The sequence below is a fragment of the Euleptes europaea genome, chromosome 1 (genome assembly GCF_029931775.1).
Source record: "Euleptes europaea isolate rEulEur1 chromosome 1, rEulEur1.hap1, whole genome shotgun sequence".
NCBI classification, from domain to species: Eukaryota; Metazoa; Chordata; class Lepidosauria; order Squamata; family Sphaerodactylidae; genus Euleptes; species Euleptes europaea.
In genome coordinates, this window is record NC_079312.1 from 139,933,573 (window position 1) to 140,077,751 (window position 144,179).

Here is a 144,179-nt window from a genome sequence, read left to right on the forward strand (position 1 = left end):
TGGTTACTATCCATGTTATCTAAGGTTCCCAAAGCTAAAAGACCAAGTACACAGATATGCCCTGTTTATATAACGAACACTTGGGGAAGGATAGTTAAAAGAAATATGCATTTTGGCTCACTGATATTCATGTGAATGGGGCCCAATTGCATTAAGGAGAGTGACCAGTTATTTTTTGTATGGGTAGTACAGGGGCTTGGACTAGATGACCCTTGATGTTCCTTCCAGCTCTATGTTTCTATGTTTCTGATGCCCTTTTAAAATACAAAGAACTCTGTACGGGTCTCAGATTGGTCAATGTAAAATTTTCATAGGCTGGGTCCCAAATTAGGGACAGCACTGCACATGAAACCTGCTCTTTCCACCAATGTTATGCTTCGTTTCCATCAGAGCTGTCCATGGAATATTAGATATTCTGGTAGTTATTTAATAAGGCAATGAAGACAAGGAGCCCTTTAAGGCAAAAGTAAAACAATCTCTATTTTCTCTTCAGGAGGTTTTTTGGCAACTAGGAAAAGATGGGAAGGAGGGAATTAAAAAAATGCATGAGAAACAAAAGGTAGAACAGTCTGTTGAACCAAATAGGTATAATTTGGTTTTCGTTTTAGCTGTTCAGGAAGCTTGAAGCATCCCAGCTTGAATGTATCTTAAGTAGGAGATCATATAACTTGAAGGCAACTGTGAAAAAAAGTTTATCCATTTCATTGTAAAAGGTTGCAGGGTCATATTTGAGTCTCATTTACACTGCTGTAAACCTCGAGTCTTTTCAAGAACCTAAATAATCCTATTTCTTGCAGGCAATTATTAGCTGAACAGCAAAATGTATCCCACAAAGACTTTGAAAAAGCTAAATTAGGTCAACAAATCTTCCAGATTGAGGTCAGACTATTAATCCCCATAACCTCTTTTCTGCCAACGACATCAAGCAAGCAAGCAAGCAAGCAAAAGCAAGCAAGCAAGCAAGCAAGCAAGCAAGCAAGCAAGCAAGCAAGAAAGAAAGAAAGAAAGAAAGAAAGAAAGAAAGAAAGAAAGAAAGAAAAGAAATTGCAACATTTGATGAAAGAGGCATTTGTTGTCAGTGGTAGTTGTGAGAATGGAAATGTATACTTTGTGAACCTTGGTGGAATTTCTGTTGTCCCATCTGCAGGCATCACATGATCAGGATACATTTCCAAAAAATCAGATATGCTGTTTCACAGTGCAGATCTGAATAACTAGTGCACTATATGCATATAGTTGTTTTTTTCTTCGTACCAATAGGCTTAATTGTACATCAAATTCCCTGTTTGGTGGAGATCTCTGTTTGGTGGAGATCTGAAATATCTGGCATTGTTGCACAATTGTTTTGTATTACATACACATCCAGTTGCCACATTATTTCCACGGATTTAATTCTCAAGTCTTCTGCTTGATTAATACACACATCTACAACATTGGGAGCAAATTTCATGTGGATGTATGGGCATTCCTATTCAGTTTCTTTCTCACTATATGTTAGATGGAGAATATAATTCAGAACTTTAATTCAGAAAAAGAGGATTTTGAGGACAGATTTATGAACAAATCCATTGTAGCTGTGTCTAGAACAATAAAGGAATTCCTGCCCTCCACAGTCATATGGCACTGGGATTTTATGTTCAACAGAAATGTTGGTGGGTGAGGCCAAAGTCTAACAGTAATACTATCAAATCTTGCTGCGGTGAGGCAGTTGCAAAAGGTGTGAATTGCTGATATACTTATTGGATATAGTTACAGGCTTTGCCCAGTAACACAATAGAAATCAGAATAAATCTCTTTTGACAAAAGCAGCTTTGTCCAACAACTGTGTCAGGCACATAAACTATTTTGGCTTTCACTAAACAAGACTTATTGTTCCAACCTTAATGTGTGTTAAGCACCATCAAGACTCTTCCAATTTATGGAGATCCTATAAAGTAATGACCTCCAAAATGTCATATCATTAACAGCCTTGCTCAAGTCCTGCAAACTGATGGCAATGACTTTCTTTATTGAATCAAACTATCTCAGGTAGGGTCTTTCTCTTTTCCTGCCACCTTCAAGTATTCCTAGCGTTATTGTCTTTTCCAGGGACTCTTGACTTCACATAATGTGACCAAAGTATGATAGCCTCAGTTTGGTCACTCTAGCTTCTAGGGAGAGTTCAGGAACCCATTTTTTTGTCATTTTAGCAGTCCATGGGATCTGCAAAACTCTCCTGCAACACTACATTTCAAATGAATCAAGTTTTTTTTTCCTATCAGCATTCTCCATTGTCCAATTTTCACACTCATACATAGTAATGGGGAATACTATTGTATGGATTATCTTGCTCAACAGCAACACATCCTTACATTTAAGAATCTTTTCTAGCTCCTTCATGGTTGCCCTTCCAAGCTGCAATCTCTTTCTGGTATCTTGGTTGCACTCTCCCTTTTGGTTGATAATGGAGCCAAGGAATAGAAAATCTTTAACCATTACAATTCTTCATCATCAAATTTAAAGTTGTGTAATCCCTCCAAAGTCATTACTTTTGTCCTCTTGATGTTCAGCTGTGTTCCTGCTTTGGCACTTTCTGCTTAACCTTCATCAGTTGTCTTCACTATTTTCTGCCAGTAATGTGGTGTCATCTGCATATCTCAGATTGTTAATGTTCCTTCCACCACTTTAGATAATCTTCATCTAAATCTAATCCAACTTTCCAACTTTTGGAAAGTATGGAGGAGGGGGTTGACCCCTTTGAGACCCCATAAAATTGGACCACCTGGCCCAAACTCTACCTCTGAAAGTGCCTCCCCAGAGCTCATAAAAAATTCCCATAGGGAAAAACCTGGGAAAAGCCAAAGCCAAAAAAAGCTGAATATCCATTCAAAGTGACTCTACCTCCAAAAATGCTCCCACAGGAGCTTTGGAAAAAATTACCATAGACTAAAATGGGCCTTTTTTTTTTTTTTTTTTTTGGTAAACCCAGAAATAAAGCTGGATATGCCTTTATTGTATGGGTATTCAGCTTTTTCTGGATGTACTGGAAAAAATTGGGCCCAATAAACCCAAACCTGAAATTTACTGATTTTTTGCACAACCTTACACATGCCCTAAATATCTTTCCAAAACCAAAAGCTTCTAAACGTTTTAAAAAAATGGATAATCCACTGAGTCAAATGCTTTTTCATCATCTAATTTTTTTTTAAATGTGGGTAGCTTTTCTTTATTCTCATAATGAGACAAATTAATGTGTTTCCTAATGTTTATCATAGGAGAACTTCGAGGGATAAATCGTATTTGATTGGCGTTTGTGTATTTATGAATAATAGACTTCAACCTTCACCAAAATAGAAGTAAGGATATTGTAATCATAGTTCAATAAACTAATTGGTCTATAAGAACTTATGTTAAAAGGGTCTTTTTCTGCTTTTGGAATAACAACCAGTTTCAATTCCTCCATGTCTTAGGCAAGGACCGGTTCAAAAATATTTCCCTTATTGCTGCACATAGAAGGTATGCCACCACCTCATAAAATTGTGAACAAAACTCTGGTCTAAAGCCATCAATTCCAGGAGACTTCTGTTCTGAAAGGTTCTTGATGGCAACAATAACATCAAGTTTAGTACTTTTGGGAATCTCTTTCTAACAAGAAATTGTTAATTAATTTTTGCTAGGATTTCTTGAGGCATACAGGTTCAAATAATATTCACTGAATTATTTCGTGATTTCCACTTTGTGATATAGTATCACCATTCTTATTTTTAATCACAGAAATCATGGTATTCTCTCTCTCTTATTTAGCTTATAAGGAAAAAACTTATTTGCTTTATTTACTAATTCATAAAATCTTTGCCGGAGAAATAATATATTTTATTAATTCTCTCAGTATCTAAACATTCTAAAGCTTTTTTCACTCTTTTATTGCATTTAAGGTTTTAGAGCTATTATCCTTCTGTTTTTGTTAAGAAGCTTTATTGTTCTAAACAATTAATTCTTTCTCTACAAGATATGTGGCAGAATTAATTGCTAGGCCCCTCATGAATGCTTTACTTGCTTCCCATATTGCTGCATGTGCAGAGTGATTGTTTAGATTTTAAAAATCCTGAAGGTCCATGTATCATTTAAATTTTATTTCATTGTTCAATAGTAAATAATTATTAAAATGCCACACATGGGATTTAATATGATTAAATAATAATTGCATTGTCATAGGTGTATAAATCATTGGCTGAATTTCTACCATTCCTATAAAGCCTAATAATTGTTTTGACATTAAGTACAAATCAAAACAAGAGTATGAAGCTTGAGAGGCTGAATAAAAGGTATAATCTTGTAACATAGGATTTATTAAATGCCAAGTATCAACTAGATTAAATTGTTTAAACAACACCCTCATTAAATTTGGCAAAGTCTTACTGAGATTTAGCATTTCTTATCAGACCTATCCAAAGAATTACACACAACAACATTAAAATCTCCAGCAATAATTGAGTTTCCATTGGCAAATGTGATAAGGGCCTGCCAGAAGTTATCATTAAATTTGAGCTGTTTTGCATTAGCAACATAAATGTTAACCAGTGTTACAGCGCATTCCTAAGGTGCACCGGTGCCCCAGGTGAAAGTCTGGTTGGAGGCCAGGAAGGCCTCGAGCCAGTGTCCGGCCAGCTAACGCCAGTGTCAGTGGGCCCGACCCCAGCGGAAAGGCCTGGACACTGTTAGTGGGGCACTGCCATGGCAGTGCCACCCTGGGATGCTGACGGGGCCTTCTGGTGGCATCCGAACGCCGGCAAAGGCTGCACCGGCATTCCAGGAGGCATTCCTGGGGCATTCCGGCATTGCCCGGGGGGGAGGGTGGGCGGGACCAACATTAGGTTGTCTCCTAAGTTGTTTCAGTTTTTAGGCCATTTTGGGAACACCCCCTTTTTTTTGCCAAGATACCCCACCTTTTTGCTGAGATACGAGATACGCCACCTTTTAGGCGTATCTCCCTTTTAGGCTTATCTCCCGTGCAACCCTCATAGGGTTGCACAGATTTTTTGCACTGGGAGGAGGTTTCTGCGGGGCCAAAACCTCCTTTGGAGGCAGCGCAGCTGCATTGCCTCCTAAGCCCGGAGCAGGCATTCCGCTGAGGAATGCTCTGTTAATTTCTGTTAGTGACAGGAGGCTGCCTAAGAGCAGCTCCTCCCCTGGCACACCCGAGGAACACCTCCTGGGATGCCAGCGCGGGCCTTTTCGCTGGTGGGACACTGGTGGAAGTCCCCGTCAGTGTCCCTGGCTGGTGCTGCCATGGCACAGGCTAGAGACCGGTGTCCGGGCCTCCCTGCCAGGGTTGGAGCCACTAACACTGGTGTAAGTAGTCCGGATGCCGGCGCGGGGGCCCCCAATGCCGGCACAGCCTGTTCCTGGCCTCCTGAGGACTTTTGTTGTTCTTGAAAAAGAGTTTCAACTTTTTATTTTAACAGCTGTCACAGATTTATTAAATAATTTATTAAAATGTAATTTTAAATTTGTTCACAGTGGGTAGCCGTGTTAGTCTGTCTGCAGTAGTAGAAAAGGGCAAGAGTCCAGTAGCACCTTAAAGACTAACAAAAATATTTTCTGGCAGGGTATGAGCTTTCGTGAGCCACAGCTCACTTCTTCAGATAATTTTTTTTAATTTGTTAAAATGGATTTATTAGAATTGAATTGTTTAATCCATCCAAAGTACTATGAAGTGAAGGATAATTTTTTCTCACTTGCATCTCTCTATCTCCTAGTTAGGAATAAGTGCTTGTTAAATTTGTAGATGTGTAAAACCACAATATAACCCCCAGCTCTGCCATTAAAATCTGCTCACAATGTAAGTGGGGAGAAGAGAAGGAACGTATGGGGAATCAGCCACAAGATTACATGCCTTATGTTTCCTTCCCAGCAAGTATTATTTCATTTTTTAAAAAAGAGAGAGACTTATTTTCATTTTACTCTTATGGGAAAATTGAAGAGGCGTCAAATGTTACTGCCCCTTAAAGTCCTGTATAATCACAGCATAATTTATATCAACAAAAAGAGTCAATAACTGCTGAGAACCACAGTTGTCACAACGTTAATGAAGTGAGCATGAGGCACTGAGGGGTGGGATTCATACTAAGCACAGCATTGAGAGAAACTGCCTTGGCAGCTTCTGAACTGAATGAAAGTACAGGAGCTAGGAGGAAAATTGCTTTAATGTCTCTTGTTTAAGCCAGTTGGCTTGACACCAAGATTTGAACTATATTGAGCTGTACACCAGAGTTCGAAACTCAATGAGTTACACTGTGTGTATTAGCACACAAATTAACATGCGAGTTCCATATTATATGCTCAAAGATGAACTATTTCCATGCACCCTTGGTTTTAAGATGCTCAGCTTTTGCTCCTCAGCAGCCTGCGGCAGAGAAAATAAATATGCATTAATACAATTCAGGCAGATAATTCTCAGCATAGATTAGGGCTAAACTACCCAAAGGATTCAGCTCTACAAGGAACAATGGCAAGCCACTTGCTGGATACTGCTGTTGTGTATAGTAAGAGAGGGACAGTATTTATTTTCCAGAAAAGGAGAGATATGCCATGGCTTCCGTCTGTCTGGAAACAACCATGCTGTGGCCTGAAATTTAATCTCTGATTTGTCAGAAAACTAGCAATGGATGATCAATCCTTGATCTTAGTTTGTCAGCAACATTTGCAAAACCTGGGGTGGGGGGGAAAGGTTTGCATCAAATTTACAGCACATTCCTGACCTTTAAGGGTGAAAGCCTTAAAGGGAGGCCAGGAAGGCGCTGCGCTGCCGTTGGGGCCCTCCACGCCGGCGTCCAGGCTACTTACGCTGCCGTAAGTGGCCCCAATGCTTGCAGGGAGGGCCAGATGCCGGGTGCTGGACGTCGCCGTGGCAGCGCTGCCACTGTATTTTATTTTAATTTAAAATTTAGTGCAGTTTTACTTGCACATGATGCTGTGCAACACCTAGCACTTCCCTCCCTATATATATTACAGTGCCCAGAAATTGATCACACAATGTTTTTCACAAGTGGAAATGCAAGTGGGGATATAGTAATTTTGATGTAGCATAAGTGGCTAGCACAGTTTATTTCTTACATTTTCTCTTGCACAAAAGTTCTAGCACATGAAGAAATTTTACATTGCATTCAATTTTATGACTTGGGGGGAGGGACAAATCCAGAAAAAAGCTGCATAGCTTCCCCTTCTTCCCTACTCATCCATTCCATGCATAATTCCATTGCTTGTCTTGTCTAATTTACCTGCATATATTCTGGACCTCATAGCATCTGGTGCTATAAGTGTCCTCAAGCCCTTATAGGCAACGAATATAATTCAGAATGTGTGAGTGAAAAGACACAAGAGCACTAAAATGGTTGTGCATTAAAGACCTGGGTCTGGTAGTAATGATGCTGTGCACCCTTTCTTTTGTTGCTTGTAGACCTGAATTCATTTAAACACTTCCAGGGGTCATTGTAGTACCAATGGGGATGTGAGCAACCTGAATTACCATTCAATGTGGTGCTAGTATAACAGGAAGCTGAGATATAGATTTGGCTTAACACATCATAGCTGCAAGTCCTCAAACCTTTCAATGTGATTGGTTCTTGTAGGTTATCTGGGCTGTGTGACCATGGTCTTGGTATTTTCTTTCCTGATGTTTCGCCAGCAGCTGTGGCAGGCATCTTCAGAGGAGTAATACTGAAGGATAGTGTCCAATATTTACTATTTGGAGGCATGGTGAAGAAAAATTAATGGACTTTCTAAACCATCTTAATAATATCCATCCAAACATTCAGTTTACCATGGAAAAGGAAATTGAGGGTAAACTCCCATTTCTTGATACCCTTGTCATCCGTAAAACAAACTTTCAGTTAGGTCACAAGGTCTACCGGAAACCAACTCACACAGATCGCTACTTACACAAAAACTCCAACCACCACCCCCGACAGAAAAGAGGAATAATCAAACATTAATGGACCGTGCAAGACGGATCTGTGAACCACAGTTTTTCAAGGAAGAAATTAATCATCTAAATCACGCACTGCTAGCAAACGGCTATTCCAGAAATGAAATCAGAAGGGCCATTAAACCAAACAAAAATCAGAAAACTCAGGAAAAACAGTCTCCCATAGGAAAGATATCCTTGCCATTTATTAAAGAAGTTACTGATAGGATGGAGAAACTTTTGAAAAAACATAACCTACAAACAGTGTTTAAACCCACCAAGAAAATACAACAGATGCTACGATCAGCAAAAGACAAAAGAAACCCCCTCACCTCTGCAGGAGTATATCGTATACCCTGCAGTTGTGGACAAGTTTACATCAGGACCACAAAACGCAGCATACAAACAAGGATAAAAGAACATGAAAGATACTGCAGACTTGGCCAACCTGAGAAGTCAGCAGTGGCTGAACATGGACTGACACAAACAGGACACAGGGTCTTATTCCAAGTCACTGAAAGACTGGACAATTCTACCAACTATTTTGTCAGATTACACAGAGAAGCCATTGAAATTCATAAACATCAGCACAACTTTAACAGAAAAGAAGAGAGTTTAAGAATGAATAAGGCTTGGCTTCCTGTCCTGAAAACCTCCAGACTAACAAAGACTACAGTCCACAATAGTCATGCAGATTAGCTTTGGATTTCACACATTAACAGATCACTTCAGGATACAATGGTTCCATATTAACATACCACACCCTCATCAGCACATTATCTTGATACTTACAGGACAATGATTAGCACATTACCTTTGATACTTTTTGCAGGACAATGATTCAGCTCAAACCCAACCCCTTTCTGACTATATACTACTCTTCCTACACACTTGACACTGAGAGACACTGTCCTTCAGTGTTGCTCCTCTGAAGATGCCTGCCACAGCTGCTGGCGAAACGTCAGGAAAGAAAATACCAAGACCACGGTCACACAGCCCGGATAACCTACAAGAACCAATGAACTCTGACCGTGAAAGCCTTCGACAATACTTTCAATGTGAACTAGCTTAAATTGACTGCAGAATAAGTGGATTTCCTGACTGCAGCCAATTTACTGTGCCTTTAATAACGGGGATAGGGCAGTAGAGACTCAATAGTTCTTCAAAGTTATGTTTAGTTGATTGAAGATTGCAAACCCTGTGGCAATAAAATTGCTAACACCCTGTTCTTATGGTGAATACTCCCATTTGTTATAAAACTAATAGCAACATGGATATTTCAGTTAACCTCCATCTTGTCTTTATTGTGTTGTGGTTAAACATTGCAATCACCATGAATCATCAGGTTCAAATCATGACCCTTTCTAAAACATCAGGGAGAAAGGGAAACCCAAACTGTCTAAGTCTCACAATGTTTTGTTTCCATTAGCATGTTTCAGATGGAAACATGACTTCAGATGTTTGGGATTATCATTTGCCTTTTGATGAACAGTATATGTATTTTTTCTGACATGCTACTTCTGTTGGGGATTCACAGATGTGGCACATTATATATAAGGTAAGCATCAGGTACTAATTATTTTTAAATATCCTCAGAAATAAAGCTCTATGGCAGACATTAAATGTGGTGAGGAAAACCATTTTCTCTTACAAGTGATAATCATTATCAAACCAGTTCAACACATCATTAATGACCTAAGGTGCTACTGGACTTAAATATAATTATTTTCACAGAAGTCCAAATTTGATATAAAATAATAAAAGGCCAACCTGAATTAAATAGAACTTATTAAAATAATATTATTTTGAATAAATAGACATACTAGAGTTTTGTCATAAATGCTATATACAGCTTATCAGGCTCCTACACAGAGAAGCATGAGCACCAAAAGGCCCCATGCATGCTGCTCAGCCGATGGGGACAGCATATGTGGGGGCCATCCTCCAATGGTGGGGGAAGTTGTAACAATTCATTTTTCATAGACCATTGCATGATGTGGGTTAGATTCATGGTAGTTCACTATCTCTATAGGAGTGGTGTTTCAATTAAAATTAGGGAAGCTTACAGGGCCTGATTAGAGCAGATTTCTCAATAAAATCAGGATAGGTTAGGCAGGTAGTTTGAGGGTAAATTGTGTGTGGGGGATCAGACTAAGCTTGGATTAGTGCACAGCTTCATGCCTACACAGCAAGAGGGGTGGCAGCAAAAATAGTCCCTTCTCCACCAAAGTCATTCAGCAGGACTCTTCAGTGCAGTAAGGCCATCTAAACCCGCAGTAAGATACTACAGATGGCTAGCATATTATGACTTATTTACAAGATGTTTCTAGAAGGCACTCACATTTGCTCCAGCTGCACAAATTCAACATGACAATCTGTCTGGATGAATTTCAGTGCCACCATCCTGGTGATGTTATGTAGTGCTTTCATTTCAGTATGTAATTCAGCAGTCCTGTGCATTTGCAGAACTGGAGGTTTCAGCGGGCAAGTGCTGTCTTTTACACAGGAGCAATATCTCATTTATGGCACTATGCAAATCTCAGGGCACACAAATCAGGGAGAACAGATGACCTTGAACAGCTCAGGCAAACATTTGACTCTAGGTTACAGCTGACTGGAATTCTGAGGTCTTGCTGGCATGAGTCCAGTGTCAAAACAGCTCCAGCCACCCCATATTTTATAACATTGTAAAGCCCATATTGTTTGAAACATGTCAAAGTATTTTTTTTAACACACAAGCTGGCAGCTTCCCAAAACCATCTCAAATGGTCCAAAACTATCAGCAGCCACCCACCTTCCTGTCCATTACCATCTGATTAATGACATTCCACCATTGGGGTTCACCATTAAGAATATCTATGCTTTGGGACTTCTACCTAAATAAGAACATTGAGACTTGTAAATTGTCTGTATGACTTGCAGCTGTGTTTTACATAAAGCTGTCTCTTTTTTTTTTTTAACGTGGCAGTGAGCCTGGAGCCTGTGTGTGTGTGTGTGTGTTGTTAAGAAAGAGGGGACAACAGCATAAGGTTTTTTTAAAAAAACAATTAGATGCTATGAATCATAAGAAGGACATTTTTTTAAAGTGTCACAATATATCTGTGAAATATAGTGATTTATTTACATCAGTGATTAAAAACATATTTCACAGATATATTGTGACAAAGTACCACGCACTTGTTTTGGATTTTCCCCCATAAAGCAAGTTTTTATGGAGAAACAGCAATGTATATTTTCAATACATATTTGCTAATTAAATATATTGGTGCTATAATGAAATCAGCAATCTGTGGTATATCTGATTTAATGGATTGTATGAACTGGCTTCTTTTATCCTGAACAACCATTTGTATAAGAAGCTGCTGTCAAGATATCACTGTCACCTGTAATGCCTCTGCACAGGATGAGTAGCAATAAACTCAACATAACTCTAGACTGTCCCAATAAATTTGTGAAGATGAAGAAAATGAGAGTGATTTTATTTTGCAGTAAACTGCTGTAGGTATTATGATCACCAAGTCAATTAGGAGACCCTCAATGAGTTCTATGAATATGAAGAAATGTCTAGTCCTCTTCATGGCTGAATAGGAACATCCTTCCCTACCCATGAAAATATGTGAGGAGTTTTTATCTAATACTGAGAAAACTGAAGAGGTCTAGTGCAATTAAGTATCCAAACCAGTACTTTTTCATTTGAAAAAGCCAGCTACTCTTCCATAGTATCCTCCAAACATTTGTTGGTGGTGGAAAGTGCTTTTGAGTTGCAGCCAACTTATGGTGGCCCTGTAAGATTTTCAAGCCAGGAGACGAACACAGGTGATTTGCCAATTGCCTTCCTCTGCATAGCAACCCTGGACTTCCTTAGTGGTCTCCTATCCAAGTACTAATCTACCTCACAAGATGTCTGTTGTGGGGAGGGGAAGGAAAGGTGATTGTAAGCCAGCTTGAGACTCCTTAAAGGTAGAGAAAAGTGGGGTATAAAAACCAACTCTTCTTCTTCTTTTTCTTCTTCTTCCTTCATTTTCAAACACTAGAGTGCACTCAGTAGTCATGAATGCACATCCTTACCCAGTCAACTGTTAGTCTTACTGAGCAATCCTAAGGAGGAGTGGTTAAGAAGCACCTGCGGATGGCACAGCCCCGCCGCCTCCTGAGCGGCTTGCTGCCAAACACAGCAAACTGAAAATGCCTTTTGCAAGAAAACCCAATGAAACTCTCCATACAGTTTCACAGGGCTATGCCTGCCTTTTGGCAGGCGTAACTTAGTGCCTGCAAAAGGGGCATCCCCTGGGGCAAAAGGGCTTAGGAAACTGACTAATGTCAGCTCCGCCCCTGGGAATGCCCCCTTTGATGCCAGCATGAGCTCTTGCGCTGGGAAAATGCTGCTGTGTGGCTTCCCACAGCCAGAATAAGTGGCCCTGTGCCAGCATTAGTGCCAGTGTAGCTGGCACAAGTGGCACTAATGCTAATGCAGGGGTCAAGCCAGCTCCTATCCCAGCATAAGGGCTCACACTGGCATCAAAAGGTGCATTCCTGGGGATGGAGTTGGCTTTAGTCAGCTCCCAAAGTGCTTTTGGCCCGGGAATGCCCCCTTTAGCTGGAGCCAAGTTACGCCTACCAAAAGGCAGGCATAGCCCCGTGAAACCCTATGGAGGAGTTTCACAGGGTTTTATTAAACTTACCTTTTCCCCTTCCTTTTTTAAGCTGGGAAGGTGCTTGGGAGTCGGAGCAGCTGCGCTGTCCCCTGGCACTTCTTAACTGCTGCCACCCTTAGGATTGCGCAGTAAAACAACCATTTGACAAAATGAGATAACTTGCCACAAGAATGCTGCACCCTCAGCAGTATTAAATGGAAGATATGAAAACCTACCATATTCTGACAGACTTTGCTCATGCAATTCAAAGAAAATTGACACATTATATCATAAGATGATGGAATGCCCCCTCTTTAAACACCACCAAGATAAATGGATCACCCACATATTGGCGAGAATTCCTGCCCCCGTAACAAGAGACAAAATAGTCCCCTTATTGCTGATGGATAGAAATCCAAATATAACACTGGCCATGGCCAAATATCTCTCCATCATATTTTCCTCTAAGAAATAACTGCTCAGGACCTATGGGTCATAGGAGCAAAGAAGGAAAGAGAGACTTGCCACAAGCAGCAGGGTTTGGGATTCTATTTAAGGGAGCAGATGATTGATTTGTATAATTATACATTTTCAGCATCATAGGTGCTATAGACATTTAGATTCTCAACCACTGCAGTGTTCTGGGTTGTCTCTGGCTGCTGGAAGTAAAAATGAGCATGTTATTAGAAAGCAATTGAATTGGCTCAATCATCCATAATAATTATGTTTCCAATATAGATGTACATTGTACAAACCTACACAGATAATTACCGTAGATTTTCAATTTATAGCATGGAGCTTTAAAATATATTTTTTTACTTCTGTGAGATGTCACAAAGTGAGTTTTATGTAGTACTAACTCAACTTTTTCAAAGATCTTTTTTCTTTTATTTTAAATGCTTAATCTAAGCCAGTTTTGCCATGTCCCAAGTACAGCAGGGATTCCTCATGGATTATGATGCACGTAGAGACCAGTAACTTTCCTCACAAATAGCAAGAAATGCTGTTCCTGGGATGATGGTCTGTACAGTGATCAACTTGGCATGACCTACTCAAAGAATATGGTCCCTAGTTTGTGAAATGGATGCCTTTTCGATAAACAGAACTGGTGCCAGCAGGGCATGGTTTCAGTATCCTCTGGCATAGAAAACACGATTAGGCAGAGGCATTCTGTTCTCAAGCCATATTTCATAAAGGCAGTCTGGCAATCTCCTGGCACATTTTAGTTTGACAAACCAGTACTGTGTGTCAACTTGGTTTTCCACAAATGCTTCTTTCCCCCCTCACATGGTCATCTAAAATGAGTTACACAAACACACACACACAATAGATAACACACATAGTAAAAAGCAGAAATGCTATACACTTGTTGGTAGTTTTGGCTAACATGGAAGGTTATGTAGACTTATGTGTATTTGTTAATTATTATTATTAGAGTAGTGATAAGTTGTCAAATACTCTCATGCTTGGCCCAAAAGTTTCATGAAATGCTCAAAAATGCTTGACCATTTGTGTTTGAAGGATATGCTCACAATACACACATGCTCATGTGCCTAAACAGTCAAGTACACACTTTTCTCCTCACTGCTTACCCTTTTTCCTGTTTCCAAGCCACATACTTTAGACATGGCAGGGGTTCTTTAAACAGAGAAAGGAACTGAATCCCCAAGGAATTGCCTATCTTTTCTAAAAATTACTCTTCCCAAACTTCTCCAGTGTAACTTCTTGCCAGGTTGATGGGAATTATAACTGTCTTGGCTTCAAACTGAACTGGAAAGCAAAGAAAAAATATAATCCCCACCAAATCAGTAGGAAGTCATTCTGGGGAAGTTTGGGAAGAGTCATTTCCAGGATGTTATTTCCCATAGCTGGTTACTACTTCCCTCCAACAGAAAGCTAGTGGTTGTGCTTGTGGGGGTTTGGCTAACCCACTAGGTAGCAGCAGTGAAATCTTTTAGGAATTCTGAGTAGAACAAGCTCTTTTGAGTTGAGATAGACTGATGGGCCAACCCTTGCAAGTAGCACAGCATCTGCTTGGAATGCTAAAGATACCAGGTTCAATCCCTAGCATCTTCAGCTAAAAGGATTAAGTGGTAGGTTAACTGAAGGACTTCTGTCTGAGACCCGCTGCCAGTCTGAATAGACAATACCAACCTTGATGGACGAATAGTCTGATTCAGTATAAGGCAAGTTCTTGTGTGAGGACTCATAGCTTCTACCTACCACCATCGAGTTCAAAGAAACTAAATAAAGCACCTCTTATAAGCTAATACTTTTTTCATTTGGGTAGATTAGATGGTGTATAGGGGACAAAGTCTGCTGAGGGAAAGCATGCCAGATGATTTGCAATAGAATTTAGAATTATTTTCAGTGCCCTTTGACATAGGTGAGTCCCCTGTTCTAGGCAGTTGTAAGCATGGAGGGAGCTCATCTGTCTGTTCCTCCTTTCCACTGCCTGCTGTTTCAAGGTCCTCCTCATCTGAGGAAGCCTCAGCAGGCTGCCCTATGACACCTCCTGCTGGAGGAGAGGGGGGACCTGGTAAGCCTGCATCTGAGTATACTGGGAACCTGCATTGCTCAGTGCAGGAAATAAACTGTTTAAAAGCTTCCTATTGTAATGTTAACCAGGAGGAATTTTAAAGGAACAATAAAAACTTCATAATTCCAAGAAGCCTTGACCAGGATAGCATAGTCTCTAGCCTGATCTTGTCAGATCTCAGCTAAGCAAGGTTGACCCTGGCCAGTATTTGGATGGGAGACCTCCAAGGAATACCAGGGACAGGATGCAGAAGCAGCCAATGGCAAACTACCTCTGAACGTCTATTGCCTTGAAAACCCTACGGGGCCACTATAAATCAGCTATGACTTGACGGCCCAGAAAATATCCAACAATTCCCATCAATTTAGGAATTATCAGGCCAAGAGCCTCCATCTGTAGAGAACTGGAAATTTAAGCTTATTCACTACTTCTTCCCTCTTTCCTTCCAAATGTTCTACAAAGATGTTCAGCAAGACCTACCTCATTTAAAATCAAGATAGGTTTTGGTTATCACTAGTGATTTTTTTCTTTTTTTCAAAATAAACATACAAACATAAGCAAACAAATTATTACATTATATTGGAACTTACTTTACAGTCACAGTTGGATTATTGCCTTCTTTAACTAAAACTTTTCTATATTCTATTTATATTTCATATCTGAAAATACCTTTATTGCTTAAATTCTGAAGTTCTCTTTCTGTTCGTAATTGTTAGCTGTATAATTAACAAATACATTGCATTTTTCAAAGCACTCAGAGATTGATCTGTTGTGTACTAAAGTCATCAGTTTGGCCATATTTGCATATTCTGTTTATTTATTTAACCATTCAGTTACATCTGGATGCTCCTCTGCTTTCCATTTTCTTGCATATATCACTCTTGCCGCTGTCACCATATACCTAAATAATTCATTATATATTTTGACATATTGCTTGATAAAATATTTAACAGCACACTTTTTGGATATAACATGAACTTAATTTTCAATATTCTCTGCATTTCATCATGTATGATTGTCCAGTCTTTTCTTGAATTTTTGCAGGTCCACCACATGTGATAGAAAGTTGCATCTGTATTTTAACATTTCCAGTGTTTTCCATTAAAACCTTTATTAGCCTTTGCTATGTCTTTTGGTATGTATCACCTGAAATACATTTTATACCAATTCTTTCTTAGTGTGGCATTCTGTGAACTTAATTTTTGTCCATAAATTTTCCCATTGGCTCATATTCATGTTCTTTCATTATTGAAGCCACTTGATGATATAGTAGTCACTGAATAGTCTTTCCTTCATCTTAAATTGTTTGCCAAGTTTTTATTTTGTCCATCATATTCTTAAAAGTTATATAGTCTGTCTGTCTTCATGTGGCATTATCACAATGAACATCAACTGGTGTTAGTGGCCCCAATGCTGGCGGGGAGACCCAGACGCTGGTCTCCGAGCGCTACCGTGGCAGTGCTGCCCCGGGATGCCAATGGGGCCTTCTACCGATGTCCCACCAGTGTAAAGGCCTGTGCAAGTATTCCAGGGAGCTTCCCAGCATCCTGGGAGGTGTTCCCATGGGGGGAAGAGCTGCCATTAGGAAGCCTCCTGTCCCCTTTTGCCCTGGGTACACCAGCAGCGAGAAGAGCAAGGCTGTGCCTGCTTTTTTAGCAGGTGCGGCCTCGCTTTTCTCTATGGGGCAAAAAAGGCCCACTTTAAATTTTAAAAGCTTTTAAACGGCTTTTTTTGAGTTTTCAGCGAAAAGCCCCATTTTAAATTTAAAAAGCTTTTGAAAGGCTTTTTTTTTTTGAGTTTTCAGTGCAGGGGAAACAGGTTAAGAGGAGCCACAGTGGTGCCTCCTCCCCACTGTCTCTGCACGCCGAAAGCTCAGGAATGCACTGTAAGTAGTTCATCTCTCAAGATATGTTCCCCATCTTGCTTTTGAAATGTTTTAAATGAATTTTTTTAAGCCACAGATAATTCAAAAGTTCTAATTAGATCAATTTGAGCTGAAATCCCTTTCTGCAAATTAGGAGACTTGTGAGTTGCTAACCCTCTTCCTTTGTCCCTTGTGACTAGCAGACAAACACTAGTTTCATATCCTTCTGATTGAGCGGGAGAGGAAGTCAAACCAAAATGGAAGCTTGATGGCCACCAGCCTTACATTGCTTACATCAGGGCTGTGGAGACGTACTCCTGGCCTAATTTACTGGATACTGATACTTGTGCTAACCTATCCAGAATGATGAAATATTGGCATAAGAGTATTATCCTTAACAGTGTCACTTTTTATATGATACTGTTTTAGTGTATGTGTCATTTTATGTATTTTTATGTGTTGGAAATGTAATCCTGATATTTAAGGTATTATTTCAATAAAGAATTCATTGTACTTTTTTGTATGTAGTACAAAATCCTGGAACACAGTTTCTGTAGCTTGAGGGGAAGACAGGTCACTTGAATCTGTAAAAAAAAAAAATAAAGATCATGGTAGGAGTGAATTTGGGAGGCTAGTATTAATGTTAGGTTTGTGTTCTGGACAAAACCATAGAATGGATCTGCTGAATTTTTACCTTGAAAATATACGTAGTACATAATTACAGTTATAAAAGCATTCAAGTATGAGAACATTTGTTATGATTCTTGTCCAAACAATTAATGTAAAATAATTCACTGTCAATTTTGACATCAGAAAATGATTTCCCCCTCTTGCAATAAGCCATAGTCTGAGAAGAGAGTATTTAAGAGACAGGTACCAGTCCATTGTTATTTACTGTGTTCCTTCATGTGTCCTGCTCCCTTTCACCCCTGCTGGAGATAATGGTACGTTCTAGGAGTGCTAGTGCCAAGAAAATGGCCTTTTCAAGTGCTGGGAGCTTGTTTGACAATGCAGGTTTTGTTTGCCAGAGAACAAGTCTGACTCGTCTGAGGCAATTATGCCCATAAAGAGAAATACACAGGAAGAATCTCAGCTTGCCTGCAGGACCTGCCCCTAGACAGGCAAGTGAAATGTATGTGCACGGTATGCTGCATTGCTAGAAACAATTTTTAAATTACTTGGTTTGTTGTTTTAATTATGGTAACATTTGAGTGCAGGCTCATTAAAGGATTTGGCAAATTTTCATAAATTTCTGGCTTTTTCTAGAAGTTCTTTTATTTTGCTTTGATGAGCATGGCCTCCTCCATCTGTTGCTGCTTTCCCTGTGTGTCAGAGTCTTCAAGCGAGGTAAGAGATCAACTGTTGTCCAGCAAAGGGGGAAAAAAGCAAAAGCATATGAAGTTTATCACTTATCAGCAAATTCAAATATCAAAGGTAGCTGGGTAGCCTGGTTTGTTTCACAAAGGTCAAGGTGGCAGTTGTCTATCTATATGGTAGTCATGACCAGATATGGGAAAAGGGGAATTTAGAGGAGTACCATAAACATTGCACAAGGAGAAGACAGGGAGAACTGTAGATTCAGATGTTCACCTGTGAAGCACATGGCAGGCCTAAGTTGTGTTGGACTCTTGGGCCCTTTTCATCTGTAAGAAGAGATCCACACACTCATAATAGTAGCAGTAGTGGTGATAGTAGAAGTTTAGAAGTTTTGGCACCAGAATAAGGTACCATATGGATAGTTAAAAGAAATAATAAATCTAAATGACACTGAGGGGTCATCAATGAATATCCAAATTCTCTATTGTAATATCATATGTTATGGGGTGTAGTGCTGGTGGTAATGATGAAGCTTCTAGTGACTGGATAAATGGCCCTGATATCAAAGAGGAGCAGGATAGAAGAATTACGGCTGGCTGAGGATGGACATGCTGTGATTAGAGAGTCTCTGGCTGGCAGTTGTTGGACAAGCAGAGGATAAGAGGGGCTCAAACCCTCAATCAACCATGGTATTCTTCTGGGTCCCCTGGCTAACATGTGTCTGGACTATGGTTGCTGGCCCTATGCTAGCAAATCCCAGAAAATGTGGGGGGGTGAGGCCGGGAAGGGTGGAGTTTTAGGGTATGTGACATCACATCATCTGTGATGCTCTCGGAAATTCCTAGAGCATCACCATTAACACTATCCCCCCATTTTTCTCCCACTCCTCTAATTGTCATGGATAGGGAACTGAATGCAGGGGGGTGGAGGCAAATGGCAAGCCTAGTCTGGATCAGTATTGTCCTATGTTGATTAAATTTTATCTATTCTAAACATATCTATTTTCTCCCTGTGGGATCCAAAACAGCACACAAAATATTAAAAACAATAAAAAAGAGCAAAGAAAAAAATAATATAACAGACAGTCCTCAGCTAGCCATTGCAGAAAACTACAGGAAAACAGATTGCAGAGGGTGGATTTCTGTTCATCCTATTGGACATTGGCCTATAAGTCACCAACAGATGCCATCTTACCCCCCCCCCCCACATGCTGCGTAAGACTTATGCTATATGAAGCTTTGAGGAGAGAAAATCCAGAGATGTGGAGTACAGTATGCATGAATATTTTGATGTCTCATACCTCTGTCTTTCTAATCTACCTAATCAAAAGAGGTAGTAGAAATACTAATCCAGTGTCTGGAGCCCCGGAATGACTGGGTGAGGGTTAGGGTTGCCAACTTCCAGGTGGCACCTGGATATCTCCTCTTATTACAATTGATCTCCAGATGACCAAGATCCATTCCCTTGGAGAAAATGGCTACATTGGATGGACTCTATGGCATTATATCATGCTGAGGTCCCTCCTTTCCCCAAACCCCACCCTTCTCAGGTTGCACCCCCAAAATCTCAAGTTATTTCCCAACCCAGGCTGGCAGCCCTAGTGAGAGTGTACAACCTGTTGTTGATGGGATTATACATCCTGTGGCAGAACAGTCCCTCTGATCTGCTAGCCCTGTTCTGCCTTGCCTTATGAGGAAACTGGGCCCCAGTAGCCATCCAAGGTCTCTGCCTGGCATGTGCCACTTGGCTTTCCAACACCCTGAAAGGCTTTTTCTCCCTCTTTTGGTTCAACCACTACTACCACCTGACCTTTTTAGGAATTGCCCACAGAAATGACCTGGTCTCCCAGCTTCCTTTCCCAGCATTGTCATTAAAAGGCCTTGCCTTCTGCCTGTCTCCCTCTACTGAATGTCTGGTTACCATGGGGACAGCTTACTATGTTGTGGATCACTGAGGGAGTAGCTACTTGCCAACTGACTGTCACTCCCCTTCTCCCTCATGTTCCTTCGAAAATAGTGTGCCAGGAATGATGGAGGTCTATGTAGTACAGAGAACCACTACCAGCATTAAAAATCATAAAGCATTTATTAAAAAGAAAATGTCCTTATGCATACTCTCCACACAGCCACATATTTAGTAAGGGATCCAAAAGAAAACTAGAAAACACAGTTCCTCTGTCCCTCCCTCTGTCCATGCCCTAGTGGATGTTAACCTAAGGCAGGCTCTTTTGCTTAAAGGTTACAGTGGGCTAAAGGGTTCTCTTTACCTAGGAGCCTCTGCTCAGGCCTACAGTCCTGCAAATGGCAAAGGCTGTCTTCAGTGGTCCCCAGATGAGTGCTGTGTCTGCACTGTTGGGATCAGCCCCAAAGAGACCCTTTGCCTCATGCCAAGGAGTTTTATCAGCACTGTTTCCACAACCGCTGGGAGGTCAGGTCAGGTCAAAGAGGCTTTTGCTGAAGTCCACAGGAAGCTCTGTCCTTCGCTGGTTGTCACCTTTCTAGCTGAAGGGTGTGTGTGATGACCATCTCATGTATCTCACCAAGCCTTCTATTTACATTTCTAAAGCCTGGGTGGATAAGGCTGGAGAGCAATTGACTCCCCCCCCCCCCAACCAAGCCTGTACTCTGCCAAGAGAGAAAAAAAAACTTTTTAAAACTCAAGGTGAAGGTTTTCTCAGTTCAAACCTCCAAAGAAACATGCATTTCTCCACACACCCCACAGAAGGAGCAGGTTTGGAATTTAATGCTTACTCTTGGGTACCTCATTTTCCATGGAGAAACTGGTGGCAGATGTGTGCCTTTGTCCACCTTAGGTTCGTTGGTCAAGAGCTACAATTTCTGCAGATAGCTGATCTAGCCTTGTTGTATATCAGTATGCCTTAGTAATATCCAGATTAGACTTTAGTAACATGCTCTGCATAGGGCTGTTCTTGAAGATTGTTCAGAAGCTTCAGCCAGAGCAGAGTGTAACATAAAGGGTCCTGATGGAAAGAAGAAGAAAAGTTGGTTTTTATATGCTGACTTTCTCTACCACTTAAGGGAGACTCAAACCAGCTTACAATCACCTTCCCTTCCCCTCCCCACGACAGACACCCTGTGAGGTGGGTGAGGCTGAGAGAGTGTGACTGGCCAGTTGGCTTTGTGTGGAGGAGTGGGGAAATAAACCCAGTTCTCCAGATTAGCCTCCGCCACTCATGTGGAGGAGTGGGGAATCAAACCCAGTTCTCCAGATCAGAATCCACCACTCCAAACCACCACTCTTAACCACTACACCATGCTGGCTCCCATCCCACCTGGCTTCTATTGTAGTACTGAACCCAATACTGTTAATAAACAATTAAACAAATAAATACAAACAAATAAATACAAGAAGGAAAGGGAGGGAGGGAAAGAAGGAATGAAAGAAAGCGTTAAAGAAAAAAGGAAAGAAAAAAGGATGGAAAGAAAAAGAGAGGGAGGGAGGGAAAGAAGGAGGGATGGAGGAAGAGAAAGAAAGAAAGAAAGAAAGAAAGAAAGAAAGAAAGAAAGAAAGAAAGAAAGAAAGAAAGAAAGAGAAAGAGAGAGAGAGAAAAAGAGAAAGGGAGGGAGAGAGAGAGAGAGAAAGAGAGGGAGGGAGGGAGGGAGGGAGAGAAAGAAAGAAACAAAGGGAGAAACAGAGAGAAAGAGTGAAACAAATAGGAGAGAGGGAGGGAGAGAAAGAAAGTGTGAGTGGGTGGGAAAGAAAGAAGGAAGGGGAGGGAGGGAAAGAAGGAAGGAAAGAAGAAAAGGGAGGGACAGTGGGAGAGAAAGGAATGGAGAGATAGACAGAGGGAGAAAGAGAGGGATAGACAAAGAGGGAGGGGGGAAAGGATCTTGGCTGCGCTTGTGGGGTGCTCCGACCAGTGCGCACTCGGGAAGGGAGGGGGGAGGCTTCAGGCTAGATGTGCAGGGCCGAATCTGGCCTGTGCATGCCCAGGGAGGGAGGGGAAAGACTTCAGGCTGGATGTGTGGGGCTGGATCAGGCCCCTTGCGCACCCGGGAAGGGAGGGGGGAAGGCTTCTAGCTGGCGTGCGGGGCCACAGCAGCCCCAGGAAGGCCAGAAAATGTTGTGGGAGGGGGAAAAGGGGGGCTAGCTGCCTCAGCTCTGCTGGCAGGAGAAAAGCCCTCCGGGTGCCAGATCCAGCCTGTGAGCCGCATGTTTGACATCACTGCAATGCTGGTTTTGACCTAAAAGACTTGTGTCCAAATACCTGAAAAACTGCCTTCTTAGGGTTGCCAACCTCTAGGTGGGGCCTAGCAGGGTTGCCAGGTCCCTCATCAGAACTGGTGGGAGGTTTAAGGAGATTGAGTTTGGGGGCAGTGATCGGCATTATCTATGCGATGACGTCCACTTCCAGTTTACGCAGAAGTGCCAGCATCGTGCTGCGGACGCCCAGCTGAGAGGCGGCAAAATCGCCGCCCAATAGGAGTTTCCTGTAGGCTCAGATGAGCCTATCGGGAGCTTGGGAGAGGGGAGGGGGGAAAGAGAGAGAGGGCAGGTCGGACGCTTGAGGGGAAGTTTCCCCTCAGGTCCAATTTTTGAGAATAAATCAGGCACTGCTGCAAAGGGAGAGGCAGTAGCCTTTCAACTTTGGCCCACCCTCCCTCCCTTATATTTAAACAGTTGCTACACACACACACACACATACATATATGGTGTTAATGTTCTATAATTGTTTGTTAGAGTAGGTGGTAAGCATGGGTTTGGTCTCAGTTTCGGAAAAAGGGTGGCCTGGGTGCCCCCCTTTTCCACGGTGCGGGGATCCCTATAAAAGATTTGGGGGGAGGCTCAGGTTGGGTCACTCCCTGCTCAGGGGCTGTGCAAAGTGGCAGGGGACACCAAGTGGCTCACCCCCAGGTATTATCTCAAAAGGGCTGCAATCCCAGTCTACTTCCAGCAGGCTTGCTGGAGTAGATGGTTTACATCAACTGCATTGGGGTCAGCTGAGGTTTCTCTGTTTCCAATACCCATGCAACTCCATTGCAGCATTTAGCTTTGCCAATAAATTGGCCATTTAAAATCCAAGAGGAGTTGCATTGTATTTGTTTTCTTGCTTATTAAAAGGAATGACTCTGCAGCCCTGGACAACTTGCCCTAGGTCAGCAATACATCTTTCCATTTCTTCCATTTACATTTTTTTTTTAAAAAATGAAGTAAGCTATATTTCCAGTTCCACAAGGAAGCAATTTGAGTTTCTGATTGTGTGTGTGTGTGTGTGAATGTGGACTCTATACAAGGAGTAGGAACATATTCTCATAGACTCGTGTCTAGGGAATACATGTACATGATCATACATGATGACTTCTCTGAAAATGAAAGGGCTGTTGCATTTTCAAAATAAAAAAATTGAATATGGGTGTCTATATTTTGTGTATGTGCAACACTTACTTCCTATCCTGATGGCAGAAATTAAATCATTTCCCTATTCTTCAACTTACTGAAGATGACAACTAGGGTTTTCTTCTGCTGTGATTCCATGAACTGATGAGGGAAAGGCATTCTGCATGTACTCAGAGGCCTCATTTTTTTATTGGTTCACATGATCTCAGGCTGATATTTGGCATTACTGAAATTAGGTTCTGGTGCAAGAATCTTAAAATACTTTTTAAAAGGTGGAGGTCATTCCTCAAGGATTTCTCTGACATCTCCAAACTTCAGGATCAATTTTGCTATTATTTTAGAAAATCAGAATTCAGTCTTTCACAAGTGATAGCTCCTAATATAACCATATATGTGTTGTTCTGTTCACAGAGACAGCCCCTGAATACACAGCACTCCCGACAATGTTACCAGGACACCAAACTAAGTAAGAACCTGAATAATCTATGATTATTTGATTTCTCTTTTTTATATAAATTATCAAGAGGAAAACTATTCAGCTCAAATAGAGCCATACCATATATACTGCAGCTTCAATCGTAGAGTAGAATCTAGACACATTCATAGTATAAATTAAATAATAACCTGCTGGCTACCATGGCACAACAAGGATCCACCCAACAGACAAGGCTACTACACATCTGGGACTGGCCCTGTGCTGGTGGCCACTGTACAAAGCCAGACTTTTCCTATGGAGAGGATGCCAGGGGTAGGAAGAAGAGAAAGTTGAAGATGGGGGCAGATAAGGTAAGTTGGCTGATGGGTGGGAAGGGGAAAAGACAGTAGGAAAAGGGGAGAGGCTATGGTGGCTGCCAGGGAAGAGAATGAAGAAATAGTGGGGGAAGGGGATACAGGGAAATGAGATGCCCCCCCCCCCACAAGTCTTTATGGGTCTCCCGCTTGTTTAGATTTATATTATCATATCAGAAAACAGAAACAGAATGTTTACCTTACTGCAAAAGAGAGTAGAATTAGAAGTTGCTCCATCATTGTCAAAGAAAAGAAAAAAACTGAAAGTAGCTTCACCCCCCCCAAGCCCCAGAAACAAGATCTTTAAAAAAAAAATTCTCAGAATTAGTTTGGCAGAAGCCATGCAGAGGTGCATACTGGGACAATGCTTTGTACAGAAAAAAATGACTATACTTTTCTTTTATTCACTTGTATTTTTCTTTCATTCTCTCTTTAAAAAAGGACCAAAAAAAAAAAAAACCCCTCTCTGACATCTGCTGGAAATACTACTAGCAAACGGGTGCAAAATTTCCATAGCTTGGAAAGATGCAATTCGATTCTGTAGTTTTGAAAAATATACTCCAGTCCAAACTGTGTTGTCATGGAACCACTACTCTTAGCTTTCATTTGGATAATACTAAGTAGGGGTCCCGTGCTTATTCTGATGAAATTTTCTGGATACGATGGCTGTGATTTTTCAAATCTGACTTAAGGGGTTCAGAGTGTTTCTATTAAATCAATAGGCACTGAAGTTTCTTGGGACGTACTTGAAAACCTCAGCTTACATAGCCATTGCATCCCCCAAATGAAGACATGAGAAACATTATATAGGTTAAACTTGGTTTTATTACATGGATGGTCTGTATTGTCAAACTATTCATTCAACTTTTAAGTATGGGTTGCAACTAAGGCAGCAGACCACCGTTTTGGGCAATATCACCTTGGCTCCCAACTTCCAGTGTTTCTGCTGTCTGTGTTTTTCCTTGCTTGCATATCAACCATACCAAGTGCTGCCAAGCCACAACACTCTCTCCCAACATGCTGCACAACCAGCTAAAGGCTTGGGTGACACTGCTCAGCACTAAGGGCATTCTCTCCACAATTCACCTTGCCAATCCAGTGAAAGACAGGGAAGTCTTTCATTGTTAAATGCCTTAGGATGCTTGCTAATTAAGCTGTCCTGTAGCAACTTGTACTATTTCTGCCAACCCTATTTATGGCCTAACCAATCACAAGACAAGTCCTATCTATAGCATCACACCCCAAGAATAACATGAAGCAGGCAAAAATGATCCCCTCCTTCAACTCTTCTGGATGGCAGATTCCACCACATTCCTCTTTGCCAATGACTTTGCCCATGCAAAACAGGGAAAGTGGAAACTATAGAGCATGTTGTCAGGATTGTTTGGTATCGATGCCTTCCATGATGCATATAGTAATTTATTTGTTTTGGTAACCAGATCAAAAGGTTGGGTTGCTTGACATGTAGCCTGAATCCCGGGAGGGGGGGTTGAGAAAGTGGAGTCGTGTGTGTGTGTGTAGGGGAGGGTTCTAAGAATTCGCACAGCACTGCAGAAAAGTGACCTTGAGGGGCACAGATAACACTGAAGGCCTCTGAGAAAAGAGAAACCACCTGGACATGAGGGGGATAGGATCTTGTGCCAGACCCGAGCCTATTGGAATGTGTTGGTCATTAAAAAAAAATTTTTGCTGGTACCAGAGCTATGAGATTTTCTGAATGCTCCTTGGAATTACAATAAATCACTGGTTACTGCTGAATAACTGCTGAGTGCCTGGAATTATTGAAATATTGTCAGGACAACGAGAAGTCTCACACATGTCTTGTTGCACTGCCCTTTGTTTAATGATATTAGATCCCAGTACATTGTTCATGTCCTGTCAGTCTTTCCAGAAAGATCTGAGGAATTCTGTGCTTCCCTTCTTGCAGACTCTTCCTGGGAGATAACCATCCAGGTAGCCAAATTTTGTCTCCATACAAGTGGGATAGGCAAACTGCAAACTGAGACTAGCAATCCTACTCCATTGATGGCATCACCTCTTTTATAGCCTCCTCTTTTGATTTAAATTCATAATCTGTTAATCTTATTTTAATTCCTTTGTTTTTTACACATACACACACACATATACACATGTATACATATATACACGGAGCTGATTTCGTATCGAAATAAAGACTGACTGACTGATCCCCTCCCAAGTCAGTTCTAGGTCCTGAACAAGAACCAGTGCAGCTTTCCAGGATCTCATGTAGAGGTTTTTCACATCACCTGCTACCTGAATCTTCTCTTAACAATTTGGGAAATGCATACAAACCAGATGCTATACTATTGAGGCCACCTCCAGAACCATGTTGTTGCAAGTGGGAGGGCAAGTGGGAGGGTTGCCAGGTTCCCCCCTCTCCATCGGAGAGAGGTTTTAGGGGGCAGGGCTGGGCTGATCACGCACATAGCTGCAATCGCCGCTCCGGAGTAGCCAGGTGGATTGGTGGGCAATTGCCTGCTGAAACCACCGACCTGGCAACCCAGGGGGTGGATCAGCAGCACACTATAGCAAATACCTGAATGGAAAATGTAGAACCTACTCATAAGTTTCTCTGTGAAGCCTCTCCCCTCCAATTCATGCTACATTTGGGTTAGGGGTTTTGGCACAATGACATCCACTGCTCAAGCCAAACCTTGAATGAATTTCTCAGTGCATAACTGGGTGGAAGTCTGTAATCAGCAGTAGAATATCTGCTTGGTATGCATAAGGTCCCACATTCAATCACTGGTATCCAGTTAAAGGTATGAAGTAGTAGGTGATGTCAAAGACCTTGACCTAAGACCCTGGAGAGCTGTTGCCAGTCTGTGTAAACAGTACTGAACTTAATGGACCAATGGTCTGATTCCATATAAGGCTGCTTCATGTATTCCTTGTTCAATGTATCAATGCTGAGGCCTACAGAAAATGATGCAGGTTGGGGGCAATGCCATACTTACTGGCAAGTATACAGCTTTAAGAAAGGGCTATTAAAAAGGATAGAGCATTAGACTTTCAAATAATCATTTGTTAATTTTTTTAGTGAGACAGTCAAGGCCCATTTTCTGTGTGGAAGATTTTGAATCACTCTCATCTTCAGAGTGCACTTATTTACCTATTCATGATAGTTTCAGGTATTGACTAAATGACAAGTGATTTCTGCATTTCTCTTTCCCTGATTTTTACTTGGAGGCAGATTGTTGTGAGCTTCTATCTTTCCATCTTTCTAGATCTCACAAGCAAAGGGGAGACCCTCTTTTTTAAACGGGTCAACGTGCCTGAGATCGATACAATGTTTGCTGATATTGCCAAGACTTTCAACAAGAAGAATGAGGATTATTGGGCTATGCAGGAAGCCATCCAGGGGCTGAAAGAGACTTATTCCTGTTCATCAGCATGTCATCTTTCTGTATGCATAGAGAAGATACAGAAGAAAAACAGTAAGTTGACAGGGGAAATGAAGTCAAAGCAGATCTAGTGCTATAATAGACAAGTTTTAAAACATCTGTTCAGCCCTTGGACTTTATGTATGCAGCTAGCTGCAAAAATCTATGTGGTCTTCTGATTCCTAGAATGCTAAGAAACCTTAAACCAAATTCATGAAGAAAGAATAGGCAGCAGCACCTTCTATGAATAACAAACAGAACTCTGTAGGTTATGTTGACCTTTGAAGATGAAGATGCACAGACTCATAGCCTACAAAGATAGGAGGAAATTTGATTCAGTGACTGAGACCGCCAGAAGTTGGGAACAGGTGTAACATGAGTTGTCCCTCTTTACTTTCTAAGTAAGAGTGAGAGCCCTGACGAATGTCATCAGATCTCAGAAGCTAAGCAGAGTTGGCTCTGGTTAGTACTTGAATGTAGGGCTGTTGAATTTAAAAAAATTCGGTATAGTTTGGATTCGGCTGAATTCGGCCCGTTTAGATTCGGGATATGCCGAAGTCCGAACTCCCCCATTTCGGGTCCGTGCAATTCGGCGGGAATTCAAAGTTCGGGGAAAAAATTCGGCAGAATAAAGCCATTAAAAACACAACAGCACCTTTCCGTGGCTCTGGGGGGGGGCATTTTTGGGGTAGAGGTCCCAAACTTTCAGCGGAGCTTCAAAGGACCCTTCTTGCCAGACCCCCCAAGTTTTGTAAAGATTGGGTCGGGGGGGCTGAGATATGGGCCCCGAAAGGGGTCCCCCCACCCTCAATGTGCATCTCTGAGCAGAGCTTGCCGCCCACGCACAAAGCTCCCAGCCCCGACAAACAGCTGATGAGAACAAGGGCCAGGCAGGTGCAAAGAAGTTTGCAAAGCAACACAACTGCAAAGCAACACTGCAAAGCAACACAACTGCAAAGCAACAGTTTTGCAAACATGCAAAGGACGGGGCAGGTGCTAAGAGGTTTGCAAAGCAACACAACTGCAAAGCAACACTGCAAAGCAACACAATTGCAAAGCAACACCTTTGCAAACATGCAAAGCAACACCTGACACCTGGGAGTTTGCAAACCATGGAAAGGGACAGAGGCAGCTAGCTATGCATAATGAGCAGGAGGGGGTGGAATTTCCCCTTTTGCATGGGACTCGGGACCAGGCAAATGCATTCTTTAAGTCACCATTTGAAAACCAGTTTTAGCAAGCATCAAAATAGATCTAACCGTCGTATGAATGAGGGAAAACCTGAGGACATACAACTGAAGCCCCCCCTCAAACCAGGGAGAGAGAGACTCGAGGAGGCACCCCCCCAGGCAGAACGGGTGAAAGCCCCCTTTGGCTTCCCCCCCACCCACAGAAACTGCTCCCTCCCCCCCCCCACACACAGACTCTGCTTCCCCCCCCACACACACACAGGAGAAAAAGTATAGATTAAAGCCCCCAAAGGGGTCTTACTGTGGCTGTCTTCTGTTCCATCAAGAGGGGCTGGGAGGAGGACTGGGTAATCCAAGACGATTCCATTTAAGCATGGGACGTTTTTCTCTGGAGATGCATACAGGATCGGGTGATCCATTCATCCCAATAGGAAAAAGGGGAAAGCCCATATCTCGGGGTCCCCTGACCCAATGTTTACAAAACTTGGGGGGTCTCTTAAGAAGGCTTGTCTGAAGCTATGCTGAATGTTTGGGGTCTGTACCCCAAAAATGCACCCCCTGCAGCCACGGAAAGAGAAAAGGGGGAGCCGATATTTCTGCCCCCACTGAACCCATCTTTACAAATCTTGGGGGGTCTCTTAAGAAGGCTCGTCTGAAGATATCCTGAAGGTTTGGGGTCTGTACCCCCAAAAATGCGCCCCCTGCAGCCACGGAAAGAGAAAAGGGGGGAGCCCATATCTCGGGACCCCCTGACCCAATGTTTACAAAACTTTGGGGGTCTCTTAAGAAGGCTTGTTTGAAGCTCCACTGAAAGTTTGGGGTCTGTACCCCCAAAAATGCACCCCCTGCAGCCACGGAAAGGAGCGAATGTGCACAAGCACCCCCCCCCACACACACACGAGGATTTCTCTCACTCTCTCTCTCTCCCCAACCCGGCCGCGCAGCAGCTGATTCCTCCAGTACTCAATCCTGACTGATTGGCCAGAAGAAGACCCAGCTTGGCCACCGATTGGACGGGGGAGGAGAATGCTGCTTACTGACGGCCCTGAATTTGCCGGATTTATTCGTGAACTCCCGAACTCGCTGAATTCGGCTCCCCCGGTTTCCCGCCATTTTTGAGTTCGGTTCATCCCGAACCGAAAAACCGCCGAATCAGGGGAAATTCTGCTGTTTTTCGGTTCGGGCCGAACCGAATCGACAGCCCTACTTGAATGGGAGTCTAGGGTTGCTACACACATGCAAGCAATGGCAAACCACCTCTGTTCATCTCTTGCCTTGAAAACTCTATGGGGTCACCCTAAGTCAGCTGTGACTTGGTGGCACTTTCCAGCCACCAAGTGAGAAGGTGCTATATATACTTTGTTCAGAAAATGAATGTGCAGATTTTACATGCAGTCCTGCTATGAAACAAATTATGCTCCCATTCCCTGCCATAGGGTTACCTGGCTTCCACTGAAAGGGATTCTGCAGCGGAAAGAGGATTTGCACTGTACTCTCTTAGAGTCCCTACAATAGATACATATGCCTACCCCACCTATCATAACAAGGGCATTTTGCTAATCAATATATATATATATATGAGCACATTAAGCAGCCTTATGCTGAGTCAGACTATTGTTCTATCAAGATCCCCCCCCCCCACCGCCTCATACTGCTTCTTAACATTAGTTTTAAGCAGATAACTAAAATATACAATTCTGGACCACATTTGAATGACTGCGAATAACAATCACATAAAAATTTGCAACTGAAAGGTCTTTATTATTATCTTCTAATAAAAGGGTAATGTTTCCATATGATCTAAATTTTGGAGCAAAAAGAAAATTAAAAGATTTCTAGCCTCAGATAAATGATTACATTAAAAAGTCACATAATACAGTGTTTACATTACCTGTACCACAGTCTCATACTCTATAAAGTACAGTATCTTAAAATACCTCCCTTGCAAAGCTCTAGTAAGAAAATTAGGTGTGCTAACATTAAGGCGCCCTGACCTGGATGGCCCGGGCTAGCCTGATCTCGTCAGATCTCAGAAGCTAAGCAGGGTCAGCCCTGGTTAGTATTTGGATGGGAGACCACCAAGAAAGTCCAGGGTTGCTGTGCAGAGGAAGGCACTGGCAAACCACTTCTGTTAGTCTCTTACCATGAAAACCCCAAAAAAAGGTCGCCATAAGTCAGCTGCAACTTGACCGCACTTTACACACACACAACATTAAGGCACGCCTATACTGAGGAACAGACAAATCAGGGTCACGACTGTTTACTATGACTGGCAGCAGCTTTCCAGGATCTCATGTAGAGGTTTTTCACATCACCGGCTACCTGACCCTTCTCTTAACAAACTGGGAAATGCAGGCACAACAGATGCTGTGCTATTAAGGCCACCTCCAGAACCTGTAAGGAATCACATGGATCCTCAGGAGATCTCTCCCTGACCCACCTCCTGCCTTCCAGGATGCCATAAGCCCTTAGGAGTTTAAGCAGGCCAATTTCCTAATCCACCCTTGTTTTCCTTTTCCCGCCATTTCACTGACACTAAACTGCTTCTCAGAATTCATGCCTTCTTGCATACGTTCAGTATTATCAGGGCACATGTGGGTCAGTGGCGGGGGGGGGGAGGGTGCATGCCTAAGTTTGCAAAGTAGTATCTTTATGAATATCATGGAAGCCTTACTACAATCACATAAAAATATTGATCCTGTCCATTGGTGCTTCTGTGTGAACTTTTCCACTTTACCTCATGTAAATGACTCACTGCCATTCATGTTCAAACCTGTCCACCACTCCTTAAAAAGGATGGACCATAGCCTACAAACATGGAACCCACTGGGGGTAATGCAGTTCAAGGCACAGCACAATATATCTATTATGTGAACATATGCACCCACCAGGCATATCTTTAAGAAGGATATTATTAAAACAATTGGTACTTTAACAAAAATATATGCAGAGCATTACTTTTAATTATTCTATTTCTGTCAATTGCAGCTAGGGAAACTCTAGATCCCCCCCCCCCCCCGTATGTTGATGTCTGCACCAAAGTCAGATAGAGAAAAGTTGCTTTCCCTTGCAAGTTCTGTTGGTTGGCATCATTGGCTACTAGACACATTTGGAATACTACTTAATTATATTTTGAATGTTGCTCTTGCTGTGCTGTTCTCTAGTTGCAATAAAAGCTAGGGAGTAAGGATGGCAAATATGATTTCTAACTTACAACATAAGCTTTAGCCTCAGTTCTTTAAGTGGTTTGGATAATGCCCAGAGACACTAGTGCAAATTTACAAAATCTGCAATTATGCTGCTATTACAGTGTGTTGTAGCATATGTGCCACTGCTAAAATCTAAAGCTGGGGAGTCTCCATATGTGGAAATTCAGAGGCTCCCTTTCTTGACTGGATTAATTCAGCTTCCTGAATTTCTGCCTCACTAAGTCATCAAGATGCTAAGGTTTTAGATTTTCTTTTTCCGTAGGATAACCTCCTGATTGGATTGCACACTACAGTGGAATGCACTATCTAGTGGGCCCTTGTATTTCCCCCCACTCCTTAGATTATTCCTTCCTGTGCATTACTTATTCACGTGCCTTTAAATCCAATCCTTCCTATGTAATGCCAATCTTCCAAATTCATGCCAAAAAGCCCAACAAAGCACTCTTCAGAAAGAAGAGCCAAGTATTTGTGAAACCAACAATAAGATAGACAAGAGGGCAATGTGAAAGGAGATTAGATGAGAATTCAAGACTTATCCAATACCTGATAGTTTTGTGTTGAATGAGTAACAGGAAAAAGCCATGGGATTAATGGTCAAATTTACACAAGTGGCTTCCCTGAAGAGCATGGCAGTGGGACTGTACCAGGGATTTATTTCTTACAAGCAACTGGCATGGATAATCTTGGCTTAATATTGTCAAATTACTCTATTACATAACACAGGACACACATATATGTATGTATACAACTCTGTCACTGATAAGCAAAGTGGAAATAATCAAATTTCATGGCACTGTGATAGCTTTGACAGCTAGCTTCTCTTGGGAGCTTTGTTTTTTTCAAGGGCTTAGCTTTGTTAAGATGAAAACAATTAGCCCCCTCTCTTGGACTCACACCAATGGGAGCTTAATCACGGCTTTGTCTTACAGGTAACTGCAGTGTGCAGGTGCATATGGAGGGGTACAGGTTTTGGCTGACTACAAAGAAGAAAGAGGTGCCTGAGGAACTGGAACAAGCTCTGTGGCAGGTGGGGGAGCTGAACCGTGCCACCATAGGAGTCATCAGTACAGAAACACAACTCCAGGAAATGATCTGCTCAGTGCTCCAGAGCCAGGATAAGATGGTAGAGAGAGTAAGAGATGCAAACCACGAGTACCTCGACTGGATCCGGCTACAAGGAAACCTGAGAGAAAATATTGACAAAATAAGTCTGGTCAAACAGCACTCAAAGAAATATGTGGAAGAAGCCAATAATGTGCTGAGTGAAATGTCCAAAGCAGCAGACTTGATTTTGTAAAAATAGTTAAGAATGATCTTGCCCTTTCATAAATAACAACAAATTAAGGGGCTTGTGCTGGAAAATCTCTTTAGGTAATTTGATATACTGGCTATATAAAAATTAAAATTGGCATCAAAATTTTTGGAAGAATGAGCTGATATAATCACATCAGCAAAACAGTGAAAATCCCAAAGTGTAATCACATCTTGATTACCCAGAAAATCACAACGGCCATTTATTCATGGAAGGTTTTGCATTGGTTCTTGTAGGTTATCCGGGCTGTGTAACCGTGGTCTTGGAATTTTCTTTCCTGACGTTTCGCCAGCAACTGTGGCAGGCATCTTCAGAGTAGTAACACTGAAGGACAGTGTCTCTCAGTGTCAAGGGTGTAGGAAGAGTAATATATAGTCAGAATGAAATCAGAAGGGCCATTAAACCAAACAAAAATCAGAAAACTCAAGAAAAACAGTCTCCCATAGGAAAGGTATTCTTGCCATTTATTAAAGGAGTCACTGATAGGATGGAGAAACTTTTGAAAAAACATAACCTACAAGCAGTGTTTAAACCCACCAAGAAAATACAACAAATGCTACGATCAGCAAAAGACAAAAGAGACCCCCTCACCTCTGTAGGAGTATATCGTATACCTTGCAGCTGTGGAGAAGTTTACATCGGGACCACAAAACGCAGCATACAAACAAGGATAAAAGAACATGAAAGATACTGCAGACTTGGCCAACCTGAGAAATCAGCAGTGGCTGAACATGGACTGACACAAACAGGACACAGGGTCTTATTCCAAGACACTGAAAGACTGGACAATTCTACCAACTATTTTGTCAGATTGCACAGAGAAGCCATTGAAATTCATAAACATCAGCACAACTTTAACAGAAAAGAGGAGAGTTTAAGAATGAATAAGGCTTGGCTTCCTGCCCTGAAAAACCTCCAGACAAAGACAACATTCAACAATAGCCATACAGATTAGCTTTGGATTACACACATTAACAGATCACTTCAGGATACAATGGTTCCATATTAACATACCATACCCTCATTAGCACATTATCTTGATACTTACAGGACAATACTTTTGCAGGACAATACTCAGCTCAAACCCAACCCCTTTCTGACTATATATTACTCTTCCTACACCCTTGACACTGAGAGACACTGTCCTTCAGTGTTACTACTCTGAAGATGCCTGCCACAGTTGCTGGCGAAACGTCAGGAAAGAAAATTCCAAGACCACGGTTACACAGCCCGGATAACCTACAAGAACCAATGAACTCTGACCGTGAAAGCCTTCGACAATGTTTTGCATTGGGTTTGCCACTCTTCAGATGCACTTTTTCCCCATCCATATTCTCAAAACTGAACAATAAGCCCCAATGTAGAGTTTTGAGAATTCAGATGGGGAAAATGTGCATCTATAGAGTGACAAATCCAATGCAAAATTTTCCATGAATAAATGGCCAATATATCTCCATTTGATAGCTTTCAGTGTTTAGTAAATGGCAAGAATTAAGCATCATCAATTCTAGTCAGGTGACAATTAACATTCTGGCTCACATCTGCCTTTATCAGTTTATATGCACACTGGGAAGGTAGCTTCCAATCCTGTTTTCTAATTGGCAGGCATGAAAAATATGTATCTGTTTTGAATATCTCACCCTCCAGCTTCAGCAGATGACCACATGTTCTAGTATTAGTCCACTCTCTAGTATGTCCACTCTCTCCAAACCATGCATAATTTTATAGACCTCTATCATGTCTCCCCTCAGCCGTCTTCTTTCCAAGCTAAACAGCCCTAAGCATTTTAACCTCTCCTCATAGGGCAATTGCTCTAGTCCCTTAATCATTTTGGTTGCTCTTTTCTGCACCTTCTCAAGCTCTGTAATATCCTTTTTTAGGTGTGGTGACCAGAACTGTACACAGTATTCCAAGTGTGGTCTCACCATAGATTTGTACAAGGGCAGTATGATATCAGCAGTTTTATTCTCAATTCCTCGTCTAATTATGGCCAGCATGGAATTTGCCTTTTTTTACAGCAGCCACACACTGGGTTGACATCTTCAACGAGCTATCCACTACCACCCCAAGATCCCTTTCTTGGTCTGTCACTGCCAGCACAGATCCCATCAGTGTATATGTGAAGTTGGAATTATTTGCCCCAATATGCATCACTTTAATTTTGTGTCATCTTGAAATCTGGCTACCTCACTACTCACCCCTAATTCCAGATCAACTGTGAATATGTTGAAAAGCACTGGTCCCAATACAGATCCCTGAGGGATGTTGCTGCTCACATCCCACCATTACCTGATTTTTCTATCAAAAAGGAAACCAATTTGTACCAGCGACTATAAGAATCTTTCAGGCCACGATAATTCCACACCTACTGTACGGCATCCCTGTGTGGATTCAAGCTTTTAACAAGGGGGTGGAACGGACAAATCTAATTTTTTTGCGGCACATACTTGGTATTCCCAACTCAGTTGGTTACCTTACACTCTGGGGAGAACTAGGTCTTCATCTTATTGAATCTGGAGCCTGGATTTCTACCATTAAGTTCTGGCTGTGATTACACTTTCGTGCTCCCTCAAATAGCCTTATAGCTGGTTTGGTTGCAGATCCAAATGGTCCCAATTCACAGGGGGAAAATCAACTCTTTTGGCATGGATATAGAGGCGTTGGCAAATTCTGAGGAAGCTCATATTCTTCGGATGATCACAGGGAGAATTTGGGACATGGAACTGCAGATAATAAATGCCGGAGCAAACAAGATCTGCTCACCTACCTTTTTTGGCCTCTCTTTTCCAAAAAGAACAATGGCTGAATACTTCTCCAACTTGACCCATCCCTCCCAGCGCAGAGCCTTTATGTTAGCCAGATTAAACACATTCCCATCAGCCATAGTTTCTGGCAGATATCGGGGTATTCCCCAGAACAAAAGACTTTGCAACTGTCAGTTGAGAGAACCGGAATCAGTACAGCATATTCTTTTATATTGTCCCCTGTATTATAAACAACATCTAGAACTAATTAACCCTCACATTATGCCCTGAAAAATCCAGCATATGATGGCATCACATTTTTATTAGCGGACACGACACCTGTTGTTTCCGAACATGTGGCAGAATTTCTGACAATTGTTATTAAAAACAAAACCAAAACAAGAGGGTAAGGAAATAAATAAAACCAACTGAATCAATTTATAGATACTGGGTACCAATAAATAAAAGGGCGCTGGTGTTAGCTGGTGTTAGTTGTGGTTCTTATCTGTTGTCTGGAAGAATCTATTATTACAGCTTTTAAACTGAAGAGTTTTAATTTGATAGCCATGTTTTAGTTATATCATTTACATGAGATCCTTCTGAGAGAGATGGAGTACATGTATGCACTCTTGTTATTACTATTATCATGCCAATAAAGGTGACTGAAACTGAAACTTAATCTCATTTAATGCCCATTCTTCCAGTTTGTAGAGATCCTTCTGGAGCTCTTCACAGTCTGATTTTGTTTTAAACACCCTAAATAATTTGGTGCCATCTGCAAACTTGGCTACTTCGCTGTTCAACCCTAACTCCAGGTCATTGATGAACAGGTTGAAAAGGACTGGTCCCAACACAGATATCCTGAGGGACCCCTCCAATGCCCTTCCCTGTCATTTTTATACAGTTTGTAACCAGGGATGATCATATCTCACTGGTTCTCTCCCCTCCACCAGGTTTCTGTAATGCTCACTATATCTGTGTTTTCTCTTAAAACCATACACTCTAACCCCCCCATTTTTGCTTGGAGGCTTTTAGCATTAGCATAGAAACACCTCCACACTGTCTTTCTCTTTTGACTTGCCTGGCATGTGCCTTTGGGCTATCCCAGTTTTTTTTTACCATCCCCTTTCATGTCTATGCCATTCCTAAGGATTGAATCCCCCACTACAAGAAGCCCCCCTCCCCACTGAGGCATATCCTCGGTACAAGAGGATATCTGTTCATCCACCAAGAAAGAGGTCCCTTCTAAGGTACCACATACCCTGACCTCAGTGAGATGACCTCCTTCCCCAAGGGCTCCATCATCCATGACTGGCAGGTTGCCATCACCTTGGAACAGGGATGTGACTATTTCATCCCTGAAGTCCTTTCTCACCTCTCTGCCTGCCTCAGCTCATCCAGTTGAGCTACCTTGACCTCAAGGAAGTGAACTCACTTCCTGAGAGCCAGGAGCTCCCTGCACTGAGCACACACCCACGACTTCTGTCCAGCAGGCAGATAGTCATACACGTGACACTCCATGCAGAACACTGGATAGTTCCCCCGACCCCTGCTGGCTTTCTATCTTCATAACTGGTATTTTATTAATTAATTTATTATTATATTATCCTTTGGTGTTTTAACCCTGGAAACAAAACAACCTGCCCTTTATACCCTGCACTCTTCCTCTACCAAATAAGAACTGAGTGCCGAAGCTTCCTTGCCCTGCAGCTATCTGCTGCTAATTCACATAGATGCTCAAGTTGCTTGGTACTCCTACTGGATGTAGAGAATTACTCTGCCCTGATAACAAGATTTTTTACCCACCCTATGGGTCACCAGTCATGATCCCCAGGCTAAGAGCCACAGGGCAAGAGCCAAAGGCTTGCGCCTCTGGCAAGCAGGAGCCTTTGCAATTTAAATGCTCACAGCCCCCACCTCTCACACACAAGCTCCACCCCGCACCAATAAAAAAAACCTTTTTAGAATGTAGCAATCAAACTTTAAGGCAGCAATCAAACTTTAAGCACCCACTCACTCTCTGGCACAACAAACACAATCATCTCCCAGCAAACCTCACTTAGTTAAATCTCAGTTTCATTAGGCTTCCCAGCCATTTTAGGAAAGGAAAAGTTAAGACTTACCCCTGCCTGTATTCCCCAGCTCAGCTGATTCAAAATGCAGATGATGCGGGGTCATCTGCTGAAGCTGGAGGTTGAGAGATTCAAAACAGATAAAAGGAAGTATTTTTTCACACAACGCATAGTTAAATTGTGGAACTCCCTGCCCCAAAATGTGGTGATGGCTGCCAACCTGGAAGGCTTTAAGAAGGGAGTGGACATGTTCATGGAGGAAAGGGGTATTCATGGCTACTAGTTAAAATGGATACTAGTCATGATGCATACCTATTCTCTCCAGGATCAGAGGAGCATGCCTATTATATTAGGTGCTGTGGAACACAGGCAGGATAATGCTGCTGCAGTTGTTTGTGGGCTTCCTAGAGGCACCTGGTTGGCCACTGTATGAACAGACTGCTGGACTTGATGGGCCTTGGTCTGATCCAGCAGGGCTTTTCTTATGTTCTTATCTATTCGGAGAAGACCCTGATTTATACTCAGCTTTTGATAACAATTTCCCCCTGCAATCAAGAAACTGTCCTATGAATTAGCTCATTTGATGCTTGCCATACTTGCACTGTGTTTCGTAGATATAAAATGGAGGGGACTGTGCAAAAGCTGTGGCCATGGAGCTCAAATTCTCAGTTTTAAGCTGGTCTTAGATAATTTTAAATGAATCTGATTAATATTTTAAGTAGAGATAATTATAAGCTCCTCTTGTGCTGAATTTCTCCCTGCATTTGGGGGTTTCATATTGCCTGAAGCCTATATAATCTAGGTTCTTCCAGAGTTGTATTTCTGAAATGCACATACAAAAAGAAATCCTAACAAAAATTAGTATCATCTGCTTTAAAAAAAAAAGTTTTATGGTTTTGTGCAACATAACGCCCACCAAAATAATGCACTTCCAAATGAACATTTATTGGAGTTCCGGGTCGGCTGACCCCCCCGCTGCAAGCGCGGAGATGTGCTCCTGCCATCTGCTGCCTAGGGGCGCAAAAATCGGCCCCGAAACAAAAGGCAAGCGGCACCCCTCGGACAAAGAGGGGGTGCAGGATTGGGTGCCGGTGGCGGACCCGTCATTAGAGTGGAGATCGCTGAGAAAATGGCGACTCTCGCTCTGACGGGACCCACTGAAGAGCCGGCGCTATCTTACATGACAGCAGGAGAGAGCGAGGTGGAAGCCGATTTACAAGCAAGTTTTTGAACCAAGTTTATTTTATGCTTACAATTATTTCAACTGGGGTGTGTGGCAGTGGATTCTTAAAAAACTAACCCTGAACAATCTATAATTTCGTTTTGTTCTGGTTTTTAAAAAAAGTTTGGCTTTTTGCCAGCTGACTGACGCACTTTCTTTTTACACTGAAAGACTGGAAAAGCAAACAAGATCTGTTGGAAAGCAATCAAGTGACATGGAATAAGTTTGCTGAGATGTTATGGTGATTGTTTTTTCTCTATAATGAATTACTACATCTGAAATCTTATTTTACAACATGAACTAGAAAAGTTTTCTGCCCCCCCCATCTCCTGTATTTGGATTACAATTGTTTGTTACCTTTTAGTTTCTCAATGGGTGAGAAGGAGAAGCACACTAAGGATATTCTTAAAGATACAAAACTGGTGGTACAGATTCCTCAAAGAAGAGCTTCAGCATCACAAATTACACCTAAACAGTCTCCAGTTGCAACAACATTTGTAACTGCAAAGATGTCTTCAAAAACCAAGCCTGAAGTGACACTGAATGCTTTATATGATCTCCTATCTAAGACTCATCAAGATGTTGCAGAAATGAAGCAGGAGTTAGCCCAGAATACAATGACTACATCTCAGAATTCGGTTGCTATAGCTGCTTTGCAAGATACAATCTCATCCCTGACTGTCAGACAAGATAGGGTTGAAACCAAGCTTAAAAAGACAACACAAGAAGCTAAAGAAATTAAGAAGGTGGATACCCTTGAGATGTCACTAACAGCAGTAACTGAGAGGGAAGAAATTCAACAAGACCAAATGGCGATGATTGACTATAAGATTAAAGAATCTTCCCTGCGCATACGCGGATTGAGAGAAAAAATTGAAGACCGGGATTTGCGTAGATATCTGACAGTACTCTTAGCAGATTTTCTACAGGAACCTGAAGAAGTTATAGCAGGGATGATTGTAACAGCTTACAGAATAAACTCTGCATATGCAACCAGAAATAAAGTTCCAAGGGATTGCCTACTTCAACTACTTTCAAGGAGTCATCGTGATTTGATACTCAACACTCACTACAAGACACCGCTTAAAGTTGGAGATGAGTCTCTGTGACTGATGAAAGAAATACCTGCTAGATTGCTGAGGAAGAGGAAAGATTTCATGGAGATTGTTCAACGCTTGAGATTCAATGGAATACAATTCAGATGGGAATATCCAAAAGGCATTTCTTTCATTCTCAAGGCAAAAAGATTCAAGTTCACAGAATTGGACAAGGCTGAACAGTTCTTGAGGAGATAAGATGCGGAATTGGCTAAACCAAGTAAGCCAACTAAACAAGTTAAAACTAGAGAATCTCCAGAAGAAGAAAAGGCAGATGAAGCATCTGGAGGAGGAGAATTGCCAATAGATTCATCAGAAGAGTCGCCAATTGAAGATACTGGCTGAACAAAAAACTGGGGAGGGGAAAAGGGGGCAGGGTATGAGTTAAAGTTTGATAATTTTGATGTATAATGGATCTAACTGAATTTTGATATGTTACAGGTTTTATCTTGGAATATTAATGGATTGAATTTTCCTAACAAAAGAAGCAAAATATACCATCACTTACAAAAAACTAAGGCTAATATTATTTGTTTACAGGAAACACATATACTCCCAAAGGATATATTTAGATTAGAAAATTCTAGGTTGGGTACACTCTTTACGACATGTAATGGTACAAAAAAAATTAATGGTATAGCAATGTATTTACCTTCATTATTAGAACCAAAACTAATATATCAGGACACAGAGGGTAGAATTTTAATGGTGGAAATAATATGTGATTTTCAGAAGATTCTACTTGTGGGAACATATGCTCCCAACTCTAATCAAAAACAATTTAATGATAAATTGGCAATGATAATGGCGGAATATGCTACAGATAAAATGATATGGATGGGGGATTTTAATGGAGTAATGGCACCTAAGTTAGACAGATCTGGTAAGAAGAAAAAAGCAAACAATGAGGGTAAATTACCGGCTAATTTTGAAGCTCTTATAGACCAATGGGATATGTTTGATGTCTGGAGAATGATAAATGGCAATAAGAAAGGATATACTTTTTTTTCCACAGAGACATCTCTCATATTCTAGGATAGATATGTTATGGCTCTCAAAAAGTTTGATAATTAATTCAGAAGATTCAGAGATACTGCCTAGGATATTATCTGATCATAATGCTGTAACAGTAAAGATTAAAATAGGGGAAAGGAGGTATAAACCCTGGAGAATTAATGATTTTCTTTTAAAAAATACTAAAATAGTGGACAAAGTGAAGATGGAGATATTGAATTATTTTAAGGAAAATATAGGAAAGAGCACCCGAGAAGATATTATTTGGGATGCTGGTAAGGCAGTAATTAGAGGAATATTAATTCAGCAAAATATAAGATGATATAGGGAAAAGGAGAAAAAGAAAAAGGAGATGTTAGAAAAAATAAAACAAGGAGAAAGGCATCTTAGCAGAATACATGATAAAACAGCTAAACAAACTCAGCAGGCTCTGATAAGAAAATATCAGCATCAATATGAATTTTTAATCATGGAGGAAATTGAATGGAAAATTATGTATAACAAACAAAGATTCTTTGAACATGCTAATAAACCGGGTAAAATGTTAGCATGGCAGTTGAAGCAAAAACATAAAAAAGTATTAATAACCCAAATAAAAAGGAAAGGTAAGATAACAAGAGAAAAGGATGAGATAATAGATACATTCGTGGAGTTTTATACCAATTTATATAAAAAAAATAAGGTGTCAGAAATAGAAATAGATTCATATCTTAACAAATTGGATCTGGGGAAAATTTCCCAGGAAGATAAAGAAAGTTTAGATTTACCAATAACTAAGGAGGAATTAGATGATGCAATAAATAAGAGTAAATCAAATAAATCTCCAGGACCGGATGGCTTTACTGCAAATTATTACAAAGTGTTTAAAGATCAACTATCTCCTCATTTAATAGAAGTGATGAATATAATATTAATAAAGGGTATTATTCCTCAAACATGGAAACAAGCAAATATAGCACTGATACCAAAACCAAATTCAGATTTATCAGAAGTTAAAAATTACAGACCGATTTCATTATTAAATACAGATTATAAATTATTTGTAGCAATTTTAGCTCTGAGATTAAAAAAGGTTTTGAATCAATTAATACATGAAGATCAGGCAGGATTTTTACCAGGAAGACTACTTAGTCAAAATGTAAGGATGGTGATAGATATTTTGGAATATGCAGAACAAGATACAACACCTTTAGCTTTGATATTTTTGGATGCGGAAAAAGCGTTTGATAATGTTAACTGGCAGTTTATGAGTAGAGTGTTAGAATTTATGGATTTTGGGGATAATTTCAAAACTGCTATAAGAAGTGTATATACTCAACAAACAGCTAATTTGATAATAAATGGAACATTATCACCGAATATTGAAATTCAAAGGGGAACGAGACAGGGATGTCCTCTTTCCCCTTTGTTGTTTATATTAGTATTAGAAATGTCATTGAACATTTTTAGAAAAACGGATGAAATAACTGGAGTGCGAATAGGGAGAAATCAATATAAATTGAGAGCTTATGCAGATGATTTAGTTTGTATTTTGAGTGATCCGATTGAACAAATTGATAGATGGAATAAAATATTGGAGGTTTATGGAAAGCTTTCAGGATTTAAAATTAATAAAATGAAAACTAAAATATTGGTTAAAAATATGACTCTTTCACAACAAAAAATATTAATCAAAAAGACAGGTTTTACTATTGAACATAAAATTAAGTATTTGGGTATATGGTTATCGAATAATAATCTTAATTTATTTCAATTTAATTATGTAAATCAATGGCAACAGATAAAGAAAGATTTGATAAGTTGGGGAAAAATTCCATTATCACTATGGGGAAGAATTTCAGTAATAAAATGTTGTTACCTAAAATGCTTTTTTTGTTTCAAAATTTACCAATCTTGAAAGGAGCACAGATATTTGAAGATTGGAAGAAGGATATTATGAGATTTATCTGGGGTAAAGAAAGACATAGAATTGCATATAACAATTTAATAGAGTTAAAGGAAACAGGAGGTTTGGGACTACCTGATTTGAAAATGTATTATCATGCAGCTTGCTTTACTTGGATTAAAAATTGGGTCCTCCTAGAGAATCTGAAATTATTAGAATTAGAAGGGTTTAAATTAAGGTTTGGGTCGCATGCATATTTATGGTATGATAAAGAGAAAGTGAATAAAGACTTTAATTCCCATATTATACGGAAAAACTTAATATTAATTTGGAAGAAATATAAGGATTATTTAGAAAATAAAACACCTGGATGGATTAATCCCATAGAAGCATTTTTGAGAAGAGGTGCACATTTAAATTTAGATTGTAATAATTATAGAGAGTTGATAGAATTTAAAGATGAATTTTGGATAATGAGATCACGAGAAGAACTTCAGATTAAAGATTGGTTTATGTATTATAAATTAAAAGATATATTTAACAAAGATATTAAAGTGGGCTTTAATCACTCTAAATCTATTTTTGAGATAATATTATATAAAGATAATAAAGGAATGATAGGAAGGATTTATAAATTACTAATAGAGATGAATTTAGAACAGGAAAGGATCAAATTGGTGATGGTAAAATAGATGAGGGACCTTGGATATAATATAGATTTGGAGATATGGGAAAACTTATGGAAAAAGGAATTTAAATTTACTATTTTGAATGAAATAAAAGAAAATTTATACAAAATGTTTTATAGATGGTACATAACTCCAGTGTTATTGAGTAAGATGAAAAAAGAAGAAAAAGTGTTATGCTGGAATTGTGGTAAAGACACTGGAATTTTTATGCATGTATGGTGTCTTGTAAAAAAATTAAAAGATTTTGGTGTTTAGTTTTGAATGAAACAAATAATCTGATTAAAGTAAAAATCAAAAAGACCCTTTTTGTCTATTAGGAATCCCAAAAAAAGGTTTAGATAGAACTGACAGAGTCATATGCCAATATAGTTTTGCTGCAGCAAGAATTACTATTGCTAAAAAATGGAAGCAAACAAATAAACCTTCAATTAAAGAATGGAGGGAAAAATTATGGTTTTATATGCGGATGGCAAAGATTACAGATTTTTTACATGGTAAAGGTTTGGAAGAATTCAAACATACTTGGTTAAAGGCCGCCGCATATTGGGATAAACTGGCAAAAACTGATTTTAAAGCTATATTTAACAAATTATAGTTTAATGTGATGATTAATTAAGAAGTAGAATAACAGGCTGTTTTTATTTACTGTCACGACACTTCGCCGGAAGTCCAATGGTGAAGGGCACTTTGGTGGGTGGTAGGTTATGACGCATTATAGACCACTGGTTTTCTTTTTAAAGAATAGATAGCAACTATTAATGTACTAGTTTAGGTCTTAATACTGCGTTGTACATTTTTTTTGGTTATGTTTGTATTATTTTGTTATTTCTTTCATTATTTGTATTATATGCATATATTATTTTTGTTGTTGTTGTTGTATTCTTTATTAAAAATTCAATATTTTTTTTATAAAAAAACAAAAAAAAAACAAATGAACATTTATTTTTTAAATATATATATATATTAGTGCACAAAGAGGTTGTATATCCTCTTCTGCAAGATTAAAAAAACAACAACCCCAAATCACTTCAAAAGCAACTTTGTAATTACTTTAAAATAATTGGTGGGGGTCATTAGGGGTTAACTTGCACTGGTATTTTTGTGTTGCCTAAGAGTGCTGTTGCCCTTATACAGAAAGGCAACTATTAATAATTTAATTTTTGATGGAAACCATTCATTTAATTCGACATGGAGGGAGTGGAAAGGTTTTCTGAATTCCTATGGAAAAAAATTTTTAATTCCTGCTCTCCATTGGAGGAGGAAGCAGAGTTGCAGTATGACTCCAAAGTTACAACTGATTGCAACTTGATTGCAGTTGTGCACTCTGAGAAGTTAAATTGTTCCTTAGAATATGTTTTCAAAGTGCTATAGGATCAAGGGTGCTTTTCAGACCCTTACAGCGCATTCCTGAGCCTCCTGCGGAAGGCAGCTTCCTGTCCCCTTTCACCCCGCTTTTCTCTATGGGGCAAGAAGGACCTGTTTTACCCAAAAAAGCCGCTTAAAGGCTTTTTTTGTTTTTAGCATGTGGGGAACAGCTTTAGGAGAAGGTGTGGCTGCACCTCTTCCCCACTGTTCCCCCACGCTGAATCTCAGGAATGCGCTGTTTGGATCCATTTGCCAAGGTCACTATATTGTTACACAAATACACTCAGAGTCCTGGGGCAATTATGTATATTTTTTAAAAATCCCCAATGTCTTCAGTATCTGTGAATACTTGGGGGGAAATGGGTTAAAAATTAAATTGGTTTAACTCCTCATCATCTGTTGAAAATCTGACAGAGATGATTTAATGCAATTATAAAATCAAATCTAACTGAATTTTATGAACATCCATAGTTTCAATTTACCTGGGAGTGAACACTATTGAACTCAGTGGGATCTATTTCAGAGTGAACAAGCTGATAGTTACATCAAATGCTATGCTTTGATCCCTCAAAGCTATTTTGTTTACGTCTTGGAGTAAAAAAATGGACTTATACAATTGGGTCTTGTTATTCTGTTGTTCTTGGGGACCCAGTGGTAACAATGTGGATTTAAGTAAAAAGCAAAACATTTCCATTTTTCAGAAAAGTAAAAAATCAATTTAAGTACCCTATTTTGTAAAGTGTTGAAGGGTGTGTGTTTTTGTTTTTGTAAGAGTCCTGATAAAATCTGGTTTAAACTCTTTTCCTCCAGAGCAAAACTGCCCCATTATTCTATCCTAGTATTCTAGCTTCAATAATGATGTCCCTTATCCTGCAAGAGAAGTAAATATCCTGTATTAGGTATACTTTGAATAATATACTCTCTGAAACAGTTCCTTTTTTGTATTAGCCATGTAATGCAGTCCTCCTTGAAGCACTGAAGAGGGACTTAAAAAAAATTACAATGTCAATCTTCTCTGGGTGCGCATCACTTTCTTTAGATTTCCTGAATACATTAATGTTCCTGTGATCACCTCAATGGATTGAGACTGAATTAGAAGAACTGAAGGCCCCAGACCTGCCCAGACCTTCTAGAAAATTAATATTATATGGAAATATTTGGATTTCTTATTGGCATCATTAAAGACCACCTGCTCTCTAGATTCCACCTGGTTTAATTAGTCATTCTCCAGGCAATTTTCTGCTATTTAAAAGTTAGTAAGTTAGTAAGAACCTCCACCTTATCTTCTGAGCTCTCCTTCATAACTGTAAACATTTCTGGCCTAACCTTTTTACTTACCATGTTGAGTAGACAAGTTCCTGTATAACAGCTGTCCACCCAGAAGCTCACAAGCCAGCAGCTTATTACTTGGCAGGGTTGCTGAGCCAAATCCCATAAACCAGAGCAAGCTGGAACAGTTTCCCATGTCCACAGCCAAGAAACAAGTTTCATGTGATATACCCCACCCCTTCATTGTGACTGTGGTGTTAAGTCTTTGAGAAAAGGAAAGGTTTATGAGACTGGGAAAACAATAAAGGAAGAATCATTTGAAAAGGTATTCCATATAGTTTAACTTTTTCTTGGAAAGTTTAGAAGGTTTTAGCCCTATTATCCAAAGCAGTACCCCTCCCCAATTTCTTTCACTTTCCTTCTTTGCTCCTGTGACCCATAGGTCCTGAGCAGTTATTTCTTACCCATCCCCAATGCCTTTTTACTTCCTCACGTTTGCTTCCTCACATTGTGGAAACACATCATGTATCCTCAGCCATACCAGTCTTTCAATGGGAATCTTAACAGGGAAGCTGGGAATCTCTAATAAAACATTCAGTGTCCCCATCAGACTACGCTCCCAGGATTCTTTGGGAAATTTCATGACTGTAATCCACCAGGTCCGCTCAGGATGAGGCAGCAGGAGCAAATTCCACCCCCCCCTCCGTAAAGCCCAGCTTCTCCATTGTGATGCATAGATCACTCTAAAGAATCTGCCTACAGCCACCCACTGCTTTTAAATGGAAGAAGATTGGGCGACCCCTTCCAGACCCCCTGACCCAATCTTTACCAAACTTGGGGTGTTCTTGTAAGGAGAGTCCTTTTTGGTTGTCAACTCAGTGGGAAATTCCTGGAAATTTGAGGGGTGGAGCCTGGAGAAGGTGGGGTTTAAGGAGGGAAGGTACCTCAGAAGGGTATAATGCCATAGACTCCACCCTCCAAAGCTGTCATTTCCTCCATGGGAACTAGGGTTGCAAACTCTAGGCGAGGGCTGGATATCACTTGGAATTACAGCTGATCAAAGGATGACAAAGATCAGTTCCCCTGGATAAAACGCTGCTTTGGAGGGCGGAGCTTATGGCATTATACCCTGCTGAGGTTGGCTCCCTCCCCAAACCTCACCTTCCGAAGGCTTCACCTAGGGTTGCCAACCTCCAGGTACTAGCTGGCTATCTCCTACTATTACAACGGATCTCCAGCCGATAGAGATCATTTCACCTGGAGAAAATGGCCGCTTTGGCAATTGGACTCTATGGCATTGAAGTCCCTCCCCTCCCCAAACCTGCCCTCCTCAGGCTCCTCCCCAAATACTTCCCATCAGTGACAAAGACGGACCTGGCAACTTTACAACAGACTACTTTGGTGGTGGCTGAAACCTGAGAATACATTATTACTCAGGAACCTTCTAAACTCTGGGTGGCTGTCCCCATGAAGCTGCACATCCAGAGATTTTTTCAAAGTAACCCTGACAAATAATCACTAATACTGCATAGGTGGTGGTTAGGATCTTCAAATATGTGTGGGCAGAGAAAGAGGCATAATCCTAACCTTGCAGAGAGAACCTTGCAGAGGGTCATCATAATGACACTTGAAGTTCTCTAAGACCTTTCCCGAATCTTGTGTTTTTATTTCCTAGTGCCAGTGACTTTCAGTGACTTCCTGTCAGAACTCCTCTCTTCCACCTCAACTCCCTTCAAGTTCTCACAACTTTCATTTCCCTTGATCCCCACCACACACTTATCTTCATTTTCCATCCAACAGACAGGAGGAGGAAAATGGAACTATCTCATGCTGTTGTTGTCAACAGCATCATTACCATGTATTATTTATTGTGTCCACAGAATAAAGATTCAAGACACCACCATCCTAAATACGTTACTGGTGGCTGTTCTATATATTCCTGCCCTATTTTAGTTCATGTTGCACACTTGTGGTAGCTTTCTATGCCTGTCAGCATTTGGGGCAACCCAGCTTGGCTATACAAGCTCAGCCAGCCTGCTGAAACTTGTTTGTCCTTGCCCACACATAAGGGCTAACAGGTGCCAAGCCTTATCCTCCTCCCTCCATGCCATACATCAATTAGCGTTCAGTTGATGCTGCTCAGTACCAAGGGAATCCCCTTCGCAATTCTCCCACCTTACAGAGACAGTGAAGTAAATTTTCCTTCATCTTTAGATGCCTCAGGGTGGTTGGCAATTATCCCTATCTATGTCCCACACAATTCCTGCCATCCTCAGCTATGGCAGTCATCACCACATCTGTTCATCCTTAGCCAAAACAGCAGTAGAGGCCAGTCACTTCTTCTTGTTTTTGGAATGAAGATCTTAAAATAGTGGCAGTTCCTAATCTGCATACTGCCACTGTTATGTCCCCAACAGAAATGCCAACGATCATGAATAGTAATTTATTTCTGATTTCAGTTCAGAACAATCTACCATGTATCTTTCTGTTCGTTACGTTTTTATCCTGCCCTTTCTCCACGGAGCTAGAGGTGGTTGATCTCTCCTTTTCATTGTGACAACAATCTTGTAAAGGACCGCAGGCCAAGCAAGTGTGGCTGGCCCAATGAGCGTCATCACGGCAGAGACTTGAACTTGAATCTTTCAAGGCTTCCAAAGCCTCGCCTGACATTATAAACACTTCACCTCATTGGCAAAATGCATCAAGGGGCGTCTATTTGGTCCATAAACCAAATGGGATTCTGAGGGGGTGGGTTGCTAAGTCTCTGAGAAACAATAATACAAAAAAACGTTCAAGCGCTGCAAAAGGCTACAACTAAGTGATATATTTCAGACCTGCGACTCAAGCACAGTGTAAGTTACTCTGGCCGCTGCTGACTGTTTATTATGTTTGTCTGGTTGCCTGGGGAACCAGCTCATGCCGTTTCACTCATTTTATAATGTTCCTGTAAACGTTAGGTAGGGCCGGGATTTATTATGCACTGTCAACACCTCAAATGGAACGTGCTGCTGAGCTCCACTTACTTGGCATGGCGCCGTTCCTCAGCCCCTTTTTCTGAAAGTTGCCTTTCCCGTCCACAGTTCTGCATCTGGGTTTCTGTTTGCATGTGTACATCTCTCCAACAATAAATATAACCCAGGGAGCTTCTCAGAGGAATCTTTTGCTTGAGGAGAATTTATGTAGGATTGGTAGGCTATTTGTGTCAAAGGAACAAATGAATTAGCAATAAACTCAGCTGACTGCTGTCGAGAGGAATTTCTGACTCATGCTATTTGTGAGATGTAAAATTTGAGGGGACAGAGGTGGGGGCATGTTCACCGTGAGTGTTTCTCATTCCTAAACAGTATAGCCTCATAATCACCAACCCAAGGCCTCCATTGCTTCGGGAGATGAGTAATGAAAAATTATTAAGGCTGGAGTGTGCTGGTTTTCCTTTCTTTCATCTGTCCCACGCGTGACAGAGCATATTTGACTGAAAATTAGCTGGCATAAGGTACAATAGGGCTTCTTTGGGAGAATGAGACAATTGAACTGGCATAAATAAAAGAGCCACCATAAATAAACTGTAACAGAGTGAGATCTATGCCACAATGAATTCATACAGAGATTTGCCAGAAGCAGAACCATAAACTGCCTTTTTGGACTCTTTGAAGATCTTAACTTTAGCATTGTATGGTTTCTGATATCAGATACAGGGAGAGAGGGGGGGAGGGAGGGAGGCAGACATACTCTGTCTATCAGTGTAATCATATGTAGAGTTATTCCAGTATAAACCCATTGGAAGCCATGGCATTTTTCTTTAAAAATAATATAAAAATGTATAGTAACATCTTTTGGGCACAGTTTTAGGGATTTTTTTGTTAATTGTTTTGCTGGGCAGGGACAGGTAGTCTATCAATTCCATATTGCATGTACACCCTATGGGAACACCCATGTAGGATAAAGGATTCATGCTAGGGCAGCCAAACCTGCACTCAGGGAATTCCCCACCCCCAGCTCCCATTGCCAGCAGCTACTCTGAGCTGCAGCTAGAGAATTTTTTTTAACCCTTCAATGCCAGCTGCAGCATCATATCACTTCTGGTAAAGAATTGCTAGAATCTCCTAGACCTACGTATTCCTAGACATACGAATCCCACTTCCACTTTGTTTACCAGAAGTGACATGACACCACAGCCAGCATCACCATCCTCCCTATATTCCCATCCACAGCACTCCTACCAGTCACCGGACATTGCCTAATCCATGCTGGTGCCTGTATTTACACTATGGCTATAGACCAGGGGTGGGGAACGTCAGGCCCGGGGGCCGTTTAAGGCCCGCAAAATCATTTGGTCCGGCCCTTCATGGGTCCTGGCAGATCTCTTGCTCAGAAGGATCTAAGACTGGCGATCGACCCCCACCCGCGGACAGGAATAGTCTCTATTCAAGTTTGTCTTGCCGAGAAAAGGAACCCTTTCCCCCCCCCTTGCAGAAGAGTCGTTAGCTATGGAGCTGCTAGGACTGCCCAAGAAACTGTGTTAACCCTTTCCCACCTGGGCCATTGAGAAACATATTCCCTCTGTACTACAAGAGGGCTGGGGGTGGAAGTGGCAACAATGGAGGGGTTATAGGGGGCAGGGCCAGAATGCATGGCGGGAGGGGAGGGGCAAGTTCTTAGCCAGCGTGTCCTTATTTAATCTCTGCAGGCGGAGGTAGCAGGAGCCAGCTGTAGAATCCGGCCCTGACCATGCAGAGCAGGAACAACTCCAGCGTGTGGATGGACGGCTACGCCCAGCTGGTGCAACGGACCGTCCTGTGTCACCAAGTGGGCGAGTGCGCCCCCGGTTGGATGCCTGCTTGCTTGCCTGTGCCGGGGGGGGGGGTCATCTGGGTAGCTGCCCGCTTGGGGCTTGGTCAGCTAATTTTTAAGTTGATAATTTCGTATGGCCCACGAATGATGTTATAAATATCCAAATGGCCCTTGGCGGAAAAAAGGTTCCCCACCCCTGCTATAGACTTACATACTGCCAGGAAGTTATTCATGAAAAACCTCTACTGAAAGGTTGTTGTAAAAGTGCCATGTGCTTCACAAGGCATCTGTGCCAAAACATTTGAATATAGTTAAAAACAAAGAACAAATCAAAAGATATCCAACACATAAATTATCATTATCATCATCATTATCATCATCATCATCATCACCACCATCATTATCATTATTATTAAATAGAATGTGTTTTTTAAAGGAGGGGTAGAGTTGAAGTGAGAAAAATCTACAGAGAAAAAACAAGAAAGTACTCTAATAACTCAGAAATTCAATGAGTGAATAGAAATATCGTTCAGATACAAAATGAATAAATAGCAATGCTAGATCATTAGGAGAACTGAATAATGGCGGCCCAAGTAGATGCTTGATTTAGTCTGATTGTTTTTCCTCATGATTATTCTTCTACAATTCTAGCTTTATTTTTTGTACCTATGTGATAAGGTTAGACATGAGAGACAGAATCTGATCCTATGGTTGCCTGCTATAAAAGAAGTGGAAAGGGACTGATCAAAGCACCAATGTATGTCATGGTATCTTCAATGCAGCAAAACACCTGGAGTGTTCCATTTGAGTAGCAGATCAAAATAGTGTATTCTAATTTTGAGGAATATTGGTATCAAAACATTTTGATCTTTCCTGATCAAGAATCTTAAGATTCATGTCATCTTTTTTGTTTTAGGCAGCATTCAATGGAAACACCAGTGTATAGTTACACTGTGCAGTCTTTCATGAATCAGATGTTGTAGAACATTGCTTCCATAGGAGCAATAGAGAGGAATGAAGTGATCCTCATTAACAGGTCCAAGAATGACACAAGTTCCTTCCAGCCAACAATGATGTACGTTGTAACCATACAACATGGGTACCAAGTGACACTGGTGAACAGTCAACTTGTGCATGGGAGTTTGTTTAGTTTCGTTCTTTGTTGTTTTTAATTCCAGAAAGGACTATTTCATTATTGAATAGTTTTTCATGGTTTTATTTTGTTACTGTTTCTTTTGTTATTGTTATTTCATTTTCATAATCCAGTTTCATTATTATTTGCTATTGGGTTCAATGGAAGACCCCCTCCTTCTTGGGTCTGTCTGTACCTTCATGGTCTTCCCTTCAAACTGGACAAAACTCAGAGGCATTGCAGCACTCCCTTAGGACATCCATACTGCCAAAGTTTAGACAGATAGAACAAAAGCATTCTCCTTTTTAAGGCAATAAAAAACACCCATGTTAAAGTCTATGGGAGAACTGATAAGATTCCAAGCACAGACTTAACACAGACAGCCAACTAACTATCTGTAGGAAGCCCATAAACAGGAAAACTGCAACATCATCATTTTGCCTGTGCTCCCCAGCAACTGATTTAAGGAGGCATACTACCTCTGGTAATGGATGGAGTAGATAATCCCATCATGATTAGTAGCCACTGATAGCCCAGTCCCCCATGAATTTGTCCACTCCCCTTTTAAAGCCTTCCAAGTTGGTGGCCATGACCACATGCTGTGGCCGTGAGTTCCACAAATTACCTGTATGCCATGTGAAGAAATACTTCCTTTCATCTATTTTGAATCTCCTACCCATTAGGTTCAGTGGATGACCTCAGGTTCTAGTATTATGGGAGAGGGGGGAAAGCTTCTCCTTGTCCACTCTCCCCATGCCATGCAAAACTTTTTAAGCTTCCATTATATCTTCTCTCCTTCCCCTTTTTTCTAGGGTAAACAGATCTAAGTGTTTTAATGGATCCTCATAGGGCTCCTGCTCTAGCCATCTGATCATTTTAGTTGTTCTTTTTGGCACCTTTTCAAACTCTACAATATTATTTTTCAGGTGTGTTGGCCAGAACTGTACACAATATTCCAAGTGTGGTCTCACCATAGATTTGTACAAGGGCAGTATAACAACAGCAGTTTTATTCTCTGTTCCTTGTCTAGTTATGGCCAGCATGGATTTTGCCTTTTTCACAGCAGCCACACATTTTCATTGAGCTATCCACTACCACCCCAAGGTCCCTTTCTTGGACTGTTGCTGCCAGCTCAGATGCCATCAGTGTATATGTGAAGTTGGAATTATTTGCCCCAATATGCATCACTTTATTTGGTGACATCTTCAAATCTGGCTACCTCACTACTCATCCCTAATTCCAGATCATCTATGAATAAGTTGAAAAGCACTGGTCCCAATACAGATCCCTGAGGGATGTCGCTGTTCACATCCCACCATTGAGAGAACTGACCATTTATTCCTACTCTCTGCTTACTGTTTTGTAGCCAATTTCACTCTGAAGTTTGCTCAGGAGTCTTTGGTGAGGGACTTTGTAACAAAGAATTCTTTTGTTTACTGTATTTTTTGTTCTTGCAAACTTATGTATGTGGGCAGCACCATGAGAACCGTTAGAACCAGGATCAGTGAGCATCGATCACGAATACAAGCTCGTTGCTTATGCTCTCAGAAACAGAAACATTTCAAACTATAAAACACAGACTATTAGAGATTGGATTTCAAAATCTTAATAGTGCTGCTAACTGGACTTGCTCCCCATTAAGTCTAGGGATTCCCTTTAATATATTTGAGCCTACACCATATTTGTACCACCTTTATGACCCTCAGAAATGCAGAACCCTCTCTCTGGCCAGATTCAATGTCATGCTATCTGCGATTTTGGAAGGAAGATTTTGTAAAATCCCCCTCTCAGAGAGACTTTGCCCCTGTGGTAATAATTGCACTGAATCAATCATTCATGTCTTATTCCTCTGCAGATTTTATGCAGAAATTCGCAGCAAATTTTTAGGCCCTATTTTGACAAAAAGGTCAAACTTTTCTGATTGTTTTAAAGCTCTTTTCTTGCTGAATAATCACTCTCCTGCAATACTGGAGATAGTAGCACAATTTCTGAGACTTGCTATGAATGTTAAGTAGAGGGCTTTTATTAATTCCACCATTCTTTTATCTATTATATTTTATCCTTGTCAGAAATGTTCAACAGCAATAATTCTGTTACTATGCAGAAACCCCATGTTTGTTTTTATGCCAATAAAGGAGATTGTTGTTGTGTTGTTATGTGGCCATGGAGTTTGGTGAACTCTCTTTGTGCTGAGCAGCGTGCATCAGCCAAATGCTTAGATGCTTTACAGCACATAGAGGCTTGGTTAAAAAAGCTAGAAGCAATGCTGGCTGAGTCAGGATGGTGTTGCTTAGGAATGCTGGCAGCCAACATGGCTACCCTTGGCATTACCCACACTAAAAAGTCAACATTTTAATAATATGCACATAAGATAATCAATAAACCTATTTTAACCCATAACTGGTACCTCATGTCTTCATCACAGGGAATGGGAACAATTAAAGATGCAGGAGACTTGTCCTTGTTTGCATCTGGTGACCCTAGCAATGTTCTGGTGCCACAACGGCTTACCTTTTGCAAGTTGCTGCATTTCCAGGATCAAATCCCACCTGAACCATAAAGCTAACTTGTGCTGCTTTAGAAAAATCACCATCTCTCACCTTGTATTGAAGATAAGAATGCAACATAACACAAAATATTGTCGAAGGCTTTCACGGTCAGAGTTCATTGGTTCTTGTAGGTTATCCGGGCTGTGTAACCGTGGTCTTGGAATGTTCTTTCCTGACGTTTCGCCAGCAACTGTGGCAGGCATCTTCAGAGGATTAACACTGAAGGACAGTGTCCTTCAGTGTTAATCCTCTGAAGATGCCTGCCACAGTTGCTGGCGAAACGTCAGGAAAGAACATTCCAAGACCACGGTTACACAGCCCGGATAACCTACAAGAACCAACAACATAACACAGTTTGGGACAAACCCAATTTGGGACAAAATTACATATGTAGGAATCTTCTGAATTACTTTATACTAGTTTGTGTATGTATGATCTTTATGACGTGGATTATAAGAATAATGCATATTATATTATTGTGTTTGTACAGTCTTTATAATGTGGATTATAGGAATCAATGCTGCCACAAAAGACAGAGCAGCAGTGACTCCTACAGCTAGCTTCCGTCACATGTAGGACAATTATTTTTTTCAGAAATCAGTTTTGTTGGAGAAAAATTATTATTTTAAAATGTATTATTACCATTTATTCATAGAAAAGCTTCTTTTTAAAAACCAGTCTAGCTTTTCAGCCTGTGAGGCAACCACTGTGGCCAGACCATGTCAGCAAAATCCACAGCTGCTCTTTTTAATTGCCTTCTAATTTGTCTCTCTGGAGCTGGCCAATTTGAACAGTTCACCTCAAGGATCCTGTGAAGTCTCCACTGCTAATTGATTTTTGTCTTACTTAATCAAAGCCACAAGGAGCAGGTTCCATTTATGCTAATTGTTTTCTACGCTCAGTTTTTGGCATGGGGTGGCAGAATGGAAAGAAATCACCCACAGTGGGGTGAAGGATACGTTGAGGCACTTGTTGGGCAAAATCTGATTAAAACTGCAAAAAGCCAAGGCTCTGAGCTGAAAGGTGAGATTCCACTATATATTATGTAACATGTCACTTCATGGCCCTTGGAATGCATTGTGGAGAGACCTCAGATGACTTTGCATAGTATTGGCGTGTTATATGCATGAAACATTAAAAAGTAAACTTTCAAGCTTGTATTAATGTTTTAAAATGTGAGTTTCAGACATGTTTCCTTATTTCTTGTGTTTGGTGTCAAGATAAGATTTAATGGAAAAATAATAAAACATTCTTCATGTACATAAGAAAAGGGAGGAAAGGGATAATTCATAGAATGGGCTATTTCAATTTCTCTTCAAAAACAGTTTAGTTGACGTACTTATAATTTAGGGCCCCCCTCTGTTATTCTAGTTTCATGTATTGTACTTATTAATATTTGATAGAAGTAGGAAAAAGAAGATCAGGAGGTGTACACATTTTGTCTCCGTTATACCCACAGCCCAAGCCTATAGGGGCTGCTTAAATATAGCAGCAATAAATACTGACTTGGATGTTTATCCTCTCTTGCCAGACAACCTTCTCCCCCAACTGCCTCAGTAGTGCTTTGCCTCATATGTCTTGTTTCTAGCATACAGCGGAAACAGACACTTGGGCTTACCCAGCTCTGCAGCATTTTCTCTTCTTCAGCTAATACTCAGATCCCAGTAATGTTGTGGAATGCTAATAGCCCTAGGCTACCCTGGTACACCTAGCAAGGTGTTCAAGACTGGAGCTAGCGTGCAAGGATGGAACACTGCTGTATAACCAGAGACAGGGGTCTTCTGGCATCCATCTTGTTTGTGCCATGCTACAGAAGCTAATTGGGCAAAGTCCAGACTTGTTTACCATGTTTACCATGTTTCCTCTTGGAAGGAACATCTGGTGTTCCTTGGAATACCAAGAAACAAAGAGACGAAGACGAACCTCTTTAGCATTCCTTTAGCTCATCTGCAGTAGACCAGACACACCTTGCCAAATCTCATCAACTCCATTCAGATGGACACACTAATTTCATCAAGTAGCTAGCCAAGTCCTCTGAGGGCCCATTCCGGAGAATTGGGCCCAAAGCCCTTAGGAGGCCGACTACGCCCTCCGCCTGCACAGGGAACCACACTGCCGGCGCCCAGAAGGCTCACACTATCGTGCTCAGGCAGGAGTGTAGAGTGCAGGCAGTAACCAGGCCGGAGGCTTGGCCTCTGGTTTCAACAACAGCAATGGGAGTACTGCATTGACCAGAGCCTGACACAGGCTTTTCTCTTCCCGTGGACCGGGCTAGACTAAGGTAATTAGCAGGTAAAGGAGAAGCGGCACTTACCAGCACAACCTCCTTATTTATCGGATCAGATGTCAGCTTGCACACTGGGGTTGACTGAGATAGCTTCAGTTGCTTGGAGCTTCTGTTTGCTTCTCTCAGTCAGTGGCCTTCAACATGTGTTGAACCCACAAGAACTCTGGCAATCTGCCTGGCCTTTTATCAGCCTAGCAGTTCCAGCTTCTTCCACTCCTCCCTGAGTAGGCTTAATTGTCTTCTTTCTCTCTCTCAAGGCCCACCTGGCATTTTGCCTTCTTTCCCTTAATTGAAGCCGGGCCCTGATTCTCTGCTTTTCAGCCGACTTGGGAGAACTTGCAGGTGAGGAGTCCTGCTCTTCTTGCTGTTCTGTTTGCTGCCAGAATGAGCAGCCCTCATCCCCTGTCATGGGTCTTGGTGGCTCTGATGCCTGTTCCTGCTGTTCCAGTGCAGTCCTTGGAGGAATGGGCCCAGGTTCCATTCCTTGGAGGAACGGGCCCAGGGCAGCTCGAGTTGGCCTACGATACACGCCGGTGTTAGTGCCGGCATGCAGGGCCGGGCACAGCTCCCTGACCACTGCCACTGACGGCTAGCCTCTGGCTGCCAGCATAGGCTGTGGCGGTGAGCCGGGAGGCGTTCCTGGGGCGTAAAGGCACCAGCTGCAGTGCAGAGCACTTTTGGCTCGGGAATGCCCCTTTTTATTTTTGCAAAGATACGCCAGCTTTTAGTTTTTGGTGCCTCTTTAGGAGGCAACACCGCTAGTGTGCCTTCAATGCCGGCGCGGGCATTCCTCTCAAGCATGCGCTGTGACTCACCCTGCCTGCTCCTTTCGCAGCCTCACCTCTGGGTTCTATTCTCTATCCTACTCCTAATCCAATCTAGAGCAATCAAGCCTTTGTCACTGGGAATGACAAGCCATTCCCAGACTTTGCCAGTCACAATGAGACCTAGCCTCCAACTCCAATCCCCATTCGCTATAACAAATTGCTAGGGCTTTTCCTGGATCCGAAGCATGAGCCACGGTACTTGCATGTATTGTTTTCCTTTCCTTGTGAGTAACACTGGTCGTTACTTATTTCTAAGCACCTGCCTCTCTCTGGAACCTTGCTCCCCAGAAGGAAAATATAATTTTCCCTGGGAACCTTCAATCCTTGTGTCCACCCCCTCATACCTTTACTTTCTGAGTTCTGTGTGTATTGGGAATTTTGTGTATATGTGCAAATGAATTGGACTCTTTTAATAAAACCCTTAAAATTCACAAAACACGTCTTTATTGAGAACCCTTTTTACTGGTGCTCTCATCTGCATAACAATTGGTTTTAAAGATACCCCACACCAACCTCTTGCAAAGCTCTACCAGTCTCCAGCTAATTTCCCCAGTAAAAGGAGACCCCTCTGAGTGGGGACACAGAATCAGAGCTATGTGAAACATCCCGGACCATCAGCTTGATACCTAGTCATAGAAGCAGCGTTGTGAACACTGCTGCTCATTGGAATGGGTGTAGGGGTCAGGGGTGGACTGGCCAATTAACTTACAGTGAAACGTCCTGATGGACTACTGTGCTTATGGATTCCAGGCAGCCAGGAGGAAGTATTTTGTGGGTATTTTAGATTCATGAGAGTTCTCTGACAGTAACTGGTGGGTTCTTCTGCCCTATGGCTCATGATACTGGCTGGGCCCATCCAAGAAGATCATAAAAGTGTGCATTATTTGCAGAGACTGTAGATAAAAGTCAATATGATTAGTACTTCCCTCCAATCACTAAATATTTGTAGGGTTGAGCCTAAGGCTAGTGTTGCTCACTGCCTTGTCAGTTGCAAAGTTCTACTGTCCATGATCAGGAAGCTTAAAAAAGAGCAAATTTTTAAAAAGCAAGAAATGGACCATAAGTTTAGAAAGATTTATAAGTCCATTTAAAAATATTTATCATTTTAAATGCCGCTGCGATGCTGACAACCACAGACAGACTGGTAAACTACTTAGAAACAGAAAGACACATTACATAAAACAATATATTCAGATAGGTTTAAAGAGTTTTTGTCATGCATGGCCAAACTGCGAAATATATTTTACCAAATGCACATTTATTTTCCTCCTAGTTTTTCTCTTTACTTCCTTTCCCATCATTTCTACTCACTAGCACACTTGTGTAAATAGAGTTATTCCATGTTCCAAAGAATGACCTCCTAAGTACTGTAGTGGCATTGAAATTCACTGAAACATCACCAGCTGTCTGTTGCTACTTTGTATCATTACCAGTATTCTTATGACATTGCTAAAGAGGTAAAGAATTACTTTTTAAAATGAAACAGTTGAGAATTTCCACTGGCCAAATGTTAATTTACAAGATACACAATAAGAATGTAGGACATAGAAGGACAGAATGTGGCGTACTCCCTTGTGGTGTATGAAGAAATTAAAAACATTCATGCAAGTGTCCAGGAAGAAATATATCATACACCTAAACAAGACATGATGATAATCTGAGGTGAGTGGAATGTAAAAGTAAGATACAAAGCAGAATCACTTGCTGCCCTAAAATTTGGACTAGCAGTATGAAATGAAGCAGGAGAGTGATTCATAGAATTCTGTGAAGGCAACAGTTTGTTCATTGTGAACACATTTCAGGCAATTGAACAGAAATTTGTATATGTGGATATCACAGGATGGCCAATACATAAATCAAAGACGTCACATTATTGGAAGCAGAAAATGGAGAAGCTCTATTCCCTCAGCTAAAAGAACACCTGGAACTGATTGAGGTATGAACCACTAGTTGTTAATATCAAAAATTAGAATAAAATTGAAGAAAAATACTAAAACATTCACAGTGCATTCCTGAGCCTCTGGAGGCTGGGGATGGCATGGAGGAGGCACTGCCTCCAAACCAGTTTCCCGGCCACCAAAAACCTTTAAAAAGCCTTTTGCAGGCTTTTTAAAGTTTAAATTGGGCTTTTTGCCCAACAGAGAACAGTGAGGCTGTGCCTGCTAAAAAGCAGGCACAGCAAAGCCATTCTCGGCACCGGCGTTACAGGGCAAAAGGGGACCGGAGGCTGCCTACAGGCAACCCTGACCTCCGGGATGCCTGAACGCCACCCAGAATGCCAGCATGGGCCTTTATGCCTGTGGGACACCGGCGGAAGGCCCCGTCAGTGTCCCGGGGCAGCACTGCCACGGCAGCACCTGGAAACCAGCCTCTAGCCCTCCCCGCTGGTGTTGGGGCCACTTATGGTGGCGTAAGTAGCCCGGACACCAGCGTGGAGGGCCCCAATGCCGGCACATCCCCTTCCTAGCCTCCTGAAGACTTTTGTCCTCAGAAGTCAGGAATGCGCTGTCATAGTGCCAAAATACAGATTTGTATTACTAAAAAGATTTGCATTACGAAGTTCAAGTGAACATGAACCAGAAGAATTAGGGGGTTGAAACCAGAGATGGGATAGAGGGGGAAGTGAAGTACCCCCTGAAAGTCCTTGCAGGTTCCACCTACTGTACATGGGCCCAGCTCAGCTGGCACAATGCAATTGGGACATAATTTTCCTGGGGAGAGGCTGCCAGGGGAGGGGAGGAAGGAAAGCTGAAAACGGGCAGATGAAGGTAAGTTGACTTGTAGGTGGAAAGGAAAGAAGCAAGCATGAAAATGGGAGAGGCTATGGACTTTCAGGAAAGGGGAAAAGGATATAGTGGGGAAGGGGAAAATGAGATGCCCCAACAAGTCTTTGCAAGTCCTCCACTTGTACTACAGTATTCCCCATGACTATGTATGGGTGTGAAAATTGGACAGTGAAGAAAGCCAACAGGAAGAAAGTTGATTTATTTGAAATATCAGGTTGGAAGAGAGTGTTACAGATACCGTGGACCATCAAAAAGACAAATAAGTGGGTTCTAGATCAAATCAAACCTGAAGTCACCCAAGAAGTTAAAATGACTATCGTACTTTGGTCACACTATGAGAAGACAAGACTCACTGGAAAAGACAAACCTGAGATGGATTGACTCAATCAAGGAAGCCATGGCCCTCAGTTTGCAAGACATGTCAAGGTTGTTAACAATAGGACATTTTGGAGGCCATTTATTCATAGGGTAACTATAAGTCAGAAATGGCTTGATGGCACTTCACACACACAGTGTAGTGTCATAGCCAACATTGCTCAGCCCATTTCCCCACAACCAACTTTTCTGCCAATTGCTATGTTTGGCCTGCTAACTCTACTTCAATAAATGCCACTCTGCATATGGCTGCAAAATAGAAAGCCCGTTGTCTAACAAGTGCATAGTGGGTGCTTGTTAGAATCAAATAGTGGCTAAGTAGCAAAAAAAAAAAAGGCCCAACACTTTTAAACATCTTTTAAATAATGTATTCTGGAGCACATGTCTAGTTTTCACATTAGGGATGCAATCTGTTTCCAGGCATAATTCAAAATGCTGGTATTTACCTTTAAGGCCCTAAATGGCTTGGGGCCCGGGTTCCTGAAGGACAGTCTCCTGCCATACTATCAAGTCCTCCAGTTAATATCTGCCTCTCAAGTCTTGCTCTTCAAGCCCCTACCTTCACAGGTAAGGTAAACATAATACAACTTTCTTTCCACTCTCTTGTGTGTGTGTAAAGTGCCATCAAGTCACAGCTGACTTATGGCAACCCAGTAGGGTTTTCTAGACAAAGGACTAACAGAGGTGGTTTGCCATTGCATTCTTTTGCATAATGACCCTGGTATTCCTTGGTGGTCTCCCATCCAAGTACTAACCATGTATAGCTTCTGAGATCTGATGAGATCAGGCTAGCCTGGGCCCTCCACATCAGGGCTCCCATTCCCATAGGCCAAAATAGTCCCCAAATGCTGTTCATTGAGGCCCTCCATCCCCTAGTAGCAGCATTTGGTGGGCTACACAACAATACTTCTGTCCATGGAAATGCTCAGTTGGACCCAAGACCTTGTCATTTAGTAAGTGCAATCTAAATTACAGATATCTTCAATTTAGTCCTTGGTCTGAGACCCTTTTCACTCAATATTCTGGACTGAACACATATTTTTGGAGAAGAGGGGGAGAAGCAGCACCATAGTGCCCCCTCATGCCAAGAGTTGCCTACACCCATGCTTTGTGTATGTATAGGAAATTTATCTACCTTCAAATGAACATTCACGAATCAGGGGCAGAGCTGGTTACTGTGATGCTGCTCCTTGACCCAACTCATATCCAGCATCCCCAGAACGCTGTGTGAAAAGTGCTGCTGTCAGGAATGAGACTTTGTTCACTTCTGTCAGCTGCATAAACAGTTGCAGACAGATTACAGATAAAAGAATATGACTGTGATCTGAGAGGCTAATTCTTACAAAATTAGAAGACTTGATTGGACTGGGAGGTCATCCTAATACAATGTCAATCTCTACAGCCCAATTTATATACACCCTTTATTTCTAGATCAACAGCTCCTCATACAATCAGTTGTGATGTATTCACAATTAATGATGTTACTATTTAAAAAAATAATTTTAACAAATTTCCTTCTGCTTGTCTTGTGAGTCACATTCCCCTTCTGGTTTTATCAGAAATTGTGGTTTCAGCATACTTTTCTGTTTTCTAAAAAATTTTGAAAACATGAAATGAATATGGCTTTTAAAATAAATAAAGAGGCATATTTTGTCTTGTGGAAAACAATTTAAAACTGATTGCACAGTATACAAATCATTGGAATTAATGATGTTCATGGAAGTATCAATCCATATTTAAATTTTCAACATAAGATTTCAACATAAAACTCATTAGAATTAATGATGTTCATATTAGTATCAATCCATATCTGAAAATAAGGTATTTCAAATTTTAACATACAAACTTATAGAAACCAGTTTTTACAATAACAAAATACTATTTTAATTAGTTAACATTTTAGAAATTCTACATTTTATAGAAAACACATCAGGCTTTGAGCACTGATTTTGCCAGACTGTAGAAATCTGATTTAAATTGCATTTGTAAGACTATTCGTAACAGACAGCTTTGTTTAAGTAACAGACTTTCCATTACATTTGGTTCATATAAATTTATAGAGAAGGAACCTCTAAGTAAAAAATTAAACACTGATGTAGGTGAGGCTATACAGTTATCTGTATATGCCTACATATCATGAAAAAGATAAAATATGGGAAAGTAAAACAATAAGAAGGAAATAAATATGACTTTTATCCAGAAATTTTATAATGCTGTTGTCAGGGTCAAGGATTTTCAGGCAGGGGGTGTGTAATCCTCTTGTACCATTCCAATTTATGTTAACATTGTTGCATTTCTTTTCAAGCTCTTCTTTATGGAGGAGTGCGTATAGGGTAGCTTTCATATTTATATCAATACGCACTATCTGTCAGACTATTAAGGAAGGATAAATACTGGAATTTAAATTACAAAAAAAAAGTATGTTTGGATGCCAGAAGAAATAGTCTGCCAACTTCGGATTCTTACCAGATTCTTGTTTTTTGGTAGGAGAAATACTATAAACATCATCTGAGGAAGGTTTTCGTTTTTATTTTTTGCTTCGTGTAAGTTTGGCTTGTTGAGAAAAGACCCTATGATTGTGAAATAGTAAAGAGAAATGGAATTATGGCAAGGAGATGAAACACAGCAACAGGGGAAATGCAAGATTCCGAGTGGTTGCAGCTGCAAGACTAATCTGTACCCTCTGAAACTCTGCAGCTAGATTCTGCAGCTTTCCATGAGTGCTAATACTAAGTTATTTTCTATTTCACTGGGCAAGCTTAATGAAAGATGACTATGAAGGGCTGACATATTGTGTTGGATGTACACTAGATATGCTTCTGTAAATTTCTGTATTGTGTAAACTGGGGAAAACAGTAGGGGGTCAGTATCCTGAATAAGAGGATGCATGGTTTTCCTCTCAGATATGGAAGAGAATTGCTTTGTCAGCTAAACCCATAGCTAAGATGGCCCACTTACTGTGCATTGGCCAGATCTATCCTTTATTCCATGCTGTCCCTGGAAAAGACTCCCATGTTATATAATCCGAAAGACTGTAATGTCAGTTCAGAGATGCAGCCAAAGTGTTCACAGATTAGTATTCTCTCTCTCTTTTTTTACTTTCTCATATTTTTCCAATCTACACCCTTTTATCCTACCTCTCACCAACGTTTTAAACTCATCCCATCTCTAAAATATTGTGAGCAAGAAGAGGCCATGACTGAAAGAAGGGAAGGGGTACATATGGCTATAACATTTCAAATGCTATCTCTTCCTATTGGTAATGACAATGGTCAACCACTTGCTCCTGTTTCAAATATAAGTAACTCTGCAATCCTAAACAGATTTACATGCTTCTAAGACCTGGACTTCATTGAAATTAGAAGGGTGTAACTCTGCTTTGGATAGCACTGTAATGCCCTTACTGACAGATAGTAATTATATGTCTTTGTAATATCACTTTGTCATGTAGGTAGGAGATCACATATATTCAGAGAATTTTTCTTGGTGTGGAGGGGTCATGTGAATCTCCACTTGTAGTGGTACAGTCCTGATACAAGTTTAGCACTTCAGAGAGAACTAAGCCATTTTATAATCTAATAACTAAATTGGCTAAATCTTTGGATACTTAAATCCAGTGACTGGAGCTGTGAACAGGCCAGATGGATCTTTTTACAAACCTGAAAAGAGCCCTAGATTTGCAGAAAAATGTGAAATATATATTTTAAAAATTGACTGTTTTTTTTTTAAACCAAAATTATAAAATGAGAGGGGAAGGGAAGGTGATTGTAAGCCGGTTTGATTCTTCCTTAAGTGGTAGAGAAAACTGGCATATAAAAATCGGCATATAAAAACCAATTCTTCTTCTTCTGAAAGGATCGCCAGTAGCTTTAAGCAACAGATTCCCTCAGTGTCTGTTGTTAGGCAACCACTGCAATTCAGGCTTCAGTTTCTGTGAGTAAAAGGCAGGGGGAGGCGCAGGGCCCTTTCCAGATCTATTTTGGCCTTTGAGGAAGGTCTCACCGGGGCCAGGCCTACGGTTGCCAGCTCCAGGTTGGGAAATTCCTGGAGATTTTGTGGTGAAATTTGAGGAGGGCAGAGTTTGAGGAGGGAAGAGGCCTCCGCAGGGTATAATCCCATAAAGTCCAGACCACCCTCTAAAGCAGGCATTTTCTATAGGGGGACAGATCTCTGTTGTCTGGAGTTCAGTTGTATTTCCAGGATAATCTCCAGGTCCCACAGGAAGGTTGGCAATGCTATGCCTGGCAGGAACCTCTGGGTGACTTGATACCACCTGACTTGCAGTAGGGCTGTTGAATTAAAAAAAATTCGGTATAGTTCAGATTCGGCTGAATTCGGCCCATTTAGATTCGGGATATGCCGAAGTCCGAACTCCCCCGCTTCGGGTCCGTGCAATTCGGTGGGAATTCAAAGTTCGGGGAAAAAAATCGGCCGAATAAAGCCATTAAAAACACAACTGCGCCTTTCCGCGGCTCTGGGGGGGCATTTTTGGGGGTAGAGGTCCCAAACTTTCAGCGGAGCTTCAAAGGACCCTTCTTGCCAGACCCCCCAAGTTTTGTAAAGATTGGGTCAGGGGGGGCTGAGATATGGGCCCCGAAAGGGGTCCCCCACCCTTAATGTGCATTTCTGGGCAGAGCTTGCCGCCCATGCACAAAGCTCCCAGTCCCGACAAACAGCTGATGAGAGCAAGGGCGGGGCAGGTGCTAAGAACTTTGCAAAGCAACACAACTGCAAAGCAACACCTTTGCAAACATGCAAAGGGCGGGGCAGGTGTGAAGAATTTTGCAAAACAATACAACTGCAAAGCAACACAAGCACGCAATGCAACACCTTTGCAACAGTGCAAAGCAACACCTGACACCTGGGAGTTTGCAAACCATGGAAAGGGACAGAGGCAGCTAGCTATGCATAATGAGCAGGAGGGGGTGGAATTTCTCCTTTTGCATTGGACTTGGGACCAGGCAGATGCATTCTTTAAGTCACCATTTGAAAACCAGTTTTGAGCAAGCATCAAAATAACCTAACTGATCTTATGAATGAGGGAAAACCTGAAGACGTAAAAATGAAGCCCCCCCTCAAACCAGGGAGAGAGAGACTGGAGGGGGAACACACACCCCACGCAGAACCGGCAAAAGCCCCCTTTGGCTTCCCCCCCACCCACAGAAACTGCTCCCTCCCCACACACACACACAGACTCTGCTTTCCCCCCACACACACACACAGAGAAAAGAAAAATTACAGATTAAAGCCCCCAAAGGGGTCTTACTGTGGCTGTCTTCTGTTCCATCAGGAGGGGCTGGGAGGCTGGGTAATCCAATATGATTCCATTTGTATCCAATATGAGATCTATATGTATGCATCTCTCGAGGGTGATCCATTCATCCCAATAGGGAAAAGGGGAAAGCCCATATCTCAGGGGGCCCTGACCCAATGTTTACAAAACTTGGGTGGTCTCTTAAGAAGCCTTGTCTGAAGCTCCGCTGAAAGTTTGGGGTCGGCACACCCAAAAATGCACCCCCTGCAGCCACGGAAAGAGAAAAGGGGGGGAAGCCGATATTTCTGCCCCCACTGAACCCATCTTTACAAAACTTGGGTGGTCTCTTAAGAAGGATTGTCTGAAGCTATGATAAAAGTTTGGGGGCTGCACCCCCAAAAAAGCGCCCCCTGCAGCCACGGAAATGGAAAAGGGGGAGAGGAAAAAGGGGTGGAGCCCATATCCCGGGACCCCCTGACCCAATGTTTACAAAACTTGGGGGTTCTCTTAAGAAGGCTTGTCTGAATATCCCCTGAAAGTTTGGGGTTTGTACTCCAAAAAATGTGCCCCCTGCAGCCACGGAAAGGAGCGAATGTGCACAAGCACCCCCGCACACACACACAAGGATTTCCCTCTCTCTCTCTCCCCGGCCGGGCCGCACATCAGCTGATTCCTCCAGTACTCAATCCTGACTGATTGGCTAGAAGACGACCCAGCTTGGCCACCGATTGGCCGGGGGAGGAGAATGCTGCTTACTGAAGGTTATGCTGCTTACTGACGGCCCCGAATTGGCCGGATTTATTCGTGAACTCCCGAACTCGCTGAATTCGCCCCCCCCTTTTCCTGCCATTTTTGAGTTTGGTTTGTCCCGAACTAAAAACCACCGAATCAAGGGAAATTCGGCTGATTTTCAGTTCGGGCCGAACCGAATCAACAGCCCTAACTTGCAGAACTCAACTAGGCCTGGCTGCTTGCTACTGTTCAACAGCAGCCACCCTTTGAAAGCCAGTGTCATGTAGTGGTTAGCGCTTCAGAGCAGAGTCTGGAAGACCCAGGCTCAGTTCCACTTCTTGCTGCAGAAATTCTTCGGGTGAATTTGGAGGAGACAGAAAACTTAAGACAGAGGGGCAGATAAAGCTAATTTGGCTGTTGGGAGGAAAGAATATAGTGTGGCCAACCCTAGGTTGGGAAATTCCTGGAGATTTGAGGGGTAGAGCCTGGGGAGGATTGGGGTTTGAGAATAAAAGGGTCCTCAGAAGGGTATAATTTTATAGTCCCCACCCACAAAAGGAGCAATTTACTCCAGGAGAACTAAGGTTGCCAACCTCCAGGTGAGGGCTGGAGATCACTCGGAATTACAATTTATCTCCAGATGAAAGATATCAGTTCCCCTGGAGAAAATGGCTGCTTTGGAGGGTGGAGTCTATGGCATATACCCTACTGAGGTTGCTTCCCTCCCAAGGCTCCACCCCCAAATTTCCAGGAATTTCCCAACTTGTAGCTGGCAACCCTAAGGGGAACTGGTCTGTGTAGATGGGAGATCCATTATGGTGCCAGGAGACCCACTGCCGCCACTGCTACTGTGGGGTGGGGGGAGAAGAAGGTGAGCTTCCCATAGAGTCCACCCTCTAAAGCAGTCATTTTCTATAGGGGAACAGAACTGCTGTGGATGGTGAAGAAGCAGCAGGTATGAGGCTCGGAGGGTGATGGGGGGCAGAAAGAGAGAGTTATGGGGTAAGCTGCAGAAAGAGAAAGTGACAGGCATGGAGGAGAGAGTAAGAAAAGTGATGGCAGAAGGGAAAAAGAGTGAGAGACTGAGAGTGGTAGGGGGAGAGAGGAGGAAACAGAGGTGAGGGGAATGGGATAGTTGCTTCCACAATTTTCTTGGGAATCCCCACTTGTATGATTCCAGTAGCCATGAGGGACAAGAGTTAAACCTAAAAATGTTGGGCCACACACTTCTAAGCAGCTTGCCCTGGTCATCAGGCCTCACCAACTGAAAGTCATCCATACCACTAGGACCACACTGTACTCCAAAAAGGTCCCAAACCTCAGAAGAAGCTGGTAGAGCTGACAGAGAAAAGGGGAAGCCCTGGAAATGGAAGTTGACTCAAAGAGGCTTCCTGGGATGTTCTGGCATAGGAGCCTAATGGGGCAGTCAGTTAATGGTTGCTGTCTCCTCCAGTTGCTGCCACATATGTTACTCATATATATGAAATGGGGATGCTGTGACACATCCCAATTAGAACCACTGTAATCAGTACCTCTTATAGAACTGTTTCACTTAGCTCTCTGTTTCAAGAACATAAAGACCTCATTAAAGGATGTATTACTCAATATGAATAGGCAGACTCAGATACTTTGTTCCTGCCTATCAGGCCCAGCTCAAGCAAATGAAACATGGGACCCACTGTTATACGGAACCAACTCCTCAAAGCCAGTGAAATATTGGCAAGTTCTGAATGTGCTTTACAAAGAAATGCCAAATGGAACAATGATGTGTGAGAAGATGATTTGCTCACTCTTCTGGTTTGATGATGTCCTTGTTAGGCATATATCTGCTTAGTTACTCTAGTCTCTACCCTTGCTGTCTCTCCAGCCCCCTGGGGAAGGGAAATCAGACAACAAGAATTCAGAATAACTGTCATTCAGAAGGTTTTTGATGGCTCCTGAATGTCACAAATCCTTCTTTTTGGATTTACGGTATTTACAAATTGGCATGGTTTGGGTTGGATTTCTGACTGCACATCCTGACACTGTTCAGAGCTTCAGCAGAATGCATGGGAATGAGACATGGGTCCAGTGTACGGTTGCCAGGTGACTGTGAATTAACAGGCCTGCCCACCGCCCCTTGGCTGTGGGCAGGCCTGGCTAGTGGAAGCTGGCCTGCAAAGGGGTGCAATTCGCCTTCGCGCACAGTGTGTGGTCAAATAATGTCCCAGAAGGGATGGGGACTCTCTAGTACATTCCTCCAAGAGTTTTTTGAGGGACATGCTAGAGCGTCCCCATCGCTTCCAGGGTAAATATTGAAGGGACATTTTTGCCCCCACATTCTGTACTTGTGTGAATCCCCTCCAACAATGTTCCTGCCAGTGGCAAGGGGGGGGGGGCTGGCAGCCCTAGTCCTGTGGGTACTATCTCGGGTTGCCAGGTCCCTCCTGGCCATCAGCAGGGAGGGAGGGGTGGGGATATTACCAGGCTTAAAATGAATCCTAGGCCTCGACATCTCCTGCATGATGACACCAGTTGTCGTCACCTGTATGGTGACGTCACTTCCAGGAGTAATGTCATCATGCCAACGACATCAAGACCTAGGCCTCATTTTAAGCCTGGTAAGTCCCCCTGCCAGCCAGCTGGATGGTGCCAGGGGGTGGGGGCCCAAAGCAGGGGATCCCCTACCCCAGGCAGAGGGTTGGCAAGCCTAATGCCATCCTGCTCCCTTCTGTGCAAATTCAGAACTGGGCTCATTTTTAACCAGAATTCGAAGCTTAACTGTGCTCAGCTATGATAAAGTTACAGCAAAGAAAGCAAAATAAGTGTGTCATTAGTATAAACAACTCAGTAATAGCAAAATTTAAAAAGAGAATAGAGATTTTTTCTTATTTTCTTAATCTGTGAGTCATAAATAAGATCTCTTAATGTTGTTTTAATGAAGTGTCCACACTACTTCACTCTAGTGTTCACTGTTTTAAAAAGCAGCAATTATATGATAACTGTAGGCAACGTGGACTGTGTCTCATTACCATTCAATTTGGAGGTGCCAAAACTATGTGGGACGCTGTCGTTATTATGGCTTAAAGTTGGCTAAGGTCACTCTGGTTCATCTGTTTTATACATTGGTAGCCTTCTCCTTATTACTTGCCAAACAAACCTTTTTATTTTTGCACACGTTTATGTTGATTTTGTGGTTTCTGAAATTGGATTCTGGCTCCTACAGGCCTATGTTTCCACAGCAACTACAGGCCTTATCTGCTACTGCTGTTTGGCAGACAGACAACAAGGCCTTTCAGTTTATTTCTCTCTCTCTCTCCCTCTCTTATTTTTAATGTACTTTTTCTTCATTTTTTTTATTTTTACTTTTCCTCATGCATGTCATTTAAAAATCACATAATTAATTGAGTACATCCTGTGCCACATAGGGTTGCCATGGCTTTGAAGCTCCCAACAGAACATTTTATAGAGCATGGGTTCCATTTTTTTTTTCAAAACACAGTACCTGGCGCCAGTATGAAAGCCTGTGGAATTTTGCATATCCTACTCCAGGTATGATAAAGAAATCTTGGCACTCTGTTTGTTTTTACTGATTTCCTTTCCAAACTGTCTTTTCAATATATACGAAGGACCCAGGGAGTACAAGTTTGTTATTTTCTATCCTAAGTTAGCTTCCCCCCATCCAACCCTGCACTCCTGTTACCCAACCAGCTTAAACTGCTTCTTCGTTTGTGGTAAGTTTTTCTTTCTTTTTTCCCCCTGTGAAGTGTGGTCTGATTTAGCATCATGTAGCTTGGAGCTGTTACTGATCTTGCAGCAGCAGCAAGCGGAAAAACCAAGAAAAAATCATTGACAGGCTCCATTAAATGTTAAGAACAATAAATGATCTCATCACCTTCTTAAATACAGAGAGATGGAGGGAAAAATACAACCCTTGACTTCAGTGAGTGAATGAGTCTGTTGGGACAAGTATAGTGGAAGGCATTTCTAATGGCACCACTAAGGAAGAGCTATTCTATTGAGCTGAAAACTGTTGTGTCTGTCTTTTGGCAAATTTTTAAAAGGATGTATTTTAGATGGAATGAGTAAAGAGAGACAAAGAAGCATAAAGGACAGAGTTTTGGATAGCTATGCTAGGTCTATGAAGGGTGGGATACATGTTTCCACCATAATGCAGTCTAAACAGAAATGATACAGAAAGGGAAAATAGGAGAAATATAATTATGGCACCAATTGTTACATTATCATCTGATTTTAACCAAGGATGGCTTACTATCACAATGAAATGTGATTCAATATAAGCAATAACAGTGAAGGTTATAACTTCAACTATTTGAGTTCAATTGTTAGCCAAAATGCTTGGTTATGAATATTTATATGGGGGGAATTAGCATTCAATAACTAGCAATGGGCATAACCTGCAGGATCTAACCTGTGTCTACAGGAGTCCAAACCGTGATTCAAAGAATAAAGCGGAGTCAATGGTTTTAGTTTCAAAGATTTTACTGGTTACTCGTATGTACACAGTCACTCAAATAGCATGTACACACCAACACACAGAGCCTAGGAATTAAAGAGAGTAGTATAGAGACGTTTGCCAATGTGGCAGGCCCTCTGAAGACGGGTAATACTGCACCTGTTCCAGAAGCGGAGACGTCCAGGGTTCTGTGGGCTAAGATACTGGGAAAGCGGGGAGAGGAAGAGGGGTTCCTGGGACTCGACCAGCGAGGCGGAAGGAGAGCGTGGTCAGGCTGCGCAAAACCCAAACCAACAGAGTGACAGCAAGTATGCCAGGGGAAGACCTAAGGTAAGGTATGGACTAAAGGAGACCCCAGTTATACCTTTTCCTGGGGGCCGGGTGATTAAATTACCCCTTCGTGGTTCCTGTGTGAAACTAAAGGTGACAATAATACTAATAGTCGGCTGCCAGAGTGGGGCAAAAGGGCAATTGAGACAAACTATTCTACTCCTATTGATTTGTGCAATTCCGGGAGGCCCGGGAGTCATTCGTAGATGGGATTAACGAGCTGGAACAAAGACGCGTACAGCTGTGTCTGGGGCACGTTGCTTTGCATAGCCGGGGGAGCGATCCTCCATTACTGCTATCTCGATGCTTTCTGATGGGCCATCAATCATGCAGATGATGCGGGGAGAGGGGGGGTGTTGGCGATGATTACATGCTTGACAGTTCCCTGCGAGATGGTTTTGCTGGAACTGGTGCACAGGAAAATGGATTCCCTCTGGTTCACAAGAGGGGTTGACCTTGCCGTGGTTCCTTGGTTGCCTGTTTCGCAGGACGGGATAGGAGCCCTTTCAGTGGCGGTTCGGGCTGGTCATCATGTCTGGAAAGGTGGTGGCATGCATCTGTTGGGGTTGCCATGACCAGTCCGGGAGATTGGCAACCCATTTGCTTACACAATGTGCCCATTGTGGCCATTGTTTTGTGATAAAATCCATTATATAGTGTAGATGACTTTCTGCTAAATATATAGCCACACCTCTTCCTGAAGGAAGTGCAACCCATTTTATGTTATGCAATTCTCTTCATAACAATGTGTCTTCATCTGCTTCTCTTGATTTGATAGCAAATGTTAACCCTGTGGAAAAATAGAGTGGTAAAGAGGTAGATCTAGATTCAAAAGAAAAGGTGATGCGGTAGAGATAATAATTGACTAGCTATGTTCTACTCAATCCACCTCTGTGTAGCAGAGTAAGAGCTGCTTTGAACAGTTTGAGATTGGGAGGAAAACGGAAGCATAAAAGTGATGTCCCCCAAAGTGATGTCATCATGCCCACAATGCTGCCTGTTTGTTTGTTCTCCCCCATGGTGGCAGACAATGGGAGCTCAGGGTGGGGGATTACCACCCCAACTGAGACAATGGTACTCCAACTGTGTGCAAAACTGTGTGCAAAACTGTTACTGTAATTGGTACTTTATCACACTGGTTTTGGGAGAATGTGGTTTCCCGGAAAAAAAAAAAAAAGAGGGGTGGGGGGAACCAAATGGAACTCAACCAAAATGCTGATTCCAAACCGAAGAGGTTGAGCTGAAAAATGCTAAAATTACAAATATATAAATTTTAATAAGGTGCATAATCAAGTTAAAAACATAAGGCCTCTAGCATAGGCAAGACTTTCACATTCAATATATACAAATGTAAACACCTGCGATGTACAATCTTACATTGACCAAAGTAGGATCCAAAAAGGACCAAATGCGTTTTGGCTTGAGAAGGCCTTCCTCAGTGGTCAGTCATAGAGTTATAATTTAGCACACATCCTAATAATATAATTGTGTCATACTAAACAGTAAAAAATGTATAAAAACCCTTCTAGTATAGTGAAGCTCCCTGTAAGTTTATTTATTCCCTATATACTAGAACATGGCTTCCATGTCTCACCTTCTTTTACATGCCGGGCTCTTGAGGATGTGTATACATCAAGCAGTGTATTAGGTCAAAATAGTCACCTTGGCATTAAAAGCTTTAATTGCTCCAGGTATAAAATGCCCACCTCTAGAATAGAAAAAACAAATTTGGCTTCCTATCTAGCACCATATTTGATACATGCTCCCATACTGGCAGATCAAACAGTACCGTTGTTGTTATATGTGGATGATACATTGCTTCTTACCCACTCTCCAATAGGCCTCTGTAAAACACGTAAGGCTTTCTCTCATTATTGTTTGAAAGAGGTATCTATCAATACCCAAAAATCTAAAATCATGTTTTTTTCTAAAGCTAGATAGGTTTCTGTTTATAGTTGGTATGTTAATGGAAGTAAAGTTGACCAGGTCAAGTGATTTAATCATTTGGCTATTACATTCCAAGCTAATTTAAATTGGAAACTACGTTTTAAAAATATTAAACTCAAAGTGAAAGTTTTGAGCAATTCCTTAATTTGTTTTTCTATTCTAGAGGTGGGCATTTTATACCTGGAGCAATTAAAGCTTTTAATGCCAAGGTGACTCTCCAATTACTGTATGGTATTGGAGTGCTGATTGATGTGGTTGATGAAGGCATCAGTCAATCACTAACACAATTTCTTTGTTCCATTATGAGGATGCCAAACTGTGTTTCTGGGGTAGCTCTTATAGCAAAATTGGGCCAGAGATCCTTGGAGGCCCTTACATGGCAAAGAGCCTTTCTATTATACTATAAGATGCTTGTGTCTAAAGAGGGGTTTATAAACCTTATTGGAAAAGATCAATATGTGTCCTCCTGGAAAAGGGTTATTGCAAATAGGTTGCAGTGGTTGGGTTTTAACCCCAATGAGGTGTTGAAGATGAAAAAAATTCAATCTAGGGTGACATCTGTTGATTTTAGTAGTACACAGGAGTGAGCTTGGTGAGTCTGCTCTGTGGTTATTTATTAGTTTAATCCCCTCTAAGTCTATTCCACAATATGTCTTTAATTTAATGGTATATAAATACAGACGAGCTAGGCTAAATGCATTCCTGTCTGTGGTTACTGAAGAATGCTTTGCAGGCTTTTCCGATTTTTATTTTAAGCTGGAGTAACAAACTCAAGTGCTCATAATTTCCAGCAGACCTAAAATTCCTGCCAGATCCTAAAATTCCTGCCTTCCTTAACTGATGGCATTCCCAGTCATACCAGGCATGCTTCCCCTTAAATTGGGACTGGTGCAAGGATCCTTCAAATAGTGGTTTAAAGGCCTCCAAGAGGTCTTCAAATGATTTTAAAGCAATAAGTGGGTCAGGAGCATTAACTATTTTTGGAATTAGTCTCTTAAATAAGTTTGAAGATAGTAGGGTATCAACCACACCTTCTTGGTATTCTAGAGAAGGTTTCCTGATCTGGGGTCAGTTTGGACAGACTTGCTCTCTGGGGATTAGTCGATAATGTCAAAATGAGTCGTAGATGATCGCTCATAAAAAAAGGTTCAACCCATAATCTTCTAACCACCGAGACCAAAAAATAATCAATTAAACTACACCCATTTTGTTAAATAAAGGTGTAGTCACCAGTGTATCTATTCCTCTCCTGCCATTCAAGATAATCAATTCATTATCTACTACAAAGGGTAACATAAACAAGCCAGCTTTGTTTATCTTACTATCCCTACTGGGTCTATCATTTAAATGGAATAAGGGCATCAGTGTAATCATCCTCCAGTCTTTCACTGACTAAAAGCCAGTGCATATCATCTGCTCCAGTAAGAGCATTAAAATCCCCTACTACGATTAAGAAAGCCTCAGGATACTTAGAAGACAGATTACTCAGTTGTTCAGATAAGGAGCTCCACATGGATTTAAATTTCCCACTTCTAGATGAAGATAAATAGGAATAATTTTCAACTTAACATCATTTAGATGTATAAAAACTGGCAAAGCCAAAGGTGAAGAATCTAACTGGTCTAATCTGTCAATTTTAAGACTGCCTGAAATCAAGCATGCAAGTCCCCCCTTGGGGCGCCCCCCCTTAACATTAATTTGGGCCCTAGCAGAGAACCCTGTAAACCCTGTAAAAAGCATTTCCCCAGTCACCCAAGTTTCCTCGAGGAGGACAATGTCTGCTTTATTCAGCAGATGTTGCATCTCTGGAAGGATCCTCTTAGAAGCCCACCCTACCACATTCCAAGAGAGGATATGTAGATTATGAGGTCTAAGTCATTATTAATTTTATCAGGAGCACTATCAGGTAGTGAAACATTCTCTTTTGGAGCTTGTCTGCATTTGTTTACTACAACTACTTTGGGTTCTAAAGGGACAAGAGAACATGAAGCTGTAGGACTAACTCTTAAAGAGGAGTTTGGACTTGGGTGTCTAGGAGTATAGAACACATCCTCAGTAGTACCATCTTGAGTTGTGGCCTTTTGTTGGATAGCAACCAATTGTTGTCGGAGAAACTGGAGCCTTTGGATTAAGTTATTTTGCTCTGAAACCCTTTTTTGCTGTAAAAAGAGCCAGGTTAGTGACCACAGGATTTGTAGATGCCCCCATTCAAAACCTGGAACACTGGAACACTTAAACAAATAACATTTACTGAAAGGGAAGGGGAACAATACAGTCAAACTAGGAGTGTGAAACAAACAGTGAGGACAACCATTATATTAACCCGTCCCAAAGTCAGTGGGCAAAGGGAAGGAAGTCTCTTTAGTCTCTGCATTCTGACTCACAAGCTGCAGACAGGCTCCAAAACCTCTTTTCTCAGCCTCCCTTGTAATAAGCACCTCCATCTTCTTCCACTGCCTGTTCCCAGGCAAGAAACACTCATCCTCCCTTGTAATAAGCACCTCCCTCTAGAGGGCAGTGTTTCCAGGCTAGGGTTGCATAAGGTGAAACAAGGCAATACACTTTTCAAGATAAATACAATTTTTACAAGGCTTTCAGCTCTATTTCTAGAAATGTTGAAAAGGAAGAAGAAAAGGTCTGCCTCCACATTGCTCAAACCAGATCTTTCCCTGTATCTGGAGGTGTTATCTAGGAAATTATTGATTCTACTTTGTCGTCTTTGGGGTGCTGAAAGTTCCTTGAAAGGGTGATTTCTTTTCCTCCCCATAATAATATCAACCAATTCTTTTCAATCACCTTAGTGCTTGAGTTAAATAAAAGATGACTGTTTTTCAAATTCAGAGTTTTGTGCTCAATTTGTAACAAAAAAAAACCCTATCTCCCTACAGGAAATATAGAGCCACAAAAGGGAACAAATCTGGATGAAGTGAAAACTCAGAGAACACCCTTCTCAGCCAGCCACTACAGCTAAGCTCCACTTTAAAATAATAACAGTTAAATAAAATAAATGAATAAACAGAAAGATAAAACACAATATATGGCCTGCAACTATAGAGCAGAGAGGAAGACTCTGGGCAAAAACGTTTTCGCTGAACGTGTGTTCGGTCCTGGCTGAATCCTGGCTGAAACAGGGAATAAAGGAGGCTAAAGTAGGGCTGTCGATTCGGTTCAGCCCGAACTGAAAAACAGCCGAATTTATCCTGATTCGACGGTTTTTAGTTCAGGACGAACCGAACTCAAAAATGGCGGGAAACCGGGGGAGCCGAATTCAGCGAGTTCGGGAGTTCACGAATAAATTCGGCAAATTCGGGGCGTCAGTAAGCAGCATAACCAATCGGTGGCCAAGCTGGGTCTTCTTCTGGCCAATCAGTCAGGATTGAGTACTGGAGGAATCAGCTGCTGCGCGGCCGGGCCGGGCCGGGGAGAGAGAGTGAGTGAGAGAAATCCTCATGGGGGGGGGGTGCTTGTGCACATTCGCTCCTTTCCGTGGCTACAGGGGGTGCATTTTGGGGGGTAGAGACCCCAAACTTTCAGCGGAGCTTCAGACGAGTCTTCTTAAGAGAACCCCCCCCCCAAGTTTTGTAAACATTGGGACAGGGGGTCCCGAGATATGGGCTCCACCCCTTTTCCCTCCCCCTTTTCCATTTCCGTGGCTGCAGGGGGTGCTTTTTTGGGGGTGCAGCCCCCAAACTTTCAGCATAGCTTCAGATGAGCCTTCTTAAGAAACCCCCCAAGTTTTGTAAAGATGGGTTCAGTGGGGGCAGAAATATGGGCTTCCCCCTTTTCTCTTTCCATGGCTGCAGGGGGTGCATTTTTGGGGGTGCAGCCCCCAAACATTCAGCATAGCTTCAGACGAGCCTTCGTAAGAGACCACCCAAGTTTTGTAAACATTGGGTCAGGGGGTCCTGAGATATGGGCTTTCCCCTTTTCCCTATTGGGATGAATGGATCATCCGATACTGTATGCATCTCCAGAACCTTCTGTGCCCCCAAACATTCAGCATAGCTTCAGACGAGCCTTCGTAAGAGACCACCCAAGTTTTGTAAACATTGGGTCAGGGGGTCCCGAGATATGGGCTTTCCCCTTTTCCCTATTGGGATGAATGGATCACCCGATACTGTATGCATCTCCAAAACCTTCCATGCTTAAATGGAATCATATTGGATTACCCAGTCCTCCTCCCAGCCCCTCCTGATGGAACAGAAGACAGCCACAGTAAGACCCCTTTGGGGGATTTAATCTATAATTTTTCTCCTGTGTGTGTGTGTGGGGGGGAAGCAGAGTCTCTCTGTGTGTGGGGAGGGAGCAGTTTCTGTGGGTGGGTGGGGGAGCCAAAGGGGGCTTTCGCCTGTTCTGCCTGGGGTGTGTGTGCCCCCTGGAGTCTCTCTCTCCCTGGTTTGAGGGGGGGCTTCAGTTGTGTGTCCTCAGGTTTTCCCTCATTCATAAGATCGGTTAGGTCTATTTTGATGCTTGCTCAAAACTGGTTTTCAAATGGTTACTTAAAGAATGCATTTGCCTGGTCCCGGGTCCAATGCAAAAGGGGAAATTCCACCCCCTCCGGTTCATTATGCATAGCTAGCTGCCTCTGTCCCTTTCCATGGTTTGCAAACTCCCAGGTGTCAGGTGTTGCTTTGCATGGTTGCAAAGGTGTTGCTTTGCAGTTGTGGGTGTTGCTTTGCAGTTGTGTTGCTTTGCAGTGTTGCTTTGCAGTTCTGTTGCTTTGCAAACTTCTTAGCACTTGCCCCACCCTTGCTCTCAGCTGTTTTATCGGGGCTGGGAGCTTTTTGCATGGGCGGCAAGCTCTGCTCAGATATACACATTAAGGGTGGGGGGACCCCTTTCAGGGCCCATACCTCAGCCCCCCCTGACCCAATATTTACAAAACTTGGGGGGTCTGGCAAGAAGGGTCCTTTGAAGCTCCGCTGAAAGTTTGGGACCTCTACCCCCAAAAATGCCCCCCCAGAGCCGTGGAAAGGCGCAGTTGTGTTTTTAATGGCTTTATTCGGCCGAATTTTTTCCCGAACTTTGAATTCGCGCTGAATTGCACGGACCCGAAGTGGGGGAGTTCAGACTTCGGCATATCCCGAATCCAGACGGGCTGAATTCGGCCGAATCCGAACTATACCGATTTTTTCTTTCTACAGCCCTAGGCTAAAGCAACCATGCGTTTTCGCCCTCTGTCTCTAACTATAGCCCAGCTGTTCCTTCCCCCAAAACCGAAGCTAATCAAGATACACTTGGCATTTTATCAAACATCACAAAAAGGAACTCAAGCCTGCCAAGGCAGAAATCCTAGAACAGGACAAAACAGACCCAAATCAGCTGGTGAAAAGGAATATATAAAAGAAAATAATAGAAGACATAGCTCCTTGGGGAGTGCAGCAAAAAACTGACACCCAGATAACCAGAAAACCAGAACTGTAATCAAAAGAAAACCAAACAAAAATGGAGCAGAGCAGGGAAGCTAAGATCCACTCAAAAGTAATAACAATTAAATAAAATGAATGAACAAATAGATAAATAATAAAACACAATATGCTGCCTACAACTATAAAGCAGAGAAGATGGCTCTGTCTCTACCTATACTGCAGCTGTTCCCGCCCCAAAAACAAAGCTTAATTAAGGTACACTCGGTGTCTTTGCAAAAAAAAAAAAAAAAAAAAACCCTCAGGGCTGCCATCTTGAGACAGAACAAAAAAGACCCAAATCAGCAGGTCCAAAATTAAATAAATAAAAGAAGTAATAATGAAAAGGCACATCTTTTTGGAGAGCCCAGCTAAACACCACCCCCACCCAGATAACCGGAACTCCAGGCATTCCCTATTCAGACAGAAGCTGTGTATGCGGGGATGGACATATAGAGGCCGTGGAAAATATTTTGCTGTACTGCTCTCGTTGGAATGATTTGAGATGGAAATATTTAGGGCAACTTTTATTTTATTAATTTTATCTCTTCCCCCCCACCACAAACCTTAATTCAATGGTTGCTATTTGTCACAGATAAAATAATTACATTATTAGTGGACAAATTTTTTGCAGGCTGTAATTAAATGTAAAAAGGGTTAATTTGGGGGATTATATTATATTAGTGTGATGCTGCTTGTGGCCTTTTGGCCGTTTAAGCAATATCATTTAAGTAAGTAATTTCAGTGATTATGTCACCCAAGAAATGCAATAAGCAACGATATGCACAAACAGGAAATAGTAACATCAGGCAGTGCACAAATCACCCTCTTTTTAATGCAGCAAAGGAAAAGTTATTCTAATGCTCCAAATTTCCTTTGCTAATCTAAATGCATTAAATTAAAAAATTTAATACTGGAAAAAGGCTGGCAGGAGGAGAGGGGAGGGGAAGGGAAATGGGCAACAGTGGGGTGGACAACGGAGGGGCAGAGAAATGACAAGCATTTCAAACATGTCCACGCCCTCAAGGGAATAGTCTTTGATATGGAGAAAACCAGTGGAGGCTAAGGCTAAGGCATGGATAAAAAGCATTCTTTTGGAAAGTAAAGATCCTAAAATCTGAGGGGAGGTCTACCTTACTTGGACTTATACAGGCAGATGCGCACATTAGCCAATGGGATCATTTACTGGAAAAGAAAATGAAATGTCTAGGAATTATAAATGACATGGTAAAGACTACAGAGACCATAGAAATAACTAGGCTAATAAAATACGCATAAAGGAATTGGACTCAAACAATACATTTATTAGGGTTCGTAGGGTATGCTCGGCATCCTTTTTGGGTATTGCCCTCCCAAAACAATTGCTGAAGTATTTCTATCATCTGATAATACCAAAGCTCAGAAGAGTCAATGTGTTTAGAAGGGAGTAACTTAGAATAGTACTGCAAATCACATCCACTTCTTGCATGAGTTAGTTGGAACACATCATCTCCACATACCACCATACACATTCTGTTAGTACATGAATTGTCCACCACTTACACATCAAAATGTGGATTGTTAGCATTTATAACTTCCTGGATTTACACCTGGACTTACCTCCGATGGCAAAATTGAGCAGGGGTGAAAGTTGGAGCGCTACTACTTTGCGGACACCAACTATTACTGATCTTTTTAAACACTAGAAATATTCTTATTCAAAAAGAAAGAAAGAAGAGTTCTCATTCTTTCAATGGAAACATCACATATTTAAATACCTATTTGTTAAAGAATCTTAGGTGGGGCAAATCAGTCAGTATTCACAAAAATAAAAATAACCATTGTAATGGAAATAGTTTCTTTAAAAAACCTACAAAACATAATGAGAAATGCCTCAGATTAACCAGATAGCAAAGGAAAAGAAAAGCCATCTCCACAAATCATATCAGTATACATCCGACAAAGTTTGCCTACTGGATTTTTGCAAAAATAACTTGAACAATTTCATTTGTATTTTATATTTCCCATATGTGGTGAATAATTTAAATATTTTACCTTCCAATGAGAAGAAAAATCAAAAGTTGGTTTCCATTAAAAACTAGGGGGCGGGTATTTAATGTAAATCCAAAGGAAATATCTGCAAGTCTAATATATTGCTGCTCCTTACATTTTTCCTCAGGCAAATTTCTGTTCCGATGCCTATCAAGCAAACACTTGGAAATGGTTAAAGAGCTGTATAATTGTTTATTTTCTGTTGTCCTGTGACTATTCTTTTTTTCCTATTTCCATTGTTGTATTTTATGGTTATATTATGAATGGCCAAATGTCCTTTGTCTGCTGCTGCCTAACATAATTGGCATTGAGCTCTAAACAGTATAGTTAGCTTGTCTGCCTTTATTTAATCAATTTGCCTGTTCAAAACATTTTATCTTGTCTTTTGACAATTTCCTCAAACTGACTTATAACATCATAAAAGTAATCAAAAATAGCTTGTTAAGAGAAAGCATTGTGAAAATTGGTGTTTTTAATAGGTAGAAAAGCCCAATTAAATCTAAAGACTTTCCACTTGCTACCTCAAGGGCACTGCATCGCTTATGCAAGCCACATGGTCTCTAGCTTGTAGGGTTGCCAACCTCCAGGTGGTGCCCAGAATTCTGCTGGAATTAAACATGATCTCCAGACTACAGAGATCAGTCCCCCTGGAGGAAATGGCAGCTTTGGAGGGGGAGTTCTATGGCATCACATCCTTTCTGAGCTACCTCCCCTCCCCAAACTTAACCTCCCCAAGCTCTGCCCCCAAATCTCAAGGAATTGCCCAACCCAGAGTTGGCAACCCTAAAGCCACAGTATACACCTGCATTTCCTTGCAGTCAAGCTGCTTAGGTTACCTTTGGTAGGGATGGATGGCTTTGTGCTATAAAAATAGTTAAGCAGATATCGTGTTCCTGGTGTCAGACAAATTATATTGATCAGGCTTACATGGCAATCTTGGATCAATCCATTGTCCTGTTACATGGGTGTAAAAAGGATCAAGTAGCAATTACAAGATTGATTCTGCAGGAGGAGAATCTGTGGTGATACAAAACAGCATCAGTAGGAACAAGAGGAAGACAATGCAACAGGTCCCTTCTGTCTTAGTTATCCTGTTTCTTCTGCTCCATTTATAGGGCCCCGAAGGACCTCTCTGAAGGCTTAAAATGGATAGGTATGTATGTAACAGGCTCAAGGGGATTCTGTTCCAATGTAAGAACTGAAAGGTGAACAGAAACCGCACAACAGATCCATAGCTGAAATTAGGATTGACAATAGATCCATAATTGAAATTAGGGTTGCCAGGAACACCCTAGCAACCAGTGGGGATGGGGGGACTTACCAGGAACAAAGGAGAGGCCTAGGCTGGCATTGTCAGTGATGCGGTGATGTCACTTCTGGTGCACACCAGAACTGACATCATGTTGCCAGCAACTCAGGGACCCTCTGGTATTTGGGCAAAAACACTGAGGTAGAAGTCATTACTATGTATGGGTGTGAAAGCTGGACAGTGAAGAAAGCTGATAGGAAGAAAATAGATTCCTCTGAAATGTGGTGTTGGAGGACAGTGTTACGGATTCCGTGGACTGCCAAAAAAACAAATCAGTGGGTTATAGATCAAATCAAGCCTGAACTGACCCTAGAAGCTAATATGACTAAACTGAGGCTACCGTATTTTGTTCACGTCATGAGATGACAAGAGTCACTGGAAAAGACAGTCAGTCTTCCAACAAGAGATGGATTGACTCAATAAAGGAAGCCACAGCCTTCAATTTGCAAGATCTGAGCAAGGCTGTCAAAGACAGGACATTTTGGAGGACTTTCATTCATAGGGTCGCCATGAGTCGGAAGCGACTTGACGGCACTTAACACACGCACACAGAAGTCATTTTTACCATGGAGCTTTTGCCCAAATAACAAAGCATTCCTGCATTGCGGGCACCGTGATGATGTCACTTCCAGGCCTCTTTTTGCTGCTGTTAAGTCCCCCATTGACACTAGGGGAGAGGGGCCCTGGAGTGGGAGAATCCCCTGACCCCAGTGGGGGCCTAGCAAGCCTAGTTGAACTATCAGGGTGAACAGCCCAGAGGGGAGACGATGGTATCTGTCCTAAGTAGAGCTCCCAGGTGCCCACTAACAGTGGGCTTTCTCCCAGAGACTCCTGACACCACCCGCTGACACTTAGCTGTTTGGCAGGTGGAAGCAGGCCCACTGAAAGGGAAGGGGCACGATTGGTGTCCGTGTGTGATGACATCAATTTCAGCATGAGCAGAAGTGCTGGCCTAACACCAGGGGGGCGCTGCATCACTTTCCTCCAAACTCTACAGAAACCACAGAGTTTGGGGGCAAGTGCTACAGCATCACCCCCGGTGCAATGCTGGCATTTCCGTATCATGCCATCACATGTGGATGTCGACCACTGCCCCCTGAACCCACCTCCCAACATTTCCTGCCAGTTGCCAGGAACCTGACAACCCTAGTACTAAATCAAAACCGTGGTCTCAAGTAGGTAGAACTTTAAAAGCTTCAAGTGTTTTAGGACCATTTGTACACGAAGGCTTTACTTCTTGTCTAACGTCAACAGAAGAAGTGCTGATGTATGCATAATACCTTCTGCCTGACTGTGAAGGATAATTCTGACCAAACCTGTATTTCTAGTTTTGTTCCATAGTCTCTTCTCACTGTCATTTCTCTATTTGTGGCCTATTTCTGAGAGTACAGTTTCCATGTTACCTTGAACACATTTGGCTTGCTCCATTTGGCATTGTTCCAAGAGGAAGAGGGAAGAAGACTTGGTGGTGACTTTCCATTATCTGCTTCCATCTAAGCAGCCATGTGCTTAATGGCACCACGAATTGGAGCTAGTAAATGCAGCTGCTTCACAGCACTTGCCTTGAGCCAGTTTATACACAGGCTCATGAATAATTCCTTGGTGATTGAATTCATCAGGTTTTGTTCTTCCTTGCATATGTTTTATAATGTGAATTCCCTTATGGATTAAATTATTGCAAAAGGTTATGATTCAAGCATCCTTCCTCAATGCAACTCTTTTATACCTTGGGACTGATAGGACTCTGAACAGCATCAAGTCTCTGTTTTCTCTGTAAACACAGGGCTACAAAGTTTCAACAAGTCAGACTGTGTCTGTACCACCGAAAGATTGATGACAAACCACATTATTTCCCCCTCCATATAACAGCACACAATTATAACAGTGTCTGTCAAATTACCGGCTTGTTTTGTCCAAGGCAGAGGAGAGCCGGAGACCATTTTACTAAAGAACTGACCCGAACATCTGACTGGAATATATTTGTTTCTGCTCCTCTCACTATAACAGATAGGCACATGTTTTTCTAGAGCTAATTATACATACTCATACGTGCAAAAGAATGTCATTTAGTGAATGCTGCTTAATATTGTGACGATGAAGGATTCAGATCACATTAGGATCAGAATAGACAAGATGCTGAGAGATTCGTGGTTGGATCTTCCAAGAATTTCTAAAATGCAAAGCCATAAGGAGGTCTGATTCAGACTAGAGCTGCTTGGGGAAGGAAAGGCTCCTTTTGAGATTCCCTGATTCAAACGACCCCTCGCATCCACTGTAATTAGCCCTAAAAAGAAAAAAAATGGATTTCCAATCTATTTTTTTAGAGCTAAGTATGGTATGGCAGGGTATCAATAATGTGGCAGACATTCATAGTTTTAAAATGCTGTTTTTCAAAACAAACACAGATCTCCTGACACAACTCATCTGTTTTGAGCCTTAAGATATCATTAGACCACTGGTTAATATTCAGAAATAGGGTTGCCAGCCTTCAGGTAGTAGCTGGAGATCTCCTGCTATTACAACCGATCTCCAGCCAATAGAGATCAGTTCACCTGGAGAAAATGGCCACTTTGGCAATTGGACTCTATGGCATTGAAATCCCTCCCTTCCTCAAACCCCATCTTTCTCAGGCCCCGCCCCAAAAACCTGGCGCCGGTGGTGAAAAGGGACCTGGCAACCCTAGACCCAGTTCCCTAGACCCGGTCTTTACTTTTAGCTTTTTACCCCAATGTTTTTCTGGAAGCCAATTTTGAGTTGGCTTTTTCCCTTTGTGTAATGTTTCTGTTGGTTTTCTTTGTCCCACCCACCTCCAGCCCAGTTTTCAATGATTGGACTGTTGTCAGCTTTAAACCACTCTCTCCCTCCAAGACAAGTGATTTCACCTTTTAAAAAATGGCCCTAAAATATACATATAATGCTGTAGTGTTGTAATGATATTTTAACCAGCTTCAACTGAATTCCCAGTTTTCATTTAGAAAAACAAGTAAGTCTCACCAGTTTCACCAGTTATCACCATTCCCTTGATTTTACCACCACTGAAGTGCATTAAATAAGAATGTTAGCCCATTTCTAGACCCCCTGGGGAGACAGGATCCATGTTTCTTGACACCTATTTTAAAAAGTTAGAAGTCAATTCAAAGCTTTAACCTGCCAATTTTCCTTGAACTAACTTCTCAGATTTAGCACACAGAAGCAGAAACCTACTGTAGAGAACTTTAAAAAAGGTTATCATCGTCATCATCATCATCATTATTTTAATGTGTAATCAGTCATATCATAGCAGTTTAATTTGCAAGACCATTTGCAAGGTGGCTGGGGGGGTCTCCTAGCAAAGAAGACAGGGCTCAGGCTGTGACTGAGTAAAGCATGCCGAGTTGGGAAAGCAAGATGAAAAGGGGGAACAGCCAACATCTTATTTCTTTTTCATAAAATGGAAAGAAAGCAATAAAGCAAAAGGCATTTCCTAAAGGTAGCTATTAAATCATTGAGCATGCAGGCCTCTTGAGAGACACCAGCCCCTCTTTCCTTCCCAGAATGGGCTTTTTATGATCATTTCTCATGTAATGCTGAGTGTCTTCACTTGGGTCTCTCTGGGTTTTTAACCCAGATTCATGCCACAGTTCCTTTGGAGATGGACCTGCACCCATGCATCACTTTCAAAGAATTTTGAATGGGTCTCTAATGACACTGACCAAGGTTTCTGTTTTTCTCGTGATAATGTGTTAATGATCTGAGACCCAGATTACAATCTCTCTACACACCATCATTTGTCAAACTTACTACATGATGCTGGAAATGGGGTGGAAGTAAAGGGGGAAAACAAAGGAGAGTGTACTTGGCTCTGCTTTTCTTTTCTCTCCCATACAAGGCTCCCTTAATCTCTAAAACATCTGACTGGCCATCTGAAAAATAACCCATGGCATTTTATCTTTCACATTTACATGAGACCAGTACAAATATTTTTTTTTAAATAAAGAACACAGAATCAGATTTCTTTAAAAATAATTTCATCACCTTTGGATTGGAAAAAGTACAATGAAGTTTGCTCAGCTGCCTCCCCCAAATTATGTCATCATTTGGATTGATTGTGTTAATGGAAAACTCCATGTACATGTCCAGTAGTTTGTGTGATTTGTTTTAGGATTCATGAACATTTCCTGAAAGCCACAATAAAGTTTACTACTCCTGAGCAAGGCAGAATGTTCCGCATGACAAAAATCTGTGTATTCTGATCTTCACTGAAATGTTCAGTGTGAAAAGTATTATAAACTCTAATGTTACAAAACCGGGGGGGTGGGGGGGATAAAGTAAATGATGTTAATTCCATTTCAAAACGCATAACATACACTGACTGGTACAAGGCAGCACTATCTGGCCCATTATATTTTCCACCATAATCTAACCTCTAGTTTGCAACACATAATTTGATTTAAAAGTGAATAGGTGAGCTTTGCAATATTTGTTGGCAACTTCTGAATTTTCATAATGTGTGAAAGAAAGCAACAATTATCCAACTCAACTAAATTCAGAAGTTCAACTTCTCCTTTGTTATATTTTGTCATTTGATATGGGACCATGTTAAACCTTTAAAAATATTATATTCAATGTCAGTTGCTCTCCACATCGATGAGGCAGAGTTCATAACTTTAAATTATTTAACAGGCACCAGAGTGCTTTAAAAAATCCAAAAATATACTGATATCTAGCTTTATTTGAAATCATGGCATGAAATCAAACTCTTTTCTATGATTACTTTATGTACATGAGCCATTACTGGCAGTGCTCCCATACTCTGGCGTCCTCCATCAATGGCCTGAAGTCCAATTAGACTTCACCTCAGGTAATTCTTCAAAAGAAAATTCTAATAATTTTAATTTGGTGGGCGACATGTCAGGGAAAATACTAACAACCTCAAATCCGGTATTAACCTGTGGTGGAAAACCAGCCAGGGGGTATTTCCACCAGAGAGCTTGGAAACTCTTCAGTGGATGGGGGAGAGGGGATGAGGCCAGGCAGAGAAGAGCTGAAGTAAAAGAGAGGTGGTTCTTTGCCAAAATATGCTTCTAACCAAATATTCATGGATTAGGTTTTGTCCTTCAGAACACTGGATGATAATTAGCTACACTTAATATCAGAAGGACCAGCAAGAAATTGACACAGATAATTTTCAATATTTCCATGTTCATTAGGACTGATGTTCTAACTCCAGCTATATCTTCACTGGATTGGTTATGATTAGGAGTTTCTTTAACCTTCCTTATGCTGATATGCATTGCATGCTTCATAGGTGTGTGAGTCAGGTTGTATAAACTACCTTTTAGAGATGAGGAATGGACAGTGAGAGATAAAGAGCTTTCCTAAGATCATCAAAGAAAACTCAGAGGAAAAAATCATTTAATCCAGGAAGGGTAAGGGTAATCTAGGAGCAACATGGCTATCCAATAGAACAGGCTAGCCGCTTGATTCACTGGCTTGCTCCTGGTTTAAGCAACACTGATTTCACACAGAGGATTTCCCCCATTTCAGCCTCCAGACTAGGGCTGTTGATTCGGTTCGGCCCGAACTGAAAATCAGCCGAATTTCCCTTGATTCGGCGGTTTTTAGTTCGGGACGAACCGAACTCAAAACTGGCGGGCAACCGGGGAGCCGAATTCAGCGAGTTCGAGAGTTCACGAATAAATCCGGCAAATTCGGGGCGTCAGTAAGCAGCATAACAGTCAGTAAGAAGCATTCTCCTCCCCCGGCCAATCGGTGGCCAAGCTGGGTCTCCTTCTGGCCAATCAGTCAGGATTGAATACTGGAGGAATCAGCTGATGTGTGGCCCGGCCGGGGAGAGAGAGAGAGAGAGGGAAATCCTCCTGTGTGTGTGTGTGTGTGGGGGTGCTTGTGAACATTCGCTCCTTTCCGTGGCTGCAGGGGGTGCATTTTTGAGGGTACAGACCCCAAACTTTCAGCGGATATTCAGACAAGCCTTCTTAAGAGACCACCCAAGTTTTGTAAAAATTGGGTCAGGGGGTCCCGAGATATGGGCTCCCCCCCTTTTTCTTTCCATGGCTGCAGGGGGCGCATTTTTGGTGGTACAGACCCCAAACTTTCAACGGAGCTTCAGATAAGCCTTCTTAAGAGACCCCCCAAGTTTTGTAAACATTGGGTCAGGGGGGGCGAGATATGGGCTCCACCCCTTTTTCCTCTCCCCCCTTTTCCATTTCCGTGGCTGCAGGGGGTGCTTTTTTGGGGGGTGCAGCCCCCAAACTTTCAGCATAGCTTCAGACAATCCTTCTTAAGAGACCACCCAAGTTTTGTAAAGATGGGTTCAGTGGGGGCAGAAATATCGGCTCCCCCCTTTTCTCTTTCCTTGGCTGCAGGGGGCGCATTTTTGGGTGTGCCGACCCCAAACTTTCAGCAGAGCTTCAGACAAGGCTTCTTAAGAGACCACCCAAGTTTTGTAAACATTGGGTCAGGGCCCCCCGAGATATGGGCTTTCCCCTTTTCCCTATTGGGATGAATGGATCACCCTCGAGAGATGCATACATATGGATCTCATATTGGATACAAATGGAATCATATTGGATTACCCAGCCTCCCAGCCCCTCCTGATGGAACAGAAGACAGCCACAGTAAGACCCCTTTGGGGGATTTAATCTGTAATTTTTCCTTTCTGTGTATGTGTGTGGGGGGAAGCAGAGTCTGTGTGTGTGTGGGGAGGGAGCAGTTTCTTTGGGTGGGGGGAGCCAAAGGGGGCTTTTGCCAGTTCTGCCTGGGGTGTGTGTTCCCCCTCCACTCTCTCTCTCCCTGGTTTGAGGGGGGGCTTCAGTTTTGTGTGTTCAGGTTTTCCCTCATTCATAAGATCAGTTAGGTTATTTTGATGCTTGCTCAAAACTGGTTTTCAAATGGTGACTTAAAGAATGCATCCGCCTGGTCCCAAGTCCAATGCAAAAGGAGAAATTCCACCCCTTCCTGCTCATTATGCATAGCTAGCTGCCTCTGTCCCTTTCCATGGTTTGCAAACTCCCAGGTGTCAGGTGTTGCTTTGCACTGTTGCAAAGGTGTTGCATTGCGTGCTTGTGTTGCTTTGCAGTTGTATTGCTTTGCAAATTTTTTCACACCTGCCCTGCCCTTGCTCTCAGCTGTTTGTCGGGGCTGGGAGCTTTGTGCATGGGTGGCAAGCTCTGCTCGGAGATACACATTAAGGGTGGGGGGACCCCTTTCGGGGCCCATATCTCAGCCCCCCTGACCCAATCTTTACAAAACCTGGGGGGTCTTTCAAGAAGCGTCCTTTGAAGCTCCTCTGAAAGTTTGGGACCTTTACCCCAAAAAATGCCCCCCCAGAGCCGTGGAAAGGCGCAGTTGTGTTTTTAATGGTTTTATTCGGCCGAATTTTTTTTCCGAACTTTGAATTCCCGCCGAATTGCACGGACCCGAAGTGGGGGAGTTCGGACTTCGGCATATCCCGAATCTAAATGGGCCGAATTCAGCCAAATCCGAACTATACCGAATTTTTTTTAATTCAACAGCCCTACTCCAGACTCATGCTTTTTCTTCCATTTCCAAATTGAGCACCACCCATTTCCTCCCCTTTGAAAACTCCACTTCTTTTTAAACCACAAGATCCTCAATATTTCCTACCGTGGTGCTATTGGGCCGATGTGTTCTATGGTCTGGAGGGGAAAGTACAGCTCATTCCTGAATGCAAAGACTGCCCCTTCTTGTCCATTTTGGGCAATAAATCCGCCCACTAACCGAGTAATACAATTGAAAGCTTTAAAAAAAATCATAGCATTGTTCTTCAACATCAACATTACACAGCATATTAAATTCTACATTTCTGGTTCTGGTTGACATGCCTAGTCATGTAGACTTCTTAAATGGCCATGTGTTATACTCCTGTGGTGTGTGTGTGAGTGTGTGCATGTGCCTTGCTTTATTACTTTGTTTTTAAAAACATATTTTGCATTGCAGCTCTATACCACTTTCAGTGTCAGCCTTTTTCCTACTCACAGTCCAAAAATAATGTATGGGAAGCTATTCATTGGTGAAGGGGGGAGTGCTCTTATCCCTATTCCTGTTGCAGAAGTGAGGAACACTTTCTCCTTCTGCCAACTCATCTTTAGGATTAGCATTGGAAAGAGCCACTGTAAAGTCTCTGAAGTCCTTCTCCACTTACCACAAGCAATATAAGCATGCAATTCCTCTTTGAAACAGTAAACAAAATTCCCCACACATACAGTGCTGAATGAGCTAAGGGGGGGAGAGAAAACAAAAAAGAGGGAAGATATCTATGATGATATTCATGTCAACAGCTATGGAAAATGGATGTGATCAGCATCTTGTGTGAATGTAGGGTTGCCAGGTCTCCCTTCGCCTCTGGTGGGAGGTTTTTAGGGCAAAGCTGGGTCAGGGATCACGTGTGTGCAGCTTTGCTGATACAGTTATGTCACTTGCAGTTTATACATAGTGACGGGCTGCTTTACCACTCATACCCCCCAAACCCTTGTGATGTAATCATGTTGGTACGGCTGCGCACATGTGAGATCCCTGCTCCTGAGCCAGCCAATGGATTGACGGGCAATTGTCCACCAATCCAAATGACCTTGCAACCCTATGTGAAAGAGACCCCAGAGCCAATCACAAGGAGAAAACACATTAGCCTGTGCTGTGCAGAATCTCTACCACTAACATGAATGAACAATCAATCACACTGGCGACATAACCACCATGACCACCCTAGGTGGGAGACAGAGTTGCCAACCTACTGGTGGGGCCTGGAGTTTTCTCAGAATTGCAAGTAATCTTCAAACTACAGAAATCAGTTCCCCTGGAGAAAATGGCTGCTTTGGAATGTGGAGCGTATGGCACAATACCCTGCTGAGATTCCTCCCTCCTCCAGCTCTGCTCTCCCAGGCTCCATCCACAAATCTCCAGGAAATCCATAACTCACAGTTGACAACCCAAGTGGAAGATGACATGTAAGAATGCTGGCCTTATAGGCTCATAAAAATTGCTTGAGCCCCACCTCCTACCTAATAGTATGAGCTTTTTCAGTAATACTAAAAAAAAAACTATAGTTCACAAGTATAATGTATTCTCCCCCACAATTTGAGGCCTTCAAGGTTATACTGGCACACCTTCCTTCCACTTATAAGTACATTTACAGCTCTGATCGAGACATGGATGCTATAATGCCAGCCCTTCTATTTTAAATTATGCATAAGGTATCATTAGGAGCCTTGTGGTAAGCTGCAGTACTGCAGTCCAAGCTCTGCTCACAACCTGACTTCAATCCAGATGGAAGTTGGTTTCAGGTAGCCGGCTCAAGGTTGACTCAGCCTTCCATCCATCCGAGGTCGGTCAAATGAGTACCCAGCTGGCTGGGGGTAAAGGGAAAGATGACTGGGGAAGGCACTGGCAAACCACCTCGTAAACAAAGTCTGCCTAGTAAACGTCGGGATGTGACGTCACCCCATGGGGCAGGAATGACCCAGTGCTTGCACAGGGGACCTTTACCTTTTAAGGTATCATTGGTATGCTGGGCTCATGCCCAGTCAATTAAAAGTAAGCAACGGTTCCATATAAGCAGGCCCTGTTTTCCGTATGCAGGTATTAGCAAGCTGCTGACTTACCCACCCACTCTAGAAAAATACAGGATTAGATAGTTGTCATTATGGGCTGACCAAGAATCTTTTTGCTTGTCTTCAAACTGGCTTGTTTAAGGGGCTCTTTTTACCCTGCTTCATCATGTGGGATTATAAACAGGACTGGTCTTGTGACATTCTAGTGTTGCCAACCTCCAGCTAGGACCTGGAGATCTCCTGGAATTACAACTGATCTCCAGATGACAGAGATCTGTTCCTCTGGAGGAAATGGCTGCTTTGGAGGGTAGATAGAGCCTATGGCACTAAACCCTGGTGGACTCCTTTCTCTCCACAAGCCCCTCCTTCCTCAGGTTCCACCCCCAAAATCTAAAGGAATTTCCCCACACACAGTTGACAACCCTATGAAATGCAAATAAATTTCCGTAAAATAAATACTTTTATATGAATGTGCTGACTTTCCCTCTCACAGAACTCACATAATTTTCAATATTAAATACAATTTTACTATTGGTTCATTCCAACTCCATCTCAACTCAGATTGAGAAAGTCAGTCACAGGCTGCAAGGAAAACTGGAGATGGGAAATGAAGGAGGAAGGTATTGTCGAAGGCTTTCACGGTCAGAGTTCATTGGTTCTTGTAGGTTATCCGGGCTATGTAACCGTGGTCTTGGTATTTTCTTTCCTGACGTTTCGCCAGCAGCTGTGGCAGGCATCTTTAGAGGAGTAACACTGAAGGACACTGAGGACAGAGAGACACTGTCCTTCAGTGTTACTCCTCTGAAGATGCCTGCCACAGCTGCTGGCGAAACATCAGGAAAGAAAATACCAAGACCACGGTTACACAGCCCGGATAACCTACAAAAACCAATGAAGGAGGAAGGGTTTGGGTGAAGAAAGAGAAGGCCTTTTTCAAATGTCTATGCTCACTTTAATGTACTGAAAAAGTATCAAAGTCAACATTTAAAAAACGAAATTGCTATTTTCTACTTATCTGGTAAGTTGTTTAAAATGTATGTATTTTCAATGGCTGAAAGATGACAAATGAGGGAGGCACAAAATCAGGTGTGGAGGGGCTTTTCATTAAGGAAAACAAGTTGTGGGCTCACTCTTTATATTTTGTAATTCTGCCTAACAGTGCAATCAGTCCTAAACAGAATTACACCATTGACTTCAATTGACTGAGAAGGCTTAACTTTGCTTAGAATTGCACAGTTTGGAGAAACTACAGCATGAGACCCACTGTAACTAACCAGTTACACTGTAACTAACTAACCACTGTAACTAACCACTGTAACTAACCACTCTTGAAACTTGTAGCCGTCGTTAGTCAGTTCCATTCACTGAGGAATATACTTCTTGTATTTTTAAAAGCACATCTAGTATAATGTAACGTGATTCTAGAGACTAGGAGCTGGGGTGGGGATGTCTTTTTCTTTCTCTCTTTCTTAACTGACTGTTTCTGACATCAGTAGTCACCTTCCCTCAAGCATAAAGTATATGAGTACATTTTTGACTGCATGGTATTTGCACAAGAAAAAATGGGAAGGAAGGGGCAGAGTCATGTTTTTAACTTTCTGACAAATAGTTTTGATGATTGTGGACTCCAGCACCAATAAAAAGAGTGAGGATAGAAAAATAGTTCCCAGTGGCAAAAGCCAGGTTCTCCTCTAACAGCAGGATGAGTGAGGACATCAAAGGAACCAAAACTTAGCTACTGTGAGAATAATTGCATATAATGGAAGACATGCAGATAGGAAAAGGGGTATACCACTTCCAATGAGCAAACCTGTCAACTATAGCAAGGCATAAGATTATGGTTTCTTTTCTTCTCTATCTACAGCTCTAGACTTTACTTCTTACAAAAGTATGAAAATGATTGAAAAGGGTTTTAAAACTTTGTTCATATGAAATGCATCCTTTGCTTTCATGAATATTTGCCCAAGTTGAATAATATAGCCACTTCATGTGGTACAAAGTTTTAGTGGACAACATGAGGACTTTGCATTAGAGATTTTATGGGAGTTGTGTGCTTTCCAGACTGGGCCTGGTTTTTTTTTGGTAAACCTGGAAATAAGCCAAATACCAATATTTACTGGTATGGGTATTTGGCGTATTGCGGGTTTACCGAAAAAAATCGGGCTCAATAAACCTGATAAACTTTTTGGACCAGAGCAACTTGCAACACTTGAAGATGCTCAAGTTCACCATGCATATAGTGACATTTTTATTTATTTATTTAAAACATTTACCAGTAGGCAATCTCCCTTATGAAACTCAAGGCAGTTTATAACGTAAATAAAACTTTATAAAAATAAAATAAAAACAAATATTATAAACCAAAGTTACAGTTAAAAAACTCCAGTTAGGACTGCCAATAATAAAAGCTAAATCAATCAAAATGCAATGCTAAATAAAACTGTCTTCAACTGTCTCCTGAAGATCGACAATGAGTGAGCAAGGTGCACCTTCTTGGGGAGGTTCCATATTTGTGGGGCTGCAACGGAAACGGCCCTCTCTCATGTATCCACCAAATGAGTGTCTTTGATTGGTGGGACAGTCAGGAGGGAATCTCTCCATGATCTTAATTCCCAGGAAAAGACATATGGGAGAAGACAGTCTTTCAGATATCCTAGTACCAAGCCATGAAGGGCTTTAAAGGCCAAAACCAACTCCTTGAATTGGGCTCGGGCGCAGATCAGTAGCCAGTGTAATTTCTGTACATATGTTCCCAATAGCAGGCCCTGACCAGCAGTCTAGTTTCAGCATTCTGAACAAGCAGCAGCTTCTGAACATTCTTCAAAGGTAGCCTTGAGTAGAGTGCATAGCAATAGTCCAGTCTAGATGTAATTAAGGCATGGATCACTATGGCTAGATCTGACTGGTCCAGGTACGGATGCAGTTGATACACCTGCCAGAGTTGGGCAACTGCACTCTGAACTAGGGGTGTGCATTCAAATAGACCAAACTGGAAAAAAAAAGACAAAAAAGCCCTTTTTTGGCTGAAAAATAAAAGGCACCATTTCAATGAAGCTGAAAAAATTGAATCTGAATGTGGCTCTTTCAGGTCCATTATACAATATGGGAAATCTTTGTGGACTCTGGGGGAGGGATTTTTAAAGGTAGAGGCACCAAATTTTCAGCATAGCTGCTGGTGAGTCTCCTTACAAGGACCTCCAAGTTTGGTGACAATTTGGCCAGGGGATCTAATTTCATTGGTCCCTATTTTTTCCACCATTTGGGGCCCATAAAGTTGTACCCCTTGGCCCCTCTGTAGCAAACTTGGGGGTTCTTGTAAGGAGAGTAACCAGCAGCTACACTGCAAATTTGGTGCCTCTATCTCAAAAAAACCACCCCCCAGAGCTCTGCAAAGACTCTCTATAGACTAATATGGAAGCATGCTGTTTAATTTTTAGAGCTTGGCTCCATTGTACTATATGGGGAATCTTAGTGGCACTCTGAGGGGGCTGTTTATTGAGGTACAGTCACCAAATTTGCAGCATAGCTGCTGGTGACTCTATTTATAAGAACCCCCAAGTGTGATAGCGATTGGGTCAGGGGGTCCAATTTTATGGGGTCCAATTTTTTCTCCATTGGAAACAATGGAGAATGGATAGCAACACTTTTTGGGGGGCTCATAAAATTGGAATCACTGACCCAACCTTTACCAAACTTGGACGTTCTTCTAAGGAGCATCACCTGCAGCTATGCTACAAATCTGGTGTTTCTATCTTAACCCCCCCCCCCCCAAAGAACTCTTTCTTTTATGTAGAAAAGGTCCTGGGTCCTGGTGGGGGTTTGATTTGATTTGATTGATTTTTAGGCCACCCTTTCCTGGCCAAGCCAGGCTCAGGGCAGCTCACAACCTTTTAAAAACAATCTAAAACCAGTCCATAATTACATAAAATACAACAGTAAAACCAGGTGCATTGGAGCCAATTCATTCCTATGGGGGAAGGGGGCGACCCCTTCCAGACTCCATAACTTCAGACCCCCTGACCCAACCTTCACCAAACTTGGGGGTTCTTGCAAGGAGAGTCCCTTCAAGCTACTCTGAAAATCTGGGACCTTTACCTGCAAAAATGTTTCACCCCAGGAGCTGTGAAAAGCCATGAAATTGGTTTAATAGCTTTAAATGGCCGAATTTTTCAGGAATCCTGAATTTAAAGCTGAATTCCTACCTATACCGGTATAGGGGAATTCGGGATTTCCCCCCAAAAATGGCCATTTAAACTCGAATCCGAATTATCCCCCCAAAAAATTTCAAGAGCCCAACTAGTCACATAAATAAGGCTGCTAATTGGCCAGGTGGGGAAAAAATCATGTCCCATTAATAGAGTCTTAAAGTGTGGATATGGGCAGTTGAATCTTTGCATGTCACGGAAGTAAATAACATCCAATTTTCTCCAAGCCACTTGGTGACCCTAGGGGTTTCTGGATGGGTGTCTGCTTCCTCTTTGGTGGGCCCTGTGTTGTGTTTCTCTCCTTGCAAGAACCCCCAAGTTTGGTGAAGATTGGGTCAGGGGGTCTGAAGTTATGGGGTCTGGAAGGGGTTGTCCCCTTCCCCCATAGGAATGAATTGTGCTGGGCCCTGTGTTGTTCAACATCTTTATAAATGATTTGGATGAAGAAATAGAGGGGATGCTTATTAAATTTGCAGATGATACTAAATTTGGAGGGGTAGCAAATACGGTAGAAGACAGAGCCAAGATGCAGGATGATCTTGACAGGCTGGAGAAATGGGCTAGAACTAATAAAATGCACTTCAACAAAGACAAATGTAAAGTTCTGCATTTAGGTAGGAAAAATCAAATGCATAATTATAGGATGGGGGAGACTTGTTTGAGCAGTAGTGTGTGTGAAAAGGATCTTGGGGTCTTAGTAGACCAAACACTGAACATGAGTCAGCAGTGTGATGCGGTAACTAAAAAGGCAAATGCAGTCTTGGGCTGCATCAACAGAAGTATAGTGTCCAGATCACGTGAAGTGCTGCTATCGCTTTACTCCGCTCTGGTTAGACCTCAACTAGAGTACTGTGTTCAGTTTTGGGCACCACAATTTAAGAAAGATGTAGACAAGCTGGCACATGTCCAGAGGAGGGCAACAAAGATGGTGAGGGGTCTGGAGACCAAGTCCTATGAGGAAAGGTTGAAGGAGCTGGGTATGTTTAGCCTGAAGAGGAGAAGACTGAGAGGGGATATGATAACCATGTTCAAGTACTTGAAGGGCTGTCATATAGAGGAGGGTGCTGAGTTGTTTTCTGTTGCCCCAGAAGGTCGGACCAGAACCAACGGGTTGAAATTAAATCAAAAGAGTTTCCGTCTAGACATTAGGAAGAATTTTCTAACAGTTAGAGTGGTCCCTCAGTGGAACAGGCTTCCTCGGGAGGTGGTAAGCTCTCCTTCCCTGGAGGTTTTTAAGAAGAGGTTAGATGGCCATCTGTCAGCAATGCTGATTCTGTGACCTTAGGCAGATGATGAAAGGAAGGGCATCTTGGCCATCTTCTGGTCACTGGGGGTGTGGAGGGGGAGGTAGTTGTGAATTTCCTGCATTGTGCAGGGGGTTGGAATTGATGGCCCTGGTGGTCCCTTCCAACTCTATAATTCTATGATTCTTGAATTGGTTCCTGGACCCAACTTCCTCTGTCTTCCAATCTTAATATACCCTCTCAGACAGGGTGAGGGTCACAATCATCTATAATAAGTATTGCATTTATTTTGATTTATCATCTAGAGATCAGAATAAAATTAAACTGGTGAAGTAACTGACATCTTAAATAAATAATAGCTCTACAAGACAAAAGTCACAACAGGTAATACCTCATCTAGCTACTTGTGCAGAGGAGACATTTTGGTTCAAAAAGAACACAGAGAGCCTCCACAACAACAGATTTCACCCGAGGCTGAAACATCGCTGTGGAGAATCCACATGCTTTTAAAAATATTCATTAATCATCCAGCTAATTTGTTTTCACACAGGAGCGCTGACAGCAAACAAATGTTATTATAGCAAGAACACAGTGCATAATCCAGAATATTATGGCAATAGCACTGATGAAAACGGCTGCTCCATGTGTGCTTTCTGTGTGCCATTCTTTGTCCAACTATAATTGTAAATCTCTCTTTCTCTCTTCACATCTGCTGAAGGAAATAGACCTACCATATGTGGCTGGAAAGAAGATAAAAGCGCTGCTGCTTATCTCAGAAACATGAGCTGACGTTTGGCCAAGGATTTCCTAACTAACCAGCAGCTGAGGTGACAGCTACTGTACATGCCACCACTAGGGTTCCTTCTCTCATAAATTGATTTGTATCGACTCAATATGTTGTCAGTTCCATCGGACCACCACTAGCTTCACTACTGGTTTGATTAACTACAGTTTATTCTACAAAATGTGGTGACAGTTGAACTGGGCTTCTTAACAAGGAAAAAAAGGTAATGATAACTAGGCCTGTTCTTCCAAACTACAGCTGCAAAACATTTTAGGGTCCAAACTGTGATGTAGAGGGTCTGAATCAGCCAAGCAGAGTGGGTATAACTATATGTATTGCTAGGGTTGCCAACCATCTCCTGCTATTACAGCTGATCTCCAGCTGATAGAGATCAATTCACCTGGAGAAAATGGCAGCTTTGGCAATTGGACTCTATGGCATTGATGTCCCCTCCCCAAACCCCGCCCTCCTCAGACTCCGCCCCAACAATCACCAGGTATTTCCCAACCGGAGCTGGCAACCCTATGTATTGCTGAAGTACAACATAAGGCCTCCATAAGGCCAGGCCTCCATTTTGGAACATTCCAGAAAATGGAACTGAACACACTTCCCCCACAATGACTAAACTAGGCCAGTGTGTGGCCAACACTGAATATATATCACACAAACCAAGAGTCCTCAGTGAAGATCACCTTGAACATGTAATTGGGCAAAATTATCAATAATATACATGTGAAACCAAATCTGGGTATATGATTTACAGAATGAAATTGTACAGGTAAAATTTGAAAAATGTCTCATCCTAGATCCTAACATACTAAATTAGGATTTAGTTCGATTACAGAACATCTTCAATGGTTTGCTGTTGTTTGTTGGCCACTGGACTGGAGTGACTAAGGTCATTTATGCATGGGTACTTGAACTCACATTCGCCCCGTCTGACTCGGTTGTTTCTTCTGCAAGTGTTTTCCATCCATTAGAAAAGACCTCGCTGCCAGCATTCACAATGTCTGGGTCTTCCCGTTCCTCTGTTATCCTGACTCTTCCCTCTCCCCTGAGCTCAGCCTAGCTCAAAACTCCATGCAGAAGGCAAAGCTCAGGCCACAGGAAGATTGACATCTCTCATAGCCAATCACAAAGCAGCATGTAAAGAGGTGGGGATTCAAATGCTTCCTGCTTCCTTGGGGCTCTTTCTGAGCAAAAGAAAGGTTTTTAAAAAAAAAACAAGGCTTGGATTTCTTCCTTCCCCTTTCTTTCCGATTGCTCCATTTTTTGTTCTTTGTTCTTACCTTGTTTTTTAATGCAGCAATTGGGTTTGGGGGTGGGGAATCTTCTCTCACAGCAAGCACTGTGAAGTAAGCCAATTACAAAACAGCATTTAAAGGGGCTGAACTTGATTTGAGCTTGGAGAGAGCTTGGTGCACAGATTCCCAACTGGAAAGTGTGGGTCTAGCCAGCAACAAACCTCAGGTAAAACTCCCATGCATAAATGACCCTAAGAATAAGTCATGCATTAATGCTAGCTCAATCTTGTCAGACCTTGGAAGCTAACAGGGTCAAACCTGACAATCAAGGAGACCATCAAGGAAGTGTAGGGTTGCTATGCAGAGGCAGGCAATGGGAAACCACCTCTGAATGTCTCTTGCCTTGAAAACCCTGTGGGGTTCCCATAAGTCAACTGTAACTTGGCAGCAATTTTTTTTTTTGGCAACTTCTCACCCAAATCCAAACATAGTCAACAAGCTAGGGCTGTTGATTTGGTTCGGCCCGAACTGAAAAACAGCCGAATTTCCCCTGATTCGGTGGTTTTTAGTTCGGGACGAACCGAACTCAAAAATGGAGGGCAACTGGGGGAGCCGAATTCAGCGAGTTCGGGAGTTCACGAATAAATCCGGCCAATTCGGGGTGGCAGTAAGCAGCATAACCGTCAGTAAGCAGCATTCTCCTTCCCCGGCCAATCGGTGGCCAAGCTGGGTCTTCTTCTGGCCAATCAGTCAGGATTGAGTACTGGAGGAATCAGCTGTTGTGCAGCCCGGCCGGGGAGAGAGAGAGAGAGGGAAATCCTCGTGTGTGTGTGTGTGGGGGGGTGCTTGTGCACATTCGCTCCTTTCTGTGGCTGCAGGGGGCGTGTTTTTTGGGGTACAGACCCCAAACTTTCAGCAGAGATTCAGACAAGCCTTCTTAAGAGACCACCCAAGTTTTGTAAACGTTGGGTCAGGGGGTCCCGAGATATGGGCTCCCCCCTTTTTTCTTTCCATGGCTGCAGGGGGCGCATTTTGGGGGGTACAGTCCCCAAACTTTCAGTGGAGATTCAGATGAGCCTTCTTAAGATACCCCCCAAGTTTTGTAAACATTGGGTCAGGGGGTCTCGAGATATGGGCTCCACCCCTTTTACCTCCCCCCTTTTCCATTTCCGTGGCTGCAGGGGGTGCTTTTTTGGGGATACAGCCCCCAAACTTTCAGCATAGCTTCAGACAATCCTTCTTAAGATACCACCCAAGTTTTGTAAAGATGGGTTCAGTGGGGGCAGAAATATCGGCTCCCCCCTTTTCTCTTTCCATGGCTGCAGGGGGCGCATTTTTGGGGGTGCAGATCCCAAACTTTGAGCAGAGCTTCAGACAAGCCTTCTTAAGAGACCACCCAATTTTTGTAAACATTGGGTCAGGGGGTCCCGAGATATGGGCTTTCCCCTTTCCCCTTTTCCCTATTGGGATGAATGGATCAGCCGATCCTGTATCTCCAGAGCAAAACGTCCCGTGCCTAAATGGATCGTCTTGGATTACCCAGTCCTTGGATTACCCAGTCCTCCCCAGCCACTCCTGATGGAACAGAAGACAGCCTCAGTAAGACCCCTTTGGGGGCTTTAATCTATAATTTTTCTCCTGTGTGTATGTGTGTGTGTGGGGGAAGCAGAGTCTGTGTGTGTGTGGGGAGGGAGCAGTTTCTGTGGGTGGGGAGAAGCCAAAGGGGGCTTTTGCCGGTTCTGCCTGGGGTGTGTGTTCCCCCTCGAGTCTCTCTCTCCCTGGTTTGAGGGGGGGTTTCAGTTGTGTGTCTTCAGGTTTTCCCTCATTCATAAGAGCGGTTAGGTCTATTTGGATGCTTGCTCAAAACTTGTTTTCAAATGGTGACTTAAAGAATGCATTTGGAGTCCCATGCAAAAGGGGAAATTCCACCCCTCCTGCTCATTATGCATAGCTAGCTGCCTCTGTCCCTTTCCATGGTTTGCAAACTCCCAGGTGTCAGGTGTTGCTTTGCACAGTTGCAAAGGTGTTGCTTACAAGGTTGTGTTGCTTTTCAGTCCTGTTGCTTGGCAGTTGTGCTGCAATGCTTTGCAAACTTCTCAGCTGTTTGTCGGGGCTGGGAGCTTTGTGCGTGGGTGGCAAGTTCTGCTCAGAGATGCACATTAAGGGTGGGGGGACCCCTTTCGGGGCCCATATCTCAGCCCCCCTGACCCAATCTTTACAAAACTTGGGGGGGTCTTTCAAGAAGCATCCTTTGAAGCTCCGCTGAAAGTTTGGGACCTCTACCCCCAAAAATGCCCCCCCCAGAGCCACGGAAAGGTGCGGTTGTGTTTTTAATGGCTTTATTCGGCCGAATTTTTTCCCCAAACTTTGAATTCCTGCCAAATTGCACGGACCCGAAGCGGGGGAGTTCGGACTTCGGCATATCCCGAATCTAAACGGGCCGAATTCAGCCGAATCCGAACTATACTGAATTTTTTTTAATTCAACAGCCCTATAACAAGCTACGTTTCTTGGGGTGGGCTCTTTGTACCCACAACACTATAGTTACTAGGGTTGTGCATATCGATATACCTGAACCGAAAATAAACCTGAAATAAACCATTTTGGCAATATTTGGGTTTTGGGTTGACCGAATAACAAAACCTGGGCTTGTATAATCTGAGCCAGCTTGGTCTGACCAAACTATCCATCACCATTCAGTGGGTTAATTTTGATCAGGATAGTCTGCATAAGGGTCATTTAAAAGATGTCACTCACCCAGCCCTGTCCAGAGGGATAGAACCTCCAACTAAAAAACACCCACTTCTACAGCTGCTTATTGGGCTTCTGAAGAAGTCTCCTCACCCACATGGATGAGCAATCTCTTCACAAGAGCTGCCATATTCATGACTTGTATAATATAACATTTTGCACTTTGTGATACATTTTCACTCCTGTGTTTGCTTCCTTACATTCTGTACTTACACAGTGGTGTCTTTTTTGAATAACTATTAGTCATGATTTCGGCTGGCTCTGATATCACCCCCCTCCCCGAAAACCTGTTCTCAAACTGAAGGTTGCCCTGAGTAGAGGCTTCGTTTCCCAGCACCATTATCATCTCTTTAAATCAGATTTTTGATTACTACAATAAAGGACTGTTTAGAAGATGTCATTTGCCACCAAAAGAAATGTTTCCAGTGCCTTATTTTTCTTGCATTTAAGCCGCTTTCATGTGTTTGGAAGCTAATTTGCATGGACATCATGCTATGCGCCCCAGATACAAAGGGAGCCCCCAGACTTTGAGATGCCAGCCTGCCAATTGGCTCTTTCCACCAGTCCTCGGCAACACTGAATTTCTGAACCTTAAAACCGATGGACAGCTTGGCTTGCAAATGCCTAGGGGTTGGGGGTGACCCATTTGCAGGCCCATAAAATTGGACTCCCTGTCCCAACATTCACCAAACTTCGGTGGCCATCTAAGGAGAGTCCCTTGCAGCTATGTTGCAAATTTGGTGACTCTACCTCCAAAAATGCCCCCATAGAAGCTTAAAAAAAATCCCCCTAGACTACAATGGCCCCAATTTTATTTCGGTAAACCCAGAAATAAAGCCAAAATACCCCTTTACTGGTATGGGTATTTGGCTTATTTCAAAAATCCTTCCCAATGAACCCAAAATGTACCAGTTTTTTTTTTTTTTTTTTGCACAACCCTAGTAGTTACCTAACAAAGGTTGCCCTTCTCATTGCTGCCTCAGGGGAAAGGAAGGTAGGTTGAGTGGAGGGCACTTGCTCAAGTGATGGTGAGGGCTTCAGGTGCTTATTGTGTTCCTGACAAAATTAGGAGCACATCAAGATGTGGAACTGAGAACGGCTTTGAAATTAACAGCCCATTCCTCAGGAGGTTGTGAGCTCTTCTTCTTTGGGGGTTTTTAAACAGAGGCTTAAAAACTGATGGCAGATCACGAGATGGAGGGCAGGAAGGGTTGCATCAGTACTTGGCGCTCATGGCACTTTCTTACATGCTCAGGGAAATTCTGGCCACCACTTTAGGGTCAGGAAGCAATTTTCCTCCAGGCCAGTTTGGCCAGGGATCCCAGAGGTTTTTTGTCATCTTCTGGGCATGGAGCTGTGATCACTGGGTGTGTGTGTGTGTGGAGGGGAGATGGTTGTGATTTTCCTGCATTATGCAGGGAGTTGGACTAGATGACCCTGGAAGTACCTTCCAACTTTATGATTCTTTGATTAGCAGAAAGGAAAAATTATGTCTGTTGAAAGAACTGTGGGGACAATCTTTTCCTATGGGGATAGCTGCTAACTCTTATTTTTGGAAAATGCCTCTGTCAGATTACCTGTAAAGTTACTCTTTAACTTGGACCCTTCCTGTGCTCTCATAGTATGATAAAACTGTTAGAACCAGACAGATACAAGCCATAATAAAAAGATTTCTGAAGATTTCTGGTGATTATGATATAACTGTTATTTATATTTTAAACTCTATATATTAAAGATTCAAGTCATTAAATTCAGATTGTGATTATATACTTCCCAAAGGCAAATCCTTATTTTGTACCTCCTCCTATTGTAGACACCCTGAGAAAGCTTTTACCACCTAGACATGCATGGTTTTGGGGGGAGGGGCTTCCACTTGACATCTTTTATTTGCACAAAACCTGTCTTCTCTCATGCTGTCATAATGTAGACAATCCAACCCTCTCAACCTGGAATATACAAGGGCAAATGTAATATTAACCAGAATCCAAAACAAGCTGGGGTTGACTGAGGGACAAATAGAACTCAATTCCTGCTAAGTCTGTGTAGGTTTCCACTAAAGTTGTAGATTTTTCAGCCCAGCCCTAATAATTTTTCTGGCACTAAATATGAAACTACCACACCTTTAATGATCCTAGTTTCCTTATTCTTGACAACATTCCCATTTCTACTGAATCACTGTTTACAAATACTTTTTCTGGCACTAAATATTGATAGACAGACAACCTTTATTCGGTATATAACCAGCAAAGTTTCAAAAAGTCCCTAATCCTAATACACCGGTAAATCTAACCCGCCATCCAAATACCGTGGATGGAAAACAACACCCCACAGTAAAATTTAAAACTAATATAGGTATAAAATGCACATACAAAGCCCATCCAATCGCCTGGGTAACAACCTTTCATTTAAATCACAACTTTATATTTATGAATTTTAATGGGTATAGCTAAAAATCTAGCACAATTTAATATGAACTCCGGGTTTATGTCAAATAGTAATTTCTGGCTTATTTCCACATCGGTAAAACCATGCCATCGCTTTATTATTGGAGAAATAATCTTCATTCTGCTTGCTTCATAGAACCTAAAATGCAATAGAATATGGTCCATCGACTCAATCTTCCCTGATCCACAGGGGCGAAACCGCTCTTCCAATGGTACCTTTTGGTACTGGCCTTCTGTTATTGCTGAAGACGTTACATCTTGCCATTGTAGACTTCCGCTAGGGACGCTGAGCTGAGCACCATGTCTCTTGGGGGGTCCCAAGAGAACCAAGATTCGTCTTGAATCTGGGGTGTAATCTTGCACCCCTACCCGATCCTAAATAGTGGATTGGGAAACAGGATCTCTCCTGCTGCTCACGAAGTGCGGTTTGACCCCCAGTTTTGTCGAGAGAGCCATCGGGCGACCCTTGGAATCCTGGATGAGGTCCCGTCTGGCCTGAGAAGAAACCATTGCCGTGAATGTCTCTTTGGATTTAGGCTCAGCTCTCCCCTACCTATTACCATCTAAGCAACGATACACAAGCAAGAATACCTACTCTTCTAAAATCTGAGTAAGTAACAAGAACTCTTTCGTTTTACCTGGAATTGGAAGTTCCGAAGGAGTGGGAAAAAAATATCTGTAGAATCCGTATCTCCCCATCTGAGGTTTGGATGACTCTTTGACATTTAAAAACATTGGATAAGCTGGCAAGATCTTAATCAAATTGATCAGTGGATAGACATAACAATAGGGACTTTTTGAATGACGTTATAGCCACCAATCAGAAATCCAGAAGTGTAAAGGGGAGGGACAAGCAGATTCCCCTCCACTTCCGGGAGGAGGCTTTTCTGAGTAAACAAATTCCTAAGCCACGTCTTACCCAGAAGTATCAGCTATCGTCTGCCAACACGAGAATACTACGGGATTTGAGACCGGATGTGTGGCACCATTGTGTAACTGGCAAATACTTCTCAAGTTCCTAGGCAAAAGGAAGGAACAGCAGACGTGCGACCTCTTACCCTGCCCCCCGTAATACCATTTTACAACTCACAACATATACCTGTCCGGATTTTACAAAGTAAACTTCAACAAACTACCAGAAGTAGCAACCATGGAAAGTGAGACTAAATTTATGGATCGACTAGTCTCTCTGACAAACAACATCTACTAACTGGCTACTCGGCAATTGGATGTAATTTTGGGAGATATCAAGGATATAAAAGACCAAATTATCACAATGAGATCTGAGATGTGAGAAGGAAGTTCCCTAAATGATAAACCATTAAAAGAAGAATTAAACTTTGCAAAGGAGATGGAGAGTTATGAAGAACTACCGAAGGATATACATCTGCAAGAAGAAATTGAACCAACCCAATTGACAACCATGGATATGAATGTAAGAGACTTTGAATTTTGGCTGTGTGATTTACCTGATGGACTTTTCAAAGTCAACTGGGAGAATTTAAAAGGGCAAAAAGCTGGAAATACCAGGATTTTTCTTCTCACAGGGATGGAAGAAAACATGTTGCAGATTCACTATCTCCCATCAATTTTCACAGAGGGAATTGCATTAACAACTTCCATAGATACCCTCCAATGTTTAAAGTTACTGGGAAAAAGAGGAAGATGCTGGAAATTTAAGATAAAGAGACTGGGTCAAAGGGTTTAGTTTTTCTTGGGATTTAATCAAAAAGGACTGATCAAATGGCTTGGCTTTGATAAAAATAGAATAATTAATGGCATTAAGATAACATACTTATTAGATATGTGGGAGAAATGGAGGAATTAGAATATTCATTTTTAAAGGAAGTTAAAAATGATACTTATTATCTAATCCATTTTATATTATAAAAATAATGCTTTTTATATCTGTTCTTTTTTTTTCCTTTCCTTTTTCTTTATTTCAATATAGGTAAATGAAATAGCAAACATTATAAACAATATTAGGATTAGAATCTTAAACAAAGGAAATTACTAATAAATGATAAGATTGAGGGAGGTGTAGGGGAAGTCTTTATATTTTATTTTTTATCTATATATGTATGTATTTTCAACAATTATTAATTAGAATTTATACTCTGCTGTTTACTTATATTGATTGTTGAATACTTTGTCTAATCAGTATAGAAAAATAATAAAAAGATTTATAAAAAAAACACATCTTGCCATTGTATATGCCCTACGGTGTGATGGAACCTCTAAAAGTGATAGATATCGTGCTGGGGCAGCTATATATTTTGTTCTCTGTTGGGCTTAGTACATAGAAACACTTGCAATGTCATTCTGACTTTCTATATCATGCAGCCTTTGTTTGACAATACCCCTGGCCCTTTCAATCGGCATCATCTGTAAGGACTCAAATGAAAACCCAAGTAGGGATACCCTATGATGAACAGCCTTAAGCCAGGCTGAACAGTAACTGTCACTGAGAATTATGGAAGTTAGATCAGAAGAATTATGAAATAGTCCTAACCAGATGTTTATAGATCCTAAAACTATCCTAGCCTCTATTTTAATCAAACCTGATTCTAATCGAAGGGGGCACTAAATATTAAACTACCACACCTTTAATGATCCTAGTTTCCTTATTTTCCTAATGCTTCATGTTGCAGCAAATGGAAGCGCTTTACCCTAAACTATTTTCATCAAAATGCATCCTGTCGGATTTTTTAAAAATTCCCTAAGAATTTTCTTGGGGGTACTCCTAAAATTTATATAAATCTAATATGGGTGTTTGATGCTGGATTAAGTATCTTTTTAATTATGAAGAAAAAGCAAACAAACAAAAACCCTGAGACATTTTGTTCTAACAGGAATTAAGTAACTTGTTTCTAAAAAAACAAAACAATACCACTAGCCGTACCAGGGATGGGAGAAAATGAATATTTCAGAACATCTTTTTTTCTACATATTTTATTCCTTTGAAGTACAGGGCACCAAAGGTGGTGTTGCTGCTGAAAATATCTAGGGAGCATGTGCAAGACATCTTAGGGATGGCCACTGGTAAGCTGAAGAAATGGTCGGGCAGGTGGGGGGGGGGGAAGAGAGAGATCTTAAATTGTCCAAATGAAGGGGGTGCTCCCAGTTTCAATTTAACTCTTGTCAAGTAGGGCAGCCCTTTCCTGAGCCTTGCAGCAGCTAGGGACAATGTAGCCGAGGCACTGCCACGGCGCCTCCAAAGAGTTTTCACAGCCGACGCAAGGCTTAAAAAAGTGTTTTTTAAAACAAAAAATAGAAAATGTGGGAAATAGCCCCATAGAGAAAAGTGAGGCTGCGCCAGCAAAAACCTGGTGCAGCACCACTGAGGCATGAGGGGGCATTCCCAGCCTGAAAGGAGTAAGGAAGCTGCATACTGGCAGCTCCACCCCCTGGAAATCCCCAGGAATGTGCCCCGGGACCACAACGCACTGACTTGTGCTGGTGAGAGGCCGGCGGGAGACCGAGCCAGCGTCCCAGGGCCACGCTGCCACAACAATCCAGGGAGGCCGGCATGAGTGCCCCAATGCCGTTGTCCATGCCAGTCTTGGTGGTGCAAGTGGCACAGCCACTGGCGCAAGTGGCGCAGACGCCAGCATGGCCACTTGCGCACCTTCTGAGGACTTTCAGCCCAGAACCTCAGGAATGGGCTGTGAGTCTTATTGGTAGAAAGAAACATAAGTCTGGTGTTCTTATGCATACGAATAAGAAAGTAGAATAGAACATGAGCAGGTTGTAGAAAGGATTGGACTACCCAAAGCTGCAGGTAAGGAATGCCATTTAAATATTGTCCCACATTAAAAAAATTTTTTTTTAAAAATTAAACACACCAGGGGAAAATGTAGTAAACTGGTCTGTTCCATTATGTGCTAGTTTTCTATACAGGAGGAGTATTTTATGCAATAAAATCAATTCAAAAATATGCTTTGCCTACCTGCAGTCCAAAATGGAACAATCCATTCTAACCACCACTACCTCCTTCCGTTTTCTATAGTTACTCTATAGTTACTTTATAAAATGGGAGATCATTCTAATCCCACTGCTCACTGAATGAATTGGTTTTGCCATCTGGCTCCCTATTCTCCCATTTAAAATGTTAAGTCGAAGAACTCTATGCATGTTCCTTGTCAGTTTTGGATTGCATGGGATATGTCTATTATGACACTTAGACATTTTTCTCCTCTTATTAGGATTAGGTTGATAAAAGAAGGATGGCCATGGTCTAGATCAGTGGTTCCCAACCTTTTTTTGACCAGGGACCACTAGGACTTTTTTGTTCGGTGCAGGGACCCCAAGGTTCAAAATAAAAATTCCGAGAATTTGAAAATAAACTTTAATAATAACTGTTAGTTAAACATTAAACTTAGAATAATATTTGAATGTATATTTTTATAATAGATAACTTTTAATTGAAAATATTAATTTATTATGGGTTTATAACTTTGTTTCGCGGACCTTAATTTAGTTCTCGCGGACCCCTGGGGGTCCACGGACCCCTGGTTGGGAACCAGTGGTCTAGATGAACAGAGATGAAAAATGTTGCAGGTAACTTGGAGTGGTCATCGGTGCTTTTCCTGGGTGCCTTCTAGAGGTAGTTGTGTGATTCAGGTGATGGCATGATTGAGGGAGCAATTCTGCATCTACAATGGTTTCTACAAAGCAGTGATGTGAGCTGCTACTATTGTGTTTTCTCCATAAATATCTCAAGTTGAGTTATTTCTTTTTCCTCATACTAAAGAACCTTTCAGGTGTTAGGTCTTCATGCTCCAGCATGAGCACAAAAGTAAAAATATCATGCTCCATATAAATATACCCCTTATTAATTTGATTAAAATATTACATTTTTCAAGCACTGGCAAGGTTAACGATCCTAATGGTCACTGATGTTTACATACCAGTGTTGTGAGTGATTATTAGTGATGTTATTCCAAATCTGGGGCCCGCTACTTGTCTTCTTGACCCCTTTCAAATGGACCTTTTTCGTGCCTTGTCAGTGATATTAGGCTGTCAATAGTTACTATTCTAAATATCTTGCTGACTGCCGGCTGTATTTTTCCTGTCCTTAACACAGAAGTTGTTTTCCCTCAACTTGGGGAGCAAATTTCCCTTGGAGCCTGAAGTCTTTGGAAATTGCAGGCCTATTTCCAATTTAAGCTCTTTCCTCTGGCTATGGTTTCACAATCGGAGGTGGCTGTAGGCAGTTCTGGGGCTGTTTATCAAAATTGTCTCTGTTAATGAGAAACGTCCCCCTGAGTTCCATTTCTATCATAACACCATGACTCTGCTTCTCAGGAGTCTAAAATTCTCCTCGCAAACTCCCAATTTGTCTTGTTTTCTATTCTTTTTTTTTGTATTTTGTTTTAGTATAGTTGGTGCCTTCTTTCAAAATATAGACAGTTTTTTGTACTTACCTTAATACAAACTTGGCCTTCGTAGAGTTGTGCGCCACCTGGTACCTATTAGAACACTTTGTCAGTTTGTCACAATCCAGCACATATTTAAAATTGATTGAAATAAATAACCTATTGAATTCAGTGGACTTAGAAAGGTATAATTCTGCTTAGAAGCGTATAATTCTGTTTAGGGTTGTGCTGTTCACTATGCCTAACTCTGTACTCAATTGCTGGAAGGCACCATAAACCATTGGCATAGGGATGTCAGGCCTCCTGCCTCTGGTTGGAGGAAATGGGGTGGGGAGTGGATTGCATGCCAGCATTAGCACTTTTACAAAAAACTCTATGGTAAAACCACAGAATTTTTGTAAGTGCTAGAGTATCCACAGATGTCATTTCCTGTTCTTTCCAAGAGTGACATACATATGCCAGCATTATGCTGGCATGCTAGGCCCCAGTCCCCAATTTTCTCCAGAGCTTGCAAGCTGCGGCCTGGAACAATTAGCAGAATATGTTGTTTTCATGCAGATGGGTCTAGACTCAATCCACAGTATCCATGTGCATTCAGATGTTAACTAATTAAAGCCCAAAACAAAAATGCCTCATTTGATTATAACTATCTTATTTAGAGTTCAGGAATTTCAGAGGGCAGCAGGGGAAGGGGGCTGATTTGGCAGGTATACTTTCTAGTCAGTAGACTTATGCAAAGACCTTGCTGCTGAAGAGAATGCATTGCTAGGTCTATCTTTCCGGAATGATATTTGCAATTGCTAGGCTTGCCAATTGCCCAGTTTCGGTGGGCCAATGCCAGCCAATTGACCAAACTGCCTGCCAACCCTCAAGTGGTTGGGGGACAGAAGAGGGCCAGCTGAAGTGGGGGAGGGATTGTCACTTCCAGGTGGACACTCCAGCACTCTTCCCCAATATCTCTATGGTTTCCATAGAGTTTTCAGATGAGATTGCTAGAGAGCCCCATCATTCCTGGGTTTACCCAGAAGTGATGCAGATGCTCCAGCACACTCCCCCCCCAACTCTATGGAAACCATAGAGTTTTCAGAGGCAATTGCTTCTGGGTCATACATCACTTCCGGGTCGCACCACCTCAGCCCCAGGGGGCTCCCAGGGGGGACCTGGCAACACTAGCAATTGCACAGTCAGCTCCTTGGTTTGGGAAATCCTTTAATTAAATTTTATGTAAGCAGTGGCTTCTGCTTGCTTACTGCTCTCTTACTCTGGGAGTTGTGCCTATTCGGCACAGGCCAAATCTTTTGGTTGAACATGCTGGCAAACAGAAGAATAGTAGTCTTGTGAAAGGGATCATAGATGCAGAATGAACTGTACATAGGCTTGCCAACCTTCAAGTGGGGCCTGGAAATCATCTCAGAATTTCAACTGATCTCCAGGTACAGAGATCAGTTCTCCTGAAGCAAATGGCAGCTTTTGAAGAAAGACTCCATGGCATCACAACCCAGCTGAGCTCCCCAAACTTCACCTTCCCCAGTTTCCACCCCAAAAACTTCAGGGATTTCCCTACCTGGAGTTCGCAACCTTAATATTACTAGGCAATGCCCTTCTGCCGCCATCATGTTGATATGTGTGCACTGCCTTTAAGGCCAGTAATATTAGAAAGAGAGAGAAAGTGCCAAGTATATGATCAAACAAAATGACCAAATATTCCTAAATGATCCTTATCAACATACATGTAGCAAAACTTGCTCTTTTCCTTACATGCTTCCTAGCCAATTTATATTTATCTTCTCCAGAGTATTAAAAAGCATAACATGAATTAAAATTAACAAACCATAAATACCAACTATTAAAAAAGGTTAGGCTGAGTGGGTGACACCATAAAAAGGTTAGGCTGCGTGGGTGACAGGCCCAAGATCACCTAGCGAGCTTACATGGCAGTGTGGGGATTTGAACCAAAGGTTTCCCAGATTGTAGTCCAATACTCTAACCACTACACATTGATGGCTTTAATTGTTATATTGCATGCAGCCTGTTGTTTGTTAACCAACATGCATCTAAGGAGATAAGGCAGGATATACATATTTAAAATAAATAAGCAATGAAACCATTTTACTGTTTTGCTGCCCTACTGATGCACATTCAGTCATAAACTTTTGTATCAGAGGAGGAAATAAAATGAACAGTAGAGATAGATTGTCCCTTTATCTCAGTGGAAGATGAGAAACCCTCCTTTTAGTGAAGGCATATTCCCTGAATTACACATTTCCTTCTACTTCTCACATGCTACAAGGATGGAATCAGAATCCTTGATTGTTGGAATAATAATAGAGAAATCTTAATACATTTTTTGCTAAAATACCAGTAATCCATTGCTGGTGTTTCGAGGCAAATGATTCAAGAAGAAATATGCCCCATCTGCAAAAATTATATTGTGCGGTCACCTGCTCTTGGAACTTTTGTGTTTTATTTGCATACGCACAACCTGAATTTAGACAGATTCCTAAGTGTACCAGCAGGAATCGCGCTATATGTTTCTAGTTTCTTTGGCTTGCATGTTATTCCAGGCTGCAGAGACAAGCCCAGTTCACAAACCTTTGGGAAGTGTTGAAAGCAGAATCATTTCAGACCTGCAAATCCTGGGCAACAAACACCACACATTTGTTTATTTTGGACCACAAGGATGAAGGTATTTTTTTTTTTCATCTACTGAATAATTTGCGGGGGGAAAGAGACAAGGAAACTAACAGGGAGGGGTAGAGGTGATGGGACAAGAGGGCAAGCACACAACTCTTTACTTTTGAAAGCTGGACTATTTTCTTCTGCATCAATCGGATTCTCCCCAGAATCTTTGGGATTTCATTCATGGCAAGCACAGGGTAGTAGTTTAATAATAAACATGAAAGGTTTAGTATTTGTCCAAGAATACTTTCATGGAAGTAAATTCCTGTGAAATCAATTGGGATTGATTCTAAAGAACTATAGCCAGGACCAGGCTTTAAGAATATTAACACATAGCCTATATCCATTTAGCTTTATTCTGTCAGGAGCTGGACTGAGGGATGACACTGTATTGCTTGAAGCAATAGATCATGCCGTATATACAACATGGCTGTGGAGAGGATTTGGGATAGTGTTTGTTCTTAATTAGGCACAATACTATCATTGTCTGTCCCCAAAAAGATATGTAAGGGTAATTGTACCACTAGAATCCATTTCTAAAACTGGTTCATGCATATTTGATATATAATTCCTGCAGGTTGCTAGAGATGACAGTACCCCAAGGCGGTGAGTAAAAACATTAAAACCAACTTTAAAAATACACCCAAGTGCGTGCGCGCACACACACACATGTACGTATGTATTTATAAAAATACATACATATATGTGTGTGTGTATAAATACATACATATATAACAAAAACAATTAAACAAAATGCATAAACAGGAAGGAAAAACATGTGTACGTGTGTGTGTGTGTGTGTGTATACACATACATACATATATACATACATACATACATAACAAAAACAAACAAAATGCATAAACAGGAAGGAAAAACATACAAGCCTGCTGTGAGTCCTTTGAAGTACATTTTGCACAAAAAATAGTAAGCATTCACCATGACTTTGATACCACAACTGAACTGGTTCATTCTCAGGATGTTATTGCAGCAAAGATTGGTCCTAGTTGTATGGGTGATTTTCAGCTGGTGAGGCCTGATGAAATGGACAAGGTGCTTCAAAGTGTATGCCAACCATGTCCAGCCTTGACCCTTGCCTCTTTCCTTTCTTTTTATCCCTTAGAAGCTCCTTGATCCATTGATCTTGAGCAGCCTATATCTAGTGTTTGAGGGATATAAGGACTGAAACAAATCTTGCCACTGAAAATGTAGCCTTGGGATCTCTATCGCTTAGTAGAAAAGGCATTATGTCAGACACAGAGGCATTAGATTTGTATGTTAAAAGGGGGGAGATATAATGTGATTGAAGTTCCTTGTAAAAGCGGCATTCCAAAAGGGCATGAGCTAGTGAATCGATAGAGCCAGAAGAGCAAGGGCAGGTCCTGTCTGGATATGGTATATTCAAAATACTGCCTTGCATAATCATCGAGGGGTTAGCATTCAATCTAGCTAAACAGAAGGCTCTAGAAAGATGAGGAGTTGTCAAATACTATGTATAAGTAGGCAAACCACGAGGTGGTGGTATTCCAAAGAACTGGGATGAACATACTCTGCACCCTTGCCTCCTTCAACAATAGTATCACACCATTCTGGGTTGGTTGGCTGGGTCTAGGAGGTAATAAATTCCTCTCTTCAGGAGGGTATAGTTCTAACTGATTTGAAAGTGGCAGTTGTGAACCCCGACCCCCAAAGAAGGCATCCCTGGACCCAAATGCCCTAAACAGCTATTGCCCAGTGGTTAATATTTCATTCTCAGGCAAGGTGCTTGAGCGGTTGGTGGCTACACAGCTTCATGCAGTATTGAAGGAGTCAGATTATGTAGAACCATATCAATTTGGTCTGATTTTGGAAGTAAATGGACTTGTTTGCCATGACTGATGGTTTTCACTGGGACAGTTATAGAGAAGTGCACCCCTGCTGATTCTCTGAGACCTCTCCTAGATGGCTTTCAATACCATTGACCATGGTGTCTTCTGGAAGGGTGGCTGGCTGGGCTGGGAGTGGGGGCATCAATGGCTCTACTCTTACGTGACCAACTGATTCCATAAGGTGGTGTTGGGGGTCTTCTGCTGAGTTCTGTGGCATTTATGCTATGGGGTCTTTCAGGGTTACACATTGTCCCCCATGCTATCGACATCAAATTGCTGGGAGAAGTCATCTAGGGATTTGGAGTGAGATATCACCAATATGTGGATGATTCCCAGCTCTTTTTCTCCATAACAACTAAGCCAGGTGGTCTATGAAGGTTCTGGAAAAGATAATGGGATGGTTAAGAGCCAATAAAATTAAACTCAATCCAGACAGGGCTCTGCTGCTGTTTGTCAATGGAGAAGAATTTTGTCTGGGAATGCTGGTTCCCCAGATACAACTGTTACTCCAAAAGCATGATCTGACTACAGTGATCCATGCTCTGATCACATCCAAGTTATATTACTGTAATATGCTTAATGTGGGGCTACCTTTGAAAATGGTCCAGAAAATTCAGTTGGTCCAAAATGCAGTGGCCAGGCTATTGCCAGGGGTTGGTTACATGGATTGTATCACCCCTGTGCTGAAAGATCTGCACCGGTTACCCATCTACCCATGTATAATTCACAGTGCTGGTTCTTACCTTTAAGGCCCCAAATGGCTTGCAGCCAGAGTACCTGAAGGACCATATCCTTCCATACTATCCAGCCAGCTAGTTAAGACCTGCCTCTCAAGCCCTGCTTTACCCCTGCCTTCAGAGGTGAGGTAGGTATTTTGTGGTGCACCTTACCTCTGGAACTCCCTCCCCCTTGAGACTCTCCTGGTACCTACTTTATATTTTTTAGGCACCAGGCCAAAACACACCTTTTTACCCAGGCTTTTAATTAGGGGGTTTATCTAACCAGCTTTTTAATGGCCTGCTTCTGCTTTCTGAATAGTTTTGATGTTGTTTGCATCCAATGGCTTGTTAATTAGTGTGTGTGTGTGTGTGTGTGTGTGTGTGTGTGTAATATATATATATATAACCAGTTTATATATATAAACACCCTCAATTAGTTTGCCATGTCTACAAATGTTTCCCTCCCATTCTTGTAAGAATTTTAAAATCACAGTTTTAAAATCACAGTTTTCATAGTCTGCTTGTTTATTTAAAACATTTTTATATTGTCTTTCCACCTGAAGAATGCAACATGCCTGGTCAGAAGTCATTTTTAACATCCTGGCAACAGACTCCTTCAAGACTTAAGATACCTTCAGGAATGTTCAAGAACACACACAGACTCCAAAGACATTAGGACCATGTTCTTCTGAAAATACCTCCTTATAAAATTCTCTTAGATAATGCTGACATAGTGAACGCAAAAACATTATTAGCCACATTAGTCTGACAAGCTTGTAGATTATTGTATGCCTACTTTGTGTTTTATTTGAAACCTATCCCACAGAATGGGAGGCTGAGAGGAAGGTGGGCGACTTGGTCGGACTTCCAGATTTTTTTAAATAGAGTAGTTTAGCTGAACATGCACTTTGCAGTATTGCTGGTGTTGATTAGATCTTCCACCTCCCCCCCACCCCCGCTATAGCTGGCAAAATGTAATGAAGACAAACCTGCACAAAGAATACATTCTGAATAAAAAGATCAGTCAATACACATGGTCAAAAACAGTGTGCCTTTCTGAAAGAATTAACAGTCAAAGGCGCATTTTCTACAGGGAAATTGATTTCTGTAGTCTACAGATCAGCTGTAATTTCAGGAGAATTCCAGGCTCCACCTGGGGGTATACTGCCTACTGTTTCCCTCTTCAAGGGGCATCATGAATCTCCCTCCTGGCCTTTCCAGCACTGCACACATTCTTCTCAGCTTCCTTCTTCATTACACTCTTGGTGAGCACAGAGTGTTCAGTAGCACCGGCAGGAAAGAGTGAGACCAACTTCTCATTGTGGCCAAGTGTTCTTTATTTTCATGACACTCCATTGCAATTTGCCAGGGACATAAACGAAGAACTGGCTCATATGTGATTAAAATTTTGGGCACTTGGGGAAATAAAGCTATCCCAGTCAGTTAGAAAAACCCAAGTAATTTTACTTTTGTAAATGGTACCATGAAAGTGAAAGAGCTGTGCCCCCACTCCCCACCATCAGAACTGTTTTCATTCTTGTCTGTACATTTTTATACTGTAGGGAAAGAAAGCTATTTGGCTCCCTCTACAGGAAAAGTCTATTCACTGAAGATTAGTAATTGCTTCAAGGGTAATTTGTATATGGCATTCTTCAGTTTTCAGAACACATTCTATGAAATGTTCCAAGAGGAAGAGAGAACTCACACAGTGGACTTGTATACTTTGCAAAAAACAAAGAAAGAAAGAAAGAAAGAAAGAAAGAAAGAAAGAAAGAAAGAAAGAAAGAAAGAAAGAAAGAACCATGTAATTGCAGATAAACAAAAATTGTGCTTAACATTGTCTTTTCTGATCATATTTAATTGCAAAGAAGGGATAACAACTGTAAACAAACAACCTAAAATTTTCACTGAAATACAGTAAAAGAGAGGATTTCCTTTATTTAAGGTTTTAGAAGAGGTGCTCGAATGAAACTTGCTGCTCCGTTAAGACATATATAGATACTATGATGGATTTTTATGATCTGCCCTGTTAACTGCAACTCACCTCTGGGAACAAAGGAAGAATTGATAATTTTATTGTAAACTTACTTCTAACGTTTGTGCCAACTGTGCCAAACATTTAACAACAGGAACTGAAATTAGACTCAACGGCATCAGGCCTGAATAAAGTCCATCTCATTACTCAGATATCACACTACTGAAGACATAGCATTCTCAGAGCCATCTTAATGTAGTGATTAGCATGTTGGACAGGATCTGTGAGACCCAGGCTCAATACCCCACACTGGAACAGAAATTTGCTGGGTGGCCTTGGGCCAGTCACTCACTCTCAGCCTAACCCGCCTTACAGGGTGTTTGCAATAGTGAGGATTAAATGGAGCTCTGGAAAGTGATTTTGTATGCTCCTTTGAAAAGAAAAGCTGGGTATAAATATCTAAAGAAATAAATCTTGGGAGCAGAATCTACCATTACAGAATTTTAGGCAGGTCAGTTGCTTGCTGCTGCTGAAGGTATAATCCTCTCAGAATACTGTGCACATTATCAAAAAGACTGAAATAGTTTTTGCTAGCCTTTAGAATTCAGCTATACTTACTTTTAAAGTAATAAACAAAACCCCGGGTTTCTGAGATCTTACAGTGACTTCACATGCCATATTTTTTCACAGTTGCTGAAACTGTTCCTGTGATAGGTCTATGTGCGCTTTATTTGTAAATCTACACACAAGCAGGCCTGGACAAGGAGGACAGCTACATGGGAGAGCACCTGGTGGGGGTGGAAAAGGGAGAGAGGCAGTCCCAGGCACACCCAGCCCAGGCAGGCTAAAGGCAACCTCCTTCAGAGGAGGCCATGGGGTGAGGCAGGGTGTATCATGACTGAGGAGGAAGCCCCAATGACCCTGGCTCCTGCCAGTCTCCAGAGTCTGGCCCCAGGACTGGGAGGAGAAGCTGGGGATGTCCCTTCCCCAGGGAACCCTTCAAAAGTCATGTCCAAGAAGGGCCAGGGAGGAAGGGCTTGACCACTCCTTAGACTGCAAAGGGAGAGGATGTGAGTAGGTCAGAAAGAGAAGAAACTGGGTGGAAACAATCCCCCTTCTTTAGACCTATCTGAGGCCCTCCAATGACCCTGCCAGAGAAGAAGGGAACCCTAAAGTGTGCTGCAGCTCCACCTCCACTCCTGCACCAATGGAAATGGACAGTAGTATTCCAGTATCTTGTGCTGGTGCAGGTTTCAGTAGTTTGGCTCACAGGGCCACAGGTGACAAGCCATTGGATAAAAGACAAAGCCCATGCCTAGGCTAAATACTTGTAGCAGAGGAGAATGAGAAGATACTCAATCTTGTCTAGGTATTTACACCCAAATCTTGTCTAGGTATTTACACTTTTCTCCCCAATGAGGACCCAGAGTGGCTTACAGCATCATTCTTGTCTCCCATCTCTGTATGGCAGGTTAGGCTAAGAGAGAGTGATTGACCCAAGTTCACCCAGCAAGCATCCCTGGCAGAGGAAGGATTTGAATCTGTGTCTCCCAGACCCTAGTCCAACTTTCTAACCAGTACACCACTCTGGCTTTCCCCAAACGTCTGGGAACCAGACAGTTCTAAATTACATACATCTCTTTCTTCCAGTGCCTTCTTCTAATCAGGGCTGCCAACATCCACCATGGGCATCTGAACAAAGATTCCATATGCCCCTCATATGATCCTGATCCACATTAAAAATCTTGACAAAACAAGTCACTTGGCTACCTGTTAAATATTAATAAAAGCTGTCAATATTAATAAAAGGATGCACATGTCTGTCTGTCCATTTGTGACCAGCATAAGTCATCAGAAAATAAACAATGAGTCTAAAAATTAGCCACCAACTTCAAGGTGATCATGGGAATTCCAGTGCCAAAAATTAAAGGAATCAGAATATCCTGGGCCAGGTTATCTCCAGATCCCCCACCCCAGTACTGTTTGCAATGAAAGCCAGGATTCTGAGTTTTTAGCAGGCATAACTAATCAGAAAATAATGCTAGGTGTTTGAAAATTGGCCACCAACCTCAGGATGATGATGGAAGTTGCAGTATCAAAAATTTATGGATTGGAACAGGTTATCTCTGGGATAGGCAACATGTAATAAGAGAGCTTTTAAGCAACCTGTTGTGTGCTTCCAGTACTCAAATCCCCAGTCTGCCATGGAAGGTTCCTGGTAACACACTCCCCAGCCAGACCTACTTCACAGGGTTGTTGTGAGGGTAAAACAGAGGATAGAAGAACAATGGAAGCTTCTTTGGGTTGCCATTGGGGAACTAGGCAGTGTATGACATTTGTTATAAATCTAATTTTGCCTACAGTTTACCAAAAAAGGATAATTGCTGTTGTTTGTTCATCAAGTATTCCTGCAACTCTTTTGGTTGGAAGAACTGCTCAAACAGTATTAAAACTATGGTTGAATATTGAAATGCAGTGACTGGGGCAGACCCCTAGTATCTATAGAAGCCTTCATGACTATAAAAAAGAAGAAGGAGCAGTTTTCCTCCTTCTTTCCAGACAAGCTGTTCCTGCCAAAAATTCCCTTCTCATCTCCTCAGTTTGCACAACTTGTGCCTCTCAGTATTCCTCTCTATAGCAATGGTTTAATTTTGAAATTTTATATTCTTTTCCTTTATTGACAACAAGCTCTTTTGATTGGATGTCTTGAGCAATATGATAAGATCACAGTACAAATATCAGTATCAACTGCAGAATGATGATAAAAGACAATTATACCATTAGTAAACTGTCTCTGTTCTTGCCTTTTATAAGAACATGTGAATTTAGAATGGCTGCTTCTCTTCTTCGTGATGTTGTCCTGAAGAACTCGTACACATACTCAGGCCTAAGGTTAGGGTACACTTGTACCCCTTGAGTTCCTGAATAGCAAGCTTAATGAGAATTTGTAAATTAAAACGTGGCCTTTGCAGTAGCTTTCATTTCCTTCTATTCATTTGCATATTCTTCTCTCTTTTACTGATGTGCACTGGTGCATTGATACAGCACTGAAAAAAACTTGCTGTGTTCATATATGGCTGTATCAATATTGCTTTTCTGTTTGATTTAAAGGTGCACATCTGTACCCCTGCATGTTGGTAAAACAGGCACACAAGCAAATATCCTGATGCAACCATACAAAAGAAATAAACAGATTGAAAGAATGAAAAACTCTGGCAAACTGTGCATGCATAGCCTTCTGTTCAAAATTTGGAAGTAAGAAATGGAGCAATGGAGAATTTCTAATAAAAGTTTCTCAGTTCCTATTACTGGTTGCAATTGTTCAATGTCCAACCTCTTCAGATTCACATCCACACATACATAACTACATATTTACATTTGTTTCATTTATACCCCACCTTTCTCCCCAAACATATGCCACATTAGGAGAAGGGATATTGTGTGTGTTAAGTGCCGTCAAGTCGCTTCCGACTCATGGCCACCCTATGAATGAAAGCGCTCCAAAATGTCCTATCTTTGACAGCCTTGCTCAGATCTTGCAAATTGAAGGCTGTGGCTTCCTTTATTAAGTCAATCCATCGCTTGTTGGGTCTTCCTTTTTTCCTGCTGCCCTCAACTTTTCCTAGCATGACTGTCTTTTCCAGTGACTAAGGGATATTAATAGCTGTGAATTTGTCTCTTTCTTTACCCTGTTGCCAACTAAAGGAAACTTGGGTGTCATGTTTGCAAACCATTGGATTTAAAAGTTTTGCTGCTGAATGCCACATCACTGAACTGGAAAATAGCTGTTAAGCAGCATTGGAAGATTCTGACTTAGTGTGTATTATAGAGACATGGCTTACTTAAGGCATCTTGGGACACAGTGCTGATGGAATTATAGTAATGTGTCAGCAGGTTGTGAGCATGGGCAGTGTGAGGGTTGTGACCAGGCCAGGGAAGGATGCAAAGGCAAATGTGGGGTAAATGGGTAGGTATGAGTGGGAGTTCTAGTGGTGGGCAGAGTGTGGGCCTGAGCCCTGTCTACCCAGGGCCCCTCAAAACCTGGAGCTGTCCCTGCCTGTCAGGATACCATCGCTAGGCTTTGAGTGTTTGTTCCCAGTGCAGGGCTTATGAGTGTTCCACCCATCCTGTTGCCTAACAGATTTCTTGCCTGAACTGACTGCGTTGGTGTTGGTCCCCAGTCATATAGTTCTGGGAGAGTTCAGCGTCCATGCTGTGTTGTTTGGGGTGGTTTAGAACTTCATCATCACTATGATAGCTATGAAATTGTTGTAACATTAGACCCTGTGTTCATAGCAGGATATATGCTTAATCAGGGGTTCTTTGTAGGATATGAGGGCTCTGATTTGGGGGTGAAGGAATTAAATGATCTGTCCCTGACAATGAATTAGATATAATTTACCTAGTAGATTTTTTATATATATAAAAGGAGGCTGGAACTGGTGTCACAAATAAGAAGAAAAAGGTATTCTGGAATTTGTTTTTCATTTAAGTGGAAACCTTCCTTTTTTCCTTTGGCCAATTTTATATGGAGTATATTTATTCAAGATCTTACCTCATCTGTGGGGTGCTTGTATGCAGTAGATGCAGTAGATTTATTTATTTTTGGGAGGGTGGAGTAGAGAGCCACAGGAGCCAGGACTTGAGCCCCAGCCCCCTTCCAATGGTAATTTGTGGTTTTTCTTCCAGCATTTAATAGCCACAAAGAAGCCTTAGAATGTGCTGGGCAGGGTCAGAAATCCATTTTGCTCTATATAGGAAACACTGAGCCCTTACAATCATGGCCCAGTAAACATTTCACAATGGTTTGTGCTGGAACTGGGAGGAGCAATGTTTTGAGAGGGAGGCTGAAACAAATGATTGCTCAAATCCCATAACAACATTCACCTCAGATTAGGATGAATGTTCGCCATGTTTGGTAATGAATTATTTTAATCTTATTTCTGTTCTAAAAATGGGATTTGAGTTATTCTTCCAACTTCCTTTCAAGGTGTGTTCAAATGAACCACTCCCAGTTCTCTTGAACACACCAACTTCACAGTTTTTCTGTGTACTAACTACACTTTTACTCCTCCACGTGCACATAAACCCCATGACAGCTCCCAAGGATTAGGGATTGTAAAAAATTGAACAATATCCTTAGCCTCTGCCTTATATGACACCTACCAGCTAGTTGGTCAATGTATTTTGATTAAAGATATTTCTGAAATTCCTCTCATCCAAATTGCTGATCTAAATTTTTATATTTTCAGATTTTTGTATTGTCAAATTAGCTGTTTTTGCTTCAAAAGTGAAGCCGATGCATTAGAAATTTTCCATTGCTCTGTTCTTTGTATCTGAATTTTCTGCACAGCCTTGTGCGGCACAGTTTAAGAATATAAGGACATAGGAAGGGCAGTGATCTATCTAGTCGGTCAAACATACTATTATCCACAGTGGCCAAACAGATGTCCCTGGAAAGTATACAGGCAGGGTATGGAGACGAAAGCTGCCCTCTGTAGTGGTCCCCCAGTAACTGGTATTTAGAGGTATATTTCCTCTAAACATAGAGCTCCCATTTAGCCATTATGTCTAATAGTCATTGTTTGATTGCCCCTCCATGAATTGTTCTAATTTCCCTTTAAAGCAACATAAACTAGTTTATTTATTTATTTATTTACTTCATATATAGCCCACCCTTCTCGCTGAGACTCAAGGTGGATCATACAGCAGAGAATTCCAGGTAACAGTGCAGTAGGACTAGGATTACAGAACTGGACACCAATGCTAACAAAAGGAAACAAACAATTTAAGGTATGACATACCATAATACAGAAAGTGGGTAACAAAGGTAGAAAATGAGGCAGTGAGAGGAAGGTAATACATACAAAAACATTACGTACATACACATACACATACCTTTATTGGCATAATTACAATGTTTTAGACAAAAATCCAAACAGAATACAGATAAAACACCCTGCAGATTGGGAAGATACAGTAGTATTTCATATGGATTGTGATATTACAAAATATACTAACTAAAAGCAGTTTTGATCTTAAGCACTTCTGCGAGAAATTGAGCCACCATCTCAGTTATTTCAGGAGTCGAATCATTCAAGAGGAATTGACATTTCAGTTCATTGTTCAGAGATCTTTTGGAAGCTAGTAGAGTAGATAACCATCTTTTGCGAGTGCATTCATATAGCGGACATTCTAGAATTATATGATCGATGGTATCTATTGAGTTAGAACTACAGGAGCATAAACGTTAGTGCCTTGGAATTTGGAGAAATCTACCAGAAAGTATCTTAGATGGAAAAGCATTTACCCTGGCCAATAAAAAAGCTCTACGATGTGAAGGAGCATCCAAAGTAGAAAGATAGCTAGCCCTTTTACCTTTATGATTAGTTAAACCAAGCATAGCAGGCGAGGAAACATACAGTTGTACGGGGAGGAACTTTTGTAATTCAATGACTGTAAGTATCTACTTGATATATTTAAAAATATAAGTTTCTTCTGACGAAGCAAGGTCATCAAGGGCTATCCCAATTTGGTTTATTTTATGTCTGATTGATGTATCCCAGGACAAATTATGCAATTCGTTTTTTACATTATTTAATAAAGAGCCAGGAACAGCTCTAAACCATTGCTAAAGCCAATAACGGATCGCTAAGGTCCAGGCTTTGGTCTCAATCAGACTTTGACCAGCTTCAAGACAAATCGTAAAATAAGATACGTATTTGGGAATTCTACAAAAACATTACTATAGACTACAATATACCTTATAAAGTGATCTGCTGTGCTGTTCCATTATACTACAGTTACAATCTTTTAATAAAAATGCCTTCCTGAACATTTCAGTATTGCACCTATTAAAGAATGATGGAAGCACAGGGGCCTTCTTGACCTCCTCAGGCAGGCCATTCCATAAGGTGAAAGCCACCACTGAGAATGTATGTGAAAGGCCAGTTGCCGACCTTATCCATTTGCAAAAGGTTTTGCTAAAATGAGTGAAGCAGTCATTGTGGACCATAGCTGGAGATGAAATCCCAAAAGTATGTAGATCCAAGGCCATTAATGGCTTTGTAAGTGATACTCAAGAGACACGGTGGTGTAGTAGTTAAGGTGTCAGACTAGGACCTGGGAAACCCAAGTTCAAATCCTCACTCACACCATTGAAGCTTGCTGGTCGACCATGGTCCAGTCACTCACTCTCAGCCCTGACCCTGGCTAATATTTGAACGGGAAACCTCCAAGGAATACCAGGAATACCATTATATGGAGGCAGGCAATGGCAAACCACCTCCAAATTTCTCCTTCCTTGAAAACTCTACAGGGTCACCATAAGTCAGCTGTGACTTGATGGCAAAAGAAAAAAAAGTTAATAATCACATCCTTTAATTGAACTTTCTAACTGACCGGTAACCAATAAAGTGTCTGCAGAATGGATGTGATATGCCTGCTCTGCTAGTTCCAGATAGTAACCGAGCTGCAGCATTCTTTATCAACTGGAGGTTCCAAGTTGTCTTTAAGGGCAAACCCATGTAGAGTACACTGCAATAATCTAGCCTTGAGGTAACCTTAGCATGGATTCACTTTATCTTGTGGGAATGAATTACACAAGTTCAGTAGGCATTCTGTAAAGAAACACTTGTTTTTGTATGGCCTGCATCTACTGCCCATCAACTTAATGGCGGCCAGCAGTTGCTATCACTTCCAGTTTTTTTCAGTTCATCTCCCTCCCCTACCACATTACTCATACACATAAAATACAGACAACAGGATGCAGTTGTATGCAGACTCTTCTTGTGTGGGGCAATGTTTTTTATTAATACACATATGTATCTCGATTAAACCAGAACTCAGGAAGAATGAAATGCAGTGTGCAATGGAGAAATAAAACTGCAGAAATCCTTTCATAACTAATATAGATTGTGTCATTCCTATGGCTTCATTCACATCATGTATTTATTTATTTATTTGGAATATTTGTATACCTTCCTTTCTCCTAGGCATCCTTGGACTCGGGACGGAGGGTGGGGGCTAACATCAATGTAACAACAATACAAAACAATTTAAAAAGAAGGCTAAAAACAACATATGCTCCAATCAGCAGGGTACTCCCCCTTTCCCCAGGCTCAGGCTGCTTCCACATGGGGACTACTCCTGTTGTGCCCTCACTGCTGTTGTGAATAAAGTGGAAGATTAGCTTTTCCTGTTGGAATGATTGGGATATAACTGCTCCACATGTCTTAGGTGTAAGGTTGCAATGGGTAACATTGGTCTGCTCTGTAGGCATGTGTGAAAACCCCCTTAGCTCTCTTAGCTTCTGACAGAGAGAACTGAACTAGTAAATAAGATTAATCAGGTGTGACTGCGTTAGTGTGAGACTGGGATAAAGAGTTCCTTTGACACCGGTAGGTTGGGTAAAAGAGTGGGGTGGGGCTGATTTTGTTTTATTAAGAGCGGCCTGCAGCTTAATACCCCCAAATCTGTCTAGAAATAAATAATATTATGAATTTTGGAAGAGGGAGAAAATAAATAATGAAAGTTGCACATTGTCAGGAAATACTAAGGCATTGAGTAATGAACCCTCTGGAACTGCAGACTTCAGAATTTAGGGTCTCCTTTTATTCTGCAGATTGTTAGAATTTGTATAAGCAATAGCAGGAAGTTTAAAGTAATGGCTTAAATGCCATCATTATAACATCATTATAGGTGCTAGGGTTATGGAATACTTTCATATAATGACAGCATTTTATTATTTGTCTGGCAAACATTCAGGTAATATTTACACACAGATTTTCACAAGGATTTTTTTTAACATTCCCCAGAAGATTGACCATGATTTTAAATGCTATCAAAAGCTGCTTTAAAAAATGATATCAAATCTAAATTAACTTTCCCTTAAAAAAAAAAGATAAATACATTATCATGGACAAATACAATAATCACCTGTACTGTATGGTAAGTAATGCTAAAGAAAAGACAGCATGTAGCTCTGTATGCAAATGTATCAAAACAGTGTATTACAATAACGTGAAGACAATGGAGAAGTGCAAACAGAAACTTAACCACAACTAAACATTAATTCTATATACACACAATATTGGTAACTCTTCTTAGTGAGTCCAAACAAAGACTTTTAAATTAATGTTTAGTTGTGATTAAGTTTCTGTTTGCACTTCTGTGTTGTCTTCACTTTATTGTAATACACTGTTTTGATACATTTGCATACAGAGCTACGTGCTGTCTTTTCTTTAGCATACATTATCATGGAGGCATTTTTAGTAGGGTTCAACCAGAGATATCTGAAGTTTCTTCTTTAGACACTCACATGTCTAAGAAAGGCAGTTTAAAATTGGCTTTCCTATTTAGCTGTGCAAGAGAGGTAGTAACAGAAACTTTAGCAATGCCTGTGAGTGTACTAAAGATGCACATCGTTCTTTTGAATTGCAGACACTGAGTTATATCCAGTGGTTTGTCAGCAGGAGGCACTGAAGATTGCAGTTCTTTCCCACACAAAGCAAACCCTTCTGACCCTGGGAAAGTTGATTCCTAGGGATGCATCAGTGGAGCTGGTGCTAGTGGATTCAGTGCAAACTCCCAGACCTGTATGGCTGTTAATACACATGAGGACAGTCAGATATGTCTTGAGCCAGGGATCATCATCAGATTGGTTCCAGATGAGTGCAGCGCTCTTTGGGGGATATATTGGAAGAGGTGGTCCCATAGGTATGATGGCGCCACACCATTTAGGGCTTTGAAGGTCAATACTAGAACTTTGAACCTGATTCAATATTCAATCTGGAGCCAGTGCAGTTGGTGGAGCACAGGTTGAATATGCGCTGTCCAATGGGGTCCCTATAAGGACCCATGCCGCTGCATTCTGGACCAATTGTAGTTTCTCGAGCAGTCTCAAGGGTAGGCCTATGTAGAGTGATTTACAATAGTCTAGCCTGGAGGTTGCATGGATCACTGTGGCTAGATCAGGGCACAACAGGTAGGGGGCCAGCTGCCTAATTTGGCAAAGGTGAATAAACGCCCTCTTTGTAGTATCTGTGACCTGGGCCTCCATTGTAAGGGAGACATTCAGGACCATGCCCAGGCTCCTGAGGGAGGGTGCTGGTACCAATTGAACTCCATCAGGAGTCGGGAGTTGAGGCTCATACTCTGAGACTCCCCGACCCAGCCACAGAGCCTCCATCTCTTGGAGAAGCCATTTCTAGAACCTTTGGATCCTGCCAACTACTGCCCAGTGTCAAATCTTCCATCCCTGGGTAAGGTAATTGAGAGAGGAGTGGCAAATCAGCTGCAGACTTTCCTGGAGGATGCATTGGTTCTAGACCTATTTCAGGCCTGGCCAGGGGACAAAGACAGTTCTGGTCACCCTCACAGATGATCTCCAGAGACAACTGGATCAAGGCAGGTCAGTGCTGCTATTGATATTAGATCTACTGGCAGTGTTTGACATGGTCGACCACAACCTATTGACCCACCGCTGATGCTGGGATGTGTGGGACAGCACTTCAATGACTGTTCTCATTTCTCCAGAACTGGGGACAGAGGGTCGTGCTAGGGGAGAGGTTCTCAACATGACATCAGTTGGTGTGTGGAGTCCCCCAAGGGGCGATCCTCTACCCAATGCTCTTTAATATCTACATGCCCCCCTCACCAGAATTTTGGGCTAAGGTATCACCTATATGCGAATGACACCTAGCTGTATCTGTTGATGGGCAGGCACTTTCCCAGATACATTAGCCATGTGCCCAGGAGCTGTAGTGAAATGGCTGAAGCAGAGTTGAATGAAATTGAATCCAATGAAGATGGATTCCTGTGTACATACTTTACAAATCAGTCAATTTATGGAAAATGTCCCTATCATTTTCAATCAAACTCTGATTTTAATACTATTTTTCTTTCAATAAGCAGGTCTAATACAAATTTATGGATTAGTTTAGCCGATTAATCAGTGCTCTCATAAAACTGTTTTGCTTATTCAGTTCTGAGTCTAAATAGTATGCAGAGTAACACACCACTATAATGAATCCATTTCCATACCCACAAGGTGAATACAAAGAAATATTTCACATGTTAAGTCATCTTTTAAGAAAAATAGTTGGTAAAATATCCAAATATTCCATTTACATATGATACCACTTTTGATTGCCTAAAATTAAAATTTAAAGTCAAAACTAACATCAAAACAAAATTAAACAAGACATTTTGTTTTAGATCTTTAGTTCTGAAAAAGAGAAAAGACTCAACTTTAATTAAATTCAGAAGCAGCAGGTTTTCGTAAAGACTTTTGATTCAGTGTGAAAACTTGGTGCTCAAATATTTGGACTGGTTTTATTGCTGAATTATGCAGGACTGTGAGCGTGCCCATTTCAGTATTAAAGATTTTCCAAGGATTGAATTTTAGAAGCCATAAAGGATTAAAGGAGCACATTCTCTCTGCAGGTAGAGAGGATTTTGAAATGGAATCAAATGGTGTCATTGTATGACAGGATGGATTGGAAACTGCATTTTGAGGCTTCTCTGTTCCCCTCTATATTATGCTCTCTCCAGCATTCAATTGTTACTCTGCTTGTGTCCATTAATTTGTGTGAGACATTTACAATTATCCTCACTGAAAGTCACCATTGTTAGACTTTTGTATATGAACTCTCCTATTTCTTTAGGTTCAACAAATGTAGAAACTGTTTTCAAAATATCAACTCATCTCAAACATCTCAAACACAAACTCATGACTAAAGCATCTCCCTGCCTCTAGCCACTCGCCCATTTTTCTATGTTCTGAAATTTACAATTCAAGCATTATTCTGATCAAGTGTCTTAATCTGGAATCAAGGTGACTAGATAGTGACAGCTTTGCATGTGGAAGCAAATGAAGACATGGAAGAGAATGAATCCCAGGATGACTGTGAAGAAGGCTTTCCAAATTTTCTAATTCTGAAACAAAATTGCAGATGAGGCTCATGGGGAAAGTAATGAAAACTAGGGGGGATATCCCATCTGTACATATTTCTTGATCATGGGACTGAAGGGGCATACACACAATTCCCAGGAGTTCTCCAATCCAACAGCTGACTCAGCCCCATATCCATATCTGTTTATCTTCAGCAAAGTTGCTGTATCAAATTCCACCAAGCCATACCCTGGGACAATATATTGGTTTAGGAAGGTACAAATGTGTATTTTTTGTTTGTTTCTTTTCATTTTCATGAGTGGTTGGGGAAAAGGCTATGTTCATCCCATCCAGTTCCTTTGACAAATTTCCCCATTTATTGCTTTTATTCATGCAATTTTTACACGATACACCATTTTTCTTCATTTTTAGTCCATTGGTATGCTATTCCTGATGTGGATAGGCCCAGGCTAGATTGATCTCAAAAGATCTCAGAAGCTAAGCACGATCAGCTCTGGTTAGAATTTGGATGGGAGACCTCCAAGGAACACCAGGGTCGCTATGCAGAGGAAGGCAATGGCAAACCACCTCTGTTAGTCTCTTGCCTTGAAAACCCTATGGGGTTGCCATAAGTCAGCTGCGCCTTGACAGCACACACACACACATGTGTTTGTTATACACCATTTTTATACTGTTTCATTCCTTTCATCTACATGCAGCTGGCACAAAAATAGGTATCAGTTCTGCAGGGAACAAGAATCATGAACTTTTAAACCAAAGCACAATTATATAATTTGTTAACATCCACATATGACTGTAGCAGAAGCAAGTACTTGGAGCAAGGAAGGTCAAGCTGAGGAACTCCACTTTCCAGGCAGCACCCCTAACTCCCTTTTTACCCCACTCCATTATTTGTTTGGTAGAACCCAGAACTGGGTGAACCCTGATCTCTTAAATCTACTTTTTTGGCTATTCACAGTTACTGTTTACTCGCCTGGCTCCATTGCTTCATGTGGGGTGGGTATGTGAAAGAATCTCAGTTCTGTACCAGTGGGTTTGATTTTTGCTGCATCTATGGAAAGCTACAACCCCATAATAATGCAGTTATTAAAAGGGACCTGGAATTTGATGCAATCACCTTTTATCTTGCACAACAGCTATTAGGATAAGGCTGATATGGCACATTAACTTGGACTACTTTTCCAAATTTGGACCACTTTTCCAAATTTGAGAATGGATTAACACCACAAAATACCAGCCTGAAAAAGGATGCTGGAATCTCTGGAAGGTGCAATGTATGTAAGCTTTCTCAAATGTAAAGGCTGGATTTTGGCCAGCAGAAGGGGGAGGCTGCTTTAGGAATAAAGCCCACACATGCGATGTTACTTTAGGAAAGAAATTGATGTTCTGATGCCTACTATTGTTAAGGAGCTCCTTACTATGATAAGGAATTAAGATTAACTGTTATAGCCAGCGTGGTGTAGTGGTTAAGAGTGGTGGTTTGGAGTGGTGGACTCTGATCTAGAGAACTGGGTTTGATTCCCCGCTCCTCCACATGAGTGGTGGAGGCTAATCTGGTGAACTGGATTTGTTTCCCCACTCCTACACAAGAAGCCAGCTGAGTGACCTTGGGCAAGTTACAGTTCTATTAAGAACTCTCTCAGCCCCACCTACCTCACAGGGTGTCGGTTGTGGGGAGGGGAAGGGAAGGTGATTGTAAACTGGTTTGAGTCTCTCCCTTAAGAGGTAGAGAAAGTTGGCATATAAAAACCAACTCTCCTCCTCCTCCTCCTCCTCCTCCTCCTCCTTCCTAAGCTAGGATACTGAGAGCACATCTTGCCCTGATGAAGGTTAGAAAACAGGAAGAGAAGGATGCAACGGGAAGGAAATAATTTCCCAATCATAGTAATCTGGGTAAACAGACATGAGGAAAGATCAAGAGGAATCTGACCTATCTACCTTACTAGCTCTAGTGGCCCCTCTGGAGTAGTGGTGTGCTTGGTGCATAGAGATGCTGCACAGAGCTAAGACTTCAACCCTATGTTTCGGTCAAACGCTAGGTAAACTCCTGTGCAGCCATCCCATAAATGACAAACAAAAATCCAGAATAAAAAGTGGCATCTAGAATAAGAGTGATATTTTTCTCCTCTTCTGCTTCGAAAAAAAACTAAGAAGATGGTTGAATTCAGAGGAAGGAAACTGTTTTTAATCCCATATTTTTTTATCTGGCCCATGTCCTGTTAAGTTAAATAAATGGAAGATTTGGATTTGGGCACCATCACACTCTTTCCAATGTATGCTGAAAGCTGCAAGTATCAGGCTATTTTAAATGATAATAAATCAGTCTGGATCCTAAAGCATATTTATTATGTTTAGAATTAGCAATAATAAAACTAAAGCCTTTTAAGCAATATTCAGAGAAGGATTTAATGGAAATAAAATGAACCTCAACAGTCTGATTTTGGGCTTAACATATTTGTCACTTTCTAGACTCAGCACTTCAAAAATGACTTGATTTGAAGAGCTGTAATTATTTTATTGAAGTGGAAATTGGTATTTATAACAAGGTAGGGTGGGAACAGGTTGCAGACCTAGTGTTAAACTGGGGAGTGTCAGGAGCCTGCTACATGACCCCGAAACCTGGTGCCCCCCTGCCATGCAAAACCAATCCCTTGCCCCATATGATGATTGCCCCAGCATGTGACAGAAGACACAGAAGGCAAGAGCTGGAGGGAAATTGCCACAACTTTTATTGATTACAGCAATGACGCATTGGCATGGTATCGGGGTATGATCCACAGACACTGGCCAACCTGCCTGCCGGCCGATGCGTTTTAACACCCAGCCCATCTGCTGGGAGTGAATCGAGATGGAAGTATCTGGAACCCACTTGGATGGAAGCCAGCTGTATGGTCTCCTTCCACTTGGCAGGAGGCCATTCCAACAGTCCCCAAGCTGGGCTTGTCCCTGATAGCTCCCAAGCTGGGCATGTCCCAATCCAGCCCCCACAAGTCCCTTATTGGGAACCTTAGAATGGGGGAAAGGGGCATGCTGACAAGTGGATCCTGTCTGGGTTAAACAAGGCCTTCAAGTGGCAGGAAATGTCTGGGTGACAAATTACTGCACCCCCAAGGGCCCTTGCCTTCTTCCTGGCTTGATCGATCTTCTCCGGATGTACTGCTACTCGCCAGGCCCACCTCTCCAGTAAGTCGGACCACAGGAAACCAGTGTCGGGAAACTCCTATTCCAAGGCCCTCAGGTCAGCTGCAGCCACTCCTCTTAGGTCAATGCCTTTTCCTGAGCCCAGATTGGTTTTGCCCGACTGGATTACGGAGACCGGGGATCCATGAAGCCTTGTCCTGTGCTAAAACATGGGCACCAAGGTGTCCCAGCACATGCCATGCATTTCCAACCATGAGATGTCCAGCCAACCTTCCAAACCCAAGTGTTGGCCCCAGCCGGATGCCTCAGCGTACTCCCCAACCCAGCACATGATGCTGTGCCTGCAAATCCAAATCCACTTCCTCCAGGGAGCTGTAACTCAAGCAGAAGCAGATAAACTGGGCCTCCCTAAGGCCTAACTTACATTTTATACACTGCAGATCGCCACTTGGCAATCACTTTAATCATGGATTCGGGGAAGCCCATGCCTGCTGCCACAGTGACAGCCCCAATTTTAAAGGAATGATGGCTGAACTCCCTTGCCAGGAGGCTGAGCTTCACTATGCATATTCGCAACAAACTGGCAACTGGTAACATGTCAATGGAGAGCTGTCAACATGGCGCAAAAACAGCCCCTCACCCTGAGGGGGTATTGACATAAAAGCTGACAAAGCCCAGGCAGGGCAAGGTGAACAGGATGATGCAGCTCCCAACCACAAGACCCCCCCCCATGCCCCCAATGATCCGCTTGGATCTCCTGACGTTGAGGTGCACCTCACCAACATGACATCACCCACATGCAGAGCCCAGCCTGACCCATCCTTTCAAGACCCAACCACCAACTCTCCCACCTGGAGAGCCCCCAAAAAGGCCACCGTAAAGGCTGTCTCAAACATGATTGTCTTGAAGGTCGACCAACACACTTCAGGCAGGTATCTAATAATCTGGGGTAAGTGAAATTGGCTTACATGGGGCAGGGGCCCGGGGTGTTCAGTGACACCAGCCCTCAATCGGCTGGCCACAAAGAAAGCCAGGCCTGGGTGCCCATAGGCCTTACTAAAAAAAGGAAATTGTGGCCATGTGTCCCCCCCCCCCGTTTTAGGGAAGATGCCCAGTTCCCTTAGCTTGGCCCAGTACCGAAGCACCATCTCCTCGGAAGTAGGCCAAAAACACCTCCCCTTTTTTTGGGCAGAAAAAGTCAGAAAGGCAGTGACTGCCATGGAATACAAACATAACATGATGGGTGCAACTTAAGCGAAATACTCCATCCATTATGGATTGTCAGCAAGGGACCACAGCTCCCCTGGGAACAGATCCAGGTAGAGGTTTGCCCCTGGGGCCAGGCTGGGGAATCTCTCCTCCTGAATTAGAGACAATGTGTCTGCTAAGTTGTTATCCACCACATGTTTTGCAGAGAAGGTAATGTTGGCCAATAAGCAAGTCAGAACAAACTTGCATACTAGGCACATAACTCATTCAGAACAAGAAGTTTGCATGTTAATCACTTGCACCACTGCGTGATTATTGCACCAGAACCAAACCTTTTTGCCCTGAAACAAATCCCGCTAAATAGTGACCGCCACCAAAATGAGAAACAATTCCAAGAAGGTCAGGTCCCTGGAAACATCTGGACCCACCCAGTGCTCCAGTCATGGTTGAGTGCAAAAGTGGCCATCAAAGTGCACCCCAAAACCAATAACAATACCCCCAGCAGTGCAGCCCCCCAAAGCTCCATTGGTCTTTGCCACAGGGAAACCCTGTTGAAACTAGAGAGGATGGACTGCCAGACCCTCAAGTTCTCCTTCATACTTTTTGTAACCCACACCCTATCTTGTGGGAGTGAAGCCCTGGCTCTGGCCAGGCAAGCACAAAAGGGGTGCCCTGGTGATACTACCCTGCATGCAAAGTTGAGGTGCCCTACCAAGGACTGCAATTCCCACAAAGTGCACTTTTCTCTTGTGAGGGAGAGGGAGAAGAGGGAGGGCAAAGCCAGTAACTTCTCCTCCAGGAGGCGGAAGGTATCTGACACTGAATCAATTTCAATGCCCAAGTAAACCAGCCTAGTCTTTTTTTCCCTCCATTATTTCTTGTGCCAGGGGATCTTCCAAATCTGTTGCCAAATTCTGGAAAGCCGTCACCGGTTTAGCGCAGGCATTTGTACCTGATCCCCCCCCCAAAAGGAAGTTGTCCAGGTAGTGTGTGACATAAGGAGAACCTGCCTTTCCTTTTACCCCCACTCTAGGAAGGTGCTAAAAGTCTCAAAGGCCATGCAGGCCACTGAGCACCCCATGGGCATCACATTATCCACATACCACTCCCCATTGAAACAGAAGCCCAGAAGGCAAAAATCATCTGGGTGCATCGGTAGCAGCCGAAAGGCTGACTGAATGTCGCATTTTGCTAGCAGTGCCCCAGGGCCACAGGCTCTGGCCAGGTGTACCGCTTGAACAAACGAAGCATACCTCACTGAACAAAACTCTGGTGGGATGGCTTCATTAACTGATGCACCCTTGTGGTTCGAAAGGTCATGTATAAGGTGATATTCCCCTGGCATCTTCTTGGGAACAACTCCCAACAGGGAAACCCTGAGGTTGGACAGCGGGGGATCAGGAAAGGGGCCTGCCACCTGCCCTACATCGCTCTCCTTGCCAACTTTTGCAGCCACAATGTTTGGCACGTCCCTGACAGAATTTGGATTCCCTGAATCCATAGAAATTTGGGTGGCCTGTGAAAGGAATTTGGAAACCCTTGATAAAGCCTTCTTAAATACATTTGGTGGTGTCATTAAATGACTATCTGGTGATCAAGGGCCACAGGGCCTCTTGCGTTTTGGGAGTCCTTGCTAGCTCTGTTAGGGAGGAAAAATCACTTCTTAATCCCTTTCAGCACCAAAACATGCCATTCTGCAGGCGGTGAGATACACCTGCAAAATTGTGGCAGAGCCCTGTGGAACTCTATGGGGAGTTCCACAGGGTTTCTTGCGAAACATAATTTTTAATTCAAGCTGCTCTGGTGGAGGCACAGCAGCAGCTTCACCACCAGGTACTGTCTAACTACTCCCCTTCAGGAATGGGCTGTAAATTTAAGTCTAGAGGGGACCAGTCATTGGACCGTGATACAGTTGGTGCTAAGTCCCCTTCAATGAAAGCAACAGGTCTTCTCTCAAATGTTGTCAACTACACTGGGCTCTACAGGGAAGAGTCGAATGAACAAAATGTGTCATATATATGTCATAAAAGAAGCAGCTCGTATGCGACAATGAAGGAATTGATACTACTTTCATGAGAGAAAATCTTCAGTATGTGCAGATGAGTTTTTATGGGTTTTGTTTAGAAAGAAGGAAGAGGAGGAGAATAAAGATTTTTTTTGTATCCTGGTTTTTTTTACCTTTAAGAAGTCTCAAAGCAGCTTACAATCACCTTCCCTTCCTCTCCCTGCAACAGACACCTTGTGAGTTAGGTGGGGCTGAGAGAATTCAGAGAGAACTGTGACTAGCCCAAAGTCACCCAGCAGGCTTCATGTGTAGGAGTGGGGAAACAACCTGGTTCTTCAGCTCAGAGCCCACCACTCTTCACCACTATATCACACTGTGTAGGGAATGTTAGAATTCAGAGCATTAATGTTTCATAAAGGGGTCATTACTGATGCACAGGATTACTGTACGATCAAAATCAATCATTATTTTGTTGTATCATCCACTGTACCATCAGACCAAAAAAAGAAAAGAAAAGTATTTTGGAGACTTGTTTCTACCACAAAATTTCTGTAAACACAATCTAACGAAGGGCTAACGTTTGGACCTCATTGAACCCCAATGTATGTAGAGGCCTTGCATTGTGGCAGAAGTGGGAAACAAACATGAAGTCTAGCGTGCATAAGCTTTGTCATGTCTTGGATGTTGTGTGGGATAATGACCTGCAACTGATAGTCAGTGAATGTCCAGCTTTGGCAAGTGAACCTGGTAGGTGAGGTGAGCAGACGTGATCATGCTCTCCCACCACTAACAGCCTCTGCTATGATGTGTGTCCAAACCAGTCCTGTATATCAAACATTTTTGTGTATTTTTCCCCTAAGACTTCTAGAAGATTGCATTTTGTTTAATTAACTCTTCGAAGATTTTTTTTTTTTTTTTTTTTTGCTTTCTGAGATGGTGGCTTAATTGGCATGCCTAGTAGACAGGAACTTTATTTTTTGAAGCCATTCATATTTTACGAGCCCATTCCTGAAGGGGGGGCAAAGCTCCTTAGGAGCTGGCGTGACCCCACGCCGGCGTAGGTGCAACCTTATCACGGAATAGGGTGACATCCACACTGACAGGGGGGGTATTCCCGGGGGTGGAGCTGCCTTTAGGCAGTTTCCACAGCCTTTTCACCTTGGGAACACCCCCTTAAGTGCTGGCAAGGCTGTGCCACCTTTTTTGGGTGGTGCAGCCTCATTGTTCGCTATGGGGCATTTCCCCCCTTTTTCAATTTTAAATGTTTTAAAATGGGATTTTTTTGTCCTATGGATCTGCCCCCCTTTCAGAATTGGACTGCCCATCATAGTTACCTAAAACATGACAAACACTGTGTCTTTTACAATATCAGGCAAGCATCCAACCTTATACATCAGAGTTGGTGCCCTGGTTCTATTACAGCTTCGTAGGAATGAATTATTTTCCCAAATAGATCTTCTCCAAGGATGTGCTTTGCACAAAAGCATCTAGTGAGAAGCTCAGCCATTTATTTTTCCTCTCGGTAGGCACATTTGGAACAGTGGGTGGCCAATGCTTGTTTAAAATAAAGCTAGGAGAGAGCTTTGTTCTTTTCAGGCTCAAGAAGAGAACATCTGCTCTGTGCTGCAAAGAATAAAAAAATATAGCCAAATCTCTCCTTTTTCTCCCATCTTTAACTTGAATGATTTTCCCCCCTATGAGATTAAAGGAAGACACAAGAGGACTGGATTGTTCAGAGAGAAAGATGGGAAGATATGCTTGCTTCAAAAAGCATGTTCAGAGTACTAGCACAAAATGAAGCCTTGACGTCCTTGTTTTTGCTAAAAAATATCAACACAAGAGTACCTGTACTGTTTTTGAAGTGGTAAAACAGCATACTGTTACTTTTCACTTATTGGAGCCAAATGGGCACTTTTTGAAATGACAAAATAAAAATAATAATCAGATTATCTAACTGAACTTAATTTATTATTTTATGTTCACTATTTATTAAAAACAATGCTTGTAATTTGTCTCTAATGATTAGTAACAACAACGGGTTCTGTTGGTGCCAGTGACATCTGTGCCTGGAATTAGAAAGCCAAAACCCGACACATAACCTCTGTGTACCAAATTTCACATGTCCTTACAGTTCGTAGTTGATAAGTTTGGAACCCATGTCATTTTTACTTTTACATTTTATTTCTATTAAAAGGTTTAGAATTTACGTCCTAGGGAGCTAAAAGTCACAGAGCCTGGGTAGTTAGTAAAGTTGTTCACGTATTACCAACTGTAAGAGCCCTGCCCCCTCAGTCAGTCCGGCCTGCAGCAGGAGAGAGAAGGCCCAGAGCTTGACTGAGGGAACTGCTAGTTTCTTTGCAGGTTTGTGGTAGGCCCAATGAGGGATAAATTGCTGCTAGAGTTTCCCCTTTCAGAGTTGTTATAAAGATTTTGTTAAGCTGAAAACGAAATATTAGAGACCATGTGTGATTTAATTACCACAACATTACAAAATTACAAAACAAATCAGTGGGTTATAGATCAAATCAAGCCTGAACTGACCCTAGAAGTTAAATGACTAAACTGAGGCTATCGTATTTTGGTCACGTCATGAGACGACAGGAATCACTGGAAAAGACAGTCATGCTAGGAAAAGTTGAGGGCAGCAGGAAAAGAGGAAGACCCAACAAGAGATGGGTTGACTCAATAAAGGAAGCCACAGCCCTCAATTTGCAAGATCTGAGCAAGGCTGTCCAAGATAGGACATTTTGGAGGACTTTCGTTCATAGGGTTGCCATGAGTCGGAAGCGACTTGACGGCATTTAACACACACACACAAAATTATTATCTGAAAGGTAAGTAGTGTGTTTATGGCAGATAAGTGAAACACCACTTTTGGTGATCTGAAGAAAAGGAGACAAAATAATATTTTATTCCATCTACAAAATTTCTTTCAGAATGAATTCGAATGCCCACCTTGTATCTTGCACAACTGTGCAACATGCTTTTAGTGGTCTAGCCAATTTATACTGAATCTGTGATCTTGAAAAATTATAACTACTTTTCCACTTATACAATCCGAACTGAGGCTCTAAAAGACTTCTGCAATTTTGTTGAGGTAGAAAATCAAAAACTACTATCTAATTCCAAGACCAGGTGGCTGTAATTATTTCCCTGCAAACACACGGCGTTGCAAATGTATCCAGCACTTCAAAGCTACTTTCTGTTGCAGGAGCATCCACCAGTGTTAATAAACGAAGGTTATTTGTGGTTCATTCACTCGCTCATGAATGTTTTTCTTTCCAATACTGAAAAGATTGAAAGAGAAAAAAATAATTTAATAGAAATCATTGACATTTTAGAATCCATGGAAGATATTTTACTGGCACGAAAGTCTTAAGAATTTCTTGCGTTCAAAGTTAAAAGAAATTTTAAGAATTAATTCTAATGAACCAAGATCTGGAACTATGAAAGATGAGTTTGTCAAAGTTACTAACCGAATTTTGGAATACCTCAAAAATTGGAAGTCTTATCTAGAAGAATTTTAAAAGTTCAGATGGATGAAATTAAAGAAAAACCAACTTGGGATGAAATGGGGGGGGGGGAATCTTGTGTATTTAAAAAAAGAAAAAATGTAGAACTCAATGATGCTTTGTTATTTGACCAAACTTCTAACTGAAAGATATTTCTGGAAAACATGGACATGAATGTAGAATTTTCAAGAAAAATATTGTTGGATAAATGGGTAGATTACTTTGAAAAAGTGAATAAAACTGCGAGCTCTGAGTTTTAAAAAATGTCTTTCATTTTTGTAATACAAAACCACAGTACTAACGTTGAAAGAGTCTTCAGCACGATGAACACTCAATGGACTGATGAAAGAAATAGACTGGTTGTCGACTCCATGAAAAATTTGTTAATGGTTAGATATAACTTCAAATAATTTGATTGCTTATAATTTTACAATTATTGTATGGGGAACAATAAATTGTTAGCCAAAGTTTAAAGTAAGGCAAAATATTAATTCAATTAAAATTTTATATTTATATTATAGGTTTTGTTAAAACTCTAATTATTGATCTATTTCATGTATGTTTGGCTCAGCAGGAGATTTCAGCATATACCTATTGAGGCCAGATTATGCCCCTGTAATTTTAATTCAGTTGAGACAATTATACATATTTTATTATACTGTGAATTTTATCGGGAGATTAGAAATAAGCTGATTTTACCAGTGTTGACCAGAAATTTTAGGAATGTTAGTCATTCAGATGATTTTATTTTTAAATTTTTTACTAGAAGATCAAGATGCTTTTATCTCTTAGTGGCAAAGTTCTGTTATGTAGCCAATAAGATATGGAGATCCTCAGTTGGGGTTTTAAAATTGTAATCTTGTACTGATATTTGCTGGTCAAATGACTGCAATTAAACTGAACTGAACTGAACTTCATGTCTATTTGTTGAAAAAGTATTTGCAATGTACATGGTTACCTAGTTTAATTTGTGATTTAATTTGATTTTTGTGATACTAATTGAAGGTGCTAGTCATTTAATTAAAATTTTATATTTATATCAGGAAAAATTATATTCCAGATTTTTTTAAATTTTGATTACCTACTACATTTTTTGCACATTAAAAATTATACCCCATCCCTCCAGCCCCCAAATCATCATCGTCTTTTAATGAGTGTACTTGTGTACTCTTTTCTTATGATCGAGGAATGGTAACCCTAACTTCAATGGGTTGGAGGAAAGCCAGGACTGGCCCTTTTGCTTTGGGGAAGAAATGCTTTAGGGAAGAAGCAAGAAAGTGCCATGCTGGAAAGTTCGGATGATTACGAAAATAAAACCTGCATTTCCTACAGGAATTTTATATTGAATAGCTGTTCTGCCTGTTTTTGATTCAGCAAGGAGATATCTGTACTAAGTACTTCAAATCAGTGGTGATAGCTACTGAGGTACATTCATGACCAAAAAGTGCTGAATTAATCTCATAGTACCATGGCATTTTATTCAACACTATCACTGGAATTCATGATTATTAAATATCCCCAATAAGTAACCTTGTAATATCCTTGTAATATTTAGAGGCATCTGAACCAAAAGTGGGGCTTTCAGTCCTAATGGACTTCAGCGCACACAATTTTGAGCAGATATGCAGCTACACTGAATGCTGCTGAATACAAATGAGTTACATTACAATGATTACTAGAGAAATCTATTCTAGAATTCCTGAGCCAAAATTATATATAAAAATCATTATTTCTGATAATTACTGTGATTTTTCTGGAATGGTTAAACAAATACTTAGGCATTATGATCCCCCCAAAAAATCCATGCAGTTATTTGTATCCAGGTGCTTACCATCATCATCAGAAGGCATCTTGTTTTCCTTTGACATTATGAATCTCCCATGAAGTGGCATTTCTCCCTTCCAATTGGATCCAATTAGGCAAGTGTTACCCCCCACCACCACCCCCGATGGCAGCTCCCAGCCAGTGCAAGCCAGGCACAGAGACTGGCACATCTGTGAGTCTGGCTGGCAACTTCTCCTTCCCTCTTTTTTTTTGGGGGGGGGCATTTCCCCCCCTCCCAGTTCACATCTCTGCAAGTAGGATTGCTGGGAGCACCTTGTTCAGGGGTCGATAGAATTGGACCCCTTGGTCCAATTTACTTGAAACTTGGGGGAACTTTAATGGAGAACTAGCTCCCTTTTGGTGTTTGTCCCACAGGTGCACATCTCTAGGAATTAAATAGTTATTAATCCTTTAATTAAGTGAAGTAGGACCAAATTTTAAATTTGCTCCATTTTTTGTGACTCATTTGCAATGCAATTGTATCTATATGGAACAAGTACATCCAAGCTGACCCTGTTCCCCTCGCCTTGCTATATGATCTACCTGTGAAAGAATTATGACCCACTTGTGAGGCCTGACTCACAGTTTAAGAATCAGTTCTTTACAATATAGTTTCTAGATGCACCTGATTCCTTGCAGACAGTTTAAAAATGTAGACTGTGGTGCCAGTCATTTGATTTACTCATAGCTGTGAATTGCATTGTTTATCATGTGCTGCAGAACTCCACTTTTCTGTCTGAAACTGGGCTAACTAGTGGTAATAGGGCCTCATTATTATCCTCCTCCAACTGGAAAAAGCTTCCATTTTTAAAATGACATTTTACAGACCATTAATCTAACATTAGAATCTGAGCATAGCTTGCTTTCCTTCCAAATGAGTCAAGTTATTTACTAAATTCCACTGCCCCCCTAACCATTTTAAAAATCATTACATGCTTTAGAAGCATTAGGAAATATTGTAACTATCTGTGATATGCAGTGGCTTGCACCCTTAATCTACCTTTGAAAGATATATAGTGCATTGAATTATGCCAAGCAACAGAAAGGTTGTTATATATATAATATTACACATGTTATTCATTTTCAGATTAATTTTCCTTGGTGAATATGCTCTGTACCACAATTAGGTTGTTTGGAAAGGAATATGAGGGAGCTTCTTGTTCCTTCAGTCCAGGATGGGAGGAATTTCAGTCTTGCTGCAACAAATTCCAACTTCTATCCAGAAAAAAAAGAATTTATCACATCTTTCACATGACTAATTGCATGACAATTTCCATTGTTCATTCATTGTTATTTAGATTAGATTATTCTTATCTGTTCAGATCAACTGATTGGAGAACTCCACGTATGCTATGTTACAACGATAAAGTGGTTTTCTCTAGGACTAAGGGTTTGGAATCAAAGAACTGTAAAACTAGTTCTGTGAGCCTAGGGAAGAATTAGGTTTGTTGTTCTTGAACAGCATCTCCCCATAATGCTTTGAATACTGTTTTTGCATTCCTTAATATTATGGCATTGGGCAGGGTATTAGATGAAAACAAAATCCCCTTAGCCTATGCCCCTGTGCTAGCCCAAGCAGTTTGTTTATAACTTCCTCTTTCTTTCAACTTAATTTCTCCTTAACTGGGGCATATATAGTGAGATGCAATAGTTAATGGGTAAGAGAAAAACACTGAGCTGGATCCTACCAGCTTTTATACTTAATCTCATCCAATTCCCTCCCTTACTGCAACTTTGTCATGTATACGTTTTGTCCACTTGGGTCCCATCATTCCCAGGATAACATTTTTATTGGTCAAAACAGGCCCATTCTCCTTCCTTTTGACAGTGGAAAAACTGGTTGGAGCCAACCCAATACAAGGTTGCTTCACAGTAGTTAAAACCAGGGCTGCTTCACAGTAGTTAAAACCAGAAGTTTGAAATATTGTCGAACGCTTTCACGGTCAGAGTTCATTGGTTCTTGTAGGTTATCCGGGCTGTATGACCGTGGTCTTGGTATTTTCTTTCCTGGCGTTTCGCCAGCAGCTGTGGCAGGCATCTTCAGAGAAGTAACACTGAAGGACAGTGTCTCTCAGTGTCAAGTGTGTAGGAAGAGTAATATATAGTCAGAAAGGGGTTGGGTTTGAGCTAAATCATTGTCCTGCAAAAAGTATCAAAGGTAATGTGCTAATCATTGTCCTGTAAATATCAAGATAATGTGCTAATGAGGGTGTGGTATCTTAAACTCAGTGGCTGAACATGGACTGACACAAACAGGACACAGGGTCTTATTCCAAGACACTGAAAGACTGGACAATTCTACCACCTATTTTGTCAGATTGCACAGAGAAGCCATTGAAATTCATAAACATCAGCACAACTTTAACAGAAAAGAAGAGAGTTTAAGAATGAATAAGGCTTGGCTTCCTGTCCTGAAAACCTCCAGACTAACAAAGACTATAGTCCACAATAGCCATGCGGATTAGCTTTGGATTTCACACATTAACAGATCACTTCAGGATACAATGGTTCCATATTAACATATTAACAAACCTCTCCTTTCCTTTTTGTCAAAACCCCGGAAAAGCAATCAATTCTTTGTTTTC